Below are 144,179 nucleotides of genomic sequence, written 5' to 3' on the forward strand. Positions count from 1 at the left end.
TCAGACGTTCTTTCTACGTTGTGATGTGCAACTTTCAGACGTTCTTTCTACATTGTGATGTGCAACTTTCAGACGTTCTTTCTACATTTTGATGTGCAACTTTCAGACGTTCTTTCTACATTTTGATGTGCAACTTTCAGATGTTCCTTCTACGTTGTAATGTGCAACTTTCAGATGTTCCTTCTACGTTGTGATGTGCAACTTTCAGGCGTTCCTTCAGTTGTGGAACTTTCAGCTGTTCTTTCAAAAAAGAAGATTATTACGTTTGAACCCAATCCTCCCACAGACGGCATTGGTTCGCGACATACAGGGTTCGAACCCGGGCCAATGAAGAAGCGCGTATCTAACGATCAACCATCACGTTTTTTTGTGTCACTTATTTTTATTATCAGATTTTTTGGTATCCTTAAAGTCATTCAGTTGTGCAATAGCATTTCCGGCGTCTATACGTCTACATTCTAATAAGACGGATATGATACATATAAAAACAAATGAAATATTCTTTATATATATATTTCTTTTATTATGTACAGAATCCTCTTTTAAAATAATAATAATAAAGCTAAAAAGTTGTACAAATGTCTGTTAAGCAATTTTGGTAAAATACGGCAAGACTTCTAGGGGAACAGCGTAGTTCAACAGCCAGACTCCGCCCTGCACAATCTCTCCAGTATTTTCGTCTCTCCATTGACCGCTTGGTAAATAAATGTCACGTGATCTTGCTCCCCACTCCAATACAGGAGCCACAAGCAAGTTGTTGCCAAGTAAGAATTCCGTGTCGATAGGAAGAGCGTCCTCATCCTGCGGGGCAATCCACCACAAGGGCCTGATAATCGGCTCGCCGGTCTTGATCGCGTTAAGGGCCAGATCGAATATGTCGTCGGCATAATCCTCATGGAGTTGAAGGAATTTCCGGGTTAACTGCACCACGTCGTCACCGAAACGCCAAGGAGGATTTGAGATCTGCATCACAGGCAGGAACGTACTGACTTGCAGCCAGCGGACGAAAAGCTCCTTATCGGGTAAGCTATTGCCGCCGATCATGTCTGGGAGAATGTAAGGGTATCCCATCATTCCAAAAACGAGGGATGCTGGGATAACAGTCTTGATTCCCAACGTGTGGTTCCAGTCGCTCTTTCTGTCAATGATACGCATCATCAATGATGATTTCTGACTCCGAAAGCCTACTCTCATCTCCTGGCGTCTCTGGTTCATGTCACTCCGGAGAGCTATGTCAATGTACTTACTCGATAAATAGTTAGGGGATGCAACCGGGTTTTGCACCTTATATTTACCTGGATACCAGATTGCCTCCCCTGCATCAAACTTAAATGACGTAACGTTAAATGTTTCTTTTAAGTAATTCAAGGTATCGAGGTACCATTGCACCGCATCTGGATTCGTCACATCCAAAATCCCTGATTCATTCTTAGACCTCCACCAGCTCACTGAGTGGGGATTGTCAGAGTTGATATCCTTAACAAGGAAACCTTTATCCTTCAGCAGTTGATATGTTTTAGAGTCATTGTTAAAGAACGGATGAACCCAAACAGTGGCCGGGATTCCCAAGTCTGTCAAATTTTGTATCATCTGTGCGGCGTCTGGAAAGCGATCTGTGGTAAAGTTAAAATCTCCGTAATGAAGAGTCCATGAATCGTCTATTTCCAGTTGAGAAATGCTCAAATTGTGAGCTCTGATATTTTTGGCGTAATCTACCACAATCGATTGGTTGATCTTGTCATGGTAAATTGCCCACGTACACCAGATGGGGCGCTGTATGACTTCAAATGAGGGTGCAAATTCTGGCGTCTGGATGTGCCTTGCAGAGATTCCTTGCCATAACGTAAGCACGTTAGCAGACAAGCAGACATCGTATTGAAGGAACGGCTTGGTGACGTTGAAGAAAGGTGTGTCCTCACCAACCTTCCCTTTCAGGCACAAGTGGGGCAGCCCTCCTTGGTTAATGCTTACATAAAGAGGCGTCGTCTCCTCCACGATGATCCCTAGACCAGAAGAGGATAAAAATATCCCTTCAATGACGCTGCCAAACACTCGACCCATGTAGGAGTCTGCGGTGATGAATGGAGAAGAGTTGATGTTGTACCCGTTCATTGGCCACGCCTGGCACGATTCCTCAAACCCCCCAAACCAGTGAAATCCGGACAGATCAAAACAGTCTTCGGGCGTCTCCTTGATGCTTGAGTTGGCGGGCGGCTCCCACGAAATTGTGATACAATCAAGATCTTTCACTTGGCTTATACGCTTGCGTTTTATAGCGCTGGAGAAAATTTCTAACCGGAATCCATCTTTGCGATCGAAACACAACCCATCCTTTTTATTGCTGCTTGTTTTGCAGTGCACCAGATTTTCTGCGCTGTGCTTTCGACCTAAATAGCCTCTAACAGGCGGCTTTGAATCTGTTATGCGTTCTTCTGAAGTAAGTTCTATTCCAAACTCGGACATTTCCAATCGTGCCCATGGCCCAACAGATAAGCTAGCATTGATACCGCCTGCTCTTAATATTTCGTAGTTCCATTGTCCAGTATGACCTGGGCGAACAGAGTAAACAGTACCTGACAGAGTGGCCACTGTCAACAGAGCACCCACTACAGACGTCATCTTCAGTCTGAAAAACAAAAATCAAGACAAGTTTAATCCTGCAGGGATTCTGCAAGATTGTTCATCTTGCATCGCTTTGGTAGTGCATGACTTTTTTTTACATGCTTCCATGATTAACATAGCTTTTAATGAGTATCAAACAAAAGTTTGAGTGGCACTTCTGTGATATCTAGAGCTCAAGCTTGACAAGGAAGGCACACGCAAAAACATGGGACACAAAATGTCTCAATATGGCGTAATTACTAAATCTAAATAAATTTCAACATGATAAAAAAAAAAGCAGGTCATGTAGGCATTATCTATATTTTAGATCATTCCTAAATCTTTCATTAGAACTAGATCTATGTATTTTACAATAAACCATGGGTGGGTAAACGATGATGACACATGGGCCAAAAGTGGCGTACTTCACGATTACAAGTGGCGCACTATACCCTCGAGCAGGACAGGATTTAGACCTCATAAGGCCCTAAGCTGTTAGAGATATGGTGTCCCTTGCAATAAACATCTGGAAAAATACTTTTCTCTCTAAGCTCAGGAGACAAAGACATATTACTTAATTTGAACCAAGTAGACAACATAGAAGATATAGTAGTACAAGAAAATGGAATTCAAAAACTATTAGCCAACACCAAACCAAATAAAGCGTCTGGACCTGATGGTATTCCAGCTAGATTACTCAAAGAACTGAGCAATGAGCTAGCCCCAGTGTTCAAAATACTCTTTCAGGCATCGCTTAACCAGGGCAGAGTACCAAAGGACTGGAAAGAAGCTAATGTCACCCCCCTATTTAAAAAAGGAGAAAAATCTGATCCAGGAAACTACATACCAGTATCACTTACCAGCATCACATGTAAAATCCTAGAACACATAATATGTAGCAACATCATAAACCACTTAGACAAACATAATGTCCTCACCCCATACCAACATGGCTTTAGGAAATATAGATCATGTGAAACACAACTAATTGGATTAATTGTTGACTAATTTTTCAAAAGGTTTAGATAATAGTGAACAAATAGATGCTATTTTTCCAAGGCTTTTGACACAAGTTCACCGCCATAGTTTGCTTAAAAAATTAAAATATTTAGGCATTAATGGTCCACTGCATCAGTGGATTAAAGATTTTCTGATAGGGAGAGAACAAACTGTAATAATAAATGGCTCTAAATCAACACCGATAACAATAAACTCAGGTGTACCTCAAGGAATAGTCTTGGGTCCACTACTATTTTTAATTTACATAAATGATTTACCAAATTGAGGAACAAAAGTCAGATTATTTGCAGACGATTGCATAAAATATATAGAACAATAAAAACAACACAAGACAGATATTTTACAAAGATGAATTACAGAAATGGGAATCAAATTGGAGCATGTCTTTCCACCCAGAAAAATGTCAGTTGTTAAGAGTAACAAAAAAACTAAAACAAATTAATTCCACTTATCTTATTCATGGCAAACCAGTAACACAGACTAAAAACGCAAAATACCTAGGTGTTATAATAAATGAAAAACTGTCATGGAATCCACATATTGATGAAACTATAAAAAAATCAAACAAAGCATTAGGGTTTATTAAAAGAAATTTCTATAAATCAAATAAGAACATAAAACTAAAATGTTATTTAACCTTGGTTAGGCCAATAATAGAACATGCATCCTCCGTTTGGGACCCCTCAACTCAAGATAACATTAAGAAACTGGAACAGACACAAAATAGAGCAGTGAGATTCATAACAAACGAATATTCACACTTAACCAGAGTAACACCTTTAGTAAAATCACTAAATTTAGAAAGCCTTCAGGACAGGAGACTCAAAAGTAAAGTAGCAATTATATATAAAACACTGAACCATAATCTTCAAATACAAAAACAAAATTTAATAAAATACTATGAAAGACACAAAGATAAAGGTACATTCCTCGTCCCATATGCTAGGACAAATTTGTACAAATACTCCTTCTTCCCTAGTGCTATTAGAGCATGGAATGGGTTGCCTGAGTTAGCCAGGAAAACCAGTGACTTGGCAGAATTTAAGTCATTGGTTAATATGCATGACTAAATGCATGACGCGTAGGACGTAATCATCTTTTTTGAAGCAACGTCTGTATTATATAAGATAAGATAAGCTCTTTCTTCAAAAAAGATTTAAAATATCACTGAAGCCACCACTGCACTAAACTATACATTGTTTAGCAGACTACTTAAGGATGAACTACCAAGGAGGAGAGAAGACGTAGAGATGGGGATGGTTAAATTGAAGTTGACAAAGTTCAACGCTTAACTTTTCTTTTTCTTCAAAGATTTACGAGACCGAAGACTTTTAATTAGTGAGAGGTAAGCAATTAAAACTGTAAGTCTAAGTATCAAAACATAAGCCAAGACTTGAGTAATTTAGAATAACAATCGCACATTAGAAGGTTTATGTAAAATGTCCATAAAGCAGTATAGAGACCTACCATAGACATAATATTTTATGTCTATGAGACCTACATACCGGGAACTAAATGTAGTAGTCCTGACATATATAAACTTGTATTTTTAAACGAGAGATGTAGATCTCTAGAGATATTTACAACTCAATGAAAAGTGCTGTTGATGTTAGTGGTTTATCATTTCTTCTATTTCTTTACTTGCCGGAATTATTTACATGTCGAGTGTGTTATTTTCCTCAGGTTTCACATACAATAATGTAAAATGTTTGATTGTACTTCCAAGAATTAAAAAAATGGTACCTAACAAAGAACACAAAAATACTCCACAACTGTGGACGCATTAGGCATTCATTAGAGAAGACAAATTGAACTAAGAAATCAATTTGAAAGCTAAACAGATTAAAGCTTTAAAAAGTACTTTTGGTAGGCCTATACATACCAAAGAGAGCTAGATCTAGAACTGACTAGCGCTCTATTTTAGCAATCAGTGTAGGCGGCATTCATTAATGAAGAAGAAATGAACTAAATGAATGATATGAAAATTAAATCAAGTGGTACTTATAAATACAGTAGGTATCCATACTTATGAGATCTCTGCTAGATCTAGAGCTCTTTATCAGTGAGGTCAAGTGGGGAAGATATATAAGATTATATGTGAAGGCAAGTGTAAGGGGGGGGGGGGCTTGAGAAATCAAAATAAATAGAGGTTATAGTTTTATTCGGAATCAAATTTCCCGAAGAACATTTTATCATTTTATGCCATAGAAGAAAATTTCAACGAAGAAATGCAATTAGGCAATAGAATTTACAAACTTATTTACAAACTAATAACTGAATTACAGGATCAGGAAGAGGAATTGAAGTTACTTACACTAGGTCTATAATAAATTGATGAATTTATTTAACACACGCATTTCAAGAAGAGCCTATTCATGTGAAATATTTTATAGTCCGCACGAAGAAATAAAATGAACCCCGAGTCGATGAAAATAGGTGTCCATATGGGCCCTTGAAAGAAACAAAATTAAGAAAATTAAATTTAAATGTGTTTACTATAAGAATTAAAAATTGTTGCTTTCTTACATAATACAGTATATGGCCTCCTTCAGTCCTTATATATAAATGGATCATCTCATAGAAATAAGATAAAAGTCTGGGTTTTAGCTGTGGTCGGATCGATACATCGCCCACACATCAGTTCCCCTCCTCGCGACGCAGCAGATCTATCCAAAGGAACGGAAAGCGCCGATACAGTTTGGGGTCAGCAGCGACGCAGGTTCTGTCAGTGTAGCACTGTTTGCCGCAAACTGCGTAAGGGTTGCGGGCTCCTGATGTATCCTCAGTGTTGACTCCCTAAGCCTTTCCCACGTTTGGGTGTAGTTGCTATGCAGGAGAGGTTTGAATTAAGAGTTTTCCTTCTCCTAGGTGGGCGGCCAGCCATGGCTAACGAGCCCCTTCTGCCCGAAGTTTACTGGTTCAGGCGCCAGCTGCTCGCCTTTGCTCCTTTAGTTAAAACAGTTCCGCCGGACTCAATATCTGAGTCACACGTGAAAGCCAGGAGTTGGATTGGTCCATAATACAGTGTTTTTGGCATAAATGTAGAGATAATATCAAATAACAAAACGTAAAGAGTATTAATGCACCTTTCTTTTATTTGGCAACCAACGTGAATTCGGGACCAATTCGGGTGTCGTGTAGTAAAGGGAATTTCTTTCTGGGATTGACATTAATATAGTTTGGATTATAATCCAGTGCTGGAAGAACTTCATAAACAACACAACACACACGGACGCAAAACAAAGTTACAAATAGGCCTATTGAACAAATTGTATCACCTACAAATGAGCATTTTTTTAAATGTTATTTTTCAAATAATTTTTTTTCGTCGGCGATCCTCAAAGCCTTATTCTAAAAATGTGGGGTGTCTTATCTTTTCAAGGAACAAATCGGTTTTATTTGCAATGTATTAAAGGCCTATTAATTCATATTAGAATATTTTTAAGGTAAAACATTATTCAAAAGGTCCTTTTTCAATTGGATGAATAATGAACTGTAGGTCAGGAGAATGCGTTTCTGCAGTGAAGAATGCAAAAAAACGCGTTTCTCAATGATGAGTAATGAGTTTTAGATGTCAAGAGAATGCTTTTCTGCAATGAAAAATGCAAGAAAACGCTTTTGGCGAAGCCCCGAACCCCGCTGCGTTTTTTAATTCTCATATAGTTCTGTATCCGCTAGTGTTACAAACCTCCTACGACACCTCACAGATTCAAAACAAGGCAATGCAAAACTGAAGGGAATTAACAAAAGCCTACTGAACCAGTCCGAATCCAATCGCTATACCGTAAGAAATACTTTTTTTCAGATTAGAACAAAGACTAAACGGACTCACTGCGTGAACTTGGATTCGAAACATATTGGAAATATAAATGCAAAGAAACACTTAGGTTTCTTTTTTTCTTCATTACATCCTTATGTTCCAACCAGACCCCAATGTGGGAGCTTACAACGCTCCTCAGACCCCATCTGGCTAAGGGGGGGGGGGGCTGAACGAAATTTTCTTTGTTGGGTGGGGGGGGGCGCCACTGATAAAAGTTTTAGATACACATGTTTAAGGGTTTATGGAGCGTCCTGTCCGATAGGTTATCTTGACAGAAAGAAAAATATGTTTCTTTTCATGCCTTTATTCTCTATCATTGTTGAGGGCACTCATAAAGATCTGATTAGTATTATTTTCCAATTTTTTTATACTTTTTGTGTGATTTCCTTTGACGGACTACTCAAAGAAATAACATTGAAAGAATCATTTCTGCGATATCATATCTTACTCATAGAACAAGAAGTCAGCAGGCTTTTAACAAATATTTTAGCATGAAAAATCAACAGTCACTTCTGACAATATTTTAAAGAAATGCGCAGGACTTAATTATCATCAGTTGTCTGAAAATAATCAGTTGGACCCTGGCTGTAATGTTGGACTGTGTGATGGCCTTCTGACAATATTTCAACTCAATGCGTAGGACGTAGGCCTAAATATTTCTCATGGTTTTTCTAACAAATCTTTCAACCCAGCCAGGCTCTGTCATTTTGTACTTACAGCCTATTATCAGGAAAAGGGGGGGGGGGAGAGCAATGAGTAACAATATCCAGGGGCCATTATGTACTTTAAAGAAAATAACTAAAGCACGACAGTTCTGACAAACAAATATTTAAAGCCTAGATCTTGTAGATTTTATTTTCAAAATAGCAGACTCCAAAACATATCACGGAAAGAAATGAGGAACAAAAAAAAAGTAAAATTATCTGAAACCTTTAATCTAATAAGTACAGTACAAAACAACTACTCATTTTAAAATTTCGTATAGTGATAAGAGACAGGCTTGTCCAGTTTAGATACCGGGTCCGGTGGAACTGTAATCACTGACCTGAGGTGGAGCAAAGGCGAGTTACTGGCGCCTAAATCTGTAAGCTTCGAGCAGGAGGGTCTAGCTAGTCCTGGCTGGCGACCCCCTAGGAGAACAAAAACTCTGGATTGAAACCTTAGCTGCCTTGCAACTTTCCCCAAACACCCTCAGGCAGCTTGCAGCACCTTGGCAGCGGTAGCGACGTTTTGACGCAGCCGTTTTAGCTCGAGAGATTCTGAAGAACATCCTAAAACATGTAAAACACACAAAATATGAAATGTCAAATTCCTACTTGAAACCATGATATTGACATGCTTCCCCAACCCCCATAAATTATAGATGAGGCTTGCAAAATACGTATGATGACATTTATTTTTTTTACTAAAAATTGCATATATTTTTTCTTTCATTATTTCATTTATTTTTAGACAATATTGGACATTTTCAGGATCAATTATACAATGTCAAGAACTCTAAATTAAACTTTACTGTTACCAACTAATTGAAAAAGAAATAAACTATCTCAATGCGTGACAGTTGATCTTCACAAATTTTTATCACCGCTGGCGATTTTTTTTTAAATACGTTTTAGGTCATCTTATCTTATAAAATACAGACGTTACTTCAAAAAAAAAAAGAAGAGGATGAATCCTACGCTTCATGCATCTAGTTATGCATGTTAACCAAGTTACCAATGACTTAAATTCTGCTAAGTCGTTAGTTTACCTGTCTGGCTCAGGCAACCCGTTCCATGCTCTAATAGCATGGACATTTGTATAGATTTCTACTAGCATATAGAACAAGGAATGTGCCTTTATCTTTGTGGCTTTCTGAGTATTGTATTAGGCCATAGAAGGAAAGTCTAATGCACAGACCTATATATATTATAGGTCTGTGGTCTGATGCTTCCTTCATTTCAAAATTCTTTTGGGCTGTAAACGGAAGAGCTTAGACTTTTGGATTCTGCTAAAAAGTGTAGAAACAAATGATTAAATACATTTAAAAAAAACATGCCATGTCAACACTTCCTTTATTTTGTACACCGGAGACACCAACAAAGCTTGCAGCTTTTAGTCTTTTCCTCCATGTATAAAAATCTGCAATTAAAACCCACATTATGATATTAGTGATATAAAAATTATTATACAACACACTTAAATCCGAGGGATGTATGAAGGAATCAAAAAGGCTCTCGGACCTGTCCAAAAAAAGTCAGCACCTCTCAAATCAACCACTGGGGAAGTAATTACAGACAAGAGCGAACAAATGCACAGATGGGTCGAACATTACTTCGAACTTTACGCCACAACAAGCTCAGTCTCTGCCTCAGCCCTTATCGCTATCAACCAATTACCCACAATGAATGAACTAGATGAAGTACCCACTCTATTAGAACTCAATAAAGCCATTGACAACATGGCTGCCGGCAAAGCACCCGGATGTGACGGTATCCCCCCAGATCTTCTGAAACAGTGTAAAACTACACTAAGCCAATCTCTACACGAACTGCTCTGCAAATGTTGGCAAGAATGTGCTGTGCCACGGGATCTGCGGGATGCTAAGATCGTCACCCTGTACAAGAACAAAGGTGACAGAAGCGACTGCAACAACTACAGGGGAATCTCCCTCCTAATCATTGTAAGCAAAGTCTTTGCTCGAGTGATACTTCCCAGGCTACAAAAACTTGCTGATCGAGTCTATCCAGAATCACAGTGCGGCATTCGCTCAGGGAGATCCACAATTGACATGATTTTCTCCATCCGTTAACTTCAGGAAAAGTGCAGAGGGCAAAGAATGCCTTTGTACATCGCATTCATCGACCTGACAAAGGCCTTTGATCTAGTCAGCAGAGAAGGCCTCTTTAAAATTTTACAGCTAATAGGCTGTCCACCCAAGCTGCTAAATATTATTGTCTCTTACCACCAAATTATGATGGGTACTGTGCAATTCAGCGGCGCCTGCTCCGAAAGTTTCAGTATAAACAGCGGAGTCAAACAAGAATGTGTCTTGGCCCTAACCCTCTTGGGAATACTCTTCTCAATGCTAGTCCTTCACGCGTTTCAAAAATGCACGAAGGCATTTATCTTCATTCCAGATTTGATGGCAAACTTGTAAATATTGCTAGACTGATGGCTAAAACTAAAATCAGAATTACCCTCGTAAGAGATATGCTATTCGCGGACGACGCAGCGGTAGTGGCACACTCACAAGAGGAGCTTCAGTCATTAGTGTCCCGCTTCTCTCAGGCTTGTAAAGAGTATGGCCTAACCTTTAGCACAAAGAAAACTAATGTTATGGGACCACCTGCTACAGCACAATTCTCCATCATCATTGACGATAACAAGCTGGATGTCTTAAATGAATTCTGCTATCTTGGATCTACAATCAAGATGACCTGTCTCTAGAAGTTTACGAGATTTAAACGGGGCGGACGGGCGGACAGACAGACCACACAAAACTAATAGCGTCGTTTCCCCCTTTTGGGGGCCGCTAAAAAAAAAGAAAGGCTAAATATACTTGTAATATTAGATTTTTTATAAGCTATTAAAAAAACATTGTCAGACATTGTTTATGTTTAAGACTAACATAGCCATTTTATTTTTGGATATCCAAAAGGACTACTCTGGCTGTAAATGTGAAAAACATTTAGACGGGGTTATCTGTACTTAGGCCTATAAGCTTTATTCTGAAAGCATCTCACTGTATATGTAGCTTATTATAAAATACAAAGACATTGACTTTGGAATGTTGACAAACAAAAAACTATATAAATTTTCTGTTTTTCCATTACTTCTCCCAGAGGCGGGACTGCCACGGCCTCGCGGTTTAGATAAGATACATAGATAAGATAATTTTGGTCCAATCAAAGGAAATTTAGTTTGACTACAATTTACCACCTCAGCGTAACTACTGTAACAATAACAATATAGATGCAAATACGAACAAAATTCACACACGAAACACATACACACTCACAACCAGCGTTTTATGATAAGACTTCTATGTACTTCTAGATGACGACAGATGATCTTGTAACACTCTGACCGAAAGTGGGATTAAGAGGAGTTTTTAAATCTTTCTGTTTTAGTCCTAAATGGAAAGAAGACGACCAATTCGTTCAGATCTGATGTTACAGTGGTTTAATGGGTGCAGGTTGTCTATAAGAATCGTGTGTGTTTTGGAAAAGCATTTTTCATGAAAATTTTCTTCAAGGGATGGTAGCTTTGTTCGAGTGATATATGATGCTTTATTAATTAGTCAATTTAGTCTATGTCTTTGTGCCAGTGAAGTATTACCATACCAGCAAGTGATGACAAAGTTAATTAGACTGCTGTTGATTGCTGTATAGAAAAGTTTAACTATTGTTTTGTCGATTAAAATTTTTTGTAGCTGTCTTAGATAGAAGAGGCTCACAGAGAATCTGGACAGGCTGCAGTGTTCTAGAGATTGTCCACATGTTTCTTTTTTCCATGTGGTTCTTGAATTTTTCACATTACTCTTCCTTCTACTTGGGATACTGTCACATTACACTTCCTTCTACGTGGGATACTGTCACATGTCTTCCTTCTACGTGGGATACTGTCACATGTCTTCCTTCTACGTGGGATACTGTCACATGTCTTCCTTCTACGTGGGATACTGTCACATGTCTTCCTTCTACGTGGGATACTGTCACATGTCTTCCTTCTACTTGGGATACTGTCACATTACACTTCCTTCTACGTGGGATACTGTCACATTACACTTCCTTCTACTTGGGATACTGTCACATTACACTTCCTTCTACGTGGAATACTGTCACATTACACTTCCTTCTACTTGGGATACTGTCACATTACACTTCCTTCTACTTGGGATACTGTCACATGTCTTCCTTCTATGTGGGATACTGTCACATGTCTTCCTTCTACGTGGGATATTGTCACATGTCTTCCTTCTACGTGGGATACTGTCACATGTTTTCCTTCTACGTGGGATATTGTCACGTCTTCCTTCTACGTGGGATATTGTCACGTCTTTCTTCTACGTGGGATATTGTCACGTCTTCCTTCTACGTGGGATATTGTCACATGTCTTCCTTCTACGTGGGATATTGTCACATGTCTTCCTTCTACGTGGGATATTGTCACATGTCTTCCTTCTACCTGGGATACTGTCACATGTCTTCCTTCTACGTGGGATATTGTCACATGTCTTCCTTCTACGTGGGATATTGTCACATGTCTTCCTTCTACGTGGGATATTGTCACATGTAGTTTGAATTGTTTTTTTTTTAAATCCTGAAAATCAATACACTGATTAATTATCTGGTATCTATAACATAAAGACATAAATTCATGTCAATTTCACGAACATTCCACGAATCCATACATAATAGCAATTCAAGTGAATTATCTCTTTGGTTTAAAAAAAAAGTATTATTCTTTATATGTTCAGAATTTATTAAAAGAAGAAGTGATTTAAAAAAATCAAGAAAAAAAATGTAATGCTTTCTACGGAAAAATTTCTGCTACGCGATTTTGGTAAAATACGGCAAGACTTCTAGGGGAACAGCGTAGTTCAACAGCCAGACTCCGCCCTGCACAATCTCTCCAGTGTTTTCGTCTCTCCATTGACCGCTTGGTAAATAAATGTCACGTGATCTTGCTCCCCACTCCAATACAGGAGCCACAAGCAGGTTGTTGCCCAGTAGGAATTCCGTATCGATAGGAAGAGCGTCCTCATCCTGCGGGGCGATCCACCACAAGGGCCTGATAATCGGCTCGCCGGTCTTGATCGCGTTAAGGGCCAGATCGAATATGTCGTCGGCATAATCCTCATGGAGTTGAAGGAATTTCCGGGTCAACTGCACCACGTCGTCACCGAAACGCCAAGGAGGATTTGAGATCTGTATCACAGGCAGGAACGTACTGACCTGGAGCCAACGGATGAACAGTTCTTTGTCGGGCGAGCCGTCCCCACCAACCATGTCTGGGAGAATGTAAGGGTATCCCATCATTCCAAAAACAAGGGATGCTGGGATAACAGTCTTGATTCCCAACGTGTGGCTCCAGTCGCTCTCTCTGTCAATGATACGCATCATCAATGATGATTTCTGACTCCGAAAGCCTACTCTCATCTCCTGGCGTTTCTGGTTCATATCACTCCGGAGAGCTAAGTCAATGTATTTACTCGATAAATAGTTAGGGGATGCAACCGGGTTTTGCACCTTATATTTACCTGGATACCAGATTGCCTCCCCTGCATCAAACTTAAATGACGTAACGTTAAATGTTACTTTTAAGTAATTCAAGGTATCGAGGTACCATTGCACCGCATCTGGATTCGTCACATCCAAAATCCCTGATTCATTCTTAGACCTCCACCAGCTCACTGAGTGGGGATTGTCAGAGTCGATATCTTTAACAAGGAAACCTTTTTCCTTTAGCAGTTGATATGTTTTAGAGTCTTTGTTAAAGAACGGATGAACCCAAACGGTGGCCGGGATTCCCAAGTCTGTCAAATTTTGTATCATCTGTGCGGCGTCTGGAAAGCGATCTGTGGTAAAGTTAAAATCTCCGTAATGAAGAGTCCATGAATCGTCTATTTCCAGTTGAGAAACGCTCAAATTGTGAGCTCTGATACTTTTGGCGTAATCTAATATGATAGATTGGTTGATCTTGTCATAATAAACAGCCCAAGTGCACCATATGGGGCGCTTTATGACTTCAAACGAGGGTGCAAATGCTGGCGTCGGTATGTGTCTTGCGGAGATTCCTTGCCACAATGTAAGCACGTTAGCAGACAAGCAGACGTCGTATTGAAGGAACGGCTTGGTGACGTTGAAGAAAGGCGTTCCCTCACCAACCTTTCCTTTCAGGCACAAGTGGGGCAGCCCTCCTTGGTTAATGCTTACATAAAGAGGCGTCGTCTCCTCCACGATGATCCCTAGACCAGAAGAGGATAAAAATATCCCTTCAATGACGCTGCCAAACACTCGACCCATGTAGGAGTCTGCGGTGATGAATGCAGAAGAGTTGATGTTGTACCCGTTCATTGGCCACGTCTGGCACGACTCCTCAAACCCCCCAAACCAGTGAAATCCGGACAGATCAAAACAGTCTTCGGGTGTCTCCTTGATGCTTGAGTTGGCGGGCGGCTCCCACGAGATTGTGATACAGTCAAGATCTTTCACTTTGCGTATAGGCTTGCGTTTTATAGCGCTGGAGAAAACTTCTAACCGGAATCCATCTTTGCGATTGAAACACAACCCATCTTTTTTGTTTTTGCAGTTTACCATATTGTGGCCACTCTTTTTTCGACCCAAGTAACCTCTAACAGGCAGCTTTGAATCCGTGAAGCGCTCTTTGGCTGTAAGTTCTAATCCAGAAGAAGATGATGTCAATCGTGCCCATGGTCCTACGGATAAAGTAGTTACGATATCGTCTGCTTCGGGTGTCTTGTAGCTCCATTGCCCAGTATGATTAGGACAAACATGATAAACAATACCAGACAGAATGCTCAATGTCAGCACTGCACCCACAAGAGCGAAGACGTAGTTCAAGGTCGAAGACATCTTCAGTCTGAAAAAACAAAATCAAAACAAGACAAGTTAGTACGGTCGCCATTTTGCAAGGTTCTTCGTCAGACGCCGCTTTGAAAGTGTTTTCCTTTTCTTTGTGTGCTTCCATCCTTGCATGATAAATATTTTCTTGTAGTGAGTATCAAACAAAGGCTCGAGTGGTACTTCTATGACTCACACACGTAAAAATGTTATAGATCTTTATCGTAGATCATTTCAAAATGTTTCCATAGAACTAGATCTAGATCCAAATTTGATTTATTTTTTTACAATAATTTTATAAACTCATAGATCTAGATCTATATATTTTAGAAGACTACTGAATGAGAAGCTATCAGCATTATCCAGGACAGCTAGGGAGAAAATTGAACTGCACTTTTAGTAAACAAAGTTTAACTCTGAATTAGCTTTTCTTTTTCCTTTAAGGAAGGATGAAATTATAGACTTTTAAATCTCTCCCGTAAGTGTAATTGAAAGAAAACAAAAGCCAGTGCAACAACAACAACAATAGCACATGTGTAGTTTTATCTAAACTATCACTTACACACGCCCATACTGCAACATAGAGAGGTCACACACAAGGAAATCAATTTACTATCCCGACATATTAAAACGGGAGTCAAAAGTATCACTAGTCACGAGTTGGTGACCTAGTTGTGTGTCTCTGTCACTGGCGTCTGGTTGTTTCTTCCGTGGGCGTCGTAGCCGGTGGGGAAGGTTCCCTCCCCCCCCCCTCCCTCATTTTTTTTCGAAATTAAATCACTTCACTATTACAGTTAGGGGGGGGGGGGTTAGAAGATTGTAGTATTACTCTAGTTGTTTGTTTGTGTGTGTGTGTGGAAAGGGGGGTTGAGATTCTACTCACCCTTCTCCCCAGTGTAGGTTGAGAAAAGAAAAACTTAAAGTCATTAAATTTCGTTAGCATAGCCAATTGGGGATTTGAGGTTCACCCCCCCCCCCAAAAAAAAATAAAATAAAGCACCCTATTGGTCAGGATTTTGAAGGCACAACCACCTTTGTTCTCCTGTCCATCAAACATTAAATACAATGCAACTATCAGATAGAAACATTTCACATGTAACGTTTGAGGGAATGTGAATGCATATTTCAATTTCTATAGTTATAACGCCACTCGCTGATCAGGAAACATAAAAAGGACCAGGTTGCCTGTGTGTAGTCGCTGAATGAACTCTTTATGTTGTGTCTGTTCTATTTATGTGTATTTTTCTGTTGTGTTGTCTTTATATGAGAAAATAGTCCTTGCAATAACAACAAATTTCCGTAAGGATCAATAAAGCAGTCTTAGTTTTGTTTTGTGTAATGTAAGGCAAATTTCCTTATGGATAATAACAATTATTATTATTATTAAAATTATTATTTGTACTATTATAACAACGTAGTAATGTTTAAGGTGTATTTTCAAGACCACAAATAATGTGGTCCCTGTAATCACTTTAAAAAAAAAGAAGAAATGGACTTAGAAGTCGATTTGAAAACTAAATAGTCATACTTACAAGTAGAGTACTTAAGAGATCTCTGCTAAGTCTAGAAATCTATACCAGCGATCTGTGGAGGCTTGCATTCACTAAAGAAAAAAAATGAACTAAATAATCGCTTTGAAAGTTAGTGATACAAACAAGTTATCCATTGCAAACAAAAATAAACTTAGAAACAAGGCTTTACTTCAATAAAACACGACTGACACACAATAGCACAGTACAGACTGGTCACGATTCACAGACTACGACAATACAAACACGATTACAAGCACGGGTAACACAGAAGTTCAGTTAACGATTACTCCATTCACCCCTCCTTTATTTCTATTTGGGTCTTACATTATAACCATGAGTAGGAAAGGAAGGATTCGGAGGTTTCTTAAGCGTAGACTTTTCTCCTTGCAAGTCGTAATTGTCCTGTACGGGACTCGAGTCAACATTGGCCTCTGGCATTGGGTGGCTCTCCTGTGAGTCACTGATGACTTCTGGCTGGTTGTACATCCTTGGGGTGGGACTCTGTGAATTATTGATTGTTTCAGGCACATATAGTTACTCTCTGGTGAGAGACCCAATGAGTCACCGACCTCTTCAGGCAGTATACAGCTCTCTGGTTCGAGAAAGTCGTTCGTGGAACTTTCCTTCGGCGCCAGGTGCCTAAGCGACACTGTCTCTTCCCGGCGTTTGGAAAACGTATATGGGCGTAATGCGGGTTGCAGTTAATAAGTTGAACCTCTTGTACCAATGGGTCAAATTTTCAAGATCTTATAGGTGATTTAGGAATAATTTCCCTGGGTTCTATAGCCAAGTAGGCAAGGATGTTCCCGTTGGCGATCTTCTATTGAATTCGTGTGGAGTTTCATTCGTAGAAGTACACAGTGATGATCGAATTGAAAGAAGTGCCTGAGGCAACACAGATTCCCACTGTGATAGTTCCAACTTCCCTGAGTCCAATGCTTATACAATAGCCCGCCACAATGTTTTATTCAGCCTTTCTCCTTTACCCGTACCCTTTTGTATTTTATGGCGTTGTCCTGCAAGTGGTTATGCCCTTAGAATGTAAATATTCTGTAGTTTATGTGGACATAAATGATGTGCCACGATCAGAGTGGATACAACTGGGTGCTATAAAGATGAAAAATAATTGGTCGAAGCACTTTGCCACTGCCTTTGAGCTCATATCAGGTCAGGGAAAAGCGAATGGAAATCGAGAATATTCATCTATCATTGTCAATATGTACTTGTTCTGATGGCAAAGGACCTTTAAAGTCAACACTTATTCTTTGAAACGGCTGTGTGGCTTTTATAAGAGTACCTGTGAATTCTTTGTGGAAGGTTTGATCCTATTGCAAGTTTGGCATTGTTGAATGGGCTATTTAACCTCTTCTACAGGGAAAGGTAAGTTCTTAGTAAACCTATTTATAGTTTGGCTATAATCAACGACCATTCATTCGCTTTTGTGCCGCTCATTGGTCGTGACTTGAGCTCTCCGAGGTGATTTGGAAGGTTCAATGATACCCTTTCGTATTAATCTCTCAACTTCAGCTTTAATAAATTGAGTGTCTTAGAAGAAGTGACGGCGAGATTTTGTAGCAATATGTCTGCAGTTAGGAGATAAATTTGCAAACAGTAGTGGTGCCTCTACTTTAACAGTATTAAGCGAGCAAACATGAAATGGAGGACGACCACCATTGAATGGAATGATCAGTTTTTTGTGTAATGCGAGAAAATCCAACCCAAGCACTACATCAGTGCAAAGTTCATCTAGTAACGAAAGTTTGAATTGATTGTAAACTTCCCCTTTGTATTTTAGCGATGCAAACATGTGGTCTCTTGTGACGCTTGACAGTTGAGAAGACACCATCGAAATTGTGTGCTTTGAACGTGTCACTGGCCAATCATGCTCCCTTGGGATGTTAGAAGAAATGTAGCTTTCCCCGCTACCTGTATCAATTAGGGCTTTTTGGTTCACGCCATTTACGGAGATGTGTACTGTTGATTAAGTTAAACCAGGTATAGCTGGAGTATGTAGAGTCCTTAATGCAGCTACAATCTTTACAAGATTGTCTTTTAATCTCGTTGCTAGGAGATGTTTTGACTTTTGTTTTGGTTATAGGTGTGTTGCTGGACCTGCAGACCTTCGGAAAATGTCCATTTTTCCCGCATGAATGACAGAAGCAGTCTTTGGCAGGGCATTTTGCTCGGAGATGCCGACTACTTCCGCAAAAGAAACATTTAGTACTCACTGTTGCGATTGTCTCTGAGTCCACCATTTCTTCGGTTGAGATTGCCGATGACGAAAGAGATGACTCTGTCAATTGCGAAGTAGCACTAAACAAACTGGATTCTTTTAGGGCCATATCGAGTGTCTTGGCAATATCTAATGCCGTTTTCAAGTCACGGGATATTTTCTCAAGTAGCCGCTGTCTAATTACACTCGAACGCATGCCGCTAATGAAGGCATCGCGAATGGCGTCCTCTTCATTTTTGTCAGCACTGACAGCTCGGAACTGACAATCTCTGGCCATCACTCTCAGCTTGTGTACAAATTGATCAAGACTTTGATCGACTTTTTGTTTTCACGTTACAAGCAAATGACTGGCCAATGTTTCACAAATAAATTCTCAAGAATAGATTTTGCTTCTGAGTATTTAGAACAGAAATATACTGATATAAGGATGGAGACACAAAGTTACATAGAAGGTCAAAGTGTTCGTTTTCACTAGCCCCTACCTTTGTTGCGAATCTGTCAAAACAAGAAATCCAAGTTTCCATGTAACTGAAGCATCAGTTGAACTTGGATCGGTATCCAGCCTATTGGGACGCAAAATCTTTTCCATTTAAGAATGGTACTATTGAAATAAATTGTAATATGCTAAATCAACTCAAGACCTTAGAAACAAGGCTTTACTTCAATAAAACACGACTGACACACACAATAGCACAGTACAGGCTGGTCACGATTCACAGACTACGACAATACAAACACAATTACAAATACTAGCACGATTACAAGCACGGGTAACACAGACGTTCAGTTAACGATTACTCTAGTCTAGGTCTAGAAATCTATACCAGCGATCTGTGGAGGCTTGCATTCACTGAAGAAAAAAAATGAACTAAATAATCGATTTGAAAGTTAATTAGTGATACAAACAAGTTATCCATACCAATGAAATCTCAACTAGACCTAGATCATTATGTCAACGAGGTCACGTGAGGGAAGATTCCCGGATCTATGATTATAGGTGAAGATAATGGTAGAAATAAAGCGGGTAGTTCAAGATTTTAGTGCTATTGAGAATTAAACTTCCTTTGCTCTAGGACTGCAACTAGATCACTCATAAAAATAATGATAATATCTTGAGTTGACAGGACCATGAAGAGTTAATGATCGTATAATGAGTTGAGGAACTTAAATTACTTCTGTTCTTTGTATGTTAAGATGAACATATATATGTGACAGGTTTTATGTAGAAAATAGGGCGATTGGCTCATATTTTCTTTGTGCTTTAAGTATAAACCTATTTGAGGCAACACCGAATGATTATTAAAATGTATAGATTAATATGAAATAGAAATCAATGAAAATATCCAAGGGTTGTAAAAATCTATTTTTAAAGAAAACAAAAACTTGACACCTTTGCTTGATGAACGGTACTGGTTTACAATCGAATCTTGAATATTGTAATAGAGATCATAAGTATATAAGTAGTGGTCATCAGCTACGGGTTGTAATGCTTAGTCGTAGGACATTTTGTAAGTTTTAAAATCGCTTGTCACGCCCCTCTTAAGTACAAAAGAGAGCTTTTATTCCGATGACCACGACGCAGGAATGCTATAGGCTACCATCAATTTGGCTGTAACGTTTATGTGTGTTGCTGGTCACCAAGATGTAGAAACGTGTATTACTATGATTGTGTCGCGAATGATTGGTTCGTGTGTCATGGAGCTACACATAACACGTAACAAACCTAAATAGATTAACCTAAATAGATTAACTTCAATCCAACTTTAGCAGACCAAAAGTGACGTTTATTCAATAATAATAATATACTGCAACTTCTTGGTAGTTACACAATGATACTCCACTGTTTTGAAATATAGTTACATCCGCACCACAGCGGTATCAAATATATCAAATATACCAAGTCCGCTTGAATAGGTGTATATATTACTTTATTATTAAATCACCTCCGCATTACATGTATCCAGCTCTAAGTACAGAAAACAACTACTAAAAATACGTGTACTGTCTCAGAGGCGACTGCTACTCAACTGACTTTAAAAGTTACTACTGACTAAAAGTCAATTTAGTCATTCCCACTTCCTCTTTCTACATCAGAGATTTCACGTGCCTTTCACCCACTTGACCCAAGGTCAATATACAACAGGCAATGTCAACCGAGACTGTGACACTGGCATACCATTGCCATGGTGACAGACCAAGAACATTATAATAAATTTAATTAATGGCTGTGTCTTCCATTCCAAAGATTAAGTGTAAAGTTTCACACGACTAAGCAAACCCAGGTGAGACCTACATATTTTATCACATCTAATGCAGACAATACTGTTGACCCCCAGGGTCTATTTAATTTTTTTTTCGTCTTCTGCACCTGCCTCAGAGTGTGTCCCGCGGCCTTTATGAGAACTCTCCATCTGTCTCTTTTAGAGGCCAACCGTTGCCAGCTACTTTCCTCTATGCCAGAGTGGGGAAAACTGAATTCATCTTTATAGTGCTTACGAGTGGGGGGGGGAGGATCTCTGTTACGCCGTTCTTCTCTAAGCTTACCAAAAAAAAAAAAAAAAAAGATCGCCTTTGGCATGTAGTTGTCCCCTATGCGGGATCAGTGTCAGACCCAACACTGCTGTCAAATGGTTAGTAGTGCTGTATTCAACAATGTAAGCAAAATTATTTTTTTTAGAGCTTTGCAGCTATAAACAAACATACGTAAGACTCAACCCTGAGGAAGGAGCCGGCATCTCTTAGGTAGTTTGCAGCACATAGTGCTACACCTTGGAAGAGCCTGCGACGCCGCTGACCCCAAACTGTATTGGCACTTGCCGTTCCTTTGGATAGTTCATCCGTCTGGAGAAGGAGAACTGCTTTGTGGGCGACACCGTTTCGACCGCAGCTAATGCACAGTCATTCATCACATTTCTATGTTTCTGTGAGATGATTCATAGTCACTTCGCGACTGAAGAAGGACATAGATATGCCTTAGAAAAAAAGAGTAAAAACTATAAAAAAAACAACAACATACAATGGTTTTAAAGCTTTACTTTAGTTAATACAGCCCAAACAACATCCACAGGTGTGTGTGTGCGCGTGTGTGTGTTTGTGTAAAAAAAGCATAAAAAGCAATCATTTAATGTTTTCGACAAAAAGGATTCATCGATCCCCCCCCCCCTTTTTTTTCATTGTATTTTACCATGGGCGTAGCCGGGGGTGGGTGGGTTCAATTTCCTCCCCCCCCCCAACTGCGGCCCGGGGGGGGGGTCGAATTTAGTGACTTATATTTTGCTTTGCTTTGTTTATTTTAGGTGAGATTTTAATACTAAACCATCACTTGCCCCAGCGCAGCCAAGGGAGTTTTGAGGTTAAAACCCCATAATAAAGGTTTTTTTTTTAGTTAAAAATCCCCAACGAAGGGGATAAAAATTCTATAAAATTAAACAAAAAAAAATGCAAACGACAATCTCCGAATTCCAAGAGCATAGCTAAGGAAGATTTTGATTTTAAAACCCCCTCCAAAATTAACAAGAAAACCCCTTCTTCAATATAACATTATCCATTCATCAGTCACCAGATTCTATGAGCGTAGCCAAGGTGGGTTTTGTGTTTAAAACCCCCTTCAGCGGGGTTTGCAGCTAAAAATACCTCGTCAATATAAAAAAAAAACAACAACTAATTACACAGTCAAATTTCTATAAGCGTAGCCAAACGACATTTGAGTTTAAACCCTCTCTAGCGAGATTGACTAAAACATTCCTCTTCAATGTAAAAAAAAACAAAACAAATTACGCACTCAAAATACTATGAGCGTAGCCAAAGGGGGTTTTGAGTTTAAACACCCCTTCAGATGGGTTTAAATCTAAAAATACCCCTTCAATAAAAACAACAACAAATTACTCAAAATGCTATGAGCGTAGCCAAGCTCATTAGGGTTTTGAGTTTAAAACCCTACCTCCAGATAGCTTTTTTTTAAAGTTTAAAACCCATAGAGATCGTTTTCAGTTTGAAATCTCCCTACAGAGAGTTTTGAGGTTGAAAGCCTCTCTCTTCAATTATTATCATAAAGCAAACCACAGTCACCATATTCTATGAGGGTACTAAAGGGGTTTTGAATTTGAAAAAAAACAACCCTCCAGAGATTTTTTTAGTTTAAAACCCCCCAACAGATGATTTTGACGATAAAACTTCCCTTTTCGATATAAAAATCTAAAGCAAACTACAGTCACCTTATTGCAAGAGCGTAGCCAAGAGAAGTTTTAAATTTCTACCAGTGGCAGGGCTCCATTAATAAGTGCAGTGAATAGTCATCGACCGAAATTGAAAAAGACTAAATATGGCTCAACAAAGATGGCTAAGATTTTGGAGTCAGTTATAGAAATCGGGTCTCAATCAGGGAAATCCTATGCCGAACTGGGAGTCCAGGTTGTGAGAGAGCGTCGCATGAGGTTTGCGGGAATTACGCATAATAACCTATTCTAGGGTTCAATAAAAGTCTTATGAAAAAATGAAGGGTCAGAATGTAATGTAATAAAGATTTATTATACAACACACACACACACACGCGCATATATATACATATATATATAATGCTTCCCCCCCCCCCCGAAAAAAAATCCTGACTACGCCCATGTACTTGACAGTATGTTTATTTGAATGAGAGTTCTTTGTTGAACAAACATAAACGTTGTAAATAAAAAGGCCTGAGGATTTTTCATACACTTCCATTTAGAATACACACAAACATTGTTGGTAGGCTCCATACCAGTTCTATTCAACACAAGTATACACAGGACCAAAACAAACAAAAGAAAGATGTCCTTACTGTAAAACAACAGTTGCCAAACTTGAGTAATTTTGAGAATAAAATAATTTAGGGAAAGTTACCACGCCAAACAAAATGGACATTATTTTTTTTTTAACATATCACACATCTTTTAATCTGCATCTAAACAGCATAAACATCTGAGCCACCATCCCCCGGGGGCCCCACTGACGATACTGACAATCATATCCTCTTAGAATGCCCCAATTTAATTGACCTCAAACTTATCCAATGTACACAAACATATAACGTGTTGCTGTGTTGGACAACTGACAAGGTACGCTACTCTTTATGGTGAAGACTAATAAAAGAGCATACCGCTTAGCATCAACAACAACAACAAAACACAAATCTAGTTCAACGACGAAGACTTCTACAAATGAGACACAGAGTGTCGGAAACAAAAAATAGTGGCGGAAGGAAGACGTGAAAGATAGCACGAATGTACCAACAAGATGGCGACTGGGGCGGACTACAGAGATAAATGAAACGAACAAGTCAACAGATCACTGGTGGTGCACCTCTAATCCAAAGGACTAACGAGGAGAAGGTGAAAGACATGTTGGTTTGTCATTGCATAGCTGTAGTGTTTTTAAATATATATATATATATATATATATATATATATATATATATATATATATATATATATATATATATATATATATATATATATACATGTACATTTCTGTCAGTACGTTCATCGAAATAAGATAGACACTAGAACTAAGACGTGACGTAAAAAACACACACAATACAAGCCAATTGAAAACGAATTCATATACCAAAAAACACGGTGATTAGACAAGAAAGAAAACTTCAAGGGCATGTGAAGGGGGATACAGGGTGAATGTTAGCGTGGTTGTTTTTTTTTAAATGTATTTATAAAAAGTAAAAAAAAAAAAAAAGTTGAAAGACAAGAATTCGAACTCGAGAGCTCAAGCATCCTAAAGTTTTCTCAAGCGAACACAGTAGCCACTGTACCAGAGAATCGCTTATGAAAATAGGTTTTATAGTTATCTCTTGTTAGCTTCAAGCTTTAAAGAGGCGACTTACAAAGTAAAAAGGTGGCTATTTTAACTAATACCACCACATCAGTAAAGTTCAATTTCCTTTGTTCGATACCAAAAATAATAATTAATAACCAATAGTTAATTAACTAATTGGTACATTATTTTTTATTGATTCTTGTGTTGTCAGGTATAAGAAATAATTGTGCCAAATTTCATCTTGATTCGAGATTGGGTTAGGGAAAAATAAAGTGTACAAACTTTTTACCAGACAGACAGAGTGATTTGATATATGCTTTTTAAAGTATACACATCTGGGGTAAAATACATAACAGAAAGTGCTACTAATGAATTGTTTCCACCTGCCATGTTTCAGTTCTACTGGAATTATTACCTGTATCGGGTTTGATCCCAACTCTTAAGATTTACAGCTTAATGATGTGCTTTCGAATTAAAATGTAGATCTACAAAATGAATGGCATACATAAGGAAAAACTTTGAAACTCAAAAAAAAATTGTTTTGTCAAGAAAAGATAATTGAGTAGCAATATCGACTATTGATGTTAATATTTACTAAATGAAGAAGTATACATGCTCTCCTCTCCCAGTACGCTAACACAAATTCTAATGCACATTTAATTAAAAATGATAAAACAGTTGCTCATGTTATAAACCAATGGCCACCTATAATGGTCTATTCAAGTCATACTTTCGTAAAATATGGCAATAACTCCAAGGGGGCTGAATAATTTCTAACCCAAACACCTCCGTCAATTATCGTTCCTTTATTTTCATCTTTCCATTGACCGCTCGGTAAATAAATATCTCGCGACGTTGAGCCTTCGTCCAGAACGGGTGCCACCAGCAGATCATCGCCAAGCAAAAACTCAGAATCTAGTCGCAGTGCCTCGTCGTCTTGGGGAGCGATCCACCATAATGGCCTATTTATGGGCTGGCCTGTCTTTTCAGCATTCTTAGCCAAATTGATAATTTTGTCCGCGTACTTCTCATGAAGCTGAATATATTTATGTGAGAGTTCAACGACTTTAGAGTCGTTATAGTGCCAGGGTGGAATGGAGAATTGGAGTACGGGCATAAATACTGTGGCCTGGAGCCATCGAATGAAAAGTTCTTGGCTTGGAAAGCCTTCTCCGTAGTCATTTCCACCAATTAGGTCTGGAAGAACGTAGGGGTATCCCATCATGCCAAACGCAAGAGAACAAGGAATCAGTGTCTTAAGCCCTAGAGCATGACTCCAATCACTGCGTCTGTCCAACATTCTTAATAAGAATGTTGAATTCTGGCTTCTAAATCCAGATCTCACTTCCTGTCGTCGTTGGTCGAGGTCGCCCCTGGAGGTCATTTCAATGTATTTACTGGTAAGATAGTTAGGCGTGACCAGGGTATCGTTGAGTCTGTACTTCCCCGGAACCCAAGTCAACTCGCCGGCATCGAACTTGAAGGAGGTTACGTTAAACGTCTTCTTCAAATACTCCAGTCTGCTCAAATACCAGTTTACAGCTTCCGGGTTCGTAAAGTCTAAAACGCCTGCGTTGTTTTCTCCTCTCCACCAGGAGACAAGATGCGGCTTATCCGAGTCGAGCTCTCTGATGAGATAACCTTTTGAAGACAGTTCTTGGAAAGCGTCGGAGTCGTTGTTGAAAAATGGATGCATCCATATCGTTGCTGGAATATTCATGGCGGTCAAGTTTTTGATCAAGCCGACAGCGTCCGGGAACCGATCAGAAGTGAAGTTAAAATCTCCGTAGTGGGGTGTCCAGGAATCGTCTATTTCTAACTGTGAAAAGCTCAAATTGTTGAATACGATGTCTTTGGCAAACTCTAAGACTGTTGATTCGTTGATAACCTCTTTATAAATGGCCCAAGTGCACCATATGGGGTACCTGAAGAGATCCAAAGATGGAACACTTGCAGGCTTCGGTATGTACTTGTTAGAGATACCCTGCCATAAGCTGGCAATATCAGAAGACTGGCAAACGTCATATTTGAGGAATGGATTTGAAATATTAAAAAAAGGCGTGTCACTGCCCACTTTACCCACCATACAGAGAAGAGGCGAACCCCCCTGATTAACGCTGATGTACAGTGGCGTGGTTTCGTCGACGACAATCCCAAGCCCAGAAGAGGATAGAAATATCCCTTCTACTACACTGCCAAAATAACCACCGTTTCCTTGAAACGAGTCACCTGTAATAAAAGCAGATAGGTTTTTCTGGTAGTTATTCATCGGCCATTCCTGTGTCTCAGATTCAAAGCCACCGAACCAATAAAGATTGCTTAAATAGAAGCAATCTTCTTGTGTTTCTTTCAACTGGTTAGCTACCAACGGAATCCAATGAATAGAAAAGCATTGTAAATTGTTCTCCGTAGTTGACCGTTTTGCTATGGCTGGTTTTTTAAGCACTTCAAGTCTATATTTATCACCAAGTTCTAGACAGAGTCCATCGTCGTTTGAATTTTTGGTTAAATTGCAAGGTTTTGCCAAAGTGGCATCCAGACCTTTCCCCAAAATTCCTTTTAGACCTTTTCCCTGAGTTGATTTTGTAATAGCATCAAATATTATTCCGTTGCTAGAAAAGTTTAGTTGACTCCAGTTCACTATAGATCTTGATATCGGCCCATGATCTAAAGGGCTTGTTTTATTCTCCGGCTCTGTAGACCTACTGACATCATCGTCGAAGTGTTCCTTCCAAATGTAGACTCCTACACCGGACAGCAGTCCCAGCATAAGGACCACACAGAGAATGGTAATAACCAGATGGACTTTGGAAGGCATCGCTGCAAGGAGGACAAAGAAAAACAAAACATCTTTAAAGATCACTGTTAAACACACACACAGAGACACACGCACGCACACACACACAGAGTCTGTCTCCATCACCCTGTCCTCTTTTACCATCTTAATTCTAATGACACATTTCAGTTATTTCATGTGAACTCATTTCACAAAATGTAAAATAAAATACAGTTTTAGAATTAGTGTTCAATGTATTGTAACTCAATGTATGCGGTAGAAACTAAAACAAATATTTTTACATTTCAATCATAGACATATATCTATATCTATATCTATGATTTCAATTTATTTCTAAACCTAATCTATTATTATATTTTTAGAGACATGCGCAATCATGCTTAAAAAAACCCTAAAACTTTAAAAAAAAAATAAAAAATACATACAACTTATGGAGCGATTATTTTGCTCTTGATAATTAATAAATGCTAGATTTGTTTATTTTTAATGCCCCTCCACATCTCAACTCACCCCTCCCCCGAGAAAAAATCCTTTGCGAAATGTATAAATCTACTAGACTTTATAATGTAAAATTTATAGTAAACAATTTCATCAACAGTAATGTGAATTATGCACTCAAAGAAGAAGCTAAAATGTGTTCATAACATAAATATATACAACGAATACTTGCCTAATCAAAATTGTATACAACGACCGATTCATTAGGAACTCTAGACTCACTACTAAATAGATATATCATATAATAAATAGAAGCATTTTTATTGTAATTAGTAAGATACCAAATATCAAACGGTTCTCATGTTGTTGTTTTTTCATGTATCTTTTTATTTCTGTAATTCATTCAAGACAATGTTGTCCATAAAATGTTAGGTTGTATTATTTGGTAGTATTATGTAGTATTTTAAGAAAGGATTGATCACGTGATCAATGCTCGTCTGCCTACCCAGGGTTTTTAACCGTCCCGTGAGGTCAGGACCGGATCATGGAGATAGATTGGATACCAGAGGAGCTGGGAAAAGTAAAGTCACAAGTAATGCTCTAACCCTTTGGTAATCATTGACTTATAAAAAAAACTTAACACTCCCTCCCGTACTCTCTCCCCCTTTAGACTCTAGATCTAAGTCTTCAATAGTAATTTACTTACATCTACTATTTTGTTTCCTTTTTGTGTGTTTGTGAGAACCCAAAATGTATCTGAATGTTGACATCAGAAATGCTGATATAGTCCCTTATCAAGGATTTAACGATAATAGGCCTAATTGCATGCTTTCGTTTTCCCTTTAAACTTGACTTGATCTATGTATAGATGTAGATACCATCAACAGCTTTATGTTAAGTAACGCACAAAACAACATATTAGGCCTTATTCGCCTATAGATCTAGATAAAATCACACTTTTCAATAATTTAAAAAAATGTCTTTCATTTGAAATGTTACCTAGGCCTATGTCTTTAAAAAACAAAACAAAATCAAATATCAATAATTTATCAATCGTGAAAATAGTAATGAAAAAGATGTCATATGATCAATGAACATACCATACCACCACGGACAAAAATTAACCCTTATCCATATTGACCCATGTTATATCTTATTGGCCAAAGGATAGAGCCAATAAGTTGTCCCCACCTCTATCCCACTCAGTTCTGATCATTGTCGGGATTGTGCACTATAAATAGAATCCCTTCACAGTGAGGATTTAAGTCCTTTACTCTTCATCAGAACGGCTTTATTTTGGACGTAGAACAGAGCAAATTGGGTTACCTTTTTTTTTTCCATTCCTACTTTCAGCTCTTTCGCCATAGTATTATTATTATAGCATTTATATAGCGCTACTTTCATGCTTATAGCATCTCATTTGTGGACCAGTGGGGGGGGGGGGGGGAGGGAGGGGGTATCTAGGAGTTAGTTTTCCGTGCTGCCTTTAGGCGCTCAGTAAACACAACTCTGCCCAAGTCGGGTGTCGAACCTCGAGCCCCCTTCTAGGTAGCCAAGCCAAGCCATCTCGGCCACGCTTCCCAAATGAACTAAAAATACGATACATTTATTTTGACAACTTTTCATTATCCTATCGCCCAACTATTTCGCACATAAACTCGTGGTGCGTGATAAAAGATTTTATTAAATCTTCAGAAAGATCACTACATTGAATATTGATATAATTGAATTACCCCCCCCCCCCTATTTAAAAAAGGAGAAAAATCTGACCCAGGAAACTACTGACCAGTATCACTTACCAGCATCACATGTAAAATCCTAGAACACATAATATGTAGCAACATCATAAACCATTTAGACAAACATAATGTCCTCACCCCGCTAACATTGCTTTAGGAAATATAGATCATGTGAAACACAACTAATTGATACTTTTCAAAAGGTTTAGATAATAGTGAACAAATAGATGCTATCTTACTAGATTTTTCCAAGGCTTTTGACAAAGTTCACCACCATAGTTTGCTTAAAAAAATTAAAATATTTCGGCATTAATGGTCCATTGTATCAGTGGATTAAAGATTTTCTGATAGGGAGAGAACAAACTGTAATAATAAATGGCTCTAAATCAACACCGATAACAGTAAACTCAGGTGTACCTCAAGGAACTGTCTTAGGTCCACTACTATTCTTAATTTACATAAATGATTTACCAAATTGCATTACCTCAGGAACAAAAGTCAGATTATTTGCAGACGATTGCATAATATATAGAACAATAAAAACAACACAAGACACAGATATTTTACAAATAGAATTAGATGAATTACAGAAATGGGAATCAAATTGAAGCATGTCTTTCCACCCAGAAAAATGTCAGTTGTTAGGAGTAACGAAAAAACTAAAACAAATTAATTCCACTTATCTTATTCATGGCAAACCAGTAACACAGACTAAAAACGCAAAATACCTAGGTGTTATAATAAACGAAAAACTGTCATGGAATCCACATATTGATGAAACTATAAAAAAAATCAAACAAAGCATTAGGATTTATTAAAAGAAATTTCTATAAATCAAATAAGAACATAAAACTAAAATGTTATTAAACCTTGGTTAGGCCAATAATAGAATATGCATCCTCCGTTTGGGACCCCTCAACTCAAGATAACATTAAGAAACTGGAACAGACACAAAATAGAGCAGTGAGATTCATAACAAACGAATATTCACACTTAACTAGAGTAACACCTTTAGTAAAATCACTAAATTTAGAAAGCCTTCAGGACAGAAGACTCAGAAGTAAAGTAGCAACTATACATAAAACACTGAACCATAATCTTCAAATACAAAAACAAAATTTAATAAAATACTCTGAAAGACACAAAGATAAAGGCACATTCCTCGTCCCATATGCTAGGACAAATTTGTACAAATACTCCTTCTTCCCCAGTGCTATTAGAGCATGGAATGGGTTGCCTGAGCTAGCCAGGAAAACCAGTGACTTGGCAGAATTTAAGTCATTGGTTAATATGCATGACTAAATGCATGACGCGTAGGACGTAATCATCTTCTTTTTTGAAGTAACGTCTGTATTATATAAGAAGAAGATAATTAATTAGAAAAGTTACCAACCGTTAAAGCCTATTGTTCCATCTATGGGACTCAGGGGAACTAACAATAATATTTCATTTTTCTTAGTACTGAGTATCAGTAATATTCCTTTTGTATAATAAGGCTTGTCTTCGAGTCCGAAGATTAGTGAGGAATGCGTATTTCCCGTGGCTGCGCAGCCCCAGCTGTGACCTACATATTTTGCCACACCCAGGGCATGCATAACCATTAATTGTCCTCAGGTGGTCGATTTAGATTTTCTTTTCGCCGTCTGCGTTTGTCCTCGACAGCAGATTTTCTTTAGGTCTCAAATGTGTATCCCGCGGCCTTCCTGAGTGACCTCCAACTGTCTCGTTCTGAGCCGCATGCAACCAGCCTAGGTGCTCTCTTCTATGTCAGCCAAGGAAAGTTGACGCCTTTGTAAAGGAAGTATTTATTTAATGAATATGTATATTATATATTTCTTATTTATTTAGTGTTAATTATAATTTAATGGATTTAAAGAAACTAGATTTAGAGCAGTGGTGGTCAATCCTTTGTTTCCCATTCGCCAATTTTTTTTTTCATTTTCTTCTAATGAGATGTGCGACATAAACATTTTTTTCCCATTTAAAGTATAGTCATTTGGACATATTTAGTCAGTTATACAAATCCCGTCAGATGTTCAGATTACTATGTTTTTAACTTTTTATAGTACTTTTTTTCTTTGCTTGCTGACCAATCGAATAGTTTAGAGTTCATTTTGTACACCTTATTACTCCTACTCCCAATCTCGGATCAAGCCAGAATTTTGCACAATAATTTTTTTTTACCTGACAACACAAGAATCAATTTAGAAATTTAACCAATTTGTTAATTAACTATTAGTAAATAATTATTTCGTTTGGTATCTAGAACAAGGGAAAGAAATTGTACTTGACTGAAGTGATGGTATAAGCTGAATTAGTCCCCTTTTATAGGTCGTCGTCTGAGGCGTAGTGAAGATGAAATAGAAGCAATAGATAACTATAAAATCTTCCATGTTCATACGCTTTTCACAAGCAGAGTGGTTACAGTTTTGGCTTGAGAAGCCTTAGAAGGCTTTAGCCCACGAGTTCGAATACAGGTCCTTCACATTTTTTTTCTTAGAAATGCATTTAAAAGGCGATCACCCAGATTACAAATTTAATTTTATGATTGATTCAAGCTAATTTAAACACTTAATACAAGCTTTTTTTTAAAAAAAATGTGTATGTTTTTCTTGTTTTTTTCGTTTTCCACTTTTCATGTTGAACATAGATCTAGATCTAGCATGACATCAGTGGCGTAGCTAGGGATTTATTATGCCATCTTTTGGGGGCCGGGAGGCTTGGCCTCTTTGGGGGCCGCTGCATTTTGACATTCAACATCATGAAATGAGATAATGGTGTAATATTTAATATTTATTGTAAAAAAAACTTACTAACACTTATTTCGGGGCCCTTCAAATGGAAGCCCGGGGGGGGGGGGGAATTTTGACATTCCCCCTCCCCCACCCTAGCTAAGCCACTGCATGATATGACCTCGCATGTTCAGGCATGTTCAGACCTCGCCACATGACAGTGCGGGATTGAGCCTTAGATGACTGAGTGGTCGTGTGATATGCGCTTTGGACTGTCGTCCTTCACGATGGTCTCGAGTGTGATCCCTGCTCGCTGCCTACTCCTCCTTTCTGTAGAAAGTTTGGGGCGAACATAATTATCTTACTTTCTGATGGAGAATCAGAAGCTTGTCAAACTACACGCCAGAAGTGGCTAGATAAAGCATGTTAAGCAAAATAACCAAAGCAGGTATTCAAACCTAAGCAGTAGTCTATTTTTAGTGATCACGTGATAGTTTATAGCCTACACACCTAGCAAAAAAAAGACATCAGAGATAACCTCAACTATTTAGGCTATTTTATAAGACTAACTTACAAAAAATGTGAAAGGCTTTCTGATAAATAGAACAATGGTCTGAGTGTGATTATAATTCAACAAGGATTCTCAAAGTATGAAATTCGACCCAGAAAGAACGTTACATGGGACCCGTGGGTTGAGGTAATTGAGAGGGGGTATTTTCTACTTTTATTTAATTTTTTAAAATCTTTCCATTGTGCCGAGAAATCTCAGTCACCAATATTGATAAAGTCTAGCAAAACCAGTAGCACAGAAAGGGGGAATAACAAATTTAGAAGTGCAGCCAAGGGAGACTAATTTAAAATAAGAAACAACTGGACTACATGTAGCCCACATCGTTATAGTTGTTTTAGAAACAACGTACCGGTATATGATACTTGACCAGATAGATATAATCCTAATAATAAAACATAGTCTTCGTGTGTGAAGATTAAGGAAGGCTGCAGAATTTCACGCAAACTCAAATGCGATCTACACATTTTGCCACATCTAACGTAGACAAAGACGTTGTCATCCGGGGTACACTGAATACACTTTTTTGTCATCTGCGCCAGTCTTCGGCTAGGCGCAGGGTTTCTCAACCAGTGGGTCGCGACCCCTTTGGAGGTCGCCTTTTGTCCATTCTTCTATTGCTGTGTGTGTATGCGGAGGGGGTGGGGTCGCGGCAGAGTGGGGGGTTGTAAAAAGGGGTCGCCGAGCCTAAAAGGTTGAGAACCGCTGGGCTAGGGCTTTTCTATGCGCTTCTAATGTGCGTCATGCGAGATTTTATCAAATATGCCTATTTGTGTGAGAACCAAATAGGCCTAATTATCTCGACTAGAAGCGCTTAAAAAAACATTTTCCACTTACCAAAGAAAGGAGAACTCGGCAATAACAGTGGCTGTGATGAGGAACGTGCAGAATGTTGCCCTTTGTTTTTCCGATTCTTTTTGTCAATCCTAATTTTAAAATAATTTACAGAAGAAAACAATAAGTATAAGGTCTACACGACGGCAAACTATAGAATCCCTAGATCGTTTTACGTTTGCAAATTTGGTATTAAAAAAGGTGCTCTTAGGTTATTTATTATTAGGCATCGATGTCGTGCCAAATAAGTCCGCTCAAGGGTCCCTGTATCCTCTTCAACTCCCATATGCATATTAAAATTATAAGATAGTAGTAAAAATATTTAGTAAATAAAAATGTTTTTTTTTTAAATACATAAATAAATAAATACAATGTCATACATTGATCATGATTGATCTAAAGGCTATTAACAGTCAAAACAAAAAAGACAACCAGGATGATGTGCTTCACAGTGATGTTACACATACAACTCATGGGTTCTGGGTATACAACTCATGGGTTCTGGGTATACAACTCATGGGTTCTGGGTATCATCTGCTGCAACCTACAAAGACGGCATCACAAACGAAGCGATTAAAAACAGGATCACAACGGCTATTGGGCCCCACGATGACCTCCTAAGTACTGTCAAAAATATCAAACTGATACTTTGTGGCCATACCACAAGATCCTCTGGACTCGCAAAGACCTTCCTTCCGGAAACAGACCCAGGCAAACGAAGAAGGGGTGGACAGTGAAAACGATGGTAAGGTACATACAAAAATGTTATAATTGTATATTGTTATTATAATACTTTTCTTACATTTCTTTTCCAGACCTTGTTGAATTTCGCGTTTTTGAACCACCAATGGCTCTGGTTGTTTCAGATCTGGGGATGCTAGTTGTATTAGGCATTTTTCTTCTGCGTACTGGTTGTTCCATCTTTTCACCATTAAACCTAAATACGTCTCCGTAGTTGGAAGCCTTGCTTTTCCCCCAAGAGTGGATCAGTTATGAAACATTCATTTAATCAATCAATTAATAAAATAGATACTAATTAAAGAAAAATGTTCTAAGCATGTGCAAATGTTGTCTCTAATGTTCTTGCGAACAATGAACATAGCCACAATGATAATGCCAATATTTCATTTTAAAGTCTTTTTGCACAAAGAAAGCGAAAAAGAGGATAGAGAAAGAGATGGTAAAAGAGGGAGAACCAAAAAGAGAAGAGAGATAGATGGAGAAAAAAAAAAGAGAGAGAAACAGAGAAAATGAAATTTAAAAAAAGAATTATGAAAAACGAAAAAAAAAAAGAGAAAAAGAGAGAGAGAGAGAGAGAGACCAAGTGAGAGAGTGTGAAAAAGATAAAGGAAGAAACGAGAGTGAGAGAGAGAGAAATAAAGCGAGCCAATATAAACAGAAGGAGAAACAGATAAAGTGTGAAAGAGCAAATGTAAAAATATAGCGAGAAAGAGGGAGTGGAGACAAGAAATAGAGAAAGAAAGAGAGAGAGGGAGCAAAGACAAGAAATAGAGAAAGAAAGAGAAAGAGGGAGTGAAAAGAAATAGAGAAAGAAAGAGAGACAGGGAGCGAAGACAAGAAATATAGAAAGAAAGAGAAAGAGGGAGTGAAGACAAGAAATAGAGAGAGGGAGCGAAGACATTTTTTTTTATAAATACTGAAGATGAACTTATTTAAATCGAACTTTATTTTTATTAAATGAAAGCTGACAAATCCTTTTTTTTTTTTTACGCACGTAGGATTGACGTTTTCCGTATTGAATGACACCACAAAACGACAATTTGTCTATTTTTCAGGAGATTTTCATGAGTTTGGTTTAATTTAATAATTTACACCTAGAATTAGCGCGGGGCCTATGAAAGTGCGGGGCCCAATGGGGCCGCATAGGTTGAGGTGGCCTAAAGCCTGTCATTGGCCTACTGTAGACTACTTCGAATGCTTGTATCGATCATGCAGTGGGAAAGGGAAATGGTCTAGATCTATATTAACCAACAGATTATAGAGAACTATAAAATACTATGTCTTTATATTTCTAGATGTAATCTAGATCTATACATCGATGATAACGGAAAAGTCCATATTAAAATTTTTTAAATATGTATAGTTTAGTGCTAATGTTAACTAAGTTTATAGGTAAGTGCTATAAGGTAAGTGTTTGCTGATTTGATCTTGTAGTTTAAAAAAAAAATTGAAGTGGGATATCCGATATTCTTTGATTGTTGATTTCTTAGACTTAATCGTCTCCAGGCGAAAACTTCAAGTAACTCAAGTAAAATAGAATATTTAGTCATAGTTAGATCTAGATAATAAATAGATATACTATTACATGGCAAACACATTAAATCGTGACATTATCTGTCATTATCATGATCATTAAACTACTAATAAAGATTTAGTTTACACGACAATCCTCTGCTTCTCTGACAGTTCTGACCTGAGTGAGGCCGATCTGTCTGGGAGTACTGAGACTGACTCTGTGCCTGTGGTTAATGATGTACAAACTTATTTAATTAATGCAAAACTCAAACAGAAATGTCAATCCTACATAGTAACATAATAGACCACCATAGAATATAAAAGACATTTTTAATTATGTAACAACACATCTGAAAGTGGCCAGATTTATCTAGCTAGCTGCTAGATTAGATCTAGATCTAGATCTAACTGTAATCTAAACTAACAAGATCTAGAATTTAGAGTCTACTATACTAGACTCTAGATTATCTATTATAGATCTAGATTCTATGTGACTATAGTGTTTATAGATCTAGATGGTATATTATACTATATAATTATCTAAACATTTGCTTTTTTTTGGCATATAATAACTTATTAAATAAATCTAGATCTAAATCATCCCAAGAGATCTAGATCTAGAATTTTTTGAGATTTTTAAGTATAAATGCTGTGTAGTGTGTATATATATATATATAATATATATATATAATTGTATAATATTTGAATTAACAAAATTAAATGTTTTTTAAAATTGATAATATATTAATTGTCAATGTCTACTATTTAGTGACTTAAACTTAAGACGTTAGCTAAATCTAATATAATATGAATATATCTGTAGTCCCCATTGCTGCTATTATATATTATTAAATATACATAAATTATATGTGTCATTGACATAGACTTGAAACTTTATGAAGTGACTATGTTATATAAATTGCATTTAGATCTGGTACACAGTTTTGATTCTAGACTGTCTAAATTTAAATCTCTATAACCTAGAGTACCATATAGATGATATTGTGACTATTGCCTGGCATGACAGAATGTGACAACCTGCATTAAATATTTTCCTAGATGGTTAGTGCAGGCAATAACAAAATTGTAGTTATTGAAGTCAACTTTTAATTTTTAAATCTACTAGCTTATAAACTTCCTGTTATTTTCTAATAAAAACATACTTTTTACATAGTCTCCAGGAAAAGAAGAGTATACACATTCATTATATTTATAATTACTTTTTACTTTTGAATATCTACCATTGATGCTATAATCAGTGCACTCTGGTTCAATCTCTTTTGTTGATGTGTAGTGAGAGGAGGTGTCTGGGAGAAGGTTTCTATGCTACAGACACAAAAATGTTAAGAAATGGGCTACCAAAGCATTACTTGTACCTTAATAAATAAAAAATATAGGTCGCTTTTTTTTCAAATTGTTACAAATACTTTTTTCAAAGTATTTGTTTATTTTGCATGTTGCGGATGTGCCTTCTGATTTGAAGATTATTACAACCTAGCCTGATTCTCTCATAGGACTGTAGGGGCTGCCATCCACAGGGTTTGAACCATGGACCATCAAGCCATAGTCCAGAGCACATACCACATGACCAGGCAACCATCCTAGATGTAGATCTAGTTTATTGGTGTACACATTATAAGTGATAACTGTTAAAATATATTTTTATTTTCATAATTTTTTTTATCAATAAAAGGATACAGCTATTAAATAAGAAACGGCTGAGATTTTACACAGGCGTACGATGGGGGTGCCAGATGAGGTGGACAGCCCTGTACGCAAAAGACCCAAGCTTTCTTTACGAACATCTCGCAAATCTGAACCACCTGAAAGTTTGAGTAGTTCAAATGAACCCTTGCTTAATAATTTAACAAACTCTCAGCCTTCAAATGGAATTGTAAAGTAAGATCTATGAAATTAATTTTACTTACTGCACATAACAAAATTTAGGATTCTGAAATGTTCAGTTGAATTATTTTGTAACTACAGTTCATTAATTGCTTAATTGCTTTATTATTAATTACACACATATATATATATATAATGAGAAGTAGAAAGAGTTTCTTTTTTCTACAGCCAACTATTGATAAGGATATTGTATGACAATCACTATGGCCAAGATTAGTGTACACATCAGTTACTTATAGTAGCAATAGAGCTCAGAAAATCTTGCCTGCTATTATAATTCAAACCCTTGCTCTGCCTTATCTGTTTTTTGAAGTTAATTCCATAACTCTGATTTGTTCAATATTTAATTTAATTATATAAATAGATTAATATACAATGTTTCATTTTTTTTAAATATACAAATATTTTATTAAATCTTAAATGAGCCTAAATTCTCTTTAGTTTGATTTATACTGTAAGAGTTATTTATATATTCCACCTGCCGTTTGACTTAAAATATGGGAAAGAATATAAAATTTATAATATAATGTATAAAAAATTAAAATTCTTTAATATATTTGTTACCTAGGGCATCAAATGATTATGCTGACGTTACACCTGATTTACCTTTATCATCTGATCCTTTGGTTCTTCCAGTTGCTTCATTATATAACCTAGGTAAGATTACTCAAAATGTTGTAAAATGTTTTACATGTTTTGGATGCTCCTTCAGGGTTGAAGAAAATCTACTTCCTAGCCGAAATCTCCCACAGGACAACAGGGGATGGCAGGGCAGGCTATGAACCCAGGGTAATCGATATGACAGTCCAGCGCCTATACCACACATCCAGGCAGCAATCCATACTCATTTTTGTTATACTTTTTTTTTTTTTCTGATCATTAGTTATGTGGAATTTTGCTAAATTTATATGTTACACAAGAATGAACAATTTTAGGTGACATGGGTACTAGACCTTGACAACTTTTACAACCCTTTTCTTGTGCTAATTTCTTCAACTGTAACTAAAACTGTTTGCATTCATTGACATTTTTTTTAGTATTCAATGATTTCATCAAATATCTGAAAATGATTCTTTTTTTGGGGCGGCCAGGTAACACATGTTTTATGAATAGTATCTTACAAGTACTACGGTTCACCCCCGACTTCCTGGATGGCATAGAAAAATTAAAGATGAACATTGATGAGGAGCAAGAAGAAGAGGTAGACATTATGATAGCTAGTCTTGGTTTCAAAAAGGCATTTTAATTTTTCTTTAAAAAAAAATTAAATAAAAACAATAAAACTTCTTCTTTGCTATCATGTATTATAAGTAGGCAAACTCAATACATTTTCAATTAAGTTAATATAAATTGAATATCTTCAAGTATATCCTGCATTAGAATAAAGGCTCAATTGTATGATTTAGAAGTAAATATCTTTGTTAAGTTAAATGCTTATTTGACTTAGTATCCAGATTTGTGCTTTGTGAAGTGTTCATTAAGAGTCGAGCTTGAGCTCTATTATGATCCTTGACCAACAATGATTTTATCCAGAAACCAGGAATAAATATTTGTTGAATGACTGTATTAAATTCAAATACTTGTATACATTTTTTTTTCAGTCAACCAATGATGTTCATCTTGCATGGCAAGTGGTTAAAAATACTCACCAGGTTAGTTTTCATCCTTGTCTTAACATTTACTACAATGATACCTTAAAATATCATATTAAAAAAATGTTTAATTTAATTCTACAAAATGACCTAATACACTTTTGCTAATCTTAAATTCTGTAGACCACAAACTGTATTTAGTTAACTAAAAGATTATTTTGCATTGATTTTTTTTTTTTATTTTTTTTTTTTTGTATTTTATGAAAAGTCATGGCCCAAATGTCCTGTATTTTTACTTTGGTTCAGCAGGTTTCCCATATATTTTTTATATGTATCTTATTTTTTGTATACAGTGGTTTAGCATTGCAGCAGTTTATCATTTTATTTGACTAAAAAATGAATTAGAATTGAAGTTAGTTTTGTTGTATCTCATCAGCTGTTCAGTGACATGGAGAAACAGGAGAGGGATTACAGAAAAGTAGCAACAAGTGATGCCTCCAGCATGGCAGTTAGACCGACTACACTTCTGGACAACATAAGGTAATGCCAACAATGAGCTTGCAACACGATATCATTTGTTCCTCAAAGTGCATTGACACAAATGTTAAATCATTTTTAAAAAAAAAATAGGGAACTTCTGATTTTTATTTCTTTTTCCTATATCTGTAACGTCTATTAAACATTGTCAGTTGCGAACAATAATTTAGGGACATTTGAAAAAAAGGGAAAAGAAAGCTTAATTTTGTCTTCAACACACCGAAATTCTTAGTTGTGCAAGTTATTTTATTGTAAGGTTTCTGTGAAGATCATTTTTAACTTCTGAGTATTTAGTTAGTCTGAAGGGAATGGTTTATAGTTATTGTTATAGTTTTAATGCACGTTTTGGGATTTCACTAACAATATGGAGTTAGAGGCCTGCGATAATGGCAGTAAATGATTTTGTCACTCTAATCTGAATTGAAATATATTAATTATCTAGGTTCTTATATTTTTTTGTTGATGGTCATGAAATAATTTTTTAAACTCTAACCTGGAGAGCCTGTATTGGAGGGGGTGCTAAAAAATGCCAAAAACTCTTTTTATAAAGAGAACATAGTTTTGTGGATGTTAGTGAAATGAGAGAGAGGGCAGGGAATAAATAAAGTTTTATGCATGGAATGTTAGAAGATAAAAGGCATGGTAACAATGTAAAGTAAAGATCCCCTTTCAGGCCTTGTGATCTATGGGGTAGATGATGTTAAGGTTATTTGGCTGATAGTTAACCTGAGTAGTGTCATGTGGCCAGCACAACTGCCAACTGCCTTTACTTTCCCCAACTAATGTCAGATACCCAATAGACTTGGGTGGACTCAGGAGCATCCTAAAAATTCTTCACAGAGATTTGAACTTGAAATCCCTCAGTTCAGAAGCTAAGTACTTTACCACTCAGCCATCATGCCCGTTGGGTAACATGATGAGGATAAAGATTTCAACTGTGTATGTTAGAAATAAATTTATATTTGTTATTTTCATAGTAATAAAAAATAGTTTAAATAAAATTATTTTTTTGTTTTGTTATCATGCCGAAGATAAAAATTACTTAAAATTAACATAAATGCCTAGGTCAACACATGGATATATGCCAAAAAAAATTGTAAAAAAAATAATTTTTTTAAATATTTGAAATAGATGCCCATGTTTGTTTAACTATTTTTTTAATTACTTTGATGCATTGTTGATTAATTTTCTCCAGAGAACTAAATCCTATGTTTGAGGGTCACTATCAGCATGATGCCCAAGAATTGTTGCGCTGTCTGCTGTGTTTCATTGAAGATGCTCACAAAGGTCTGCATGCAGTCTGGGAGAGAAATAAAAAACCTCAACTAAAGGATGAAGTGGAGGAAAAAGGGGACATGAAAGAAGAGCTGCTCGGCACTGACCCAACACGACAAACATACACAGCTGCTAATGTTAAAACACAAACAGAGAGCAAGCTGGTTTTAAAAGGCGGAAGCACTGAAAGTCTGAATGCTGTAAAGACAAGTTCTCAGAGCAGGAAACCAGAGGAGAGCACTTCACGAAAATTTATGGATGCATATTTTGGTGTGAGCAAGACAGATTCCATTAGTTCATCTAGCATCTGCATATCTGAGAATGCTAATAGTGTGGAATCAGTAGAAACAGTTCAAGAAAACAACACCACCACTAAATCATCCTCCAGTAAGAAACGTAAAAGAGGTAGGCCCAGAACAAAATCAAATCAAAAGACATCTGGTTCTGACCAATGTACTCCAGCAAAGTGTGACAATAGCACAACCCTTAATCTAGATTCTGAGAATGAGGTAAAGCAGCAAGTTTGTGAGAGTCAAATAATAGCTCAAGTTGCAGGCATCAGGAAGCACCAATCCAGTGCAAGCAAAATGAAAGAAGTGTCCAACAACAAAAATCAGCCTAGCATAATATCTATGTTTTCAGAAAGCAGTCGAAAATATTCTGGTTCTCCCATCACGGACCATCAAAAGAAGTCTGAGGTTTTAACTAATGCTGTTAGCCTCAAAGCATCACATGCTTTTCCCTTGAAAAGCTTTGTCCGAAAGGATACTGATAAGGATGAAGTCATTCCAACTAATGATAGCATTGATCTATTTCACAGCAAGTCTAGTACATTTGTGAAAAATGAAGATATAAAGATTTTACAAAGTCCTGGTAAAAATGTTTCCAGTCCTGCAAAATTATTAATTGGTTCTACCAATTGGGTCCAAGGGGTGGAATGTGTTGATGCCATCTCTGATCTTCAGGACATTGGCCAGAAGTATGCCAACTCTACTGTTAAAAAATATTATCCTTCCCTGTCAGAGTCTCCATCTAAGCTCTCATCTCCTCAGTCTCATAATGTTTTCCCCCCTGGCCGTACACAACTCATTGTAACTAGTCCAGAATTTAAAACCAGAGGAGATGGTGGCAATTGCTCACATTTATCAACGGCTGAAATGGATGCTCATGTACTTCTGCACTCACCTTTCAAACCTGAAACAGAAGACGGCAAACTGATGGACAAACCTGCTCGGGATCAAAAAACTTACATTAGAAAACTATTTTCTGCCTGTACCTCTGAAGGTTCTCAACAACCTCTGGCTACATCAACTGATTCACTCAACATTGCTAGCAGTTCTTCTGCAAGGAAATGCCATTCCCTACCTCCTTCCCCTGTTTTCACCTCATCTGCTCAACCTTTGCTTCAGCCCGCATCACACGCCTTCCAAACAAAGGAACTTAAGATGCAGCTGAAAAAATGTGACTGGCTAGGTGTTAGTCCTGTGAAATCTGTCAGTGCCAGATTGGCTCTCTCAGCTCTGGCTAAAGGCAACCATCTTCACAGTAAAGTAAAACTTGAATTCGGTGAACACTTAGAGCCTGAAATTGTAACCAAACCACCTGCCAGTGTACTGTCTACCCCAGTGAGCAGCTGCCACAAAGCCATCACACCCGCAGTCCGAAGGAGTGAAAGAAAAAAGCGTCCAACTTCTAAATTAATGAGCAGTTTCCAAAGTAAAAGGTCTTCCATCACTGAAGGTGTAAAATTAAAGCCCCTGTGTATAACACTTGATAACTGTGACTGGCTTCTTGCAGGAAGCACTAACCAAGCAGTCAATGTTAATCAAGCTTTATTCAAGCTAAAAGACATGGGTGACATTTCTTACAGACTTCTGCCGAGAGATACTAGCATTTATTTAGATTCTGAAGCCAAAAGAGGTAAACTGGTTTTCAGTTTCTTAAAATCCTTTTCAATATTCTCTCATATGAAAAAAAAAAAAAAAAACACTTTTAACAATCTCATAAATTTTTCACTTTTAACAATCTCATAAATTTTTCAAACTTTTTTCCCAAACTTTATGTTAAATTATATCTTTTGCACTGTGGTAAGAATATTGTGTAAGAATCAAACATTGTAGCATTGCCCATTTAGAGTTGCCCAGTTATTCATCTCTCACTGAAGCATTAAGGCAAGAGATGAGAGTATTTAACATGGATATGTTTTATATTAAGGTCATTATTACTTCATGTCCTATATCTTATCACTAGAATCCCCCATCCAAGAGTTAAATGGGATAGTAAACTCATTTGACTTAGTATCCAGATTTGTGCTTTGTGAAGTGTTCATTAAGAGTCGAGCTTGAGCTCTATTATGATCCTTGACCAACAATGATTTTATCCAGAAACCAGGAATGAGAGATGGCTCTTCATCGATCCCTCTGTCTGGTTATTCCCCATCATCTGTTACCCTGAGAGATGACTCCTTGAGCCACATCAGGATTTCTTCCTCTCAGTGTGGTAGGAGGCCAAGCCCACAAGGGTTTCCTAAATGTTCCTAGAATGTACTGCCACTGTGAAAGTGACACCACCACCCACATGGCCCCCATGAAAAATGGCGTGGTGGATGGCACAGGTTAGCGGAGCCTGTCTTTGATCCTTTCAACATGCAATATTTGTTCACTTGAACTTGCCCACTGGAGGCACTCAGCTGATCCATCTCCCCGATTGTTTCCATGGGGGTGCCATGTCATCACCAGCTGTGGGTAACAATTTATATATTGAGGTTCACAACTGAGGTTCACATCAGCTTTGATTGCCTTGAAGAAGTCATTTGAATGCATTCTGTGTGAACTTGTAATTTCAACATTTACATAATAATATTTAGATTCTTCTAAAGAAATTTTTATAATAATGTTTTTTTTTGTTAAAAGAAATATTGTTATTAGACTTGTCTAATTAATTGTTTTTTTCCTAATTACAAATGTTCAAACCTTTCATATTTGTGTACCTTTATAATTAAAAAATTTGCATTTATTCCTCTTTGTAAAGATAATGTTATACACATTAAGAAATTAGCTTTTATTATAATAATTATTTCAGAGAAAAAGGTTCTTCAGTATTCAGGTACTTTAGTAGAGTATTTATTTGGTGGTACCATGATGCATCGCACCAGATGCCTGGAGTGTGAGGTGTCTAGAGAAAGACAGGAAGTTTTTATGGACATCAGTGTGCCCATCAGAAGTTTGCAGCCACAAGATAGTGACAGCAGCGATGAGGATGATAATTTAGGTAGGAAGTACTCCTGCATTATGATAGAATCTTAAACTTATCATTTCATATTTTTGTAGGGACATTAGACAAAGTATATAAAAATTATTGAAAGTTTTTCTATTTGACATTTATACTAGAGGTACTTGATAACTGCTGGTTGCCTTATATAAATTTCACTCCAAGCACATTGTAGTATTAAGTTTTCAAAATAAAATCTCTTGTTTTATCTTTATTATCATTTTTCTTTTTTATTTTTAAAATATAACAAAGTATTTTCAAAAATATGAATAAATAAGTACTTGGCATTGTTCCTTGCTCTCAATTTCTCTATTTATACCATAAAAAAAAATAAATTTGGTAATTAAAAAAATATCTCCTTTAAGTACCAATAACATTAATTAGTTGAATTCTAAATGAAAGCTTAACTATTATTCTGTGTCATTTTACGTCTTGAGAGACAATCTTTTCCCTTTGCAACTCTTGTGTGACTAAACAGGCCAATCCTTGATATACAGCTGCAGTCATAGGTTGGGCATCTGTAATCACCAGGCGCATTGTACTTTCACCCTTCTGTCTACTATGGTTGTGTATGGCATATCTGCAATCATGGACCCTTCCTTTATGCTCACTCTCTATGTGGATCTATCCAGTGCCACTTTTTCCCAGCTGCTAGTGTCGATTTTGAAGAGATTCATGTCATGTTTGCATACATAAGTATACCTTACAAGTGGAAGACAAGCAGCTCTCATGCCTTCTGTTAGATCACTTTTTACATTTTAGAGATATTTGCCATGAGAGACAGTGAACTAAGCCTGAAGCAACTTTAAGTATCCTTTAATCTTGTAATCTTGTCCTCCACAGCTAACAAAGATTCCTGCTTGGACAAGCTGATGCTGGCTTTCTCTAATGTAGAGCGGCTGACAGATAACAACAAATATTTCTGTGAGGAATGTCTGCGCCATGTTGAGGCTGAGCGCTCCTGCCATTACACCACCCTGCCCAATGTGTTAACCTTACACCTAAAGAGATTTGGTTCAAATACAGGGTACTACTTTATCAAATCACTGCGTATTTATTTTTGTGAAACATTTAAAATTAAATGAATTTATTCTAATTTAAAAAAAACAACTTTTCTTTTAAAATAGAATAGTACAGAAAATTATTTGAAAGTAAAAAAAAAAAAATCTTAATTTTTTAAAAGTATATGGTCAACTCTTCAGAAGGGATCATTACTATATTTTGTCATTATTTTTATATATATCTTTTATCGTTTTAATTCCTCATGCGTTTAGTATATCATGGCAGTCATTTACTTTTCTTCTTGACATCCACCTTAGGCTGTTAGGGGGTGTCTCCAAACTTAATGACAGAGTAATCATATCTCAGCACCTACCATGTTTAAAGTACATGTGTAAACCCAACTGTCAGGATCCTTCACACAGGTTAGTGTGCACTAAAGTAGTTATATCAGCTCTGTATCTCATTCTATTTATCTGTGTCACTAAAGAGTAAGACTAAAAAGCATGTAGCTCTGCGATGTCACAATGCTAAAAGAAGTTCCCTGTAGTTATAAAAATGGTCTTGTAAAGTCCAAGAGAAGAAAGCTATGACAGCGATGTATTAGATTTGCCTTTGATATAAATAGAAGATATTAAAAGATGTTTGTTCCCTTTTTATTGCATACAAACTCTCTTGTGTTATATTCAAGTTCGCTTGTGTAAAATACAAACTCCCTTATATTACATACATGTTCCCTGTTTTACATACAAACTCCCATCTGCCTACATACTGAGTTATGGGTGACCTGTGTTGGTCAGTTGTACTGGCACATCATGTTACGGTTTTGATGCATCCAACATAATAGCAAGTGAGCTCAACCAACTGCTTGATCATGTGACATCAAATAATACTTAAAAGCTTCTTCAAATAACAATTGTTTTTCTGGGTAGGATTGTTAGTCTGTTGACTGTTAAGTTTCTATGTAACTAATCTCTAACCCAAAACTGTAATCATCATTTTTTTTTATCTTAACATAATTTACTTTTTCAAAGTTCCCCTTTGAGACCTTGCTATCTCTAAGGCAGATCATGTCAAGGTCATCTGTTTCTGTGGCCAACAAGGGTGTCATGTGGCCAGCACAATGACCAACTGCCTTTTCCCCAACTAATGTTAGGTACCCATTAGACTTCGGTGGACTCAGGGGCATTCACAGAGATTTGAACCTGAAATCCCTATTAGTTATTATGGATAATTTAGATTCCATACAGTTAAAACTTCCATTTTAATATTTATTTTTGCAATCGTTTATACACATATGTATAACTAAACCTAATTTCAAAAACTATGTAGCTTTTGCAGTTCTGAATTAAGCTGTTTCAACTTATGTTGATGTTCACACTATACAATATTAGTTAGTTGTCAATGTTTTTATTTTCTTTTATAACCAGGTATTCTTTGTATGCCATTGTCACTCATTCTGGGAATCTTCTTCGAGGTCACTACAGGGCTTACGTCAAGGTTCAGGAGTGTGTGAACCCAGCTGTGTTCGCTAACCTTGGAAGTATGGACTATCACAGTCATTCAGACTCTCCTCGTCTTAAAACTCCTTCCATGAAAGTCATGACAGCAGATGGGGATTATGTGAAGAAAACTTTGGACAATCAGACAGACAACAACAGGGACTCCTACCGAAGAGACAATTCCCCTGAAGGCTCCCCCAGCCCCAAGTGTTATTGGCTGGAGTGTGATGATGAGTGCATGAGGGTCATGAGGGAGAAAGAGTTCATGGAGAAGTTGGAAGGGGTGGAGGGGCGGGCTTTGATGGGCACACCATACATTTTGTTCTATCACAGCCTAGACTTAGTGTGAAAGTGTTTTTGTAACTGTTAGTTTTACATCCAACATTGTCAGTAACAGTATGGTCTCTCTAGTAATTCTTTGCTTTAACTGTATAAAACCCAACTCCTAACATTAACATCCCTAGATTAAAATCTGGCCTGGAAACTTGAGCTGCATTCCTAGAGTGAGTCCTCCGCCCAGTAATAAATATTTCTTCTGGTGAAAGTATAGGCATTAGGTCATTGTGCTGGCCACACATTGTATGAACTAGCTTCAATTCATTTGAACAGTAAATCACTTTGCAGATCATGTAGACCAAAGAGGAAACAATAACCTCTGTATCAAGTCACTTATTCTTGTGGTTCTGAACATGTTAGGACTTGAGGGTCATTAGTAGAATTTGTGTAGCTCACCATATGTGACCCTTTAAACAGAAATAAAAGTGTCACTTCTGCACCATCATGTGCGATGGCTGATCTTATGTTTAAACTGCCAATGTAGTCCCTTACCGTTACACTATCACCTTTTTGACATGAAATGAAAGAATCAAGTTTACTGATTATTTCATTTTGTTCTCAATGTGACATTATCCAAGTAGCATATGGCTTTAGCATGTCTGGGTAGACAAAGATCTTTCTTATGGCCTTTGTCTTTCTGACTTCACTGGTTTGGCAGATTTTCCTTTGGTGTTTCAATCTATCATTGGCCTGGGCATCTTATACCCCATAGAGCTCCATTGATGCATTTGAGTGTTGACAAGGAGGAAACTTGATTACTGAAGAATAAAATAAAAGGTGAATTAATTATCAAGCCCAGATAACAATTCTGCATTCTTTAAATGCAGCTAATTATATATAAAAATGTAATGTTTAAAAGAGACATTTCTGCTTGCAAATAGAATCAACTTTAATGCAAGCAGAGCTACCACGTTTGTTTTTTTCGTGGTATTGTTAATTGCTTTCAAGTCCTTCTTTAAATCTTCCATATACAACTAGTAACTAATGTAATATAAAATAGCATTCTTTCATCTATCTTTGGAAACCATCTGTGATGATCACTTGGTACTGCAATATGTATTTTGTTTTGAGTTAAAACTACATGTGTATAAAAAGAGCCTAGTTGTAAAAAAATATTTTAAAACTCAGATGATGTGGAAGTGTATGTATTTCCTTGTAGCCTTTACAAATTGTACTCATCATTTGTGATTTTTGTACTTGCATATTCTTGCGATAGGTAGCACTTAAAATGTGTTCAATATTTTATATTAAGTTCTCTACTCTTGTACACAATAAGAGGGGAAGTCTTAGCTCCTTGTATGTATTCTTTTATAAAGGGAACTAATCAATTCTGTTTCTCATTTCTAGAATGCAGCAAAGGGAGGCTACTTTATTTGATAACTATTAAGTAATATGGTGTTTACAGAGTAAGATGGCTCATAGTTGTAAAATAATACATGACTAGACGTTATTATCTAAATGCATTGTTTTAAATACCGGTTTTGTTTTTATCTATTAAAGTGTTTCTAGTTTATTTTAATCCTAGTGTGTTGTTCTTTTGAATTATTATTCACACAATGTTATGCTAATTACTGTTACAAAGAAATTCAATCTGTTACAATGACAAAACATACTGAGAATTTTCAGATCATTTATGTACTACGGCGGTAAAAAAAAGTGCATATTCTGAATATATGGTCAATAAATGGGTTTTTTAATTTGTCCTAATTGAAGTCTATTTAAACAGATCTTAAATTTTAGGAACTGGTTAACAATGTTAAAAAAAGTTAATTCTTGATTTTTGATTTATTTTAAAGCTGTCACTACATGTTTGTAAAATGTTTTACATGTTTCGGATGTTCCTTCAGAGTTGAAGATAGTTTACTTCCTAGTCCAAACCTCCTGCAGGATGACGGGGGATGGGAGCGGGCAGGGTTTGAACCCTCGACCGTCGATAAATCTGAACGACAGTCCAGCGCGCAAACCGCACGACCAGTGGTCCACCTAGATAGGCTTTAATATTTTCAGAAAGAAAATCCGAATGAAATTATATCAAAGACAAATGAGAGATAAGAATGGAGAAAGAAGGTTAACAGATCACAGACAACCATATAAACAAGTACAAACATCATACTTTAAATGATATACAAGTCTGTTTCATTTTAAATATTATTTTATTCTCGGTATATAGCAGCATACCAAAAATTCAAAGTACATTTATTAATATATATATATATATATATATATTCTATTTTAAGAATCAGAGTGTACATTAATTTGTTCTAACACAATGTAAAAAACAAACAAACAACTAATGTGATCAGAAGGCCATAATGCTATCACAGAATAATTAGGTTTATTATTTTGGCACATAATAATGATGCCATGTAATAGACCAACAGTAATGTTATACTCAATAAGAAATTTTAAAGCAGTGTTAAATCTAATAGTATAAATAAAGAAGGATTCCATAAGTTGACTGTAGCTGACAATGAGTGGACGGATGCTAAAGATCTCTATTCTCTTGGTTGCTATACAGATCTAATTAATATCATTATTCAATAATGCAGAGATTCTCACTTTACAGTATTTACAAATATAGATTAAATAATAGTCCTGTCAATATATTTGTCCTCTTTAAAAAAAGAAAGATTGATAATGAATAGTGAACCCCGTCTCTAGGACTCTAATTGCACTGTCTGGATGACAGTTTTGTGCCCAATTCATTCTAAAGGCCTACATCTTCTATGTAATCTAGCTCTGGCTCTGTCTATATTAGTCTCTTTGAGAAAAGGATGTTGAAAACAATTGAAAATGATTTTTCCTCATCTTCCCTTTGATAATTAACTTCTTAAAATTATCACTTTTTAAAATTGTTATCCTGAAATTAAATATTTAAAAAAAAATAATCACAGGACTAACCTTTTTCAAAATCTTGACAAAAATGAAATAATCATAACAGCATAAATCTTGACAAAAATAATACTCATAACAGCACAAATCTTGACAAAAATATAATAATCATAACAGACTAGCAAATGTAAAAATCAATTATTTCATGGCCATGATATTTATTCTTAGTCTTTCTTTTCTTGAGAATTACAATGTGCAGTAAAAAAAAAAGGCTACCTCCAGATTTGACCAGAACATAAATCACTCAGATATTTATATGTTTAAAGTCAGTGTTTTTTTTAAACTAGTGATGCATTATAAAACAGGTTTTGAACCAGTGGTAGATTTACAGTTTAAAGCGAAGATTTGGTTCATTAGTTGTACATCATTAAAAGAAAATATATAGCAAACCACGGCTAGGTTATGAAACCTGTTTTGAACCATTGGTAGATTATAAGATAAATTTGAATTTATGATACATTATGAGACAAAATTTGAACCTGTAGTATAAATGTAAACAATTTTTTTACCATTGGTAGGGCGTATATTAAAAAAATGGCTTCAACTAATGGCAGTGGTACAATATAAAGCAAAGGTTTTGAGTCAGTTGTAAAATATATAGCAGAATTATAAGCAAAGCAAAGATTTTGAAGCAGTGGTACCCAGTAGTTCTATTCCGATTAGACAATTTTATTTGAATTATTCAAAAACTAAAACAAACATAAAGCATGATAAGAAATATCTTGATGACAGTCCTACCTTCAATTAGAACAAAAATGTTTGACAGTGTGAATGAAAGACGTAGGTTGCCTAGAAAAGAGTCACACAGTTCTCATATTATATGCTAGGACAAAGTCGTACAAATGCTTCCATTTCTATACTACCCCTAGAACATGGACATTGTTTCCTGAATCGGCCAAGAAAAAAAAAAGACTTAGAGCTGAAGTAACCCGCACGACTTGTTGAACACATCAATACGCGTAGGACGTCATTATTTTCTGTTTTGATGCAACGTCTGTAATATAATCGTATATAGTACAGGAGTTACTATAAGAAGACCAAAGGTTAAAATATTTATTTTTCTTCTATGTATAAAGAGCTGAGGGGCATATTAGTCTACACATTAGCAGCCTAGCAAACAGTTTTAAAAAAAAAAGATCATTAGGCCTATACGTTTAGATGTGCAACTGCATGGCTTTTTGTATTTTTTTTAAAATTCAGTGTCGGGGGCTATCAGTGAATGCTAAATAGGCACATGGTCATAAATATAGCGATAGTGACACTAAAAAAACACAATTTATAAGTCACTGATTGGCCTGCAGGACTAGATAGACACATAAAATGCATAGGACGTAATTATCTTCTCTTTTGACGTCACGTCTGTGATGTATGAGATATGAAGTCATATTTATTGTTAAGGCCTATTTTAAGAAGAACTATGAATTGGAAATAACTCAAGTTTGTGCTTAAAAGATAAGGATATCAATACATTCAATGTTTCCAACAAAAATGTGGAATCCATAACTTCGTCTGGTCAATTAGCTCATCGCGTGAAGCTGTGCATGGTAAGATTTTTTTACTCTGAAGCTTACACAAACAGACAAAAACAAACAAACAAAAAACACAAAAAAACAAACAAACAAACAACTCATATCTTATACAATCCAAATAGAATCAATTCAAATTTAACCAAACAATTAGGTGTTTTTTTGTTTTTTTTTTAAGGTGAAGAAATGATTTTTAATGAAAATTAGATTGTACTCTTTTTTTAATCTCTAAAATAGAAGCAATAGTGTATTTTTTGTTCCAAAAAGTTTTGAAACCGCATGCGTTTGTAGACACAATTTAGCAATAAACCAAGGGTCACTGCTAAAATAAAACGAGAAATCACCAAAAAAGAAAAGAGCATATATGTGTGGCGACAGACAGGATAGGAAAAGAGCTCAACGAAATCTCAACGTCGCTCTTGAGGAAGTGAGAAACTATTGCACCAAGCTAGAAGACTCGATTACGGTAAGGCCAATAATAGAATATGCATCCACTATTTGGGACCTCTCAACTCAAGAAAATATTAAGAAACTGGAACAGACACAAAATAGAGCAGTGCGATTCATAACTAACGAAAATTCACATTTGACTAGAGTAACACCTCTAGTAAAATCACTAAATTTCAAAAGCCTTCATGACAGAAGACTTAAAAGTAAAGTAGCAATTATACATGGAATACTGAACCATAATCTTCAAATACAAAAACAAAATTTAATAAAATACTCAAAAAGACTCAAAGATAAAGGTACATTCCTCGTTCCATATGCTAGGACTAATTTGTAAAAATGCTCCTTCTTCCCTAGTGCTATTAGAGCATGGAATAGGTTGCCTGAGCCAACCAGGAAAATCAGAATTTAGGTCATTGGTTAACATGCATGACTTCTTTTTTGAAGTAGCGTCTGTATTATATAAGATAAGATAAGTGACGTGAGACATCGTAGTGCTATTAGAGCATGGAATGGGTTGCCTGAGCTAGCCAGGAAAACCAGTGACTTGGCTGAATTTAAGTCATTGGTTAATATGCATGACTAGATGCATGACGCGTAGGACGTAATCATCTTCTTTTTTGAAGTAACGTCTGTATTATACAAGATAAAAAAAAGATTTAAAAAAAATGTGAGTAAATGTAACCTAAACCTGTAAGCTTCGCGCACCAAAGGGCTAATTAACCTTGACTTGCTACCTACCTAGCAGAAGGAAAACAGAACTTAAACCTCTGCTGCCTTGCAGCTATACCCAAACATGGGAAAGGTTTCATGGGTCAACCCTGAGGAAAAATAAGGAGCGGGCGACCATTAGGCAGTTTATAGCACACAGCGCTACACCTTGTCAGACCTGTGACGCCTTTGATCCCAAACTGTATATACGTCGATTGCAAAGAATCATATAAGAAGCGTTTAATTTTATAACTCATGCAACCCTTGAACTGTATAAGTAAAGAGATATCGTAAGACTCTCACAAACCATCAATGTTTCATCTATAGTGTTTTCCGTATTTTGCTATAAGTAAAGAGATATTGTAAGACGCTCACAAACCATCATCTTTTCTATATGATGTCGAAGAGAGATTTTGTGGGTCTATTCTGAACTTTATTTTTGAGTTTTTGAAAGTTTTTCAAATCTTCATCTATTTTGTCAGATGATCCTCCAGCGTAATTGGTTTCATATCGTCTTATAAAAGGCACTTAGGCAACCGCTTGTTTGACAAGGAAGGAATGAATCCCAATTTTAAATATTCAACGCTGTACAGTCTACATTTTAAAACATTAGTTACAAGTAGGCAAAATTAAGCTATTTAATTAAATAAAATATGAAATTAAATACAACAATTTTTCGTTTGACTAACAGGAGAAATATTTAAAGGATTAACTAAGCTGCAAATCATATTTTAGTGTACGAAAGAATTACATTAATGAGATGTAACAATTAAAGAAACGACCTACTTAAATGAAATCTATTATCATAGACCCCCTAACCCTAACCCCCAAAATATTTTTTCACTTCCGTAGACCCTTTGGAAGTCTTCGTAGACCCCTGTGGGTCTATATAGACCACTTTGGGAATCACTGGTGCAGACGATGCCATCCTAAATATTTTAAATTGTGTCTACAAACATCTAGACATACGTAACACTTATGTAGGCTAAGATTGTTCTTTATCAGCTTTTAATACCATACAACTTCATTTACTTATTGAAAAAAATGAAAATATTATAGATCAGTCCATATATAATACTAGGGACTAGTGAATTTTTGTCCCCGAGACCTCAGAGGGTTAGGGTAAACAATATAATATCAAGTGCACGTATAGTAAACGCAGGGGCGCCCCAGGGTTCATTTTGTACACTAATGATTTTCAATCCCATAGGTCTTTTTGCTCCTTTACAAAATTCGCTGATGATGCCGGTCATTTCATCCCCTGGTCACTTCATCCCCCGGTCATTTCATCCCCCATTTAAATATTTTTCTTTTTTCATTGTTTAATTGTGCTGTTAAGGCTTTGACTTTAAGCCCTCATTTCATCTAATATATAAATATGATTATGTAGAATGCTTTTTAATATTTTTTGACATGTTACTAACGCGTTTATAGTGTTTCCTCTTCCACTTTGCATTCTTGATGAGAAATCTTATAATATATTGTAAATCTGGGTGTGTACTTAGCTATAGCGATTCTATTGGATATGGGGGATGTAATATTATAATATTATCCGGCACATGACGTAATGATCAAAGGCCAAGGTTTGGTGCAGGTAGTGAAAATCAATTGAGAGATATAAGTGCGATTACAATACTTATGACCGTGCCTCTGATAACTTATCATCAAAGGCCAAGGTGTGGTGGAAGTACGACCATGTTTCACTTCATTTTATTTTTCAATCGCTCTTTCTTGAAATTGGGCGCGTCATTTTTAGCCTTGAAATAAGGTTTTATTATTTTTTTTCTAATAAAGGCTGACTTCAACTATATCAGGATAACACTATTTTTTTTACATTACCTCTATATTTATACATATTAAATTTTTATAGTTTGTAATAGCATTTAATTTTAATTTTATTCGTATCTAATGTGTTACACTTTTTGTCTTTAAATAAAAAAATGAATACATTAAATATTGCTCATTTCATGATTTTTACAATATCTATTTGTTAGATAAAATGATCAGATGATGAAAATAACAGGGGATGAAATGACCAGAGGATGAAATGACCGGGGGATGAAATGACCGGGGATGAAATGACCGGGAACCATATGTGGATGAAAAAAGAAAAATATTTAATTGGGGATGAAATGACCGGGGATGAAATGACTGGGGGATGAAGTGACCAGGGTATGAAATGACCAGGGGATGAAATGACCGGGGATGAAGTGACCGAGGATGAAGTGAATGGGGATGACGTGACCGGGGAGGAAATGGCAAGGAACTATATGTGGATGAAAAAAGAAAAATATTTAATTGGGGATGAAATGACCGGGGGATGAAATGACCGGGGGATGAAATGACCGGGGGATGAAGTGACCTGGGGATGAAGTGACCGGGGGATGAAGTGACCTGGGGATGAAATGACCGGGAATGAAGTGACCGGGGATGAAATGACCTGTCACCACATATGGTTCCCGGTCATTTATGATAATTTTTTTGCACTTTTTAGCATTTCAGCATTAAATTGTATGAGCTCCTCCGTTTGTAGCATATAGGCCTACAGACATTAAACTTGGAGAAAGCATTGAAACTAACATATTGATCTTTACAATGCCTATATTTTGGACTTCACCGGTATTCGGTAACACTCGCACGCACATACACACACCCTATTATTATATAAATACAGATATAATATACAGACATCAATCAGCGTTGATATAAAAAGCATATACCTTAATCCGACGATTCATCTGTTTCTGTGGATGAGCTGTGACGGATGTGATCATCATTGCCATTAATTAAAACTGTTTTAGCGGTATTTACATTTGCGACAGATGCATACACTCTGTAAACAGAATTGCACAGGATACTTAACTTTTAAACGATATATAAACTTAGGCTATATATGTATAGTTTCATTAGTTTGTATACATTTCCTGTTGTGTCCATACAAGCAAGTACAATATACAGCAAATACGTTTTAAAAAATAAAGCTTATACTTGTGACATTGCATCAATTATTATGAATCAATCATGCAAATAATTTTAATAAATTTATACTAAAAAAATAAATGTGTGCGTTTGGAAATATTTTTTGATTAATTGCTACTTTCATAGCTTAAGTTAGAGCATGTTCAGTGCACTATGTTTCAGTCACAGTTGAGGACCAGTTGAGGGTGAGGTACAGTGGCGTAGATAGGATTTGGGGGCCCTGGGGCTTGACGTCTTAAGGGGCCCCTGCATTTTGGGTAGATTTCTTTGCTGCCTTTTCAAAAGGCGATACAAAAAAAAAACGTTACACCACTCCAAATTTGAATTCGAAGTTTCGAGCCTCCGTGATGGAAGGGCAACATGTTATCCACTGAGCTATTCGAGTACTTCCAAAGGTAGAAGGCTTTTATACACCATTGTTAGTTTAAAATTTTCAAAAATCTAATTTTCTACACAAGGTTTATATTCCCTAAGCTTAGTATATATTCTATATAACACAATTTAAAAAAAATACAATTAATTGATTAACTAAAGGGATTTTTATATATTTTTTTACGGAAATGTTTTTTTTCTTGACGAATAAGAGATTGACCCATTAGATCAATTAGATATTCATTAAAAGACATCAGTTAGGCCAGGTTCACATCTAACTTCACATTCACTTTCACCAAGCCTTTGGTCTGCTGGACCGCTGTGGCACCACACAATATCTGTCAACCTTCTTTCTCCATTCTTGTCTCTCATTTGTCTTTGATAGAATTTCATTCTGATGTTCTTTCTGAAAATATTGAAACCTGCCTTTTTACCTGCCTGGGTGGACCACTTCGGGGGCCGATTTTGAGTTTGTGTTTCCACACAAACTGTTTTTTGTAGCCTTGTTTTAAATTATATTTATATTGATTATACTTACATAATTTTCGTTCGTTTTGTCTTTTTGCACTTCTTTTGCTTGTTACTGAGAATGAAAAGTTCAATTTAAATGTCAACATTTTCTGTGTCTTAAAAAAGGATTGTCTGATAATAGAAACAATGTTAACCCTCTGATCTGTGAGCTTCGCCTTTGCAGTTCTTTTGAGAAACTGTCTCTCTTTCTCCATCTCATTTTTTTTTCTTTCCCTTTCTATATTTTTTTCTCTCTTTTTACATCTCTCTTTTTCGCTTTCCTTTCTCTCTTTCTTTGTTTTATTTCTCTCTTTATCCTACCTTTCAACTCTCCTTTATCTCTTCCGTTCTCCATCTTTTTCTCTCTTTTTCTTCTTACTTTATCTGTCTCTCACTTTCTCTCTTTCCCTTACTGTCTCTTTCTCTCTCTCTCTCTCTCTCTCTCTCTATATATATATATATATATATATATATATATATATATATATATATATCTTTTTCTTTCCCTCTTTTTTTTTTCTCTCTCTCTCTCTTTTGGTAGTTACTTAAGATGAAATAAATAGAACATCAAGTAGAAATCTCAAATCAAAAGTCCGAGTTTGTCTTAGAATGCAGACGAAAGGTAAACTATTTATTTGAGTTACTGCTTAATACTATGAAATATATTTTATAACGTAGCCTCCAAAGGCTGTACTGATCACCGTTAGATCTTGAGTTGATCCTTTAAAAAGAAGGTCAAGACAAGCCTTATTATTATCATTATATAATCCTTCTTTGTACAAATAAATACGTGCCGGTACTCAGAGATGGAGTACCTAACTTTTAACTACTAATAAATTAATAATAATAATAATAATAATAATAATAATAATAATAATATATATATATATATATATATATATATATATATATATATATTATATATATATTAAGAGCCTCAGTGTAGTGGGCAAGATCTTTGCTAGAGTGGCACTATCCAGGCTGCAAGTGATAGCTTCTAGAGTCTACCCAGAGTCTCAGTGTGGATTCAGGAGTGGTAGGTCCACTATAGACATGATATCTTCTCTACGACTACTGCAGGAGAAATTCAGAGAGAGAGACAGACCCCTTTACATTGTTTTTGTCGATCTGACTAAAGCTTTTGACATGGTCAGCAGAAGTGGCCTTTTCAAACTCCTGAGGAAAATAGGTTGCCCTCCCAAACTACTGAAGTTAATTGAATGTTTTCACGAGGAAACTAAATGTACTGTCAAATTCAATGGAGCCCAATCAGCACCTTTTGAGGTTTGCAGTGGTGTCAAGCAGGGATGTGTGCTCGCACCTACTCTGTTTGGCATATTCTTCTCCTGTCTACTGCATTATGCGTACAGCGACATAAACGAAGGTGTGTTTCTCCATACAAGATCCTCTGGAAAACTATTTAATGTATCAAGGCTGCGGGCAAAAACCAAGGTTAGGAAGCTACTCGTCAGGGAACTCCTGTATGCTGATGATGCAGCTATTGTGGCTGATTCTGATATTCAGCTACAGTCCATGGTTGACAAACTATCTGCTGCTTGCCAGAAGTTCGGCTTAAACATCAGTCAAAGCAAGACTAAGATACTTGTCCAAAACACAAACACTGCACCTCAAGTAAGCATTAATGGCCAACCACTAGAAATTGTTGATCACTTTTGTTACCTTGGCTCCATCATATCCAACAACACTCTACTGGATAAAGACATAAACAACAGGATAGCCAAGGCAATGGCTACCATGTCACGGTTGCAGAAAAGAGTCTGGGACAACATATTGCTGACTAGCAGTACTAAAGCCCTAGTCTACCGGACCTGTGTGTTGAGCACCTTGCTGTACGGAAGTGAAACATGGTCAACCTACTCATGGCAGGAAAAAAAGCTGAATGTCTTCCACCTCCGATGCCTAAGGCGGATCTTTAAAATAAGGTGGCAAGATAAGATAACAAATGAGGAAGTGCTACATAGAGCAGGATGCCAGGACATCCGCTCTGTTATCAGCAGCAGACGCCTTGGCTGGCTTGGCCACGTTCGTAGAATGCCAGTAGGTCGACTTCCACAGGACATCCTGTATGGCGATCTAATTGAAGGCAGGAGAGCCGCTGGTCGCCCACTTTTACGTTATACGGATGTATGCAAACGCGACATGAAGCTCTTCAAAATCGACACTGGCAACTGGGAAGAGGTGGCACTGGACAGATCCACATGGAGAGAGAGAGCATAAAGGAAGGGTCACAGATTGCAGATGTCATACACAACAGAAGCAGAAAGAAGGGTGAAAATGCAATGGCGCCTGGTGATTTTATATGCCCAACCTGTGATCGCAGCTGTGTATCAAGGATTGGCCTCTTTAGTCACACAAGAAGTTGCAAAGGGAAAAGATCGTCTCACGAGACGTAAAATGCCACAGATGTGATATAGTTTTAACGGGAAAGACCTTCTATTATGCCATCGCTAATTATTTCATGTTAATTGATCAATACTTAATTAATAACTTTACCAGTTTTCTTAATATATTTGATATAAATGTTATTTAATGCTCTATGTCAGTTCTGTTCTGCTCATGGAAAGCTTCCAAGAAATGAAATAATCCGATTCTCATCTTCGAATCACGTATTGAGATTGTCACGTGTCAGAAAAAAAATTTAGATCGAATATCAAACCAGGATCTCAAAAAGATGCCAGAAGTACAGAGAAATATCACAATAATTAATGAAATGACTAACATTTGGGATTCTCTATGCGAGAGGTAGGATTAATGGGACCGACCATTTTGACTGTACTGTACATTGTGACAGGGTGCTATGTATTCGGTCAATTAAAGTACATAATAGTTGCTTGAGATTAATCATACAATCTCCTTTCATGTAACGTCTGTAATCTATAAGACAAGTTAATCAAATAAACACACGAAGACCATTACATGTACTTTATAATGAAAGAATTTAACGAAAGCATCTTATTTCGAATCGTCTATTATATTACATAGCACTCACATCCTTACAAAACATCAGTTTATATAGAGAATGTCTAAGTACTCTAAAAGGGACGATCACTTTGGGAGACGTATCGAGAAGAGCGATCAGAATCTAGAGATCTACCTTTTCTCAGTGGGTTCCGTTTGGTCCATCGTGCTGGTAGATGGACTGCTGTAAGGTCTCTGGTCCTTTGAAACGCCGCTACGTGTATCAAGGATAGCATTTTGTGAAGGGTCAATCACGGGGGGCTCATCTTTAATCCAAAGCGGCTTAGTTCTTCTTGGGAATGTTTTGGCTGTAAATACAGGAAAACGTTAGTATGCATCGACTAAATCTTTGTCCATCGCTATCTGTTGAAGGAAGGTTAGCTTGGAGGTATTACAAAAATAGTGGGCACATAGAGATTTTCATGATAGAACATACTTGGAAAAATATATTATATCTAAAATTAGGCTTACAACTACTGATTTACACAATTGAGCCCTAAGTCTTATAATAAAGCACTGTGTTACAGCAATAAACGATTAAAATTAAAAAAAATATGTAATTGGAAAAAAAAAGTTATTTATAGGGGAAGAATTCCGCATAAAAAAGCATACCTTAATACTTTAGGATTTATTTCCCTTTTCGATATCAAACAAAATAATAAATTACCACTTATTAATTGATTAATTGGTTATTTTTTTTTCATTGACAGTAAATAGTTGTGTAAAGTTTCAACAAGATCCGAGAACGCTGTCAAGTTTTGCACGAGTGTCGCTTTAGAGAATCACGGGATGACATTGATGAAGAAGAACAAAAACGAATGTAGAATCTTGTTCTGTTTGTAATGTCTCATGTTTGTTATGTCTCGTGTTTGTAATTTCTCGTGTTTGTAATGTCTCATGTTTGTAGTGTCTCATGTTTGTAATGTCTCGTGTTTGTAATGTCTCGTGTTGGTATGTTTTTCATGCTTGTAGTCTATCTTACACTAGAAGAAAAAAATCATTTTCACAATTATTCTCAGCCCACATATACATTTTGCTACCACCAAGTTGCTTGTTTTTAAAAGTGTTGTTTGTTGTTGAAGCAGTGAATGTCTCGCAGTAATATTTTTGTTGGAAGACGTTTTAATGTCTTTTAATAGGTTACACAGGGGGCGCTGTGGCTTAGTGGTTAAGCGCTTGGCTTCCAAACCTGGGTTTCTGGGCTCGAATCTGGTTGAAGACTGGGATTTTGAAATTCGGTAATTTTAGAATCACAGAGTCCACCCAACTCGAATGAGTACCTGACATTAGTTGAGAAAAAGGAAAGGCGGTTGGTCGGTGTGTTGGCCACATGACGTTGACCGTTAGCCAAAGAAACAGATGACCTTAACTTTAACATCATCTGCCCCATACATCGCAGGCTCTGAAAGGGAAAATTTTACTTTAGTAGTTTACATAAGAAGCATATGGAAAGTAGTCTTTACTTTTCTGAGTCCAAACATATGTGCATAGACCTTGAAGAGAAACTAATTTTCTAAGGACTACTAGCTGCTCCGGAACAGAGTATGTCATTAGGTATATAATGTCTGACTTATAAAGCAAGATAGGGGCGATGAGGCTTCCATCGAGTAGTTGTATTAGTGGCTTCATTTGAATCGTTTTACCATCTGATATTTTTATTCAATTTGAAAAAGTTTTAGAATTTAATTTTATTTGGTGTGCATTCCAGCATTTCAGTTAGTTTTAGCTCAGACCCATGACATTTGCTAAAGGCTGGAGATACAATGTCGGTACAGATCAATCTTGTAATTTGAATTTTTAAAGACCAAAACCAAGTAACCAAATCGTATACTTCTGAAAATAAGACGAGGCACACTTAACGATAAACATTCTACTAAAGTGTGTAGCTATTTGGAGTGCAATAGTATAGAGAAGTAAATCAAAGTCAGCTATTTGGAGTGAAATAGTATAGAGAAGTAAATCAAAGTCAGCTACTTGGAGAGAAATAGTATAGAGAAGTAAATCAAAGTCAGCTATTTGGAGTGAAATAGTATAGAGAAGTAAATCAAAGTCAGCTACTTGGAGAGAAATAGTATAGAGAAGTAAATCAAAGTCAGCTATTTGGAGTGAAATAGTATAGAGAAGTAAATCAAAGTCAGCTACTTGGAGAGAAATAGTATAGAGAAGTAAATCAAAGTCAGCTACTTGGAGAGAAATAGTATAGAGAAGTAAATCAAAGTCAGCTACTTGGAGTGAAACAGTATAGAGAAGTAAATCAAAGTCAGCTACTTGGAGTGAAACAGTATAGAGAAGTAAATCAAAGTCAGCTACTTGGAGAGAAATAGTATAGAGAAGTAAATCAAAGTCAGCTATTTGGAGTGAAATAGTATAGAGAAGTAAATCAAAGTCAGCTACTTGGAGAGAAATAGTATAGAGAAGTAAATCAAAGTCAGCTATTTGGAGTGAAATAGTATAGAGAAGTAAATCAAAGTCAGCTACTTGGAGTGAAACAGTATAGAGAAGTAAATCAAAGTCAGCTACTTGGAGTGAAACAGTATAGAGAAGTAAATCAAAGTCAGCTACTTGGAGAGAAATAGTATAGAGAAGTAAATCAAAGTCAGCTATTTGGAGTGAAATAGTATAGAGAAGTAAATCAAAGTCAGCTACTTAGAGAAATAGTATAGAGAAGTAAATCAAAGTCAGCTATTTGGAGTGAAATAGTATAGAGAAGTAAATCAAAGTCAGCTACTTGGAGTGAAACAGTATAGAGAAGTAAATCAAAGTCAGCTACTTGGAGTGAAACAGTATAGAGAAGTAAATCAAAGTCAGCTACTTGGAGAGAAATAGTATAGAGAAGTAAATCAAAGTCAGCTACATGGAGAGAAATAGTATAGAGAAGTAAATCAAAGTCAGCTATTTGGAGTGAAATAGTATAGAGAAGTAAATCAAAGTCAGCTACTTGGAGAGAAATAGTATAGAGAAGTAAATCAAAGTCAGCTATTTGGAGTGAAATAGTATAGAGAAGTAAATCAAAGTCAGCTACTTGGAGAGAAATAGTATAGAGAAGTAAATCAAAGTCAGCTACTTGGAGTGCAATAGTATAGAGAAGTAAATCAAAGTCAGCTACTTGGAGAGAAATAGTATAGAGAAGTAAATCAAAGTCAGCTACTTGGAGAGAAATAGTATAGAGAAGTAAATCAAAGTCAGCTACTTGGAGAGAAATAGTATAGAGAAGTAAATCAAAGTCAGCTACTTGGAGTGAAATAGTATAGAGAAGTAAATCAAAGTCAGCTACTTGGAGTGAAATAGTATAGAGAAGTAAATCAAAGTCAGCTACTTGGAGTGCAATAGTATAGAGAAGTAAATCAAAGTCAGCTACTTGGAGAGAAATAGTATAGAGAAGTAAATCAAAGTCAGCTACTTAGAGTGCAATAGTATAGAGAAGTAAATCAAAGTCAGCTACTTGGAGTGCAAGAGTATAGAGAAGTAAATCAAAGTCAGCTACTTGGAGTGAAATAGTATAGAGAAGTAAATCAAAGTCAGCTACTTGGAGAGAAATGATTTAGAACAATTTTATCAGAGTCTTATGGGATTTCTTTTTACTCACATCTAGAACAGTTTCCTTTGAGACATGGTTTGCTTTCATCGCAACTCGGGTTCGTGTTTGTCTCTTCATTGGTTAAGGCCTGGGAGCTGATCTCATTCTCTTGATGTAACGAAGCATTGGAGTGACAAGCAAGACGTGGTGAAGAGGATTCTGTTGTAGTGTTCGGAGTGGAGAACTCGCTGAAAGTCGACATGTCAGTGCTGCTTTGCTCAGGAGATGTACACAAATCAGGTGTTTTACACCATGTAGCTGTCTCATATAACCCATTAGATGGTGTCTCACAGAAATCCCTAGAAGTTGTCTCACAGAAACCACTAGAGGCTGTTTCACTGGAAACTGAATCACGTTTGAGGATGGAAGATGTATCAATTGTACTTACTGCATTTGTGTCAGGAACGCAGTTTTTATCTGCATCACATTGAGTAAAAAAAACAGTCGATTTGTCTATAGTGTCGCAGATCGGTGTCTGCTTGTAATGACTGGTTAAAGCACTCTGACTGTTGTAAGTTGAGATTTCCAAACTGTTACAGTTACTGTCCTTATATTCTGAACATGTTGTTAGTATATCACAGCTATCGCTAATATTTCCCTCACATTTATTGCTTGATTTATTAGGGACATGAGATGAAGGGGTTAATGTATCACAGTTATTGCTTGAGTCGTCAGGGATGTTGGTAGATAGGACATTACACGAATCACTGTTGATAATGTCCTTAGCACCACTAGCAGGAATAACGTCAATAATTTTAATGATATTGTCTTTGATAACTTTGAAGTCGCCGTTGGTTACGTCGTGAGCGGGTTCTCTTCTCAACGTCTTCTCTTTTAGCTCTCCATCTTTACTGTCACTCACGACATCTACTTCTGCTGGTCCACCAATCAATGCTCCCGTAACTTTAGCTCTAGTGCTAACCTTACAACTGGAAGTAGATCGTTTCTCTACTAAGTATTGCTCAATAGTCGTGAAGCCTTCGTTGTTTGCGGCGCCAACATCAGCACCTTGCTCCACCAAAAATTCGACAATATTTTTATGGCCTTGACCTTCTGCCTTCATCAAAGCATTCTCTCCATCTATATTCACGCAGTCAAGTCTGCACCTGAATCGAATGAGCAACTGGACTATTCCCATGTGACCAGAAAAACATGCCAACATTAAGGCGTTTTCAAATTTCTGGTTAAGTAATTCCACATTACATTTCCCAGCTTGAATCAGAATATTAACAATGTCCTCTTTCCCTGACTGACAGGCTTCCATAAGGGCACTCAAGTCGCTGATACTGTTGAGATAATCCACATGAGCTTTACCCTTAAGCAAACTACTAATTATTTCAGTAAATCCCAATTTTGTGGCCAAAATCAGGGGACTGTCGCCAGTGTCACGATGGCAAACGTTAGGACTAGCGCCCACATCCAGCAGCCGTTGAACGCTGTTCCTATTTCCGGAAGTCACTGCCTCGAGAAGTGCTGTCTGGCCTTTAGCGTTGACGAGGTTGACGTCTGCTCTCTTGGCGAGGAACTCCAAAATTGTAATGTTTGTAAATGATGCAGCTTCGACTAAGGCGTTAGTGACTGTTCCATAGTCTTTGGTACTTAGAACCTTTTTAACAGTTTTTAAGCAACCTCCTCTGACAGCTCTGATTAAGGGTTCGTCGTCAATGTCGACAGAAGAGGATCTTTTGCAGCAGTTATTTCCCATTTTTGACTTTGTGCAAGAAGCCAGCTGCAATGAACCTAGATAACGTCTGTCAACATTTTATATTGTTTTAGATCTCTCGTGCATTCTGTATGAACAAAAATTAGAAATAAACGATTACATTAAAGTAACTGTCCACATTATTGATGTATACAAAAAATAGTAGTTAAAGCATTTTCTCTATTTTTATATTGGTACATTTATTCAAAAATACATGCATAGCAGCATATCTATATATAAACATACATATATAAATATGGATGTATGCTTGTATACATTAATATTGTCTGTTCAGTGTTGGCTACAGACTCCAGTTTGAGTAGGAAATGATTTCCTCATTTACTACTTTGCTTAAAAGGCGTAGAAATACTATGGAATTACAGGCAACGCAGAAAATGTCTTATTTAGAAAGATATTTATACATAAAATTCAGAAAGATGAAACGAAATGCAAATGAAAATCAGGATATCTTAAAATAAAAATGCATTATTATGTCGCCATCATAGTGATGTCTATGATCGCTATACTAAGTCTAATGTTCAGATTAGCTTTTTGTTTCGTTTCGGCAGTCAAGTTTTCAATGAGACATTAAAATATCCACAAACATTTTGTATACTTAATGGGTCAAACGCTACATAGGTAACGGCAACAGAAGTTTCATGTATTTCGTAGTAGCCTATTCGAAGTAGTAGGTTACTTATATCATGTAAATATGTCTCATTAGTTTCTTCTAAATGCAAATACAAAAACATTAATGTAATAATGTACAGCCCGTTGCCTTAATTTTTATCATGAGAAAAAAATGCCTACAAAGCTTTAAAAAAGTATCTTCAACCATAAAGTTCTGTTTGGACGCTTATCTTACTAGATTTCCCAACTCTTCTACATTCTTTGCTTCCTAAAAAATCTTGTGAGTACCCGTAGATAAAAAATTAAGGTTACCAAACAACTTCACATCCACAGGAAGACTTCACAAAGAACAAGGTAAACTCTAAAAGTAGGCTTGATGTTGTGAGCCAGTAGATCACTAAAAGTACGCCTATTTTATCAATTATATATATCTTTATTACATTCTGACCCTTTCGGAAGACGTTTATTATGCCCTAGAATAGATTCTTCCTGGAATTAGTGGAAAACTTATAGACTCCCCGCCCTTGCTAGCAAGGGGGTCTGGGGGAGCTCGCAGCGCTCCCCCAGCGCGGGGCGAAGCCCCGCCGCCGAGCACTATTTCTGGTATTGAAAGCCAACAAAATGCATATTCTGAGGTATCTACAGTGCATTATCTTGCTATTAAAAAGTTTTATTTAAAAAACCTAATGTGCTATTCTTACTGACTTAGACCCTCTCTCGCCGCTAGGCGCATTTTCCGACAAGCTGTTTCCGCAACTCTTATTTTGCGTAATTCATTTTTTCGGAGAACATGTCCCGCAAAACCTCATGCGACACTCTGTCACAACCTTACTAAGGGTTCGACTCACAGTTCGGCATATGATTTCTTTGATTTAGACTCCTAAAATCTGTCTTAGCCATCTTTGTTGAGCCACATTTAGTGTTTTTCAATTTTGGCAGAAGACTATTCACACTTTATTAATGGAGCCCAAGCCACTGGTAGAAATTTGTAACCTTTCTTGACTACGCTCTTGGAATTACATGCCTGTATTTCACTTTAGATTTTATATCGAAAAGGAAAGTTTTTTCGTCAAAATCATCTGTTGAGGGGTTTTAAACTAAAAAATCTCTGGAGTTTTTTTTTTTTTTTAAAATTCAAAACCCCATTTAGCTACGATCATAGAATTTGGTGACTGTAGTTTGCTTTAAAATAATAATGAGAGAGGTTTTTAAATCTAAACGCTCTGTAGGGGAATTTTAAACTCAAAACCATGTGGAGGGGTTTTAAACTTTAAAGAAAAAGCCATCTGGAGGAGGGGGATTTAAACCCAAAACCCGCCTCATAGCATTTTGAGTGCGTAATTTGCTTTTTTTTAAATAGTGAAGAAGTAGTTTTCAGCTTCAAACCCCGAAGGCAGGGGGTTTTAAACTCAAAACCCCTTTGGCTACGCTCATAGACTTTATAGTGTGTAATTTGCTTTTTTTTTATATTGAATATGTACTTTTTAGCTTCAAACCCCAACTGGAGGGGGGGGGGTTAAACTCAAAACCCCTTTGGCTACGCTCATAGAATTTTGAGTGTGTAATTTGCCTTTTTTTATATTGGAGAGGGGGTTTATCGTAAATTTTGGAGGGGGTTTTAAAATCAAAATCTTCCTTAACTGTGCTGATGGAATTTGGAGATTGTTGTTTGCATTTTTTTGTTTTGTTTTATAGAAGAGGGGGATTTAACTGCAAAACCTCTGGTAGGGGGTTTAAAACTCAAAACCCCCTGTAGGTGGGTTTAAACTCAAAGCCCCTGGTAGGGGGTTTTAAATTCAAAACCCCCTGGTAGAGGGATTTGTATCTCAAAACCCCCTAATAGGGTTTTTTTAATCTCAAAACCCCCTGGTAGGGGGTTTTAAACTCAAAACCCCCTGGTAGAGGGATTTGTATCTCAAAACCACCTGATAGGGTTTTTTTAAATCTCAAAACCCCCTGGTAGAGGGTTTTTAACTCAAAACCCCCTCGGCTGTGCTGTGGTAAGTGATGATTTAGTATTAAAATCTCACCTAAAATAAACAAAATGAATCAAAAATCAGTCACTTAATTCCGTCCCCCCCCCCATGGGGGGGATTTCATTTAAGGGGGGGGTTGAACCCCAAACCCCCCCCCCCGGCTACGCCCATGTCATATAGACAATAGATGTGCCCAGATGAGTCACTGGATTTGGTTTCCTCTTGAGATGGGGCAGAATCTGGAGGGACTGATCAAGCCAATCGTGGAGCGCCATGCCACAGTCCGTGCATATATATGCATCTGTCCTAGGTCTAGCTGACAGAGCAGCTTTCCTTTTCTTTCTCTTGACTGACGCAGCTTCGTTTCTTTTGCTCACAGTGAGGTTCGTACCAACACGTACAGTCTGTCTCCATGCTGTCGGGTCTTGGGCTATCTCCTCCCTCCTAATTATCTCCTTATGATCTCCTTATTATATCACTTTGTAAACAACATTTGTATCTTCAAGCATACACAGATGGTTAGAAAGTTCAATGTAATTTCTTTCCCTTAATGACATTTGACCCAAATGAGAGCTGTGAAAAGAAAAGATGCAAATAGTTTCTCTCAAATATTTCAGGCATAAAAAGTATACATTTAACCTACTTTATTTGTGTCCCCACAGTCATCAGAACAAAACATTTCAGCAGCTTATAGTTCAGTATCTGTTTGCGTGGATCATTCTTAGTGGTCGTATTGACAGATCAGTCTTCTATATTTCATACAACACGTAATCAAACATCTTCTGTATTTAACAATCTACCACAATACAGTTGTGCATTGCATACATACTTAGACAGTCGTCAATAAAATGAATCCCACACTTATAAAAATACCATGAACTGATTCATATATTACTGGCGAAGAGAAATATTATTCCAAAAACTTATGGTACTAGTAAAATAAATGAATATTTCACACATTGTCAAATTTAGTTCTTTTACCGATAGGACAAGCACATTTAGGCAAATAGTTGACACCCGTGGTACGCTACGGTTTAAATCGTTGGTAAATTATATGTTTATTTTGCCCGGAGCACTCTTAGAGTTAATAAAAGACTAAGCAATGAAAAGATATACATATTACAAATTTGAAATAATTAGTCTATAGTTTTTGTGCCTTATATATATATTTATGTAACTGTCAAAAGCTCATAACAGTTACACGATTATGTCACTCGATGACATCAGCAGAATACAATATTACGCCATTTTCATTCGTTGTGAAGGCACATTATTGAATTATATATCTACAATAATTTTTTGTATTAACAAAAGACAAAAGCTAGTCATATTAAGCTTATAATTGACTAAAGTCTACCAAAACATCAACTTTTACAACCAATGTGAAATTGGAATCCCATCCTCAGAAGTATTAAATGCCACTAGAAAGTAATTGTGGGAATGTCGCATATTTAAAAATAGATTAAGGGTTTACCATTCTCGGGTACTTTTGGCGTAACAGGTGACGCTTAATCAAAAAAAAACTTATGTTGATCAACGATGGCGTTGTTATAAAGCTTAACCTACTCTGTCTGTCTGTCTGTCTGTCTGTCTGTATAGTAAAAAGTTTGTTATTTCTCTCACACCCAATCTCGGATCAAGTGGAAATTTTGTACAATTATTTCTTGTAACTGACAAAACAAGAATCAATTGACCATTTATTTAACTATTGGTAATTAATTATTATCCTTGGTATCAAACAAGTAAAAGGAATCTTACATGACAGATGTGTTGGCATACGTTGAATTAGCCCCACTGAGGAGGCTTGAGCCCTGAGCTCGAATTGAAGTCATACAACTTTATTTATAAGCATTTAAAAAGCGATCACGGTAATATTAACAACAGGGCCGGTCCTACAGATTGCGGGGCCCTATGCAAACGGATTGCGCGGTGCCTAGTCTGGATAGGGAAAAGGACAATAAGTGAAAGTTAAGATTTTTTTTTGTTTGAAAATAAATACGTCTTTGCATTTTGTTCAAACTTTACAAAGTACACAATCACGGTCAAATTAAATTACGAGCCATCTACAATAAGTTGATAAACATTCAGATCTGTCTTTTAGATTTACTATCGACTAGCAAAATATCGCTTTTGATGTTTTAAAGAGAACGAGCTAGATTTAAATCTGTATTTACATGCCACTGACTATTACATTAAATCAAGTATTGGAACTTCTTGTTTTGGTTAAAATCGCCTTATTATTTTTATTAAATGAAAGCTGACATTGCCGTTTTTTTTTTAATCGCGAGTAGGATTGTCGTTTTCTATATTGAATGGCACCCCAAAATGACAATTTTGTCTATTTTTTTTTTAATTTTTATGGAGTTTTAAGGATGTTTTTATTATTTCAGGAGATTTCCAGGAGCTCCTGGAAAATCAGGAGGCAACAGAAACCCTGTTAATTTAAAATGTTTAATTTAATAATTTACAACTAGTGTTAACGTGGGGCCTATGAAAGCGCAGGGCAAACTGCGTCCGCATAGGTTGCAGCGCCCTAAGGCCGGCCCTGGCGGTCGCAGTGGGCCCCGCGCTTTCATAGGCCCCGCGCTAATTCTATGTGTAATTATTAATTAAAAAATATATACGAAAAATTCCTGGCAATGTCCTGCATTTATTAAAATCTCCTGAAAACTCATACGAATCTCCTGAAAAATAGACAAAATTGTCATTTGTGTGTGTCATTCATTACGGAAAATGCCAATCCTACGAGTGATAAAAAAAAAAAGCCATTGTCAGCTTTCATGTTATAAAATGTATCTGTATAGTAATCGGACGAATTTTCCCCTTAACCGGAAGTTCCAATACCTTATTTACTTTTATAGTCACTGGCATATAAATGTCATAGGTTGCAAGGTTCGTAAAGTAAAGTTAACTTGATCGCAATTTTGTACTTAGTAAAGAATGAATACAATGCAAAGTCGAATTTATTTTCTAATACAAAATCTTAATTTTCAATTATTATCCTTATTCCCACCCAGACTAGGTCCCGCGCAATCAGTTTCGAATAGGACCCCGCAATAGTTAGGACCGGCCCTGGTAACCGCATAGGTTGCAGTGGCCTAAGCTACTCATTAGTTTGATCTCTCTCTATCTCTATACAAATATATATATACTATATTTCATAGTCCAATACACAGACCAGGAGAGACAACTCGTGAGGAGGTCATCGCAAAGGTTTGTTCTCAAAAGTTATTCGTAACTTGCGTGTGTCTGTGTGAAACCAACATAGGCGTAGATGTTTGAAGTTTACGAAGTGTTTCAATGTTTCCAGGGCATTGGGGGGAAAAAATTCGAAGCTGATGATCTTTTATGTGGAGTGTAATGATGTCATCCTCATGTAGTGACCATCAGGGCCAGTTTAACCTCAGCTTTGACATGAAACTTAGCCTCTAGAGTCCTAGACGAAAGAACAATTTCATTTTCTAAAATCCTAATTTATATCATGACTTCTTGGCTGACTGATCAGGCCTCCGTGACCCTATCAAAGGTGCCGGCCTGACAATCGTCTCAATGGTCTTGGGTTCCAACCCTTCCCGTCCCAATCCCCTTACATCCTGCGGGAGGTCTGCGCTAGGATGTAATAATCTTAATTTTAAAGGAACATTCGAAACATGCAAAGTAAACTTCTTATCCAGTGGCGTAGTTAGGGTGGGGGAGGGTGGGGGGGTCCAATTTTGAAAATCCCACACTTGAGGGGGGCCCCAAATGAGTGTCCGATTTTTTTTACATTAAATATTAAGCCAATGCCATGTTATCTTGCTATTCATGTTGTTATGAAATTACGTGACCATGTTGCATGCATTCCACACAATAGACTTATATAAAGTACATTATCTCATGTCATGATGTCGAATGTCTAAATGCAAAGGCCCCTAAAAAGGCCAAGCCACCCGGGCCCCCAAAATTCCTCGCTACGCCACTATTCTTATCTTATAAATTACAGACATTCCTTTCAAAGAAGATAATTACGTCCTACGCGTATCCATGTCTTAAAATCTAGTCGCGCATGTTAATAAGAGACTTAATCTCAGCTAAATCATTGATTTTCCTGGCTGATAAAGGCAACCAGTTCCATGCTCTAATGGCATTAGGTAAGAAGAAAGGCTTGTATGAATTAATCCTAGTAAATGGAATAAGAAATCTAACTTGTTGTTTTTTCTCAGTCTTTTCTCAGTTTCTTTTTGTTATTCTTTTTTTTATTTACAAGAAAAAGTCATTAGTTAGGCTAGCCGCTAGTAGATTAACAGTGTTGCTATGGTGCTTTAAGGTATTGTCATTTTTTAAAGATAATAGTTGTTATATTCTGAATTTGTAACTTATTTAACATAGTGCATAGCTTCATTCTATACATGAAATGGACTTCTATATTTTTTATGAGAGGCTATTTGAAAAGTGCATGCATTAATGATGAACCTAGCAAGACCTAGACCCGATGTGGCCTTTCAGTAATTTTTGAGATCCCTTCTCGATGTCTCGTCAATTCACACACAATGCGTGAGAGAGTTAAGAGAGAGAGAGAGGCAGCTATTCCAGCCACCCGTCCATTGAAACAAGGGGGCTGAAAAAACTTTCTGTGATCCACGAACTGGTGGGGGGGGGGGCGCGAGACTAAAGGGGGGCGTGGAGGCACACTTGGCGTACAGTGCACCTCGGAAGTGTTTTGTGTTTTTTTTTTAGTTCACCGTGACACACGTGCGTTTGTTTATCAACCCAGTTAGTTCCAAGTTGTGTTATGCAGTACTTGTGATGTGAGGAAAACTGTCTTGTTTTAGTGATATTGCTTTAGATCTAAAGAGTCTAGGGATTTCTTCTTTTTTTGTGTATTCACATTTATGGATAATAATCTGGCTATATAGCAGTTTCTTTGGGTAAGTAGAAGTTAGTTAAACGTGTTCACCTCTGACACAATCTCCGTACTTCGTTGATGTAGTCAATCTCCTTGATGGAGGCAGTACATCTAATAGTCATATATCACGGTTCAAGACGATAAGCTGTAAACAACACACAGGCTCCAATCTTTCACTAACTTTCCATTCATTTTCCTTGAATCTTTTCATCTCAGCCTCAGCTATACATTAATCTTTTTTCTCTCTCCAGACCCAGTCTTTCTATCTCTCTCTTAGTTTACTCTACGTTCATATGATCTCTTTGACTCTCTCTTCTCTCTTTCTCCCCTCTCTTTGTTTCTGTCTGTTGTTATCTCTTCTCATTTTGTCTCACCTCGATGTCTCTATTTTTCTCTTCGTTTCTCTTATTTTCTAATCTCTGCTGTTCTCTTATTTATGTCTCCTCCGATTGTGTGTCACATTTTGCGTCTCCGAAAACTGTTTCCCTTGCAACTTGTCATGTGACTAAAGAGCCCGATACTTGATGCACGTGCCTGGTGTGTTCATTAATTTAAGCTGTGCTCATTAATTTAAGCTGTTTCCCAAAATGTGTTCCGCGTTACTTTTTGTTTCGCGAGGGCTCAATAGATGTTCCACAAACTACTGGAATAATTAACTAGTAGGCCACCACATGAATTAATCTCTTTAAAAAATAAGCAAAGTGTTCCGCTAAATACTCAGAATGTGCGAAATGTTCCGCTAAATACTCAGAATGTGCGAAGTGTTCCGCTAAATACTCAGAATGTGCGAAATGTTCCGCTAAATACTCAGAATGTGCGAAGTGTTTCATAAAGGACAAAGTTTGGGAACCACTGAATGAAAGCATTGTCTTCGACTCCGAGTCCAGTATTTCACGTGACTTCTCGGACCCAGTTTCGACCAGCATATTTTGCCAGATTTCGATCCCAGACTAACATTAACCAACTAAGCCGACGTCCTTGTATTTAGTGCAATAACTTTAAGTCGTTGATATAAGAATAGCCCGTAGTGTTTGATACATGAAATGGTGAGATAAAAAATAAAGGAGGGCGGGGATGAAGGTTATTCCCGAAAATAAAATAAGAAATTAATTAATAAAACTTAATAGATGCTCTTTTGTTACGCAATTTAACATAATTGAGTTTTTTTTTTAATTAATTTTTTTTGTACACACAGTAGGCCAAAGTCTTTATTTTCCATTTTATTCTTTTCTATTTCCTCTTGATATTTAAAGCGTCGCTGTCATTTAAAAAACAAAACTTTTAGCATAAAGACTGGAATGTATTTTAATATTAACAAAACAAAGTGACCTTTTCATCTTCTTCTTGTCGTTGGGAGACATATGACCCATAAACATAAGATTAAAATCTGACTCATGACATATGACCCATACACATAGGATTAAGACCTGATCAACTGTGGCCTTATATCTTTAAAAGATTGTAAACGATCTCAATCAGCGACACACGGTTTACAGACGGATATACAGCGATAAACATTCGATACATTATACAACACAAATAATAAAGATGCACTGAAATAATAATGAATTAATTGGTCCTGCCGAGAGTAGCTGCTTTGTCCATGAATTGTTGGTGAGAAGAAAAGCGTCACGACCGTGTTGGCGATTTAATTGTCGACATTAAAATTGTCGGCGATAAATCATCGTTTAGGAAATATAAGCGATTAATTGTCGCTGCATTGTCTTCGTGTCACCAGAACATCAGAGTTTAAAAAAACAACACACACACACTCACTCTCACACACACACTTTGCTGTTTCCAATACAACAAGAAGAAAAAAAAATATTTGCTAACAGATAACAGTCTGTCACTGCCAGAACATGCAACTTTTTTTTTGTTTGATTCCGTAGCACAACGTCCGATCGCCTTGTAGTTGCCCAGCTATAGTAAAGAAAGTCCCAACAAAGTTCTATTAAGCAAGTACTGCATGTATATTATATTCATGTCTTACAAAGTCAACAGACTCAGGTACGAACGATTTGAGCGCTCTACTGCGTGAATGACTCACCTGGCCTGGAAAATTGAGATCTATAATTTAATTTAGGTTCTACCACTTTCTCTTTTTTTTATCTTCCCAGAATTCGCAAATCTGTTTAAAAAATAAGATGAGAAAGAAAGTTTCAAACTAGAGGCGCCCCTGCGGTTCAGTCGTACTTACACATTACAAACTCTCATTTAAAACACATCAGCAGTGCGAATCATTTAGAGCCCGTACAGATAATGGAGATTTTCACACTAAAAGTTTATCAAAGTAATCTGCCCTTTTTAAAAAATGTAAAAAGAAAATGTGAAAATATTTTGCTAAGACGCAATATTGAAAGATTGAGAACATTCAGTGTATTAGTATCAATGATAAGTGATTTACGTTCTTGAAGTGTTGCCTATGAGATTTAGTTCATTGTTCTATAACCGAAAGAACTGAAAAATTTGAGTCCACACGCTGGAAAGTTTTGGTTTTTTAAAGACATTTATTAAAATACTTTGCTTATCAATACTTTCGTTATTTTGCACGCCGGATACACCAAATAGCGTGCTGGTTATGGATTTGCTTTCATGAATGAGAATCACAATTGAATAAATCGAACTGCCTTTTAGATCAGCTGTTCCAAGTGTTAAAAGGAAAGGTCATTAGTAGATGTTACTCGTGGCATCAAGATTTTTAAATTAGTTTAAACCCGACATTGTTGAGGATTTTCTCAAAAGATTCTAATCAGAGTAGTCTCCTCTTTATTTGCATCTTGATTTGAAGATTCCGCGTTACGGAGAAATGTGGTGCCGATATGGAAATGTATTCGATTCCGAAGATTACGAATGAGTGCATATTTTCCCGCATTTCATGCAGACTAAGCCGTTGTCCGCTTTCGGTCTATGCAACCTAAATAAAAAGCCTGAAAATGAAAGGGGATCATTGGGAATGTGTCATTCAATTATTGAAAGGAAACTGTCTTACAGTGAACCTTTAATGCTTCCTCCATATTGATATTTTTTGGGTCTACAAACGTAAGTTTACAAAATTTGATTCTGCAATGTCAAAATGTGCACACAAAAAAACTTTGTAAAGAACTGATCAAGTCCTCTCTTTACTACGTTCACTAGATACACAACTAGGTTAGGTACATTTTTTTCCCCATCCTAAAAAAAAAGTTTGGTACTTGTTTTTCAATCTTTTGTTTTGAGTCGCAAGCTGCATTAAATAAAAGGTACATCATTCTAAATATTGTTTTCGAAATGGCGAGTATATACTTGTATAAATATTAATATGGACATTTTTAAATAAAGAGAATATTTAAGAGGAGTCTAATGATTTTGTAGCTTTTCAAACAAGTTGAAGACTTAAGTAAAACATTTAATGCAAACAGGGTAGTAAATTTTATAAATAAATAAGAATAGCTATCTTTTGTTTTTATATTTAAAATTTATTTATAGACCAACTCATGTGCATACAATATACAGGCTCATATTTACAAAACAGAAAATAACTTTTGCTCGAGCGCATTGAAGGTACAAACGGACAGACAGGCAGACAGCCCAAAAATAATTGCGCTTAAAAAGGTAATCTATATAAAAAGAATTTTAATATTAATGACTATTGCGATATATAAAAATATTATTTTTTACAGTAACCAGAAATTTCTTTTCGATACTGGATGAGTGGCGATGTTTTAGAAGTTGTTTATTGCAACTAGAGATCTTCACCAAGCACACTTTCACCGCTCCAACCTTTTTTGGGAGAAAGCTTTGTGTCTCGAATAAGGAAAATAACTTGTACATTATTAATAGATATTGTTTTAAAGGCAGAGTTCTTCCCCTTCAGATAAGCTTTGTTTTTTAAAACAGGATTTTTTAAATATATATATATTGCTTGTTTTTTTTTTTTAATATAAATAATATAAATAATATAAATAATATAAATAGGCCTTTTACAATTAAAACATTCTTTCTGGTAGTCTGTGGAAACAAATTGTCAATCATGTCAGTCTGGAGATTGTAACACTTCAGGCTCTCCCTTGGAACCCCCCCCCCTCCAGTTACACGATCCTGTCCCTACCTCCACCACGTTTATTACCTGGTCGACGAGTTAAGGGGGGGGCGGGAAGTGGTGGGGGCATTTTCTTCCAGACATCAGGGAGTGTTGACAATTGAGTTACTTTGAACTGTTTCCATGTGATCACGTTGACATTAGTCTATGAACTTCCTTTTCTTACACATCATTTGTGTTCATGTTTTTTCTATACCTTTCATTTTATTTTTCAGGCCAATGACATCATAAATTATTAAAAGTTGGTAGCGGTTGCCATGTTTTTCTTTCCTGCACAATGCAGCCAAAACACACAGACACACGCGGGGCCTTAAGTCACGTGACATGTTTTAGGTCTATCCTTTGGTAAACATAGCCTTTACATCCGCCGTACTGTTCCGCCTCCTTTTGTTTTCGTGTTGTTGACATTCATTCAAACTCCACAAAGAGGGGGGTGGGGTGGGGGAAAGTGATGGGCTTTTATTGTAAGAAGACATTTGAGTGTTACCTTAATTTGGTTATCAACAATTATCAGGTATGAAATGTTCTCTTTTTGACAACTGCAGTGCCCTAGCCACTTTATTTACAGCATTACAAATAACTGAGGGCCTTCAATCGAGAAGCGAAACCAATTCTCATAGAAAATGCCTGAATATTGACCTGTAACGTCGCAACATGTGGGCAGTTTAAATCAACAGCTCGTTGCAGCGTCACAGGTTTGTACGACGTGGCAACGAGCAATTGTTCTCCACTGCCCACAGGTTGCGAAGTCGCAGGTCAGTATTGAGGCCTGCTATTACGAATGGACTCGCTTCAATTACACTCCAGGTGAAGACCTGGGACTCGCTCTGCATTGATGTCTTCATTTTTTCGGGCTTTATTTTATCCCTAAAGCACCATACACTATATCCGGTGTCATCTTCACATCATGTCAACGATTACAGCTATTCTATCATTCTATTCTATTCCGGTGATCCACTAATTGCTTGTAATAGAGGAACTAAATATTATACACTTCCCATATTAATTAAAGAGTACGTGTTTGTTTTTTTAAATTACAATACCTCTATTCCACTCATAACTTGGTTGAAACTTCTGGGATGTTAAGTGGGTCGAGAACGGCTCTGATGACTTCCCTGGAAATGTAATACTTGATGTATATCATTGGAAAAAAAGAATTACAAACTCTTCGGCCACTGTGGGAATACTGTAGTTTGACCGTTAGAATTTTTCAAACTAAAAAAAAAAGAAATTTTGATTTTGCTAGAGGCTAGAAAATATTTATCTTGAATGGTCTATATTTCCTAGGGTATTACCGAATGTAGGCATTCTTCCAGAATTTATTAAAATAACTTGCTTTTAGCACTAGACCTAAGGGCCTATCATTGGAGTATTATAAAGCTTAGAAGATCTATACATTTGCTTACCCAGGATTCTTTCTGGTAAAAAAAAGAGCTGGTGGTGGTGGGGGGGGGGGGGGGGGGGGAAAGGGGCCGGGTCATATATTGAATTTTTTAAGTCTGACATTCATTAATTATGAAGAGAAATATAATCGCTCTATAAGAGGTACAATGGAGGAATTGTCTTTAAAAAAGTAAAGTATTTTTAAAAGTTTTTCTTTGTTTATTTATTATCCAGATTTTCTTTCAGTGTTTTCTTTTGTTATCCTTTACTTGTAGAGAGCGTGTGTTTTGTGTGTGTGTGTGTGAGAGAAACACTAAACCGGAAGTTTGTTTGGCTCCAGCTGATCGGGAAATTCCGTTCCTGAAAACTCAATAGTAGAGTTTACAATTACTCAAGCTGTCCCTATTCAGTCAAAGTCTTTGTAAATATTTATTCTCAAATTTAGCCATTCGCAAATCGATCTGTTAAATCATTGTATAGTGTCTTTATACACTTCATGACTATTGGACGGTGATTATTTATCCAGATCTTATTTGCATTTAACCCCAGAATATGCGCATATTTTATAAATATATAAAAATCATATCTTGATCTTGATCGTACCAGGATTAAAACAAAGGGAGAGCATTAGAGAAAAATGAATCATTATTTTTTTTCGTTTATCTTTCCTTTGTGTGCCTTTTGTTTATCCCCCTCCCCAAACAATCAAATAATTGTAGGTTACATGTTTTCTCTTTTTATTGCTAGATTAATCAGGATCACAATATACTGGCTTCTGTAATCAGGATCACAATATACTGGCTTCTGTAATCAGGATCACAACATACTGGCTTCTGTAATCAGGATCACAATATACTGGCTTCTGTAATCAGGATCACAATATACTGGCTTCTGTAATCAAGATCACAATATACTGGCTTCTGTAATCAAGATCACAATATACTGGCTTCTGTAATCAGGATCACAATATACTGGCTTCTGTAATCAAGATCACAATATACTGGCTTCTGTAATCAAGATCACAATATACTGGCTTCTGTAATCAAGATCACAATATACTGGCTTCTGGCTTCTTAGGTTATAGTAATCTACCACTGTTACCTTCAAAGCATCTGTTATTATCTGATACCAACTTTAAACAGCACGGCAGCCCTGACACATTATATATGTGCAATAATTGTATGATCGATTGAGTCCAACGTAATCAGAAGATTGCTAAATATCTTTTCAGAACTAATATGCTCATTAAATTGAGTTTGTGCTTAGATCTTTCATTCATTGATCTTTTTATCCCCCCCCCCGGGGGTGTTGCTCTCTTTGTGTCTGTCTCTTGTCCAGTAACAAATTCTGAAAAAGAAATAAAGCAATTAATTCATTGAGATATGTACCATGGTTGTAGTCGTTGTTGATTGTTGATGTTGATGATGGTAAAGACGCTGCGACAAAAGACTACATCGAGCTGCGGGGAGAGAACTTGAGCTATAAATGGATGCACTTTTAAAGATTTCTGTTTTTAGCAGGTAGTAAGTATAATGACCTATTTAGACTAGGCGAGGACATTCTGGCAGGTGAAAGAAAAGAGGACATGTGTCCGTAGGAGGCTATTATGTGGCCAGCAGCAAGGGGTCAACAATCTCATATAATCCTAATACTTGAACAGTTTGGACTATAGTATTTAAAAATAGAAGAAAATATTTTGTTCTCTTAATTGTTACCCTCCTGCGTTTGTGAAGCGTGTTTTGTGATTATTGAACCAGTTATCCTTAATTCAGAGAAACATGTCTATGTTACGTGCAGTGCGGTACTCTAAGGCCCTGTTGCTATTCAACTATTGTTTAGTCACTAACTATGGAATAGAGCTACACAAATATATGATATCCAGACTGGCCAAGCTTTTTATCACTGTTAAATAATCTACCCACATATATATATATAGGTATGTGAATGTACCTCAATAGAATGTTATTTGTTGTGTATTTACTACAAGTAAAAAGAAATTGAAGCACTTATACATATTGTTATGACTTTGCCATGCGCACCGCCATCCAAGATAGTGCATAAAGAAGGTGCGCACTATCTGTGACTAGACAAGTCGGATGTTGACATTGGAGAGAGAACGATTTCCGCCCAAGTTGAGAGCCGAAGTGAAAAGACTGTGCCTAAGAAAGATGATGTTTTGTGAACTTGTGATGTCGTGTAAATAAAGTTATATGTGCCTCGTTGAGTTGCCTCACTTAAGTTATTACAATATAATAAGAGCAATAAGCGTAAAATATAGTCCAAGATGAACGCGATTTTAAAAATGTACCTCAACAGTAGAGTCAATATAAAAAATGCGAATATAGATTTGGATCTACATCTATATGTTTTTTTTTTTAATTGTTTGCTGTATAGACTTACTGACTTATGCTTAAGGATTCTAAGACTAATTTCATCACACTTACGTTCAGACTGATTCCAGGCCTTAACAATAGTTGATGAAAGGACAATGGACATGAACAAATATAGAAATAGATTATTTATCTTTACGCCTGTTATTGATGGCGCTTGCTATTAACAATTCAAGAGTATTTACAAAATAGGAAAACTAGTTTCATTTTAAAACGTTAAAGAGCAAAGCTAACATCAACTCACGATGTCTGTCTGTCTGGTAAAAAGTTTGTACACATTATTTTTCACACACCCAATCTCGGCTGAAGTTGAAATTTTGCACAATTATATTTTTACTTGACAAAAAAAAATAATAATAAATTAACCATGGAACTATACTAATGGAACAACAGCTCCTAGTTTTTACTAGGGGAGTGCCGTCGCGCATCATTTTCAAGCATGGTGCAATATGGAGAAATTCAGTAGGATGCAAAAGAAGAAATTTACTCATCCAGTCACTTGGACTGACCTTCAATGAGAGTAAAACTTTCCTACGCTTTATTTTATTAGATCTCTAAAAACTTCATCCATTTTCTCACAATGTTTTGTGATTTATAAAATTTTCCTGAATAAGGGATCGTCACAAAAGTTATTTTTTTAAGGCCACCCCATTAAAATAGCTGTTTTCAGTACTTTCACATTTGGGTATTTTACATAAAATCTGGATTTTTTTTATGTACATGAAATCATTATCATCTGTCCCGCGTAACTAAATCCTCCACTTTTCCCGGTCACCAATGTTCTTAACAAGAGAGAGAGGCTGGTCCATTATTTGCGTAGTCCTGCCAGCTTTTCTTCTGACAAACCTTTTTTCGTTTATTCTCTTAAAGGATATTTTTTTTAAAGTTAGTCTTACAAAATACAATTCCAAACCAACTCATGCAGTTATCGTCTTTTCACAGTATTGAGGAGTCATCCTTTTTGCCAGCCAGAGTGTTAATTTGCAAAAGTAAAAAATTCATTATTTTAATTTTTTTAGTAAATATTCACAACTATATCTTTTATATAATAAAATATCTTTTATATAATAATATATTTTTTTTAATAATAATATCTTTTATATATACATGCTTTAATAGATCTAATAATTGATTAACGCGGCCCTACCAATATGGGTATATTAATACTTAAATCTGGGTATTTTAAATTTCGAATGCGCATTTTTAAAAAACCGAACTTATCTATAGATCTCTTATATCTAGAATAATCTAGATCTACAACACCCAGACTTAGACTATGGTTCTAGATCTATTTAAAGATATTTTTTTAAAAATAACTCAATAGATCTAATAAAGTCATGATTTCCACTCTATTTTCTCTAGATCTAGACCATACATGAGATCAATATGAATATGAATGTTTATAGATCTAGTCTACGTCTAGAACTCTAGATCTATCACTATCGATCATCTAATCTAGTATAGACAGTACTATAGACTGTATTATACTATAGTATTATACTGTAACTAGTGTAACTGTATTAGTGTATAGTGACGGTAATTATAGTCACTATAATCAATAGTGTATTGCCTGTAGATCTAGTACCTGTACTAATATTAGTAGATGTAGATCTATAATAATAATACTTTTTAATAGTAGAAAGTATATTTATATTTATAATCTATCAATTCTATCTAATCTAGATCTAAATATTCTAAATCTAGACTTCACTTTCACATCACATGATTATTGATACAGACAGTGAATGAAACAAATGCAGTGATTATATTATATTAAATAGTTTATACTGATTATACTTATAGCTCTACCAGTTGATTATCATCATCATCATAGATAATAATCTAGACTAGTATTCTAGATCTATAATCATAGTCACTGTGATAGTCAATGTAGTCAAGTCAAGATAGTGGAACGTAAACTCGAAGGTTTAATACAATACAGTATAACTTTTAGTATAAGTAGAGTCTATGAGTTAGTATAAGATCTAATTATTTTGTTTCTTTGTATGTCAATGTCTCTATTAAAATAATTAATATCATCAGCCATAGTGCATTAGCCTTAGGGGGGCTTAGCCATAGTGTAGTCAAATCTTGACAACTAGTCTTCTAGATCTAAGCTTCTAGAATAATTAGATCTAGATCCAGTTTAGATTTAGAATATAAAAGTATTTTACTAGCTAAAATACTAAATCTACTGATCTAAATTCTAGATAGATATACAATATATAGATCCAGTTTAGATTTGGAATATAAAAATATTTACTAGCTAAAATTCTAAATCTACTGATCTATACTTAATATTTTAGATATTATATGACATCTACAAAAATTATTATTAAGATATAATTATAGAATCTAGACTAGTTATTTATGTATATAAAATATATAAATAAAAGATATATGTATGCAGGCCTAGATCCCATAAATTTATAATTGATCCAGATCTATCAGTAAAAGTTACCTTCGATGGGAAGTTTTACCCAATCTAATCTATACAAGACAATTTATAATCCATGCCTCGCCTACACCCCATACATTAAATAATAGTTCCCATTCCATGCCATGCCCAGACCCATGAGTTCATGAAATAATAAATGATGTGGTGTCAAGTTGGATCTATCCCCTGAAATTCAGCACTTTAATATAAAACTCACATATCTAGTTAATTATTTGCTATGACACTCTGATCAACTTGGACTTGTGTGATACATATATGTTTCTTATCAGATTTAATGAATGAAGTTTTGGTGCATTTTAAGGCTACAAAAGTATCATCAGGTGCATTCTAACCATTGGTATTTTTCCTGGCAACATTTCTATTCTAGTCTGTGATAAATTATAAATTTAAAAAAATGTTTGTAATGTTTCAGTTATTAACAAGTAGAACCATGCCAACCAGTTCTGATGATGTACCAGAATGGCTCAAGGATCATACTTATACTATTTCTACTCTCTGGGCAGACATTAATAATATTGGCATCCATTCAATATTTATTGTAAGTACTACTATACAATTTTTAGTTTTATCTAAAAGATGTTTTATGAAGTGTGATTTTCATGGTCAAGCAACATCCAAATATTGGGGATGGAATTTAACATTTTTCTCTAGTTTTTTTTTTTATAACACTCTTAAGCAAATTCATCTTTCATGAATGCCTAATATACTTGGCTGTTGTGCAGGCCATTCCTTTACAATAAACTGTTAGATGGTATTAGGCAAAATTATGTCTGATAATTTGTATGTTTGATACAACAATGTATTCAATTTAATAATATTATTTTTTAATTTTAATGTTTTCAAAAGAAATTAGCCAATATGCCTAATTGTATAATTACAGTTATGTTTGGAAATGCAAGAAAAAGGCATGCATTCTTGACAAGTCAATGAGTGGTTGCACCTCTTAAAGGTAAGGTACTGCAATTTTTCCCTATGCACTTTTCTCATAAGCTGAAGTACTTGTATTTTTGAAAAACTAGTTTTCCATGAAAATGTAAATCATAATATATGTTATAGCTGCTTTTAGATGAGTGCAATGTCCATCAAATTAACTGAATATCTGCCTTCACCTTTAGTAATAAGTCATAACTATTAAGGTCAGGGCCATGTCTACACATTAACACAGTAGCTCCTTTTAGGTATAGACTATTTTTAGAATAGCAAAATTATATAATTATACTTAATCACATATATACGTTTAGCATGGTCAACACATATGTCACACATATTTTTATTTTTTTAAAATCCTTTTATTTATTTTTATAACTAGATAACTTTCTGTTATGAGAAAAGATGAGATTCTTGGACTCCTGCATAGCACCACCAGAAAGGAAAATCCCATCATGTTGCAAAATAAAAGTCTTGGACCAATTTTAATTTCAGATATATATATTATACTGTAAGCTCTATACATATTTATGTATATCCTGTCATTCAGCCAACAGGTTTGGATTTAGTATTTCTTTAAATCTGTTTGATATTGTACTTGAAAACTATTAATCTGAGCCACATTAAAACAATAGGGAGTGCAGTGAATGAGTGGTAAAGCACTTGGCTTCTGAACTGAGGGTTCCTGGGTTCGATTAAGACTGGGATTTTCAATTTCAGAATTCAAAAGGCTAGGGATACATGGCATTAGTAAGGAATAAGTAAAGGCAGTTTGGGGATCCATGGCTGAATGGTTAAGTCATGGGTTTGAATCTCTGTGAAGACTCAGATTAAAATTTTTTAGATTTTTGGGTGCCCCTGAGTCCACCTAACTCTAATGGGTAGCTGACTTTCGTTTTGGAAAGTAAAGATGGTTGGTTGTTGTGCTGGCCACATGATGCACTGGCCAAAGAATCAAATGACCTTAACATCATCTGCCCTATAGATTGTGACGTCTGAAATGGGATTTTTTTTTCAAAAGGTGGTTGGTTGTTGTGCTGGGTACATGACACCCTCGCTAACCATGGGGCACAGAAACTGATAAACTTTATATCATCTGCCCCATAGATTGCAAGATATGTAAGGGAAATTTTACTTTTTTAAAATTAAAATAAGAATAAAAAAGTAAACATAAAATATGGTGCATTCTCCTTAAAACTAAAACCTTGTGCGAAGGTTTAAAATGTTGGCAAAAAAAAGCAACATCATATATTCTTAATTCCCTTTGCAAAACTTACTGAGAAGAATATGCATGTTGTTCCCTCATACGTTTCTTGACAGAGGAAATCTTGTTTATATTAGATTTGAATTAAGCAAATTAAGAAAAAAATTATAATCATTATTTCAAATGGTTGTATCTAAACCTTATGAATTATTTTTCAGTTCTAAGTATATTGAGATTAATGGATAATCATGAAATTGTTAAATAATTGCTGCTATCATTCCATTGACTAAAGAACCATAATTTATTTTTTTTTTAATTAATTTCAAAATGATTTTTTTCAAGCATAGAGTTCACATAGATCTTGAGTGAATTTTTTTTTTTTTATTTGACTAATGCTTCAATTTTATTGTATCATATTAGTTGTTAATTTTTATTACCCAGAATATTTAAAAAATGAGTACACTATTTTCATGTAATAATGTAACTTGGTATTCACATAATGCTCAAAATACACCATAATCTTTAGGCCATACAGATTTGTATAAATTAACTTGTTTAAATACATTGTAAATGTATATTGTTTGGATAAGAATAAAGTTTTTCTGTAGACAATTGTTGTTCAAGATTTGTTGATGCTCCTGCTTAATCAATTATATATACAGGTCATTAGTACAAGTTAGTGAATGAAAATTGGTCATTATTTCAGCTGCTTTAGTCCTACATCAATGTGAGGTACCAGTACTTTGATTGTGTCATATAATAATTTAAAGCAATATTTTGAAATGAATAGTCTGTAGAATTGACAGTAAATACATTTAAGTGATGGGCTGTGATCTGCGTGAATTGGGGGCTGATCATGTATTGAATTTGTGTTTTTGATCTTTACTTCAAGTAAATGTTAATGAGCAATTAATTTTTAATGAATAAATAATTTAAAAATAAATACAAAAGAACCATAAACATCTACTTTAGTTTAATAATTTTTTTTCATCAGAACAGAATTTCCAACTTTGCATTCTTAAAATAAAATATAATTTATTAAGAGTAGAGTCAGAACACAAAATCATAGTTTTAAAATATTAAGTAAATTAAGCTAAGCTGTGATCTCTTATAAACATTTGTATATAGACTATACACAATTTAATTATTATTTTTCATCAAATTGCAGGAACTAGTAAAACCATAGTCAATGAAATAGTAATACTAGTAAATGAGATAAAAGTAAACTAAATATCACCAATGCTATTGAAGCTACACTTGTTTTTTTTTTTTATCTTGTTTGGTGGACTGCAATTAAAGTTGCTATTAATTTTACTGATAGTCTTAGCTGAAGTGCCAGTGGAACCTAAGCTTATTTTCTTGGTAACTGGAAGTCCAGATATTTGGAGTTTCATTTTAAGCACCTATACTTTCCGAAATGGCATTCCGATAGGCTAAACCATTTGCCTAACATGTCATGCACGTAAAGAGGTACCACAGAAATGCTTAGGCGCCAACTTACTTTAACTGACATAGAATAAGAGAGCACCTGGTTGCATACAGCTTCAGAACGAGACAGCTGGAGGTCACTTAAAAGGTGTGGTATACACCAATGAAAATTAATTGCCGAGGGTAGATGGCAAAAAAACAACAACAACTGATTCTACCACAGGTGGACAATGGTTATGCCTGTGCTCAGTGTGGCATAATATGTAGGTCACAGCTGGGGCTGAGTAGCCTCTGGAAACATAGCATTTCCTCATAAGTCTTAGGAATCAAAGACAAGCCTATCATTTTTGTAGCATAGTTTGTAGCTTCTGTAAATGCATGAAATGCCGACACAAGTCCTCTGTGAGTTTGATGGATTATAAACATCTTACTTCTTTGCCTTATATTAAATGGTCCTTCTCTCTGTTCCTCTAGGTACTTGCGTTTATCTAAATATCATTGATATATCGTAACATGTCATCAAAATAAAAGCTAGAATCTCTGCAACTCGTGTACAAGTCAGAAGTCATCAATAACACTTGCCATTTAAAAAATAACAATTTAGATTAGTCAAATTAGTGACTTATTATTCGATTCATTTAGGCCTATAAATTTTTTATTTGAATATATAATGATCCTTTACACTTTGTGACTTTACTAGTATACTTTGGAGTAGACTTGTTGAGCTAAAGTCGGAAGTACACATTGAGTTTTACTGTGATCTACTAGATCTAGATCTATATATATATTATATTATATAATAGTTATATAGAAGTAGAGAGAGTATCTCATCAATAGTATCTATCATATCGTGATCAGTAAGCGGCTGCAGGTTTATAGATCTATTCCATGACAAAAACCCTGGCTAGATTTAGATCTACTGGTCTAGACATCTAGATCTAACTAGAATTAAACTAGAAAACTGAATTAGAGAAGTAGCTTTCTGGATCTAGAACCAGAATCTATATTATTAATATTAGATCTAGTTGCGTCGAACGCTTAATTTTTGGTTGTTGTTTTTAATAAATGCACATAAAATACATTGTATTTTGGCAATAAAAATACCCAGTTGGTAGTCAAGTAATTCTAATAATTAATTAATGAATGACTATAAGTATTTGTTTTAGATCTATCAGATTCATATGAATATAACTTATTATTTATACTTATTTTGTATCATTCGTCCAAGAAAATCTAGCTTTAGATCTATTTCATTTTAGATTAGGCTATAGTTTTTTTTTGGTCATTTTATTTAGGCTACAATATTACCGAGATGAACTTTTTCTTTGTTTCCCACGAGACGTGTATGCCTATAGCCTAGTCCTTTCGATAATAATAATAAAAAAACGATTAGAAATGCGTAGCTTGGAGTGTCAAAACTGTATTAGGCCTCCTATTTTTATTTTTATTTCGTTCAATTTAGTATATCGTAACAAATACGCATTTAGCGGAACGGTAGAAAGGTCTTCATCCAGATTTAGTGTAAATAAACCAAACACAGAAACACTAAAAGATTGTATTTTCGGAATTTAGATTCTATTTTTTTGAAAAAATGTGGCATTTTATAGGGTGGTCGAAAAAAATAACTTTTGTGACGATCTCTTATTCGGGAAAATTTTATCTATTATATCAGATAGTCAGAAAATGGATGAAGTTTTTACACATCTAATCAAATAGAGCGTACGAAAGTTTTACACCCATTGCAAGGGACTGACGGAGTAAATCTCTTCTTTGGCATCATCATGGATTTCTCCACATTGCACCATGCGCTAAAATGATGCGCGACGGCACTTCAACTCTCTTTGGCTTTGTAAAAAACTCGAAGCTGGTGTTCCATTAGTATAGTTCCATGAATTAACCAATAATTTAATTGACTATTTGTAATTATTTTTTTTTTTTGGCATTGAACAAGGGAAGAAATTTTACTTGACTGATCTGGTAGTGTACGAACAATAGATATATAATTATATAAGATAAGATAAGATCCTAGCGTATTGAGAAAGCTAGAAGCATTTAATTGCATTAAACAAAAACAATTGGTAAAAATATTTCTAATCGCACAGAATAAAGGACCTAGCCAAGTCATGTGACATTCCTCGCCCCTCTTGTTCACACATACACATAAATAGAAAGAGTTGAATAAGATTACAATTAATTGCGAAATAAAAATAAAACACTTTAAAAAAAAACCTGACACGCCCTCCGTGTAACTTTAAAGTACTGACAGAGACCAACAAGATTTGCTCCCCTTGGAATGTCGCCTGCAAACAGCAGAAATGCTTGTTAATTAGTGGCTGTTTATTTAGGCTTGGACTCGACGTCATTGAAACTAAAGGGCAATAAGCTTAACTATGTCCGCTATTGTTCTTTGAATGTCGTCTGCTGAGATGTACACTGAAAAGTGGGAGGGGAAAATCGCGGATTTTTTTTCTGTAAAAGAATACATTTTAAGTTGTCGAGTTTTTAGAAACATTTTGCAGTTCATAAACAAAAAAAAATAGAGTTGATATCATTTAAAGTAAATTTGTAACTCATATTTTCTGTAAAGCACATTCATGTTCTGTGTAGAACTATTTATATGTTACTAAGCTAAAGCACTGCTTGTACACTAAATACAGAAAGTCTAGAACTGTGTACCCTTGCTTATAGTGCAACTGTAGGACTACTTTGAAATGACGTCATATATTTAAGATCAAAATGTTGTAGTGCTTAAAGACCTCCAGATCACGTGACACTCCAAGATTTTTTAAAAAATCAATACCAATCGCCGGTAAGTGAACAAATTATCTTACGAGTTTAAACAGATGTGATCTCCATGTTAATAAACCAAACATCAAAAACCTTTACAAAATAATAATTATAAAATACAAATAAATGAAACAAACACAAAATTAAAACAAGAAATATTAAAAAAGGACTTTCTTCATGGTCATAAAAAATTATAAACAAACACAATGTAAAAATTCTTTTCATTTTTTAAGCCAAATGCATTTGATACGAGTATGTACCTAAGTGCCACAAGAATATGTACACAATATAGTGTGTGTTACATTTATTAGCTTATTTAGGCTAGTGATTCTCTTTCTTTTGTAGACTCGTATCTGCCGATAGAACCTTTTATTAGTTTTAGTTCAATTTTTTAAAACAAATAATTTATTATTAAATGTAAAACTAAAAGGGACATAACGTTCTCTACTATATTATTAATTAAATATGAGTGTCCAAACGCACATACACATACTTTCAAGCATCAGGAAATTTAAAAAACTTAATGCTAAGGCCAAGTGTCGAATGGAAGGTTTTACTGATATAGCAACTTTAGAAACCTAAATTCTGAAGACAGTTTTTCCACTTGATGTTTGTAGTACTAAAACAGTCCTAGTGAGAAGTCGACAAGCATCACTAGATCAACCTGACCTAGTTCATCCATGGGATAACGTTAGGTTTGTTTATGGTCTATTCTTCGGAACAGTCTTTTTTTTTTTTAATCTCCCCCCCCCCCCTCGCAAAAAAAAAAGAGACAGTTTTTGTTTTTTGAAAAGGGGGTTGGAGTGTTGTGCAGAGCACCATTGACCAATTCCTTTCAATCGTCACATTTTTTTGTTGACCCGTCATCTGGAACGAATGTGAAGTCAAGCGTGACACGGGAAAAAAACTTTTTGAAATGGTTTATTCCACATCCTGTAATTGTCAACATTATTGCAATATTTGCATGAAGTCAAAAAGCTGTTCATAATTTACTTGTACGCTCTATAGCTAGTCACTGAACAGGTGTAGACATCTTCCCCTTCCTCCCCCCCCCACCCTAGCTACGCCTCTGAATAGAACATTCTGGTCTGGATCCATCTACTTGATTTAATTTTAAAGCACATGATAGCATGGCGTCATAATTATTAAAGTTTGCATATGACGTCACAAGTTCAGGCCCTAGGTATATTTCCTTGTTACTGCTGTGTTCTTTAAGAGCTAAAAAGACTTTAAAAATGTTAAATTCTCAATATCTATATCTATCTATCTATCTATATCTATCTATCTATCTATTTTACCAAAAGAATTAGAAGAATTACAGAAATGGGAATCAAATTCTTTCCACCCCAAAAAAATGCCAGTCATTAAGTATCATTAAGAGTAACAAAAACAAACTAAAGCAACTAAAAACTACCTAGTGTTTGATTGGATAAACACCACAAATAAAAACCCAAACATTTTCTAATTCATCAGCAATTGTCATTTTCGTTGTTCACGACTGCCCACTTATTGTCTATAACAGAGTGATAACAAATGTCTCAAGGTAATGCAATGCCAAAAAAATGACTTCCAAAAGAAGGCAACTATTCCCTCCTGAAGAAAACAGAACTATGTTATGGAGTCCTGATGCAAGACATCTTCAATCTCATAACAAATCAAATCTCCAGTCTGTCAATTGCTGACATGTTCTGTAACAATAATCGCTAACACCTTCAAGAAATAAATAAACCCCCTTAGACTTGTCTCCCTTTGTTCACTTCTTTTTCCCCTCCTACTAATTTTCCGGTTTGAGATTTCTCTGCAGATTTCCATTTGGTTTTCTTTCAAAAGAAAATAAATGAAGGCTATAAAAAAATAGATTAATGCCGTAATTCAAAAGGTGGAAAGGATTAAATTATGAAGACATTCCCGTCGTTTGCTAGGCTTGGCTAGTGGAATAGATTGCATCTGACACTGAACTATTGAATCAACATTTGGAAACTTAAATGTATTTTCAATTTTAGTATCAAACAGTGCGACACTATTGTTTAAATGTTGGGTTTATCTAGTCCTTTCCCCACAGCCTTGATATGAAACTAGATGTAATAAAAAAAATTCATTTTTTAAAAGCCTAATTTATTTCATGAATTTTTGGCTACAAAGGAAGAACTTTTCCGTATAGTCTATATGACGGAAAGACACAAATGCATATTCTTTGTATTTATAAGGTACGGTATATTATCCCATTGTCTTGTTATTGCTACAGTATTATGTATTATTGTTTTGTTCAAGGCTTATGTTGGTCTGTCCACAATCTAACCATTGCTGAATCGAACTAATATTAGTGCACTGTCATGTAGTCATTGTACCCATTGATCTTGTTCTGATTCAGTGACGTCACAAGCGGGCATTTCGTAAATGGAGGCAATATACAAATATTTATTTCGTGTTTCCGGTTTACAGAATGCGGAAAAATTGATGATCTATTAATTTTAAATTGCTATAATAATTATTTCGAGCTATTATTATCTCTATAATTATTATCTCGGCAGAGTATAATTACGCGATTCTCTGCATACAACAAAAAGAAATTATATTATTTATTAGACTAGTGATCTCTTATTATGGTGTTCATGACACTATTTTGTCTGTTTCTTTCAAAATCTTTCCCAAATTCCTTCTTTTAATTTTCTTGCGTTTTTTAGCGGCCCCCGAAAGGGGAAAAGACGCTATTAGTTTTGTGCGAAATGTCTGTCCGTCTGACCGTCTGTCCGTCTGTCCGTCCGTCCCGTTTAGATCTCGTAAACTACAAAAGATAATGAAAATCCGACATCACAATATTTTAGACCATTCAAAGTTCTGATGCAACGGCTACTTTTTTTTTTCCTGAAAGCGAAAAATCTAATTTTTAAAATCAGTTATGCAAGCAGTTTTTTAAAGAGAAAAAAAATCTAATTAGTATGCATTATAAGTTAGACCTAATTTAAAATAAATAGTGGTCTTATAAACTTCATTTTTCTGAATATTTTTTATTGCGGAAATAATTTTTTTGTTGTTTTTGAGGATTCGAATAAGAGATTGAGCCTTTTCAAAACAATTAGATCAATTATAAGACATCAGTTAGGCCAGGGAAGGCGCGGGTTCGAATCCTGGTGAAGACTGGGATTTCCAACTTTGGAATATTTGGGCGCCTCTGAGTCCACTCAGCTCTAATGGGTACCTGACATTAGTTGGGGAAAGTATAGGCGGTTGGTCGTTGTGCTGGCTACATGACACCCTCGCTAACCGTAGGCCACAAAAACAGATGAACTTTACATCATCTGCCCTATAGACCACAAGGTCTAAAAGGGGAACTAGTTAGGCCAGGTTCACATCTATATTTACATTCACTTACACCTATCCTTTGATCTGCGGGACCGTTGGGGCACTACACAAGATCTGTTAACCTTCTTTCCATTCTTATCTCTCATTTGTCTTTGATATAATTTCATTTGGATGTTCTTTCTGAAAATATTGAAGCCTGCCTGGGTGGACCACTTCGCGGGCCGATTTTGAATTTGTGTTTCCACACAAACTGTCTTTTGTAACCTTGTTTCTTTTAGGTTCCATTCTATCGTGTTTGGGTACAATGTTTGTATTAGGAAAATATTTACTGAGGTAATAATCTGGAAGCGAAACAGTTATGTTTAGGGCTAAAATTGAAGACGCGACAATTTTAAAGGAAGGTTTTAGAAAGATGGTTTGTAAAGTAGTTAGATCTAGAGTGAGAGAGACCTAGAAAGAGAGAGAGAGAGAGAGAGAGAGATTCGGCTTTACAGACAAGATGGCGTCTGGCCCCTAAACCTGGTTTTAATGAAACGGAGCCGATTTCGTTTTACTCATATATTGGGGTTTTGGCACATCGGCACAATTTAGGCCATGTCGTGCCCATTTAAGTTTTATTATGAGTAGCGCTATTCTATAGATGCACGTGAGACAAACAAAACGGAAGTGTCAAATAATGTGGCGCTAAGTGTCCTACCTAAAAGCCCACGCGCCAGCTTTGGATGAAGGTAATTATGAAGCTATGCAGGTCAAGTGTGAATCGAAGTTACCTGAGGGGGAACTGATCGTGTCATGACCTGGTCTTCTCCCTTGTTATTGCAACGATCAATTAAGTATGAACGAATCACCGCAGCGCTCATTAAGAACGTCATAGAATATTAATGAAACCTGAATACGTTTCATTAGTCCATTGAAGTTTTATTGAAGTAGTTAGTTGTTGTGAGGCTAGTTGTTGTGATGGTAGTTGTTGTGAGAATAGTTGTTGTGAGAATAGTTATTGTGAGGCTAGTTGTTGTGAGAATAGTTGTTGTGATGGTAGTTGTTGTGGGGTAGTTGTTATTAGTTGTTGTGTTGGTAGATTTTGTGAGGGTAGTTGTTATGAGGCTAAATTAGTTTTTGTGGTGGTAACTTAGTTGTTTTGTGGGTATTTGTTGTTGTGAGGGTGACTTAGTTGTTGTGAGGTATGTGAGGGTGACTTAGTTGTTGTGAGGTATGTGAGGGTGACTTAGTTGTTGTGAGGTATGTGAGGGTGACTTAGTTGTTGTGAGGTATGTGAGGGTGACTTAGTTGTTGTGAGGTATGTGAGGGTGACTTAGTTGTTGTGAGGTATGTGAGGGTGACTTAGTTGTTGTGAGGTATGTGAGGGTGACTTAGTTGTTGTGAGGTATGTGAGGGTGACTTAGTTGTTGTGAGGTATGTGAGGGTGACTTAGTTGTTGTGAGGGTAAGTTAACTTAGTTGTTGTGAGGATGGATGTTGTGATGGTAAATTATTTTTTGTGAGAGTAATTTTGTTGCTGTGATGGTAGTTGTGACGTAAATTGAAAAATGTAATTTGGGAACATGATAATTAATAAATAAATCTTTTGTAAAATTCTTATGTGTCTCTACCGGGGCAGGGGCTATTGAGTTTTGTAATGATTTGTTACAAGGGATTAATGTGGCAGGGTTAAAAACAAAAGATGTTTGATGTTAAGCAATATCGGAACGTTACCTATAGGGTTTAATGAATACATTGAAATAAATTTTCTTCTCCATTGTCGGCATATTTATTTGTTTAATTGCCGGTTATATTTTTTAAAAAGCTGTTGTATAGCGCACTAGTAGCATGCTCAGAGCACTATGGTATCTGGGAGAAGGTTTTCCGTGCTGTTTTTAGTAAATTCAGTAAGCACAGCTCTGCTCTAGTTGCTTGTCGAACTCGTGCCTTCTTGATAGGTAGCCAAGCGGTTTAAGCCCCTCGACCACACATCCCACATTCTGCACGTTACGTCAAAAAAGCCGTTTGAACGGGGTTTTTTTTTCATCCCATAAATGTTGTGCATATCACGTGACATTTACCAGACGAGACGAACTTTTAACCATTGAAAGTGTTTAGAGCACTCAGGCACACTCCACAATTTTCTCTTGCACATTTGCAATGCTGCAATTATCTGCAATCATCTGGCTATCATCCACACGTGCTATCTCTCGACCAACCCACACCTCAAGGACGTCCGTAAATGTAATCACTTGTCTCGTCCGCTTTAATCACAAGAGCTGTTGTTGACAGACAAGGAAATATTCTTTTCATCTGGCGACAGGAGAACACGAGCTGCTCCAGAACGTATCGACCACGTGACATTTGACAAAAACAATGCCCAGCTAAACAGGTCCCATGCAAATCCTATGTCAATAGTGCGTGAGAGAAGTCTCAAGAATCTGTTCATTTCTACTACATCAGAATTATAGAGTAGACGGTGATTCTTTAATTAATATTTGAACCAGAGAATAAAGGGAGTTTGTGTTTCTCAAACTCGAGGGTGGTCCCTTCGGGTCAGTCTTGATCACACTTCAAGAGGACAAATCTGTGTGGTAGACACATTTGTGGATCAGCAGATCTGTTAATGGTTGTTAATTGAGTGCGAGATCGAGTACTTGATAGTCAAGATGAGAGAAGACGATGTAACAAACCAGAACCAACAGATTCAAGTCAAACGGATAATTTAAACAATTCAAACTATTTATTCCAAAACAAAACACACAAAAACAAGGCACAGTCCAATGTTGCCAGACCTTAAAACACGTCTTTTCTTACACAATGTTAAAGCGAGTCTCTTGCGTTGTTCTGTATTTAGCCTCCTCTGATAGGTCGACCCTTCACCACAAACTTTTCAGCTTTTGAAATTTATACATATAGCACCCTTGGTCAGTTTTACCCCCTTTTTTTTCTCATCCTTTAAATACAAAGCAAGCAATGTACGATTAACATTTCTTTAGCCCATCAGTTTCAGTCCTAGAAGAAAATAAAAATATATTTTATTTGATTCCTTTCGAATGTAAAGAAATTACAGAGCTACAAAGTTTCATTCCTTGCTCTCTCTCTCTCTCGAAAAAAAAATAGAGACTCTAGATTAGATCTATCTGTTTGATGCTATTGGGATTATTTATTTATTTATTTTTTCGAATGCGTCTAAAAAGAAGCGGAAATGACGTAAGGCATATAGAAAACACTAAGCAGACGTTGTGAAAACCAATTGCTTGATCAATGCGGACTTGGTTTGCTATGTCTTTTTTGGCTCTATGTAGAGAAATACCGACACAAAATACAAAGGTTTGATAGCAAGCTTGCGGTTTTTCATCGAATTGCAGAGTTTAGGTTGCGAATCTGACAAAACCCGTTCTAAGTGAGCACCTAGGAAATTTCATGCGAATCCGTATGACAGTTTAAGAAAGGTTCAGTTTTAGAAGATCATAAGTATCTCACCTGTTTGTGAAGATGCTGAGGTCAAATTTTCAATGTTTCTTTGTTTGACGTACAATAATCTCATTAAACTTATTTTCTGTGTAATTATCATCGAACATTGACCTCATTAGTACGACATACTTCAGTGTTGATTAATATTTCTCTATATTGATTGGACATAATTATTTATTATTCTTTTAGATACAAACCTATTTTCCTATTTTGGATCTACTTTTAATATAATATTTCTAAATAATTAAGTTTAACAAGAGCAATATTAGAGACATTTCAATATGAGTGCTGTGGGTTCTACATTGATTTAGGCAAACAGTCCATTACGTCTTTGTAATGTTTTTCTGTTAGCACTTTATCTTTAGTAACATGACTGTACTGGATCTAGATCTACTTACAGTAAAATAAATTCCTTTCAAACGAACCTACAAAATCGACCTAATTATTTTGGTAAAGTGCGTGGTCTTTAATTCAACTACTTATAAATACAAATTGCAAACTTGCCCTAATTTATAACCGCATTTTAACACATTTAAACAAAATCGAAAAAAAAAAATTAGAGCATTGCCCGATATGTTCTAAGGCATTGCCCGATATGTTCTAGAATATTTGCCGAGATGACTAGAAATAATTAGTCAAAGTAATACCGGGTTTTGTTATGTTTATCTGTTATCTTCAGCTCATTGTTTTGTAAGGCAATTATTCTGAATTTAATTTACTCCCATCTTATACAGATGTTGATTGCTGAGTCAATAAAGTAGCTACATTGATTTATATTGTAGGTGTACACTAATGTAAAGCCATGTGAGATGTTATACTTACATTTGTTCACTTACACACTAAACAAATCAATGATCAGATCGATGATTCCTTTCTTTTGCTTTGATGCTCGAACATTTGATTGAAAATTCAGTCAGCTGTAAATTTTATTTTTATTTCTGTATTAAAATATTCAATATTATTTAAAATGAGATGGGTACTAACACTTCAACCTTTTCCAATTTATCTTTACCTGACATCACCGCCCCCTTCCGATTTCCCGCGCTTTTACACAAACGTAGCTCTTTCTTTTCTGCTTCAGAGAACAGCATCACTTCAGCCTATTTTGTGTTAATTGTTTGTCTTTTTGTTTGTTTGTTTTGTAGCTGATGAAGGCCTCGTGACCCAAACGTCCTTTGTTTTACTTGGTCCCCCCATCTATGCATGTTTATTGTATTTTCTCCAAGATGTCTCGGCTTATCTTTTGTTGGTTTTGGGAAAACATTGAGTTCACCCTATCAAAGATCATCCCCCCCCCCCGGCAATGCCATCATAATAATTAGCCTTTCAAAGTTAATGCTGGCTGGTCGTGTGGTAAACATATCACCTTGGTTCTAGTCATAAACCGCCGCCATTCTCCGTGCACTTTACACTGGCGTCATGATGAAAGCTATGTGCTCTTTACACTGGAGTCGTGGTACATGTTCCATGCACTTTACACTAGAGTCGTGGTACATGCTATATGCACTTTACACTGGAGTCGTGTTACATGTTCCGTGCACTTTACACTAGAGTCGTGGTACAAGCTATATGCACTTTACACTGGAGTCATGGTACATGTTCCGTGCACTTTACACTGGAGTCGTGGTACAAGCTATATGCACTTTACACTGGAGTCGTGGTACAAGCTATATGCACTTTACACTGGAGTCGTGGTACATGTTCCATGCACTTTACACTGGAGTCGTGGTACATGCTATATGCAATTTACACTTCAGTCGTGATACATGCTATATACACATTACGCTCCATTCGTGGTACATGTTATATACACTTTACGCTTCAGTTGTGGTACATATTATATACACTTTACGCTTCAGTCGTGATACATGTTATATACACTTTAACTTTAGTCGTGGTACATGTTATATGCACTTTACACTTTAGTCGTGGTACATGTTATATGCACTTTATACTTCAGCCGTGATACATGTTTTGTGCACTTTACACTAGAGTCGTGGTGCAAGCTATGTGCACTTTACACTAGAGTCGTGGTGCAAGCTATGTGCACTTTACACTAGAGTCGTGGTGCAAGCTATGTGCACTTTACACTAGAGTCGTGGTGCAAGTTATGTGCACTTTACACTGGAGTCGTGGTGCAAGCTATGTGCACAGTCTACTCTTCTATGATTCAACTGCTTGTTTAATATTGTGAACAATCGCAACACTTCGCTAATAGGCATACCCGTCTTACTTTGTGTTTACTATGTTTTAAGTTGGAATATAATTCTATGCACTTTGATTTATCTTTTTTTCTGTTTTTGTTTTTTTTTTTCTAATTTTAATAGATAACATTTATTTTTCATAAAAAAATATGGCCAGTAAAAGAAAAAAAAAAGCATCAATGTTTAAGAAGAGATGTGTAGTTGAAAAAAAGAGAGACATAGGGAGATTGAGAGATCAGGAAAAAATATAAAAGAGAAAAAAAATAGGGAGAGAGAGAGATGCATAATCTGAACAATTTTCATCAAGGTAATATTATTTCCATAAACTAATTATCTTAAATTCCTCAGATCGAGGCGAATCGTCCATTATAAATTAGCTTGGTGTCATATCTGTGAATTGATCAATGTGTTGCCACGATTTCTAAAAGGACACCTCATTAACCAAATTTGTATCGGCTTCCCAAATGAGTAGACACAATCTTTCCTTGAATTCAGAGGATTATTAATTTAAAATTGAAAAATGAAACTCTTTTTGAGTTTATTAAATGTAATACTTTGAGAAAAGAAAGTTGAAAGATTATACCAAATATATAGTAATATTAATAACAATGTCTTCGGCTTCGAAGATGAAGCATTAGTGCAGTGTTTCACGTGACTACACAAATCCAGTTGCGTCCTACATATTTTTTCACATTTAATGCAGACAAAGCCGTTGTACTTAGGCGTTCTATTTAAATGTACGTCCTCTGGGGCCTTCAATTTGTATCCCGCGGCCTTCGTGATAGTTCTCTATTTTCAGATGCCATCTGTTGCCAGCCACTTTCCTTTATGCCAGTAATGGAAAAAATGGCACCTGAGTTGATCTTTATAGCGCGAAAATAAGAATAGAGAGAATTTAAATGATAAACGTTATTCAAAACATCAGCTTCCTGAAAGTTTCAATTCTAATTTGGAAATTGGGAAAATTTGCCCCAACCAATATTTTGTTTCATTAATTTTCGCCTTCTGTGCCTGTCTTCAGCCATAATTGAACTGGGTAGCCGAATATGTATCCCTCCACCTTCACTCTGTTCTAGAGTGTGTCAGTGTTTTCTATATAGAAATGGAGTATTTATTTTTTGTTGTAGAGAAAGAGAGAGAGAGAGAGAGAGAGCATCAATTGAATGTTAGTTCTTGTAGAATGATGCAAGATAAGCGGCGATGTCGTAATCTGTTTTAAGTAGGGCAGCAGACGACTCTAGAATGCCAGAGTGAAAGGACGTGTTTTTATTACAAAGCTTTTATCAAATCACTCTGTCTGTCACGTCACCTGATAATATTGATAAAAAAAACGAGAAAAATGTCACGTGATTGCCATTGTGTATTACTAATTAGATCGTAATTTGTATAGAAGAGATAGAGAATCACGTGGCTAAATGTTGTTTGTTTACGATTGGTGAATGAGGCCCATTTAGGTGAATAGACAAAACGAAGTGAACTGATCTTAAGATCAACAATTGTAACAAAATACAAACTCTGTCACTCGCCAACTGCTGGTTCTTCCCTATTTGTCTCTCCCCTGTTTATAACTTTAACTGCGATGGACTTGCTAGTTGTTACATCAGAATCTATTCAGCTAATAGAAACACGCACACAAAGTCTATAATCATGTTTCATCAGAAATCCTCAACCAATACAAACACTTACACATCCGCTCCATAGCAATCATTCTTTTATTAGGAAAAAAAAACAGTCTCTACATTCACGATATTTAAAGCTAAACAGATTGTCTCCGGACATTTTAGATGTTTGCTTAGGGAGAGATTTTAGTTTTCCATTGAAGGAGGCGCTGTGGCTGAGTAATAAAGCGCTTGGCTTCCGAACTGGAGGGTGCCGGGTTCCAATCCTGGTGAAGATTTTAGACTTTTTAATTTCAGGATCTCTAGTGCACCTCTAAAAGGTACCTGACATTAGTTGGGGGAAAAGTAAGGACAGTTTGCCGTTGTGCTGGCCACACGACACCCCGTTGCTGGTGAAGACTGGGACATTTAATTTCGGGATCTTTAGGGCACCTCTGAGTCCACCCAGCTCCAGTGGGTACCTGACATTAGTTGGAGAAAAGTAAAAGCAGTTGATCGTTGTGCTGGCCATATGACAACCTAGTTAACAGTGGGCCACAGAAACAGATGGCCTTTGTACCATCTGTCCTATAGGTCGCAATGACTGAGAGGAGAAACGAGACTGACTTTCCTATTGAACCCTGAGACGGCTGTAAGAATGTGTGAAATGTAGTTTTATAAAAATACTTTTTATCATTAGTCCTTATTAGTCTAGCAACTTAACGAAATTTTAGCAAGTCTATATTTAAATGTTATTATTTATATTTTATTTATTATGAATTTAAAAAACAACAACGTATACATTTAAACTATCAAACTGTGTTTCTTATTTGACCTAGACATCCCATGACCCCCCTCCCCCCTCCATTTGAAAACAAATATATCTTTAAGTTTGGTCCTAATCCTAATTATACCCCAATCATCCAGAGTCTCTAACAATTCACAATTTTCATCTTTGACGGCTGGATTTAAAATAAATGAATATGCGATACTATAGCCAATGAAATCGACATGTACCTGTGTACTTGATATACAAAGGTCTTTAACATCGTAGTATTTGGATATGGTCAGGTAGAGGATGTAAAGTTGATCTGTTTCTATGGCTGACGGTTAACAAGTGTGTCATCTGACCAGCACTTTCTCAACGTATCGCCCGGTAGCCGTTAGAGTTGGTTGGACCAGAGCAAGGGACTTTCGAAAAATGCGAAGCTCAAAATCCCAGTCTTCATCTGGATTTAAACTCGAGACCACTCGGTACCGAAACATTGCGCTTTACCACTCAGCCACCGTATAATTTACTAACAAAAATTTTTTTAATGGATGGAATACTTAAAAATACATTTTAATTTAATGGTGTCTCACGAAATTTTCTAGGCTAACTTTTAAAAACATAACAAATCTAATAGAAAAACAATAGTTCATTGTTCTATATATTTTAAGCTAAGAGTACACTTATTTTGTAGTTAGCAGTCCGAAAAAAAACCCACTGACATATTATTAACACACACGCGCACACACACACCTAATGATTAATGATACATTCAATATGTATTAATTGAAACAGATAACAAGATGAATATTCACTTGTTTCAAATAAAAACTCGCAGATAGCTTACAATTGATTTTAATAAAAACAAAAAAAAAAACAATTTTTTCAAAACATCTTATTATTTGTTTTCTTGTGAATTACATTGAAAAGTAAAATAATTATGGGAAAACACATTAAAATAAATTTAAGTCAATTTAAAAAAATCAATGTTCCAAGTATGTTAGTACATTGTAAAGGTAAAAAAAAATATTCTAGAACACTACATATATAATATTTTCAACTAAAAAACATTATTTTTAAACTGATTTTTTTTTCTGTCGCCAAATATTGTATCTGCACTTTTTGAATAGGTACTAGTTCGTACTTTTTAAAGTCGATAGTCTGGCTGTCAAAAATCAGGAACTCCTCAATACTGTGAAGAGACGAAAGCTGATGTATTCGGTCCTATTGTAAGACATTCTTCAAAGTAAGTGGAGGGAGCACGAAGAAAGGGCCGCCCAAAGAAAAGCTGGATGGACAATGTAAAAGAATGGATCGGCCTCTCTCTTGATTTCCTGCTAAAAATAGCTGCTGATCAGGAAAAGTGGAGGGATTTGGTTACGCGAACTGTCACAGCACCCTTGCGACGAACTGTCACAGCACCCTTGCGACGAACTGTCACAGCACCCTTACGACGAACTGTCACAGCACCCCTACGACGAACTGTCACAGCACCCCTACGACGAACTGTCACAGCACCCCTACGACGAACTGTCACAGCACCCCTACGACGAACTGTCACAGCACCCCTACGACGAACTGTCACAGCACCACTACGACGGACTGTCACAGCACCCCTACGACGAACTGTCACAGCACCCCTACGACGAACTGTCACAGCACCCCTACGACGAACTGTCACAGCACCCCTACGACGAACTGTCACAGCACCCCTACGACGAACTGTCACAGCACCCCTACGACGAACTGTCACAGCACCCCTACGACGAACTGTCACAGCACCCCTACGACGAACTGTCACAGCACCCCTACGACGAACTGTCACAGCACCCCTACGACGAACTGTCACAGCCCCCCCCCCACCTTACGACGAATGGATAGATGAGATGAAAGATGAGTTTAAAAATTATTAAATTTTTCTTCAACTAGCGTAAAAGAAAAATGTGAAAAGTGTACTGATACAAAAAGAAAACGGGTCAATGCGCCACCTTCCACCTCAAAATGCCGCTTCTGCATGGCATATTATACCTAGGATTGGAGCATCACTGTTAAAGTAAACCAAATCTCACTATGTTTCGCTTTAAGACTTTTACCTAAATAACAAACTTTTTTTTTTGGAGGGGGGAGGTTAAAACTCAAACTCAAACTTTTTTTTACTTAAGCGATAAGTTTTAACTTTTGCATCACAACTTTTGAATGTAACTTACAAAAAAAAAAAAATAACGCTAAAAACAGTTCAACCTAACAACGTCATGACGTCATGGCGGGGAAATAAACTCCTAAACAGATTTACTTTTTTCTATTCTATTTAACTATTTTGTATTTAAAAAAAGAGCCATATCACGAGGTCTTTGGGCCTCACAAAGACTTTCCTGCAGGGAACAGTACCAGGGAAAAGAAGAAACAGAGAAAGCGATGGGAAGACAACATGGAAGAATGAAAGTGCCTGTCATTAAAAACATATTCTATTCAAGGGCAAGTAAACAGAGATAAATGTAGATTTTGAAAAAAAAAATTGATCTAGAAATCAACATCGTGTTATTTGTCAAATTGCCCTAAAATGAAAGTGATTAGCAACTGCAATTTACAAGTCATATTAACTAGGCATTATCTCTCCACGCGATTAAAGGAATGTCCTTTTATTAGACCAAATATTATGCTAAGAGAGCGTCCATTTATTAGTTTTATTTTATGCTAATGCAATGTCCATTTATAGGACTTTATTTATACGTAGCGAACGTCCCATAAAAAAGTAATTAATAATTTTTCAGTTCACGGACCAAAGGTTTGGAACTCACTCCCCATTGATCTCAGACAGACAACATGCTATACCACTTTTAAGAAGAACATTAAGACCTACTTGTTTAAAACTTTTTTAGATTAACTGTTATTTCGTCAGTTGTGTTTATGTTTGTAATGTTGTTACAGCGCCTTGAGCCTACATTTTGTTTGTTAACAGCGCTTTATAAATAAAATTATTATTATTATTATTATTATTATTATTATTTTGTTGTATGTGAAAAACAAAACAGGAAACTCCGGAATATATTTATACTTTTATTTCATTCTTTCGTTTTCCAAAATTTCTTTTTAAATTACAATTTTTACTTAACCGTAAAATAAATTGTTTCACATTTTTGGAGCAAACAGCTAGAAAGTCCCTATCTCACATTGACTCTATATCGCCTGTCTTTATCTTTCAGGCTCTCTGCTCTAACTCCTCCAGCCAGACAAGTCTAAAAGAATGACGCAAATACTATCAGCTGTTGGAGTAGATTAGCTGTTATGCCTACAGAACTTGGCCTAATGGACACTGACAAATAAAAAAAATAATTAGGCTCTATGTCGTGACATCTTCTTGTGACAGACACCGGGTGTCATCATGTCAGTTATCTTATCAGCTGATAGTTTCTTTTACTCCACCCCTCCCTTTTTTTCCCCCTGATATTGTCACAACTAAACATTTTTTTTTAAATGTCACTAAGTCTATTTAATTAAGGGATTTATACACACACACACCCCAGACACAAACCATTTGACTGAGATTTTATTTTATTATATAAGAAATTAATTTTTCAGTATATTTAGTTCTTTTCAAATGTAGCTGCACGCACTTGCTAAATGTAATGTCAAGAAATGTACGCATTTGTGTCTCCGCATTTTTGTGGACTTGTGTCTGTGTGACTTAATCCTTCGATAAAACTTATTTGCTCAAGTCTAAAATCTAGAATAGCCTGGTTGTGTGCTATTCGCTCTAGACTATCGTCTCCAAGGTCCCGGGTTCGAACCCTGCCCAACGCCTTCCCCCACCATCCTGCGTGATGTTTGTCCAAGAATGTAATAGTTCTGAAGGAATGCAGGTAAAAACAAGAAAATGATTTTCGCCTTTCAATTAAGTCAGATTTTAATCCTCCCTCCCCCCAAATATCCACAATTTGCATTAAATTAACAGAGCATGTTCGCTGGTATATTTCTTTCATGATGAATGCAGACCTACTACCTCCTTGTAAAGAACACGCATTTTCACTAAAGTAGAGACGTTGAACTTCCAAAAGCTAGTATTCTATTGGCTATCTGACAGCAGACGTGAATTGTTTATACAAAGATGGAGAATATCACGTGACTGTTTGCTGGAGATAACTTGCAATGCATTATAAATAAAATATTTTTCGTTCTAATCGTAAAATCGTTTTATAATCAAAGCCTGGGTTTAAAAAGCTGTAATTGTTCTTATTTATTAAATGGATTAATGCCAATTAACAGTATCGACACGTGACCAGCGATATGTTTTCAAAATACTGTAATTTCTCGAAACAATTCTCTAAGAGATACAAATAAAAAAAGTTTTGTCTTTGACAGCCGTAATAACAACTCTAACCCTAACTGTAATCCTAATGTTATGATCTCATTTTGTGTCGTTCGGTTCAAGATTTGACTTCTCGCGTGATTTAGAAAAAAATGAAAGAAAAAACATGATTATTTGTGATTTGACTCCATTCCTGAAGACACGCCAAATGAAGTGCCACTCGCGAGCACAAACAATTAAACCGGCATCAAGTACTCGCGGTAGACCAAAAGTAAGGGTCGATTACTCTGTCGCCCAAATGCCATCCGAGGGTCCCCCCCCCCCCTTCCCTTCCCCAAACCAACATGGTTACAAGAAAATTAGATTGTTTCGATTATCGACTCCGGAATACCACGGTGAGCTCCTTTTTTTATGTACCCGTGTAAATATCCGTCCAGCCGAGAGACGAGCGAAGTATCGATGGCGGTGTCGGGGCAAACAATGCCACCGGGGAATAATTGCACTTCTTGTAAGGCAGGGGGAGGTGAGAGGACGCTGGAGGGGGGGGAGCAGTGGTGCCCAGGGAATTTCTACTGTCCATCTGTGTGTGTGTGTTGAGAGAATGTAATTGAATAAAATAACACGTTGGAGATGTAGTCTTCTCCCTTAAGCTTCCGGAATGGCTTTTGAAAGTATTAAAACTGTAAGATGAGGTCTCCCAAGTCAATTAAAAAAATAAATGTAACTCGAGCTTGTCTTTTTTTTTTATATCTCGGGTAGTCTTCCCCTTGGCTGGTAGAGAAAGTTTTATCAAGATGATCACGTGGTGGAGGTTGATGCGCGACTGTGTGTCTGTGTACGAGTAGGCACTAGCGGATCCAGAATGTTTTATTGGGAGGGGGGCGATTTTGTAAATATGAAATGTAATTTAAGTCCGTGCCTTTGTTTTAGACATTCAAAAATGTGTAGACACTTTATAAAGTTTTGTTTTTCTTATTGAATTCATGTCTTCAGAGCAAAGAGACTGCACATACAGATGAGCTTCAGTTTTGTGTGGTCTGTCTGTCTGTCCGTCCGTCCTTCAGCCCCGTTTAGATGTCAAAAGCTATTGAAAATCTAATTTCACGATATTTCCCAGCGTGCAAAGCTCTGGTGCATCGTCTACTTTTGTTTTCAGAAAGCGAACAGTTTCATTGTAAAAAAATTTAATTGCATCTAAGGTCGCAAATGAAAAGAAAAACTTGTAATTGCTCATTATTTTTTTCCATTAATTAACCCACTTATTTATTTATTTTTTGTTTGATTGTTAAAAAAGATTTGCTATCCACACATTCGCTTTAGTTTAAAGTCTATGCCATTAATTTTTATCACGTTGTCCCGATCCATAGTATTAAATAATAATTTGATTTGCACCTAAGGCCACAATGAATTTAAATGGAACCCAGATCTAGATTATTAATTAACAAATCGAAAATAATTTTTAGATTATTAAACAATGAACTCTTAGCATTGCTTAGATTATGCGTATTAGAGACCCCATAAGATGGGATTATGTTATCAATCATCTCTAGATCTAGATTAATCTAGAATATTCTAAAGCTATTCAAGCGTGTTCTTTTATAAGCTTTGTAATAGACAAAAAAACAAATCCTACGTCGCAACAAACACGTAGCAGGAAACGTCATGTAAAATAACGAGCTGCTTTGTTGTACTTATCTTATCTTATAAAATACAGACGTTAGTTCAAAAAAAGGAGATGATTACGTCGTACGCGTCATGCATGTTAACCAATGACTTAAATTCTGCCAAGTCATTGGTTTCCCTGGCTAGCTCAGGCAACCCATTCCATACATATTTGTACATATTTGTCCTGGCATAAGGAACGAGGAATGTGCCTTTATCTACTCATCAGACAAACTCGACCAGAAATCAGAAAATGGTAGATCTTTGTATTTTTTTTTTTTCAAATTAGAGTAATGATCTAGATGAGTTTAAAGTTCATAGTGATGTAGTTATAGATTTGTTTTACTCCAATAGAGAAGAGCTGATAAAATCACGTTTTTATTTTCTTGTATGCATTTACTTAGAAATCCATTGACGTGTTGTTAGTTCCTACAATAGTTCACTTAACACCGGTCTGGCCTCGCGGGACGCTAGCGTTCCGTGGAACATAGCTCGGCAAAAAAAAAAAAAAGGGGCATCAATGAGAGATAGGCTCCTTGCGAAACAATCTGTCTGAAACTGGTTCATTTCTGTTTTACGCGGATTCGTATACAGACACATCGGGGGCGCCTCTGACTTCGTGTGAACATAAAATTCTCTCTTTCTATATATGTATATATATTTTCATAGTTAAAAAAAAAATCTATATTCTGCTTCTACTTAGGCACAATGCATTCTGGGAAAAGGGATAGGTCTTGTACAGTTTCTGTCTCTCTTTGTCTCTGTCTCTCTCTGTCTATCTGTCTCTTAAAAGGCCACTACAAAAAACAACAAGAGGAAAATGAAAGTTTACAAAAAAAATTCATGAAATATAAACTGTAACTGAGATGATTATGAAATGATGAAATTCAGAAAAAAAAAACAACTCAGTTAAATAATTCAATTTATAACGAAAGTTATCATCTCTTCAGCATAACTTACATCTTATATTGTCTTCAGTTTTGTTGCATATAGTTATGGAATACAGTAATAGAAATCTGTCGACACAGAGGCGTAGTTCCACGGCGCGAAGGGGTTCATTGCGCCTAGATCTTTGATTAATAAGGCCCACAGGGTCTATTGACAGAAAGTCTTTTACTACGTTTAAATAGACTTTCAAGTCATAGCTGTCATGAAACGATTACTTAGTAGAAGTCGTTGCTAAATTGAGTCGTCTTCTTCGTTCTATATTCTATGTCGGAGGGTTCAGATCAGTAATCCTATGAGATGAACTGCGCAGTGATTTCCAGATCAGGCAGTTCTTCACAGTTTTCTTCTATGGGAGGCTTTCAAGACCAGGGTCTTGTTCAGGCCTCTCCATAGAGTATGCAGAGTTCGGAACATAGGTCTCCTTCTCTTGTGTCCGGTTTGGATGCGAAAAATTAAGCTTTGTGATGAATGTACGTGTTGAAAGATATCATTCTTAGGGCTTTCAGATGTATGTGCTGCATTACTTTCTATCTACACATATCTATGAATCAATTAAGAGTCACGTGATAACAAGTGTAACGAAAACAAACTTATAATTTTGGTTTTTAAATCTTTTAAACACAAGACCTGAGTTCCAGATGTTAACATTTCATTGCATTTTGAATTAGGCAGTTGAAACTACTGCTTACCCGCCAATTTCGTGTCACATGTTTAAATCTCTTTCACGTGTGAACTTTGGTACAGTTTTCCGGGTCACTTCAACCTAACAGCACCCCACTTACCCAAACAAAAGAAAAAAAAATTGTTTACAGTGCACGTCAGTTTTGGCGGGAAATGCGTGTCGCCCTAACATATTAAGTCTACGAAAACAAATTTAGGTCAAAAATATGTAGTGCCTGGGTTTGGTTCAGGAGTGCCAGAATGTGGTGAACTACACACTAACATACACACTAACATACAGTGGGCGGTTGTAAATAGTCCCATTACACGGCAAGCTAGTCTTAAGTCATCACAACTTTTGAGACTGGGTAACAAACAAAACATCTTTAAGTAGTTTAGTTAACTGGTAAGGTCTATAACAGTGTGTCCTTTAAACGGACTACTTCCATTATTTCCACGTACTTTCAAGATGTGTATAGATGTACTGATTGGGTAACCAAAGACTTGCTGCAATGTGAATTACCCTGTAAGCACTTGGTTCTACAGTTTTCAATTTTAATACATTTGAAGCCAACTATTTTAGACGTCTTACATTTTTCTTCTAATTTCTCCTCTTGGATATTTGTTTTCTTCTTGGTTTATTTTCCCTTCTTACCCATTTTGTTTTGTCCAAACAACGGACCCATATGTGGATGCACTCGCGCTCACCCCTGAGTTTGTGTAAAAATACAAACTCTTTTTTGTTTGTCAATTTCTCTTCCGTTTCCGCTATCACTCTAACAGTGTAGCAGCAACTTGTGTGTTTCAACAGTAGCATGACTAGTGGGATCAGTGGTTCTCAAGGTTTTGCTGAATGGAAGTTGAGTTATGCGTTTCCCATGCATTTCACCTAAAAAGTCTTCACTGTATACAAATGTTTGGTTCAAAAGGATGTGAACAACCCCCCCCCCCCCAAAAAAAAAAAAAAAAAAAAAGCAAAACCTCGACTACCACTTAGCTGAAAATAACAAAAATATTTGTTTCTAAAAGTGTCGTTAACGCCGTGATGTGTGGAGGGAAGTTGTTGTTACTTAAAATAGGTGGCATAGGTGCTAGTCTGAATTATTTTAAACACCGAAACCTCCCCCCCACCCCCCACGCCATTGTTGCGCTAGCGCAGATTCACCTTGCAGGACTACTTACTTACTTAGACTCAGATCCTTCCGCGCCGTTCGGCGCATTAGGCGGAAAGCTGTCTCCACAAAGATCTGTCACTGGCAATGTCTGAAGCCTCTTCCCACCTGATGTCCACTGCTCTGAGGTCCTCCATGGAAGTGTGGAGCCAAGTTATACTAAAACGTCCCTGTTTGCTATTTTCTCGTATTGGCCTCCATGTCATATTAACTCTTGGTATGCGTAGTTCAATTTGTCAAAAAATATGGCCCGCAAACCTTACGTGACGCTCTGTCACAACCTCACTAAGTGGTCGACTCCAATTTAGGCTTAGGATTTCCTTGTTTGAGATCTCTATAACTGACTCCTTTGCTTTGTTCCAGTCATGTAACGTGACACTCTCTCCTATAATGTGACTGCTATGTTCCAGTCATGTAACGTGACACTCTCTCCTATAATGTGACTGCTGTGTTCCAGTCATGTACCGTGACACTCTCTCCTATAATGTGACTGCTGTGTTCCAGTCATGTACCGCGACACTCTCTCCTATAATGTGACTGCTGTGTTCCAGTCATGTTCCGTGACACTCTCTCCTATAATGTGATTGCTGTGTTCCAGTAATGTTCTGTGACACTCTCTCCTATAATGTGACAGCTGTGTTCCAGTCATGTACCGTGTGACCACTGCTCAGTAACGAAGTCGTTAAGACAGTATCTACATTCGTTTGATGTGTATCGACCCAGAGCCGTTTTGTTTTCCTCTTTGTTAATGAGTACACAAGTGAATTAGTCTTCTGGTGCTCTGCGTGGTCCCTGGTGGCAAGGGAAAACTGAGGGAATGAAAAGAGAAGACAATTGTGTCTGGACTAAAAGTAAACTAAAGGGCAAGATCTTTAAATATGTAGATGAGACAGATAGATAGATAGATAGATAGATAGATAGATGGATGGATGGATAAATGGATGGATGGATGGATGGATGGAGGGAGGGAGGGAGGAAGGGAGGGAGGAAGGGAGAGGGAGAGAATGTTGGGAGAGAAAGAAAGACAAAAGATTGAGAAAACTTAAAAAGAGAGATTAAGAGAGAAGAGATAGGAAGAGAGAGAGAGAGAGGAGCAAGAGAAAAGGAGAGAAAAAGAGAGGGGCAAGAAAATAAATGAGTGAGAGACGCGAAACGAGAGAAAGAGGGAGCGTGGAAGGAGAGAAAAAGTAAAAACTGAGGTGAATAGCAAGATGATAGAATGAGAGTTGAGAGATAAACAAAATATATACCAACAGACCAGAGAGTCAGTTGAAAGATAAACAAATATATAAAGATGTAATTTAGACTAGGTTTACTAAAAAATATAAGCAAAGCTTAGATAATGTATCAATACAACTGTTAGCAACAGTTTAATAAACAACTTAGTTAACGGTACACTACAACTGACCACGCCATGTTTTATGGCCAAATTTAAATGTATTTATTTTTTTACTTTAATAAATGATAACGGTCAAGCTAGAACTTTCCTGGTTTGGCCAACGAGATATTAAGTCTGTTCTCAGCGATATACATCAACTAGTACATTTATAGGATAATCGTTTTTGAGATCCATGTCCAGATTCCAGATCCCACCATCCTCCCTCCTCTGAAGTTGTGACTTGAAAAGAGGCATTGTAAAACAAGAAATATAGTACATGTAAATTTAATCTCGTTTTGCTTTTTGAAAATATTTAATATACATATTTTTAAGTTTGTGGAGGATAAGGCCTTGAGTTGATGCACTGCCATAAATCAGGGACCTCGTTGATATATTACTAGCACGCTACAAGTGGACACTTCATAGCCATGACAGGTTTGTTAACCGTGAGATTTAAAGTATTGGCGGTAAATATCTTTTAAAAAATACACATTGAAATTGGGTTGTTTTTTTTTATCTTTTTTTGTGAGGCTCCTCTCTTTTGTAGTTCGCGGGGCAGTAGTCCTACTTGCCCTCCATTAAATCCGGCTCTGCATGCATGTTTGTGATGGGCTTTATTACTGTAAAGCCATCGTTTTGTTTACTTATGTTCAGCCTGACTTCTTGAACACGCCCCTGTAGCGTTCACGCACAAGACGTTAACAAAACGTTGCTACGTCACCGGCAAAAACTTTTGACCTTTCAGATGTAAGAAAGAATAGGTGAAGCTGAGAATCGCATTGGCAGTTTCTCTATTAATATGTTTTCTTCAAAACAACAATGGCTCTTGAATTGACTTTGATGGAAGTCTTTTACCGAGGAAGTCAACAAGAAATGGAAGCTATTCTAATGTGTTCTTTCTCATGAGCTCATTACTTTAAGGCGTTGTTGTTAGACTAGCCTCATCTGGCCACTGGTCACTATCATTTCATCATTGACAAGAAAACTTTCCGCGATGGGAGATAATTATATTGTTGAGTGACTCTTGAGAATCTGTCTCTTTCAGCGTTGAATATTTCCCATACATCAGTGCTGGAAGTTTGCAATTATCGTGTCAGTTTTTTGAAAGCAAGAGCTTTTTGTTTTAGTAAAATATGATTATTATTATTCAAATAATTATGAGTCTGTAGACTATCTGTGAAGAGAAATATATATATATATACTAGTCGACCAGCGGCGTAGCATACGCCGCTATTTTGCAGGGCCGTCCTTAGGCCACTGCAACCTATGCGACCGCAGTGGGCCACGCACTTTCATAAGACCCGCGCTAATTCTAGGTCAGTGGTTCCCAAACTTTTTTGTCTCGTAGACCCCTTGCCATGGTTTCTGATTTTCGGTAGACCCCCAGCTTAACTTATATTGCATTTTTGCAAATTCATTAACGTTTTTAAAACTAATTTCTAAATGTAGTGAGTCTCAGAGTGAAAAAGTAATTTTAAGCTGCATTTGAAGTTATACAGATGTCATTTTTATTGATAAAATGTAAATTTAAACCAAATAAAACAACAAAATATATATTTCTTGAATCATCGAACACACTGGAAGTGTTGTTTTTTTTTTTTTTTTTTTGTAGGCTCATCATCCGTTGCTACGAGTATTATGTTTCATATAGAAATGTGTTGTTATATAAAGTAGTCTTTTAAACATTAAATATTAATTAATTAATTTGCTTTAGGGATTCTTGTAAACTTTTTCACAAAGATCAGTTTCTCTTGTATTTCATGATCTTTCATGTGTGGCTCAAATATTGGGTCCGAAGAACTGTTTTCACTAACAGGAGAAGTGGCGAAGGTGAGTAACTAGCACCAAAACCAGTAAGGATTGGACAGGCGGGACTCATTAGCCTTGGCTTTCTACCCACCTAGCAGAAGAATATCTGAATTTAAAACCTCTGCTGTCTTGCAACTATAAACATGGGTTTTGTGAGTCAACCCTGAGGAAAAATAAGGAGCCAGCAACCCTTAGGCAGTTTGCAGCAAACAGCGCTACATCCTGTCAGGGCCTGCTAGACCGCTGATCCCAAACTGTTTATGTTTGAAAAGAATTACATAAGAAGTATTTAAGACTAAGACTAAGACTGCTTTATTGATCATTACGGAAATGTGTTGTGATTACAAGGTCAAGGACTCTTTTCTCATATAAAGACAACACCGATGTTCCCTTGAACTGTATTGTTGCAAGAAATTCGTTTCATAATATCAGATGTAGGTTTGTGTAAGACAGTTTTTAAAACTATTTCAACGGCAGGTAAAATTAATGTTTTACCTAAATTGTTTTCCGTATTTGGTTATAAATTAAGAGATATTGTAAGTCGTTCACAAACCATCATCTTCTCTTTATGATGTCGAAGAGAGATTTTGTGGGTCTATTCTGAACTTATCTTTTTCAAACTTTTATCTTTTTATCAGGGTGGCATCGTCTCAAATTATTCTCCAGCGTAATTAGTTTCATATCGTTATAAAAAGGCACTTAGGCAACCGCTTGTTTGACAAGGAAAGAATGAATCTCAATTTTAAATAATCAACGGTGTACAATATACATTTCTTTTTGTTAAACATAACTTACATGTAGGCAAAATTAAGATATTTAAATAAGTATTAAAATAAAATACAAACATTTTTCGTTTGAATAGCAGGATAAATATTTAAAAGATTAACTAAGGTACAGATTATATATCAGTTTAGGAAACAATTACATTAATGGGAGTGAAAATTTAAGTCACAAATGAAATGAAATGAAATCCATTATCGTAGACCCCCATGGATATCTCATAGACCCCCAATTTATTTTTTCACTTTCGTAGACCCCTTGGAAGTCTTAAAATCTTTAGAAAACCCATACAAATCTCCTGAAATATATAGACAAAAATTGTCATTTTGGGGTGTCATTCAATATGGAAAACGCCAATCCTGCGCGCGATAAAAAAAAAGGGCATTATGCAATACCCGTAATTGTGGAATCTAGTGAGAGAAGCTTCTCGCGCCTCAAACTAATGAAGAATTACTTGAGGTCAACAATTCTCGTAGATGTATATTTATATGGATTATTCACAGACATTTTGGATTATCCAACGTGTTTTCTTGAATAGAGTTAGTGTCATTATATACCTTCATTTATTTCACAGGCTGTAATGAATGTAATGGAGACGCGCAGTGGCAATTAAAAACGTCACAATTAATAAAAACAAACTGATATTTGCCAAAATGTGTGTGGAACAGGAAGGGGACATTCCATTGAGAGCCTAGATGAAGGCATTTTTTGTCTCTCGTCTGAAACTGATGGTGTAAAGCAGTGCTTCCTAAACTGTGCTCCCCCGAGGCCTGACTAGGTGTTCCACGAACTACTGTAATAATTAACAAGTAGACCAGCACATGAATTAACCTCTAAAAAATAAACAGTGTTCCGCTAAATACTCAGAATGTGCGAAGTGTTCCGTTCAGAAGAAAAGTGTGAGAATCCCTGGTCGAAAGGAAAGTGTAGAGTGGCTTACACCGTACATTGCTTGCCTTATGATTGAAGGATGCAATTGGAGGATCCTAAAAAAAAAAGGTTAGGGGTTGTCATTGTAATAATAAAAGGCCGAAAAGTGTGAAAGTGGGGGGTTAGTGTGTGTGTGTGTGTGGGGGGGGGGTTCTGGTCGAAAAGCAGCGAGAAGTGTATTAAGTATTTCAACTTTAAATGAAGAAGTCGAAGAAAGACTTTACATTGTACGTAGGAGCAATTTTGTTTTGCTGTGGGTGGGAGGGCAGTGGTGGGGGGGGGGGGATTAAAAAGTAAAAGTAAAGTTTCTTTTTCAGACCTCGCGATTTCTGGGATAGAAGATGTGAAGGTCATCTGTTTCTGTGACCCACCGTTAACGAGGAAGTCATGGCCAGCACAACGACCAACCACTTTAACTTTCCCCAGGCACCCATTAGAGCTAGGTGAACTCAGAGGGGGCCCAAAAGATCCCGAAATTAAACATTTCAGGTCTTACGTCACGAAAAAGCTAGAGTTTTGCAAAACTAATTGTTTTAAAGTTCATCTATGGAATTGTTTGTCAGAATAACTTTGTTCAGAGTCAATCTCAGGTATAAGCGTATAATAAATTTAATTTATGAACAGATCTGCATCTATTTCTAAATTAGAAATCGTGTTTATAAATGTTACTTAGAACATAAATCCATGTATGTCAAGTATTCTAAAGAAGTGAATATGTACCGTAATAGTAAAGAATAAAAGAAATATTAAAAACAAAAAACAAATATGATTTTTATGTAATATATACTCTCACTTTGTTTACATTTTTTGCTGCCCCGGAAAGGGGAAAAGACGCTATTAGTTTGGTGTGGTCTGTCCGTCAATCCGTCTGTCCATCCTGTTTAGATGTCTTAAACTAGAAAAGGTATTGAAAATCCGACATAATAATATATTAGACCATTCAAAGTTCTGATGCAACGGCCACATTTTTCTTTTCTAAAAGCGAAAAATTTAATTTTTATAAATCAACTTTGCAAGCAGTTTGTCATAAAAAATACACACATTTTACAACTATTCACTAGTAATAGTAACAAACACATGAGACTATGTAGTAAGGGAAATGTCTATTACAATATTTTTAACACATTTATGCAAACGGTTTTGGATTTTGTGTCCAAAATCATTTTTTTTCGAAATCGTAATACTAAGTTAAATAATCTCAGTCCTACAAATTACCTATTTTTTATAACAAAAAATTACTTTATTTTTAAAGAGAAAAATATATTTAATATGCATACAAGTGGAATATTATTTAAAACAACAATTAATAAGTAGTGTTTAATATTAAACATGTGAAATTTACAACAAATTCAGAATAGCACATAAAACTAAAGGGAAAATTATTTTTTTTTAGGTTCAAAAGTTGTACGTTTGCCATTTACAAAACAATTACATATATTAGATAATCATTCAATAACATAAGTTAGGCCAGCTTCACATTTGGCTTCACCTTCACCTATACCTTAGTGTGATGGACGATTGGGGCACCACACAGGATCTGTCTACCGTCTTTCTCCTTTTCTCCCTGTCCTTTGCCTTTGATAGAATTTCTTTCACTCTTCTTCCTGGTACTGTTCCCTGAAGGAATGTCTTTGCGATCCCTGAGGACATTGTGATGTGGCCTTAGACTAGGAGATTACGTTTTTTGACAATGGTTAGCAAGTCATCGTGGGGTCCGATTGCTGTATTAATCCTGTTTCTAATCTCTTCATTCGTGATGCGGTCTTTGTAAGTGACACCTAGGATCTAACTATACCTTTATAACTATCAGTTCATTGAATACATATGAATATTAATAATTTACTAATAAAAACATTAATAATTCTCCGTATCCCTGTGGTATCAGGTCGTTAGTCGAACTAACAATACAAGTCTCTTCTTTTTGTATCGGTGGAGACACGGTTATAATGGACCCCATTAACCAATCGTAAACAAACAACATTTAGCCACGTGATTCTCTAAATCTTCTATACAAAATATTTAATCCACAAAGGCTGTCACGTGAAACGTTTTTTTTTTTGGTCATTGTTTTATCAATCACTTTGGTTTCTTATAGTTATAATGTTTTTTGTTTGGTGTAATGCACAAATTGTAAGACAAATTTCCTTACGGATAATAAAGATTATTATTATTATTATTAATAATATTATCATATGGCTAAATGTTGTTTGTTTACGATTGGTGACTGAGGTCCATTGTTGACAGTTTGTAGTTCAAAGGAAGAAGGAAACATTGACATTTTAACACATTCATTTCTTTTACAAGAGCCCGTTGGGCTACTATTGGCCGTGGGTCCGGGCGCCATAAACCATTTCAACCCATGATTGCTACGCCACTGCATTTAGCGATCTTGTGGTCATAATGATAAAAAGCGTCTCCATTGCTTAAATAGTTTAAATTGATAAGATGTGCAATTAAATATTTATTCAGACATATCTGTGTTAGAAATGAGTATTGGGTATTTCTAAGGAACGGTTCTAACTAGTCCATGAATGTAGATAAAAGCTTATAGAAACATAAAATTACTTTGCTCACAAGTACATTATACAAAATATAACTATCTGGATGTGCAGATGACTTCAATGTGCTAACAAATCAGATGATAACAGTCCATAACACGGAGTTGGGTTAAAACGACATTGATAACGACATTGTCATCAGTAAGTACTGTACACTGCCAGACATGTTTTAAATGTCAGTATCGATAGGTCTCTTACATCGTGACGAGACCAGTCACCTGTGTCAGGGCCGACACCAGCAGTTGTTGAGATTACGTGGCAATGTTTTCCAACTCCATTTTATTCCCCCCCCCCCTCTCTCTCTCTCTCATTCTGTTTCTCTGTCTCTCTTTGTTTCTCTGTGTGTGTGTCTCTCTGTCTCCTTCTGCCTCTCTCTCTTTCTCTCTCTATGTTTCTGTGTCTCTTTCTGTGTGTGTGTGTGTGTGTGTCTCTCACTATGTCTCTCTCTGTCTCTTTCTCCCTCTGTCTCTCTCTTTCTTTGTCTCTCTCTGTGTCTGTCTTGTTTCTTTCTCCCTCTGTCTCTCTCTATCTCGGTCTGTCTCTCTGCCCCTTTCTCCCACTGCCTCTCTCTTTCTTTGTCTCTCTCTGTGTCTGTCTTGTTTCTTTCTCCCTCTTTCTCTCTCTATCTCTGACAGTCTCTCTCGGTCTGTCTCTCTGCCCCTTTCTCCCACTTCCTCTCTCTTTCTTTGTCTCTCTGTGTGTCTGTCTTGTTTCTTTCTCCCTTTGTCACTCTCTCTGTCTGTCTCTCTGTTTCTGCCCCTTTCTCTGTCTCTCTCTCTCTCTTTGTCTCTCTCCCTCTGTCTGTCTGTCTGTCTGTCTGTCTCTCTTTGTCTCTCTCTCTCCCCCCCTCTCTTTCTCTCTTTCTCTCTATTGTAGCTCCCCTCTACCTGCACTACCTCCCCACTGCTTTAATAATTTCTTTGAAGCCAATCTTCTATTAAATCAAGTCGATAAGTCATGACATGGTCCTGCGCAGAAGTGTACAACTCTCACTGGCTGCCTCCGACCGTAGAAGTGTACAACTCTCACTGGCTGCCTCCGACCGTAGAAGTGTACAACTCTCACTGGCTGCCTCCGACCGTAGAAGTGTACAACTCTCACTGGCTGCCTCCGACCGTAGAAGTGTACAACTCTCACTGGCTGCCTCCGACCGTAGAAGTGTACAACTCTCACTGGCTGCCTCCGACCGTAGAAGTGTACAACTCTCACTGGCTGCCTCCGACCGTAGAAGTGTACAACTCTCACTGGCTGCCTCCGACCGTAGAAGAAATGACGACTTATAACTAAGTGATGAATCAAGTCATGGCCCTCATCACCTCAAAGAACGATAAGTCCAAGTCCGGCTTCATCAGGAACTGTTGGCAGAAATTTCGAGAAGCCGGACAGCGCCTCGTCATGGTCCGGATGTTGCCCACGGGTCGTTGTTTGGGACTCACTTATCTAAGTTTTATTATTATTAATGTTATTATTAAATTGTAGAATGCCTACGTCTAGGGAATTTAGTTGATAAGAAGCCCTTGTTACTGCTTACGTGTGTATTAACTTCGGGGGGGGGGGAGAGAATTGAGTCAAGGTGAACTTGTGATAAGTTTATCCGCTGAGTACATAAATTTTGACATTTCAACAGGATCCTCCTGGGGATCCCAATCAACGTAACTAGCTCGTGACCAGGCCCAACCCGCAGCCACCGCCATGTACGATGACTCCAGTATTAAAACACTGACTCCAGTATTAAAACACTGACTCCTTGCTTACAGATGAAATGTTCCTACTGCTAGCGAAATAGAACAAATTATACACGCGACTGTCTCGCGCACACTCTGGATGTACGAGTGATTGCTTCTAATTTACCAATGCTACGTCACACGTGAGCGGGAGGGCGCGAGAGAGGGAGAGAGAGAGGGAAAAAACTAGTTTTAAATAACTTTGAGCTAACTATCAACATTAAGTATACGGCAGGCGCCAGATTATCTACTCCGTCTCCCCCCCTCCCTGCGCCTTACTCTCTAGCATCCCCCCCCCCACCACCCTTGGGCTACCTCTCGTTTCACCGACCGCTCCCCTATCTCTCTGTTACTTTGATCCCTCCTTTGCGGGTAGCTAATTATAGAACCAGTGACGGAGATGTCAGTCACGTGGGTCTAGTGAGTACAATTATTTGGTCAATGAAAACCGGTGATGTGGCAGAAAATATCAATTTTTTTTTTTTAAATCGTAAGTAAAAGTTTATTTTTATTTTGACGGCAATTAAGGTTTTTAATGTTTTTTTTCTCTCTCTTATTTCTATGTTTAAACAAACTCATATCATTAAAGTTTGTCCACAACTCACGTGAAAATAATAGTTTACAATTTGTAGTTACAGCCGCCAAAAGTAAACGAAGAAAAAGCAAAAACCTCTCTCCCCCCTCCCTTCTTGAAAAATCTTCTTTTATAAGAATGTTATAAATAATTATTCCGTTATTTCTAAAATGATTGAATAAAATCTAGGCCAGTGATGTCCGACCTTCTCCAGACGTTAGGCTTATATCAAGAGCATTCAGATTAGACTGAGTCACTCCAATTAAGACATCTCATAGAGTAAAACTAAAAAGAAAAGTAGCATTGAAACATAAAACAGTAACCATAACTTCCATTGAAGTAACGTTTGTAACATGTAAGATAAGATAAAATGTACACAGAAAAAGATAAGGATTAAGGCATATTTCCTATTCAACATGCTAAGACAAAGTCTTATAAGTACCTTTTTTTCCCCTTCGTGCCATTTTTGAACGGGTTGCTTGATCTCAAGTTTCTATTTAACATGTAAGGCCGGATTTAAGGTAGGGCAGGCGAGGGCTATAGCCCCAGGACCTCCACAAAAAAGGGGCCTCTACTAAATAGATAACAATATATCCCAATTTTTACGGGTCAGAAACTTTAAGTTTTTTTTTTTTTTCTAACATTTTTTGTTTCACATTTTTACGGCTGACCAAAATGTCCTGATTTAGAAGTGTCCGCTTGTAGCATGCTTGGAATAAGTAAAGACAACTCCGGATTTACAACCACGGGCCTTACTCTCCACAAACTCACAAATATACACTTTTTAAAACTAAACTTTGCACATTAAATATTTTTTGAAATAAACGTGAGATTAAATGTACTGCACTCTTCTAGTTTTGTCTTCTAAAATATAGATGTAATAAGTATTTTCACCCATAGTAAAAAAAAAAAAAGTAAAGTTTCCCTTTTTAGATCTTGCGATCTATGGGACAGATGATGTTAAGGTCATCTCTTTCACTCAGAAGTGGATTTTTATTCAAATTTTTAAGTGCTTCCATAAAAACCTTGCCCCCTGGTTTCCACAAAATCTTGCCTCCACAAACTTAAATGCGGCCTTAATAACAGGCTTGGTAAGACTGACACATAGATACACGTGGGAAGTAATTATCTTCTATTAGGAAGGAACATCTATAATTTATAAGATAAACATTTTTTAAGCGTCCTCCAAAGGCGGAACCTAATCTTGTTCTTCCCATTTTCCTCACATATGCCGATTTGCTTCAGTCTGATAGAGGCCACAAGGGGCCGGCTATGGAACAATGGGCATTGTTTTGATTTTGATTGCTGACGTCTTTATACTTCCTTTCTATCTCTGCGCTAAAATAGGCCATGAGCAAGACATCTTAAGTTTGAATTATTAGGTATTTTGTTGGTGCACTCAAACATGAATAGAAACTTTATCGTCAATAGACTTTCAAAAGTACGCCATATAAAGTCTGTATTAAAAGCAAAGGCATGCGCCTCATTGATTAATTCCTTACCATTTTCCAAGACGAATAGCTTGCCTTTGGAGGAAGAGAAGTGCCCAAACCATCATTATTTGCCCCAAATTTACAGATATAAGAAAATGGATTCAATTAATTAGTTTTCACTATACAATATCTACACTCATTACAAAGTGCAAAGCAACTGCTTGGTCAGACAAACTCAAGATTCTAGTGATGAAAATATAAATATACGGAAATGTAATGGTCGGGAAAAAAATATTTAAAGAGAAGTACTTCAGTTCAAATCTCAGGTAATGGAGATATTTAAATTGTGAAAACAGTTAAGTGATGAAGTGTGGTCGTAAAGACTGGGCGTTGCTGGCGGGTAGCTGGCGGGTAGCTGGCGGGTAGCTGGCGGGCAGCTGGCGGGTAGCTGGCGGGTAAAAGCCATGCAACAGTAAGACATCTGTCTGCGATAAGATAAAAACAAATCAGTTTTGTAACTTAATGACCATGGCATCTCTTCTAGTTCTAGCCTACGCCCTCGAAGCCTAGAGCCGCTTATTCGGTTTGGTGGATGTTCTGAACCTCCAATAGAGACAAACAAAACGTCTGAGAAAGTGTGTCTTATCATCGAGTGGAAACACGCTTTTTGTCAATACATGAGCTTGTTTTAATTAAGTGTTGTTTAAAAGTTATTGTGTTTGTAATTTTAAAAAAATAAATTGTAGTTTATGTAACGTGCAAACTCGTGGGCTGTCCCTGTACGTCAGTCGTATTTTTGTACTCACACATTAGACTACGTTGCACACGGATTATTCTGTTATCGTAAGCACGGAGATTGTAGATTTGATTTACACAAAATGGTTTATACGTACATGTATACATATGACATATATACTTAGTTTCTAAAAACAAAATGCGCACGCTAGCGGAAAAATATTTTAGCTGTTAGACCTAAAATAACTTATTTAACATTATTATTTAACTATTCTTTATTTTCCTAATAAAAACCAGACGAGCTAATAATAACAGACTTGCTGCGCATGTTTCGGTCCGGACAACATATTTGACATATTTTGTTGAGACGTGTTGACTTTTAGAACAAGGTCTGGAACTTATCCCCAAGAGTACCTCAGACAGGTCATTTTGTTTTATGCTCACTGGGAATGTCGAATTAGTGCGCAGACTTACGTTGCCACAGTTATATAGACCTAAATGTTTAATACTAACAGACAGACAACATAAAAAGAAACGAACGGGCAGAGAAATAGACAATTAACATAAACACAATATCGTAAGACGTCATCAGAGTTTTAAAAGAAGATTTTGAGAAACGTTAAAAATATTTTTAAACAAGATTTCGAAGACAGTTTGTGTGGAAAGACAAAACTCAAAATCGGCCCCTCGAAGTGGTCCACCCAAGCAGGTAAAAAGGGTAGGTTTCAATGTTTTCAGAAATAATATCAGAAGCCATGAACTACAATAATAACTAAAATGCATCATTATCGATATAAAAAAAAGATTGTATGGTTCGTTCCACCAACGACTTGATATAACAGGAAACGGAGATTTATTGTTGATATTATTTTTACATTGTTAATATTCATATGTATTCAATGAACTGATAGTTATGAATATATAGTTTAATGTAAACCTGGCCTAACTGATGTTATTGAATGATTATCTATTTGATATAACTGTTTTGTAAAAGGCCAAACTCTAATTCAAAGCCTAAACAAAGAAACTTTTCTCTTTTTTAAAGATTAAAAAAAAAACAAATACATTTTTCCCTAACTGGTGTATATTACATCAGAATGTCACCACATTACTTCATGTGGAAATTATGATACCCTTATTTTTTATTGTTGTTTAAAATTATATTCCACTTACATGCATACTGAATAGAATATTCTCCTTCAAAATAATTAAAAATTTTTTTTTGAAAATGGTGTGTAGCTAGTATGACTGAAATTACTAAATTTAGTAGTACAATTTTTTTTTTTTAAATTTGTCATAAATGTGTTAAAAGTAAGCTATATCCCTTACTAAATAGTTTTTCCATGTTTTGTTTTGTACTATTAATAGTGAATATTTGTAAAACTTTTTTAAAAACTTCCTGCATAGTTGATTTTAAAATTAAATTTTTCGCTTTCAGAAAAGAAATAAAGTTTTCAGAGCATTGAATGGTCTAAAATATCATGATTTTCTATATCTTTTCTAGTTTACGACATCTAAACGTAACGGACGGACGGACGGACAGACAGACTGACCACAAAACAAATAGCTGCTATTCCCCTTTTAGGGCCGCTAAAAATCATTACAATAAAGAGAAACAGACTGCAAGGGAGGTGGAAAAAGAAAATGACGAAGGTGATGATATGAGAGAGAGAATGAAGAAAGGGGAGTGAGCTAAAGGAAATATAAAAAAGAGAAACAAGGGCGGAGTGGGTTATAAAAAAAGGCAAGAAGGGAAAGAAGGAGAGAGGATGAGAGAGAGGAAGTAAAAAATGACAGGAGATGAGAAAGGAAGACGCTGAGAGAGGGAAAGAGAAACAGGGATGAAGGAAAGAAGGAGTAAGCGAAGAGAGGAAAGACAGACGGAAAAAAATAGAAAGAAAATGTTTTTGAAACATCATTGATACATCTGTTTTTCTCGCTGTTACAAATGTTGTCTAAAAGAAATGCCCACGATTTGAAGACCACGCAGTTAGTTCTAATCTCATATATTGAAGTATTAAGCAAAGTGTTCCAGCTCCTCCTTCCATCCGTCTTCTGATAGTCATTATGACTTTTTCAAGCTTCATTGATAAGAATTTTAGCAGATGTTGGGCCAAAAAAAAAACATCAACAAAAAACAACCGCCCGCCCCCCCCCCCCTTTTCCCAAAAAAAAAGAAAGAAAACCTAATCCGTTGAATAAAAAAAAAACAGATTGCGTTATCATAATAAATTGTAAAGGTTTGTAACAGCTAATAAGCCAATTCCATTGGTATGAACGCATTTGAGACTCACAGAAGGGCCCTTGCCGAAGACAGGCGCAGACGACAAAAAGACTAGTTTAGATTACCTGTGGACAACCTTGTCTGCATTTATTTAGGTATGGGAAAATCTGCAGGTCGCAAACGGGTTAGCATGGTTAGGCACTCATCCTTTATGTACTGAATCGAAGACATTGCCTTATTATGAGTGTATCTATAGACATCAGATAACTCCATTTCTACTTATTGGTCTGATGCAGGGAGACTCCAAGGCTGTGTATATAAGTATATATTGAATGCTGAAACTCCATCTGGAATAAAATACGATGGCAGTGGTATGCAAAGGGACCACCGAATCTATTTCGTCACTGGATGATTTATAAACTCAGGCCCAACTCAACGCACTTGTTGTAATAGTCTTACAGTTTATTTTTTATTTTTAATTCCTTTTATAGAACGCATCTTTCATGCTCATGGTGCAATTTCTTTGGTGGACTAGTGGGGGAGGGGGAAGAGGGTATCTGAGAGAAGGTTTCCGTGCTGCCTTTAGGCGCTCAGAAAACACAATTCCGCTCGAGTCGGGATTCGAGCTCAAGTCCTCTTGTTAGGTAGCCAAGTCGTAGCCAAGCGGATTTGACCTTTCAGCCAATGTCTGTCTTTGTCTTGCACCCACAACCACCGAGCTTCATTAATGTATTGATCTCCCCAGACTTCAACCACAGCTCTCCAATGGAATCGATATCGGAGCAAGACGTAAATAAGACTTTGAACTCTGTACCTCTATAGAAAACAACGTCCAACTTACAACTAAATATTTAAACAACAGCCTGATCACGATCTCGATAGGATTTAGAGTCTTCGTGCACGCGCAATGCGGTTGTGACAAACTAGACTTGGTCTAATCGCTAAAGGTAGTATTTCTAAAGGTAGTATTTCTAAAGGTAGGCTTTGCACGAAATAGCGTGTTGTTGTTGTTTTGTTTTACTAAAGGCAGAAGGAACTTAGCTGTAGTATACAAAAGTATCAAATTAAACAAAACGTTTATCAAACCAGTACGCCAAAACGTATTCAATATAGGTACACCATCACACTAGTTTTCTGAGGAGGGGAGAATCTAGTTCAGTGTAATTAAAACTGTGGTTCCTCCCCCCCCCCCCAACTCTCTCCAAGGCGTCTTTTTAAACTATGAACCAAAAATCTATTGCATTTGCTTTGAAGTTATAAATAAATATTGTAGTATTAATCAAACTCAAAATGACATTATTATTAATGTTATCAAAAATTACAATATAGGTAAAGAGATGTCGCTTCTTGTTCTAAGTAAGACCTTTCAGAACTTATAACTTTAAATGAGTAGCGTCTGAAACAATTTAAAAGATGTTTGGTCGACAGTCTTTCATTATTCCTCTTAGTCTTTTAACTTAGATAAAACCTTTTTCGGCCCATTCATTCATTTATGTTGTCTTCCCATCGCTTTTTCTTTCTTCCTCTTTTTATTTTTCCTGTTACTGTTCCATGAAGGAAGGTCTTTGCGAGTCCTGATGACCTTGTGAAATGGCCAAAAAGTCTTAGTTTTTATTTATTGACAGTGGTTAGATTGTCTTGAGTTTTGCAAGTGATGCTGTGGACTGTTCTATTCTGGTCAGTAGTTCAGGTTTGGTTCGTAAGATTGTTAGCGTAAGATGTTTTGTACTATATTCTATTCAGTTGATTGAATAAAAGAACAAACTAACAAACAACAACAACAACAACAAAGAAAATAACAACATTGTTACAAAGATAAAACATATATTTACAGAGCATTATGTTACCAATGTTCATTAGATATGTCAAATATTGTCTGGTATATTTTAAGGACCAAGCACTTCTGTAATGTTGCTATATCCTGCAAATAGAACAAGTAATTGTCATATAATCTCCATTAAAATACCCAGCAAACGATTGCCTTTAAAACATGGAGGTTTTAACCAAGGAACAATGTCGCAGATTGTCCACATAATAGCGCCGTTTCACACTTTGCCTATTGACAAATTAATCCCCAATGACGGTTTCAATGCACAGTGGTTGCACTACTTCGGTATTACTGCGCTGGTATTACTGCGCGTGGATCTCCATTGTTCCCGCCATTTAGGGTAGAGGATGCAACATTGTTTGCTGTAAAACTTTGGCAATTGGTGGCGCAGGCGTGCCAAATTTTACAGACAAGACGGTTTAGCGAACTTTTTTTTTTGTTGACAAATGTGTGTGAGTTAATGTGCACTAAGTGTATGGACACAATTTAGATCTAGATGTTGTTTTAAAGATGGTTCTCATTTATTTTGTGTTGACTTTATTTTATAACATCACTGTTAATAATGTTGAAGCTCTCATCTTATATATCTTTTCTTTCTTATTCTATGTTTTCTTTTTTCTGTCTCCTCTCTCTTCACCATTTCAGTCCTCTACTTTCTGTCTCCTCTCTCCTCACCATTTCAGTTCTCTACTTTCTGTCTCCTCTCTCTTCACCATTTCAGTCCTCTACTTTCTGTCTCCTCTCTCTTCACCATTTCAGTCCTCTACTTTCTGTCTCCTCTCTCTTCACCATTTCAGTCCTCTACTTTCTGTCTCCTCTCTCTTCACCATTTCAGTCCTCTACTTTCTGTCTCCTCTCTCTTCACCATTTCAGTCCTCTACTTTCTGTCTCCTCTCTCTTCACCATTTCAGTCCTCTACTTTCTGTCTCCTCTCTCTTCACCATTTCAGTCCTCTACTTTCTGTCTCCTCTCTCTTCACCATTTCAGTTCTCTACTTTCTGTCTCCTCTCTCTTCACCATTTCAGTCCTCTACTTTCTGTCTCCTCTCTCCTCACCATTTCAGTTCTCTACTTTCTGTCTCCTCTCTCCTCACCATTTCAGTTCTCTACTTTCTGTCTCCTCTCTCCTCACCATTTCAGTTCTCTACTTTCTGTCTCCTCTCTCCTCACCATTTCAGTCCTCTACTTTCTGTCTCCTCTCTCTTCACCATTTCAGTTCTCTACTTTCTGTCTCCTCTCTCTTCACCATTTCAGTCCTCTACTTTCTGTCTCCTCTCTCTTCACCATTTCAGTTCTCTACTTTCTGTCTCCTCTCTCTTCACCATTTCAGTTCTCTACTTTCTGTCTCCTCTCATTTCACCATTTCAGTTCTCTACTTTCTGTCTCCTCTCTCTTCACCATTTCAGTTCTCTACTTTCTGTCTCCTCTCATTTCACCATTTCAGTTCTCTACTTTCTGTCTCCTCTCTCCTCACCATTTCAGTCCTCTACTTTCTGTCTCCTCTCTCTTCACCATTTCAGTTCTCTACTTTCTGTCTCCTCTCTCTTCACCATTTCAGTCCTCTACTTTCTGTCTCCTCTCTCTTCACCATTTCAGTCCTCTACTTTCTGTCTCCTCTCTCTTCACCATTTCAGTTCTCTACTTTCTGTCTCCTCTCTCTTCACCATTTCAGTTCTCTACTTTCTGTCTCCTCTCTCTTCACCATTTCAGTTCTCTACTTTCTGTCTCCTCTCATTTCACCATTTCAGTCCTCTACTTTCTGTCTCCTCTCTCCTCACCATTTCAGTTCTCTACTTTCTGTCTCCTCTCATTTCACCATTTCAGTCCTCTACTTTCTGTCTCCTCTCTCCTCACCATTTCAGTCCTCTACTTTCTGTCTCCTCTCTCCTCACCATTTCAGTCCTCTACTTTCTGTCTCCTCTCTCCTCACCATTTCAGTCCTCTACTTTCTGTCTCCTCTCTCTTCACCATTTCAGTTCTCTACTTTCTGTCTCCTCTCTCTTCACCATTTCAGTTCTCTACTTTCTGTCTCCTCTCTCCTCACCATTTCAGTCCTCTACTTTCTGTCTCCTCTCTCTTCACCATTTCAGTTCTCTACTTTCTGTCTCCTCTCTCTTCACCATTTCAGTTCTCTACTTTCTGTCTCCTCTCTCTTCACCATTTCAGTTCTCTACTTTCTGTCTCCTCTCATTTCACCATTTCAGTCCTCTACTTTCTGTCTCCTCTCTCCTCACCATTTCAGTCCTCTACTTTCTGTCTCCTCTCTCTTCACCATTTCAGTCCTCTACTTTCTGTCTCCTCTCTCCTCACCATTTCAGTCCTATACTTTCTGTCTCCTCTCTCCTCACCATTTCAGTCCTCTACTTTCTGTCTCCTCTCTCCTCACCATTTCAGTCCTCTACTTTCTGTCTCCTCTCTCCTCACCATTTCAGTCCTCTACTTTCTGTCTCCTCTCTCTTCACCATTTCAGTTCTCTACTTTCTGTCTCCTCTCTCTTCACCATTTCAGTTCTCTACTTTCTGTCTCCTCTCTCTTCACCATTTCAGTTCTCTACTTTCTGTCTCCTCTCATTTCACCATTTCAGTCCTCTACTTTCTGTCTCCTCTCTCCTCACCATTTCAGTTCTCTACTTTCTGTCTCCTCTCATTTCACCATTTCAGTCCTCTACTTTCTGTCTCCTCTCTCCTCACCATTTCAGTCCTCTACTTTCTGTCTCCTCTCTCCTCACCATTTCAGTCCTCTACTTTCTGTCTCCTCTCTCCTCACCATTTCAGTCCTCTACTTTCTGTCTCCTCTCTCCTCACCATTTCAGTCCTCTACTTTCTGTCTCCTCTCTCCTCACCATTTCAGTCCTCTACTTTCTGTCTCCTCTCTCCTCACCATTTCAGTCCTCTACTTTCTGTCTCCTCTCTCTTCACCATTTCAGTTCTCTACTTTCTGTCTCCTCTCTCCTCACCATTTCAGTCCTCTACTTTCTGTCTCCTCTCTCTTCACCATTTCAGTTCTCTACTTTCTGTCTCCTCTCTCTTCACCATTTCAGTTCTCTACTTTCTGTCTCCTCTCTCTTCACCATTTCAGTTCTCTACTTTCTGTCTCCTCTCATTTCACCATTTCAGTCCTCTACTTTCTGTCTCCTCTCTCCTCACCATTTCAGTTCTCTACTTTCTGTCTCCTCTCTCCTCACCATTTCAGTTCTCTACTTTCTGTCTCCTATCATTTCACCATTTCAGTCCTCTACTTTCTGTCTCCTCTCTCCTCACCATTTCAGTCCTCTACTTTCTGTCTCCTCTCTCCTCACCATTTCAGTCCTCTACTTTCTGTCTCCTCACTCCTCACCATTTCAGTCCTCTACTTTCTGTCTCCTCTCTCTTCACCATTTCAGTCCTCTACTTTCTGTCTCCTCTCTCTTCACCATTTCAGTCCTCTACTTTCTGTCTCCTCTCTCTTCACCATTTCAGTCCTCTACTTTCTGTCTCCTCTCTCTTCACCATTTCAGTCCTCTACTTTCTGTCTCCTCTCTCTTCACCATTTCAGTCCTATACTTTCTGTCTCCTCTCTCTTCACCATTTCAGTCCTCTACTTTCTGTCTCCTCTCTCTTCACCATTTCAGTCCTCTACTTTCTGTCTCCTCTCTCTTCACCATTTCAGTCCTCTACTTTCTGTCTCCTCTCTCTTCACCATTTCAGTACTATACTTTCTGTCTCCTCTCTCTTCACCATTTCAGTCCTCTACTTTCTGTCTCCTCTCTCCTCACCATTTCAGTCCTCTACTTTCTGTCTCCTCTCTCCTCACCATTTCAGTCCTCTACTTTCTGTCTCCTCTCTCTTCACCATTTCAGTCCTCTACTTTCTGTCTCCTCTCTCTTCACCATTTCAGTCCTCTACTTTCTGTCTCCTCTCTCTTCACCATTTCAGTCCTATACTTTCTGTCTCCTCTCTCCTCACCATTTCAGTCCTATACTTTCTGTCTCCTCTCTCCTCACCATTTCAGTCCTCTACTTTCTGTCTCCTCTCTCTTCACCATTTCAGTCCTCTACTTTCTGTCTCCTCTCTCCTCACCATTTCAGTCCTCTACTTTCTGTCTCCTCTCTCCTCACCATTTCAGTCCTATACTTTCTGTCTCCTCTCTCTTCACCATTTCAGTCCTCTACTTTCTGTCTCCTCTCTCTTCACCATTTCAGTCCTCTACTTTCTGTCTCCTCTCTCTTCACCATTTCAGTCCTCTACTTTCTGTCTCCTCTCTCTTCACCATTTCAGTCCTCTACTTTCTGTCTCCTCTCTCTTCACCATTTCAGTCCTCTACTTTCTGTCTCCTCTCTCTTCACCATTTCAGTCCTCTACTTTCTGTCTCCTCTCTCTTCACCATTTCAGTCCTATACTTTCTGTCTCCTCTCTCTTCACCATTTCAGTCCTCTACTTTCTGTCTCCTCTCTCTTCACCATTTCAGTCCTCTACTTTCTGTCTCCTCTCTCTTCACCATTTCAGTCCTCTACTTTCTGTCTCCTCTCTCTTCACCATTTCAGTCCTATACTTTCTGTCTCCTCTCTCTTCACCATTTCAGTCCTCTACTTTCTGTCTCTTCTCTCCTCACCATTTCAGTCCTCTACTTTCTGTCTCCTCTCTCCTCACCATTTCAGTCCTCTACTTTCTGTCTCCTCTCTCTTCACCATTTCAGTCCTCTACTTTCTGTCTCCTCTCTCTTCACCATTTCAGTCCTATACTTTCTGTCTCCTCTCTCCTCACCATTTCAGTCCTCTACTTTCTGTCTCCTCTCTCCTCACCGTTTCAGTCCTCTACTTTCTGTCTCCTCTCTCTTCACCATTTCAGTTCTCTACTTTCTGTCTCCTCTCTCCTCACCATTTCAGTCCTCTACTTTCTGTCTCCTCTCTCCTCACCGTTTCAGTCCTCTACTTTCTGTCTCCTCTCTCTTCACCATTTCAGTCCTATACTTTCTGTCTCCTCTCTCTTCACCATTTCAGTCATCTACTTTCTGTCTCCTCTGTTTTCTTTCTCTCCCACTCCGCTTGTTTACACTTTCTGTTCTCTTCTTTCTCTGAGTCCTCTACTTTCTGTCTCCTCTCTCCTCACCATTTCAGTCCTCTACTTTCTGTCTCCTCTCTCCTCACCATTTCAGTCCTCTACTTTCTGTCTCCTCTCTCTTCACCATTTCAGTCCTCTACTTTCTGTCTCCTCTCTCTTCACCATTTCAGTCCTATACTTTCTGTCTCCTCTCTCCTCACCATTTCAGTCCTCTACTTTCTGTCTCCTCTCTCCTCACCGTTTCAGTCCTCTACTTTCTGTCTCCTCTCTCTTCACCATTTCAGTTCTCTACTTTCTGTCTCCTCTCTCCTCACCATTTCAGTCCTCTACTTTCTGTCTCCTCTCTCCTCACCGTTTCAGTCCTCTACTTTCTGTCTCCTCTCTCTTCACCATTTCAGTCCTATACTTTCTGTCTCCTCTCTCTTCACCATTTCAGTCCTCTACTTTCTGTCTCCTCTCTCTTCACCATTTCAGTCCTATACTTTCTGTCTCCTCTCTCTTCACCATTTCAGTCCTCTACTTTCTGTCTCCTCTCTCCTCACCGTTTCAGTCCTCTACTTTCTGTCTCCTCTCTCTTCACCATTTCAGTTCTCTACTTTCTGTCTCCTCTCTCCTCACCATTTCAGTCCTCTACTTTCTGTCTCCTCTCTCCTCACCGTTTCAGTCCTCTACTTTCTGTCTCCTCTCTCTTCACCATTTCAGTCCTATACTTTCTGTCTCCTCTCTCTTCACCATTTCAGTCATCTACTTTCTGTCTCCTCTGTTTTCTTTCTCTCCCACTCCGCTTGTTTACACTTTCTGTTCTCTTCTTTCTCTGAGTATTTTTTTGTCTCTTTCTTTTCTTTTTCCTTTGTTCTCTTTCCTTTTCTCTAAATCTAATTTCTATCTCATCTCTTTCTCTTATTTTCTTTTTTTTTCTCTATTCTTTCTCTTCTCAAACTCTTTTATCTGTTTGTTCTTTTTATTTCTTTTTTTCACTTTCTCTCTTCTTACTCTTTCTTCTCTTCTCTTTTTTTTTCGCTTTCTTCTTTTTCTTACCTCTCAAGCTCTTCTGCATTCTACCACTCTTGTTTCTCTTCTCTCTCTCTCTCTTTCTTCTTGTAGGCCTACCTCTCTAAATCTACTTATCAATATTCTCTCTTTCTTTCTCTCTCTGTCTCTCCATTCTGATCGTCATTCTATAAAAAATACACTTTTATTATCTCTCAAATTTTCTTTATTGTGTATATAGCACTCTTACTAATTAGTACACTACAATTACACGTGTGGTCATTGTAACTCTAACCTTTCAACCTCTGAGAATAGCGATGGGCACCAACTGTCCAGTATAGAGTTGCAGGCGATTAGTTCATTATTGATAAAGTTCATGACTTAAATTGATCGACCATTTCATGCCCACGTCCTAGGGGGATTTAATAATAACACTAAACGAAACAATGTGGCATTACTTTAATTTCAACCAATCATTTTGTTTCTTTCTATTATAGGATTATTTTTCACTTAGTTAATTGGTTTCAGACGAATATTGGAGAATACTAAAGCTAATGACATTTCACAGACCATACGCTGCATGTGCACTTGATTTTTCAACGTTATTGTGTATGTCGCAAGTTGTATACAAATGTGTAACAGAGTCATGTGTATGTCGCAATTTGTATACTAATGTGTACCAGAGTCCCGTGTGTGTGTGTGTCGCAAGTTGTATACTAATGTATATACCAGAGTCGTGTGTGTGTCGCAAGTTGTATACTAATGTATATACCAGAGTCATGTGTATGTCGCAAGTTGTATACTAATGTGTACCAGAGTCGTGTGTGTGTCGCAAGTTGTATACTAATGTATATACCAGAGTCGTGTGTGTGTCGCAAGTTGTATACTAATGTATATACCAGAGTCGTGTGTGTGTCGCAAGTTGCATACTAATGTATATACCAGAGTCATGTGTGTACGACGTAGTTCAAAATGTGAATGTGTTAGCTGATATAAATTATCTTATCATATCTTATAAAATACAGACATTACTTCAAAAAAGAGGATGATTACATCCTATGCGTCATGCATCTAGTCATGCATAATAACCAATGACTTAAACATGGCAGTTATCCTTGAGCTTTGCCAGCCTTCAGTCATAAGACAAAGTATGGTTCATGTACTGGATGGAAGAGATGTCAGCCAGGACATTGGACATGGTCAGATCTTGTCGTCCAGACAGCAAACCCCCCCCCACACACACACACTTTTCCGAAACAGCGGTTGAGTCCAAGGAACGGCTACTAGCCGACACAGCTTGGGATCAGCAGCGTTCCAGGCTCTGCCAGAGTGTTACACTATATGTTGCAAGCTGCCTCCTGAACACTTTACTATTTAGGGTTAAGCATCAAGGCAACAGAGATTTGGATCCATAGTTCTTCTTACCCTAAGCTAAGTGATACATTCTATAAATAGAATATCCAAGCAAACCCCCCGCCCCCCCCCCCCAAAAAAAAAAAAAAAAAAAAAACTCTGTTGATTTGAACTATATGGAAGCAGGCCTGGTTCGAACTCTAGACGATCGTGACGACAGTTCGAAGCGCATGCCCCACGCAGTCAGTCTGTAGAGTCGCTTGTTTGTGTATAATTGGTGTACTTTTTGTTTTAAACAAAAACGTTAACAAAAAAACAAAAAAAAAAACAGTTCCATTGTTTTCAAATATTATTTTTTAAACAGAAAAATTGATACTCGTTTTAGAACACCACTTTGTGTCTATGTTAAGATTTTTTTTTCTCTTTCTTTGTACTAAAATGCAGTAGTGTTGAAGTTAAGTTGACCTTTAAAAAATAAACCCAATACCCTTTCAATGACGTCCTGTGCAGTCCAATGACTCCAGCGCTAGACTATTTCAATTGACTTTGAACAGACCAAATAATTGAGAATCGTTTTTAACTCCCATCCCTGACCTATGTACAAATCCCATTCCTATCTTCTGTAGTTTGTAAAACATTTTAATAATCTAAGCAGTGGCGTATGTAGGTGCATGTGCACCCGGGGATCGAGAATGCGAAGGTGGCCCTCCTCCCCCTCCATTTAGAAACCCCAGCCTTGAGTATGAGAGTCCTCTTGTCGGCTGTTTGACTGAAATATGCTTTTACAGTTGTTGTTTTTTCTTTCAATAACCCATGTGGCGAGATGTGGGTCGGTCACGAACACGGGCGAAACGAGCCCCCCTCGCGCAATGCTCGTAACGCCACTGGATCTAGGTTATGTTCAACTTTGTCTCGGTCTGTCTGTGGGTCATTCACGAGCAAATCGGACAATCAATTTCTGACCTACTTCTACAATAGACTGGTTTTAATAGTGTGAATATGGGGGTTGTGGTTGTGAATGTGTGTGTGTGTAAATGTGTGTGTTGATGTGTGTGAATATGTGTGTGTGTGACCTAATGACCAAAGGACATGCGCAAACTTCGAACAAACAAGTTTTTTAAAAAAGATTGAAAATTAAGAACAGAAATTAGCGAAGGGAAAGAGGGGATACTGTACTGGTCAAGACGCTGGTCTGTGGATGAGTCAGAGAGATCACCGTCATCTGAGCTACTGAGATCAACGAGAAAGCTGAACTGTCGACCAAGCGTTGAAAACATTTCATTAGTAGGCTACTAGTAAACAGAAGCCACAATATATTTTTGTCTAGACACTTATAAATCTTTATAGATCTAGAGCTAGACAGAAAAAAAAATGGAGATGTTTTGTATTTATTGATATGATGGAGCTGATTGGAGCTATACGGATACGTTAACAATGAAGGTTCTAGAACAGTATTTGGAATTCATGTATTCTTGTAAAGTAAAAAGGAGATTAAGAGTTTAAGAGTTGTATACAGTAACGTGGGCATTTTTTTTTTGTATTGCAAGCTAAAATGTCGAATATAGAAGTATGGCTGGTTAGCGAATCTAGTCGTTTCGATGCCATAGTGGTCATTTTTTTTTCTCTTTTTTTTTCCAATGACAAATACAAAATATGAATGTTTAATTTGCTGTATTATTTGGACATTAACAATATGTATAGTTATATAGAATGTGTTTGTACGAAGCCATAAATAAAAGTGTCATTGGTGAAATGCATGATCCAGTCTAAAAAGTTCCCCTTCAGACCTTGTGATCTATAGGTCAGATGTCGTAAAGGTCATCTGTTTCTGTGGCATATGGTTAAGTAAGGATGGTGTCATGTGGCCAGCACAACGACCAACCGCCTTTACTTTTCCCCAACTAATGTCAGGTACCCATTAGAGCTGGGTGGACTCAGAGTCGCCCAATGATACTGAAATTAAAAATCCCAGTCTTCACCAGGATTCGTACCTGGGACACCTGGTCCAGAAGCCAAGCGCTTTACCGCACAGCCACCGCGCTACCAAGATCCAGTCTAATATTTGCTAATCCATCTATTAGTAACACGACTCAGTTTGGAGCTGAAGACAAATGATTACATTTCAACATTAATTCGAGTCTGTCACACTCATCTAGCCAATCAAGCTATCGTCACCAAAAAAACAACGTTAAATTTGTTTAGTTTTAAAAGTTTCAGAAATGAGTATTATTACATGCATGCTCAGGCCTACTGGAAGACGACCGTGCTTGAACTCAGGACCATCATGACGACAGCCTGGAACTCATACCACACGACCAGGAGTTTGTTCATTTAGAAGTACCTATCGTATATAATTATTTGGTATCTGTCCTTGTACCGTCTCTAGCCAATGTTGAGTCTGCCTCTGATTGTAATTTAAAACTCAATCCAACTACATATGTATTTATGTAAATTCGAGAACTGTCCACCCAGCAAACGAACACTCCGTCCCCTCCCCCACCCCCGCCTCGTTTCACTAGTGTATGCTACTCATCAATAAACAGACCAAGTTTGTGTCCCTTGTGTGATATCTCATGTCACGATAATCTCCCCCTGATCAATAGGACCACGATGTCTGGGCGATGTTCCGTCTTCCGGCGAGAAACTCTTTAGCTCCAAGTGTAATGAACTGAATCTATCATAGAGCTTAAGTCTCCTTGATAGGTGGCAGAGACAGGGCGAGTTGTGGACGGAATGAACAGCTGCGCGATACATGGAGATAGATCAGAATATGTTTTACCTTGAAGGGAAAATGGCACAAACACTCTCTAGATTGTTTGTATGACATGTTTCGGATGTTCTTTCAGATTTGAAGATTAATATCATATCCTAGCACAAACCTTCTGCAGGACGACGGGTGATGGCGGCGGGCGGGGTTCGAACCTGGGACCATGAAGAACTCGAAAGACAGTCTAGAGCGAACAACAGACGACCAGGCATCTTTATTGAATGTCTTTATAGTTTTTAATATAAAAATTATAAGACCGACATACATTCATAAGGCAAATAAATATACTATACTTTTAAAAGGCCAGTATCCCATTTTCAACAGAGTATAATGTTTGACTGTGTCCTGCGCAGTAATATCCCCTTAGATATTGGGCAATATTTAATTCGGGACAAACACGATCTGTTGAGAAAGAGTGAGAAGCTTCGTTCCGGCCAAGTAAGAGGTGAGATCTGTGTCCTGAAGCTTCGTTCCGGCCAAGTAAGAGGTGAGATCTGTGTCCTGAAGCTTCGTTCCGGCCAAGTAAGAGGTGAGATCTGTGTCCTGAAGCTTCGTTCTGGCCAAGTAAGAGGTGAGATCTGTGTCCTGAAGCTTCGTTCCGGCCAAGTAAGAGGTGAGATCTGTGTCCTGAAGCTTCGTTCCGGCCAAGTAAGAGGTGAGATCTGTGTCCTGAAGCTTTGTTCCGGCCAAGTAAGAGGTGAGATCTGTGTCCTGAAGCTTCGTTCCGGCCAAGTAAGAGGTGAGATCTGTATCCTGAAGCTTCGTGCGGCCAAGTAAGAGGTGAGATCTGTGTCCTGAAGCTTCGTTCCGGCCAAGTAAGAGGTGAGATCTGTGTCCTGAAGCTTCGTTCCGGCCAAGTAAGAGGTGAGATCTGTGTCCTGAAGCTTCGTTCCGGCCAAGTAAGAGGTGAGATCTGTGTCAAGAAGCTTTGTTCCGGCCAAGTAAGAGGTGAGATCTGTATCCTGAAGCTTCGTGCGGCCAAGTAAGAGGTGAGATCTGTATCCTGAAGCTTCGTTCCGGCCAAGTAAGAGGTGAGATCTGTGTCCTGAAGCTTCGTTCCGGCCAAGTAAGAGGTGAGATCTGTATCCTGAAGCTTCGTTCCGGCCAAGTAAGAGGTGAGATCTGTGTCCTGAAGCTTCGTTCCGGCCAAGTAAGAGGTGAGATCTGTGTCCTGAAGCTTCGTTCCGGCCAAGTAAGAGGTGAGATCTGTGTCCTGAAGCTTCGTTCCGGCCAAGTAAGAGGTGAGATCTGTATCCTGAAGCTTCGTGCGGCCAAGTAAGAGGTGAGATCTGTGTCCTGAAGCTTCGTTCCGGCCAAGTAAGAGGTGAGATCTGTATCCTGAAGCTTCGTGCGGCCAAGTAAGAGGTGAGATCTGTATCCTGAAGCTTCGTTCCGGCCAAGTAAGAGGTGAGATCTGTATCCTGAAGCTTCGTTCCGGCCAAGTAAGAGGTGAGATCTGTATCCTGGAACAGCAGAGTGAGACACTCCTCCGTTCTGACTTGATAACCTTTTGTCAAGAAGATGTTGCCGTAGAGCTGAAGCAGCGACTGTAGCAGTGTACTGTTCTGTAAGGCTAGGTGGAATCTAGAGATAGACTTGAACTCTGGAGGAAGCGAGCCCCATGCCTGACCACAGCTGTTTGTTGTTTCTACCCATTTATTACCTGTGAAGAAACAGCATCATTGCTTCTGACTTTCCTTCGTTGAGTTGTCTCCCTTAGGTTTAAAACAAAACTTCTTTCCACATCTAGTAGGATGTGGTATGCGCTTTTGACTGAGGTGGCAGTTGTCACGAGTTTGAACCCTGCCCGCCGCAATCCCTCGCCGTGATATGCGCGCTGGACTTTCGTTCGGTCGTCTGGATGGACCCGGATTCATACCCTCCCCGATGCCACCCCCCGTCGACTCTGAGGGAGGTTTGGTCTAGGATTTAATAATTTTTAATTCTGAGGCAACATCCAAAACTTGTTTAAAAACAACAACTAAAAACATACAAATCAAACTTGCATTTTTATATTAAAGAAGATTTGAAACGTTGGAATCCGCTATTACTTCCGGTGACACCATCTGCTTAGTCTATCAATAGGAGCAATCAAAAAGTTGTTTTTCTTTTTAAAGTGAAGATGTTGTATCACCAAAACACAAAATGTTTATGTATCACTGAAACACATTCCAGCACAACTCTTCTGATTCGATTTATTTTAACGAATTTTGTGGCATTTTGATGAATTAAATGTCACCCACATACTCAGCCACATACCCAGCCACATGTTCAGCTAATATTTATTTTGTGGAAGACGCACACACATACACACCCAAAAAGGACGACGCAAAGCTAAATATTGACTTTACGTGTATTCTTAGAAAAATTGGAACAGAACTTTGTTACTGATTGTTTTACATGGAATCTTTGGATGTTTGCTTTTTTTTTAGCGTAATGATCTATGTCATTGATTGCGCTATATTGAAACAAAATTATAAGTAATTAGCCGGATGTGCACCTCGGCTAGTTCCATAGTGTGTGTATCTCTGATCTAGTCCATTTGAATTCAGATCTATGTCAAACATGGCGAGATGTTCCCTTAACATATTTTAATTTTCACACGAAAATGAAAGCAGACGATGAAAACTGGGTTTAACCGTTTAGCCGACATATTCGTAGCTCATATAAAATACTGTGAAATTTTTGTTAAAAAGTTTCATTCTTCAATAGTGATAAATTTAGGTATTTTATTTTTCGGGCATTCTTGCTGTGGGACAGACATTTAACCTATAAACATTGAGGTCTCCGCTGTGATCTAAGGAACATTCATGCAAAAAATTTTATCAATATGTCTACGATGTGTTGTAGGGAACAGAACAGTGCCCCTTCTTGTTCGAACATAATGTGCTTAATAGTTCAATTCGTTATTTGAGTGAATACAATGTGATACTTCATAGAACTTTGACTTTTCTTTAAATTTGATGACTAAACCTACTCATCAAGATTTAAACCCTTCCCCCTTGTATGATACTATTTGGGGCTGTAATATACAATGTAGTTAAGAGTAGAAGCTGTCTTATAATGGAGACAACTGCTAATGAGGGTGTCATGTGACCAGCACAACGAACGATCGATTTTACTTTTCTCCAAGAATTGTCTGCATCTAATCAAATATACGAGAACATAGGAATGCCCTCTAATCAAATAAAATAAAAAAAATCACGCTTCTTTGCTGATTTATAGCCTAGACACAGAGCTTGACTTTAAACCAAATCTGGAACCACTTCCACTAATAATTTGGCGTTACATAATTATTCACACATTGATGCACAAATAAAACAGTGGTATTTAAAAAAAGTTATATTCTTTAATATTATTTCAAAAAGAATATATTTAAAACTTTTTAAAAGAAATTCACAATTAATTTCTTATTGGAGATTTTACGATAAACTAATCAATGTCAAGGACGCTAAATTAAACTTCAATGTTGCCAACTTCAACAAATATTGAGCTGCAACCATAAGAACTTAGAACATTTGATTTTGCCGCGCTAGAAAGTGAGAAAAACTAAATTATTATTTACCGTTTAAAATGCTTAGCTTAGCAACGCTGCCTTTCTTTCGTACACTGTATACATTAGAGAGCGAGCTATTTATAGTTTATCTCCCATAAATAAAAATCTCTAATACGAATTCTACCTCTTAGAGTCAATGTACGCGCTTCAGTTTTCAAAAAGCTATCATGGCCACGATGCTAATTCGCCCTAAATTAGTAAAGTAGACACTATACCCTAGGTTATGATCCAGTATGATATATAGCTTTAAAATATTGAAATCATGTTTCGGTGACCTGTTTAAATATTGTCATTGAATCTGTAATATTCGAACCTACGTTCACAACGGTCCTATAACTATTGTTTAGACCCCCATCGCTAAAACCATTACTATGCTTTCTATGGAACACTTATAATCACAGTTCTAGAACCTTTCCTACGCGTACTTTAGACCCTTTATACCTCATTGTTAGAACCTTCTTTTACGCACGCTCTCTCTCTAACCCTTGCTCAGAAATCCCCCTAACCTTTTATTAAGAACTTCTTATAGCTCCAGCTTCTAGAACATTTATGAGTCTAACTTTAGAACCTTTACAGCCGCTCTCTTTGGAGGACGAATAAAGTCCGCGGGTCTCTGTTGCCTGGCCGTATGTCAAGGGAAAAAGAAACGTCTTTAGAATCTTATTACACGTGTCTGCAATCCCCCAACATCCGGTAGTTAAGTCTAAGCCGTCCTCTATTGATTAGCCTTTTGTTCAGGGCTGTATTGTTAGATTAACTTTTTTATGAGGGCTGGCCGCTGAGACGTGTCATAGAGAAACTGATTGGGTCTGACACCATCGAGGCGAGTTTGTCACAGCGGAGAGGATGATGTCACAACTGAGTTATAGAGCGGATGTGTCACACAGAAGTTAAAGCGGACGGTGTCACATAGAAGTACTAGCGGCTGTGTCACACTTATGGACGGTGTCACACTGATGTAATAGCGGTCGAGTCACACCAAAGTAATAGCGGACGAGTCACACCGAAATTATAACTAATGGTGTCACACGGAATTAATATCGGATGTGTCACACCGAAATGATAGCCGATAAAACTGACTGCGAGAGATGAGACAAAATAAGACACACTGCGAGACCTGCGACATAACAAAACAAGACACACCGCGAGACCTAAGACATATAAAAACATGACACACCACGAGACCTGAGACATAATAAAACAAGACACAAGACATACCGCGAGACCTGAGAAATAAGAAAACAAGACACACTGCGAGACTTGAGTCATTGTGAGACAAGACAGACCACCACACTTCACTTAACGAAAAAAAAACTTTCTCCATTCAAAATACAACAAAAAAAAACATGTGCACTATTCTGTCTTGCCTTATTCTCCAGTAAAAAAAAAAGTAACAAAAAACTTTTGATTATTCTGTTTTCCTTTCCAAACCTTTCCAAAACTTACCGGTGTCTCCCAAGCCTGCAGCTCACGCAGATTACTGACTTTCTGAAAGGAGGTTAACTTCTAAAACTTGACAGTTTCTCCCAGCAGTGTCTGTCCAGCACTGCACATTTCTTTCCAACCATCTTTTGACCACCACGTGACTTGAACTGCATCTGCAACTTCTCTGTAAGCCCCATGATCTGTGCTGGATTTTCCTATAGGCCACATAAAACATTTTGTGGCCCGAAAATTGCTTTGAAGATATATCAAAGTACTAAATTGCCTTCTGTTGATGGGGGCCCCATATCTCAAATAGCTTAGGGCCTTATCAAGTGTAAGTCCTGTCCTGCCCACAATGATTGTCATAATAGCTCTCGTTATATGGAACACGTACATCTCTATATCATATCAATGTCTGCACGAGGTGTCACATGTCACACTCACACACACACGTAAATGTCACAGTTGCAGTGAGCACACACAAACATTCCAACAACCACACGCATCCTCTTAAGTAACACTCTCTTAACCTCACGTGCGCTACCACTCACTACTCGGCAAACGGCTCCCCCCCCCCCCACTTATCAATACTATATGAGCAACTTTGTAATTAGATTTCTTGTAGTTCTTTCGGAAAAAGACAATTACAGCTTCGACATAAACCCAGAAAAAAAACACACAAAGGCTGAATTGTGACAAGTACAATACAAGCTTGTTTCGAGACCACGCCTCTCTGACACCAAGGCTGGGTTTAAACACAGAATTTAATTTGTGTTCTCTGCCGATGAATTTGCAAAAGTTTCTTCTCTTTTCCTTTACAAGTCTATAATACATGGAAGCTAAAATATCATGTATCATCAAGATAGCTGTGACTAGGAAACTCGTATTCTAAATTGTCATTGTTCGGTAATTAAAATCCTGTTCCATATATTATTTGGCCATAGTTTTTAAAGCTCATATTCTATATACTACTCATTGACCTTAAAGGTCAAATTCTATGTCGTTATTACTCTTTATCCTCATATTCTATATTCCAATTTGAAACTAAATTTATTTTGGGTATGCTTAGAGCTGTTGTAGAATATAAAATGTTTGACATGTTTAGGGTCATGTTTAGGGACATGTTTAGGGTCATGTTTAGGGTCATGTTTAGGTTAGGGTCATGTTTAGGGTCATGTTTAGGATGTTTAGGGTCATGTTTAGGGTCATGTTTAGGGTCATGTTTAGGGTCAATGTTTAGGGTCATGTTTAGGGTCATGTTTAGGATCAATGTTTAGGGTCATGTTTAGGGTCATGTTTAGGGTCAATGTTTAGGGTCATGTTTAGGGTCATGTTTAGGGACATGTTTAGGGTCATGTTTAGGGTCATGTTTAGGGTCATGTTTAGGGTCAATGTTTAGGGTCATGTTTAGGGTCATGTTTAGGGACATGTTTAGGGTCATGTTTAGGGTCATGTTTAGGGACATGTTTCCGGTGTTCCTTCAAAGTTGAAGATAATCTACTTCCCTTTCCAAACCTCCCGCTGGACGACGGGGGATGGCAGTGGGCAGGGTATGAGCCCGGGACCATCGAGAAGTCCAGCGCGCATACCGCACAATCAGGCAGCCATCCTAATTAATTATAATTTATTTTGCATGTAGCACTAATACATTGTAAACAAACACACGCGGAGGACGTCCAGATGAGACGTCCAAAAGTTGGTCTCTTAGCAGAAGACTGAAAGCACAATTCTGTGGGAATAGTTTATAATGGCCAGTGATGTCAGTGATCTAATACAACACTAAATGATGACAGCGTTTGTCGCAGCTCACTTTTATCAGCTCATTCAGCGTTTCTCGAACTGTAGGACATGCTCCCCTGGTTGCAAAATCGTTTTTTGAATTCCTCTGATATAATTTTTTGATTTGGGTATTTGCTTGGAAGTTAAAAATCGTTGTTTGAATGTGGATGAAGTGAAAACGACATTTTAGTGATCATGTTATTTGTTATTGATAAGAAACGTCGTTTTAACTTCGAAGTAAAACCCGTAAAACCGTTTTCGCTTGAGTCGTCTACGACAAAGTGGACCCAAAACCTTCTATTGAAAAATGCATTTCAATATGTCTCCGCCAACGCGTTTCTACTCGTCATTTTGGCGTCAGAATGGTTGAAATTCGAGTGTCTTAACAACTTTCTTGTAAATTCTTTTGCCTGTAAAACAACGACGATAGCAACCATGACAATAGTACATGTAGTATCAGTACTTCGAAAGTCTCATTTGAGTATCGGCCCATGCAGTTATTTCAGTATCGGCCCATGCAGTTATTTCAGTATCGGCCCATGCACTTATTTCAGTATCGGCCCATGTAGTTATTTCAGTATCGGCCCATGCAGTTATTTCAATATCGGCCCATGTAGTTATTTCAGTTTCGGCCCATGCAGTTATTTCAGTATCGGCCCATGCAATTATTTCAGTATCGGCCCATGTAGTTATTTCAGTATCGGCCCATGTAGTTATTTCAGTATCGACCCATGCAGTTATTTAGGTATCGGCCCATGCAGTATCTCAGTTATTTCTTTATTTCATTCAGTTTGACCTGTACTTTTGATTTGACCAGGTTGAATAGTGCGCGTTTGACGCCCAGAGAATACATATCTGAAGTTCTGAACCATTTCTAACACCTGGCTCAATACCCCGCTGGGGAAGCTTATATCACCTCTCTAGTTGGCTAGGGTTCGGGAATGATTTTTTTTTCTTCAGGAGAATGTCTCTTATAAAAAGTTTGAGAAACACCATGTTAAAGTCCTTCTTTTTAGCTGCATTAGGTATTTATTTCAACCATAACACCAATAACAACAAATAGAGTGGAGAGAACATCAAGGCCCGTATTCGACTCGTTTCCCAAAGCTAGACTTTTCAATTATTATTTTAGCCGTTTAAAGTGAATATATTATTGATCACTGTATCCATAGCTGTAGGATTAGTTTTCAAATCGATTTTGTTTTTCGTTCTGATTTTTTTTTTTTTAATTTTTTGTTCATGGCATTTCAACGTTGATTTCCTGGTTCACGTAATTAGCATAATGAATTGTATTGTTCCACATTGTTTGATCGCAATCGTAATCCTTACATTTGCCAGCCTGTAAATCATTTATTAGATTTTTTTTTAGTTTCAAAATAATGTCATAAATTCCTTATTGCTTATACAATAATATAACATGTACTTGTAAATATTAACTCATCAATGATTCAATGATTAAGACTTTAAAAGAACAAGCTCATGCCAGAATAATTTACAGACTGGAAAGGTTAAAAAAATTAAGAATTAAAATACACGCTCTCCCTCTATGTTGCACATAAACTATTAAAACATTTTTTTTTCAACATTTTGCTTAAATATTTTTTATTATTATTAAATGTAATTAATTATAAAATATATATAATTAATAACAAAATTAATTAATTTAAAAAAAAACTTGTAACATTCATTTAGAGCAAAAGGAAAAAAATATGTTCAAAACAAACTGTACAAGAGAAGATACATTATTTGTGCAAGCAGCACTACATAGTAATATGATTTGTATACAGGGCCGGTCCTACAGGTTGCGGGGCCCTATGCGAAACGGATTGCTCGGGGCCCAGTATGGGTAGGGATAAGAATAATAATAGAAAATTAAGACTTTACGCTAAAGTGTTTTACAATGCCTAACATGCTATTATATAACTTTGGTGTTGGCGCGGATAGGGCAGCAGTGTAGTCAGTCGACGCAAATCGCCCCAGGCCAGCGCTAGACATGCGGTCAACCGTGACGAGTTGAGACGGTC

General features: G+C 36.9%; 4 protein-coding genes and 1 long non-coding RNA gene across 17 annotated transcripts; 2 read left to right on the forward strand and 3 right to left on the reverse strand.

Annotated features, from left to right (window-relative positions):
- Positions 1-395: 395 nt before the first annotated feature.
- LOC106062942 (myogenesis-regulating glycosidase-like) lies at positions 396-19,791 on the reverse strand. Of its 9 annotated transcripts, none has more exons than XM_056007855.1 (4): positions 19,694-19,791; positions 19,257-19,375; positions 16,542-16,612; positions 12,391-15,028 (listed from the first exon to the last, which is right to left on the reverse strand). In XM_056007855.1, exon 4 carries the CDS (start codon positions 15,019-15,021, stop codon positions 12,976-12,978), a length of 2,046 nt encoding a protein of 681 aa, XP_055863830.1. In that variant the 5' UTR covers positions 15,022-15,028; positions 16,542-16,612; positions 19,257-19,375; positions 19,694-19,791; the 3' UTR covers positions 12,391-12,975. The 9 variants fall into 9 exon arrangements, with proteins under 9 accessions (XP_055863827.1, XP_055863833.1, XP_055863834.1 ...); XM_056007854.1 differs by lacking the exon at positions 19,694-19,791 and adding an exon at positions 19,599-19,692; XM_056007858.1 differs by lacking the exons at positions 12,391-15,028; positions 16,542-16,612; positions 19,257-19,375; positions 19,694-19,791 and adding exons at positions 397-2,626; positions 8,487-8,712; positions 15,572-15,703.
- A 4,440-nt stretch (positions 19,792-24,231) lies between these two features.
- On the reverse strand, positions 24,232-34,635 carry LOC106062938 (myogenesis-regulating glycosidase-like). The gene is made up of 3 exons (XM_056007861.1): positions 34,484-34,635; positions 33,685-33,773; positions 24,232-27,393 (listed from the first exon to the last, which is right to left on the reverse strand). The coding sequence occupies exons 1-3, from the start codon at positions 34,600-34,602 to the stop codon at positions 25,298-25,300; spliced, it is 2,304 nt and encodes a 767-aa protein (XP_055863836.1). The 5' UTR covers positions 34,603-34,635; the 3' UTR covers positions 24,232-25,297.
- A 900-nt stretch (positions 34,636-35,535) lies between these two features.
- LOC106062937 (uncharacterized) lies at positions 35,536-48,872 on the forward strand. Of its 2 annotated transcripts, none has more exons than XM_013221247.2 (11): positions 35,536-35,941; positions 37,631-37,836; positions 38,411-38,499; positions 38,934-39,043; positions 39,444-39,494; positions 39,871-39,974; positions 41,167-43,166; positions 44,328-44,516; positions 45,360-45,543; positions 45,836-45,940; positions 46,946-48,872. In XM_013221247.2, exons 2-11 carry the CDS (start codon positions 37,679-37,681, stop codon positions 47,364-47,366), a joined length of 3,411 nt encoding a protein of 1,136 aa, XP_013076701.2. In that variant the 5' UTR covers positions 35,536-35,941; positions 37,631-37,678; the 3' UTR covers positions 47,367-48,872. The 2 variants fall into 2 exon arrangements, with proteins under 2 accessions (XP_013076701.2, XP_013076700.2); XM_013221246.2 differs by having other exon boundaries at positions 35,537-35,950.
- On the reverse strand, positions 47,973-69,080 carry LOC106062941 (uncharacterized). 4 transcript variants are annotated; one of them, XM_056007863.1, is made up of 6 exons: positions 68,298-69,080; positions 63,356-65,136; positions 59,906-60,077; positions 56,819-56,863; positions 55,650-55,762; positions 47,973-48,111 (listed from the first exon to the last, which is right to left on the reverse strand). In XM_056007863.1, exons 2-5 carry the CDS (start codon positions 65,049-65,051, stop codon positions 55,651-55,653), a joined length of 2,025 nt encoding a protein of 674 aa, XP_055863838.1. In that variant the 5' UTR covers positions 65,052-65,136; positions 68,298-69,080; the 3' UTR covers positions 47,973-48,111; position 55,650. The 4 variants fall into 4 exon arrangements, with proteins under 4 accessions (XP_055863838.1, XP_055863842.1, XP_055863839.1 ...); XM_056007867.1 differs by lacking the exon at positions 47,973-48,111 and adding an exon at positions 49,536-51,239 and having other exon boundaries at positions 68,856-69,080; XM_056007864.1 differs by lacking the exon at positions 47,973-48,111 and adding an exon at positions 49,536-51,131.
- Positions 69,081-82,442: 13,362 nt separating this feature from the next.
- On the forward strand, positions 82,443-84,930 carry LOC129922473 (uncharacterized). Its single transcript, XR_008774464.1, has 3 exons — positions 82,443-83,389; positions 83,732-83,800; positions 84,161-84,930. It is a non-coding gene; the product is annotated as an uncharacterized LOC129922473 (long non-coding RNA).
- The last annotated feature ends 59,249 nt before the right edge of the window (positions 84,931-144,179 follow it).

This window comes from Biomphalaria glabrata, chromosome 13 (assembly GCF_947242115.1).
Source record: "Biomphalaria glabrata chromosome 13, xgBioGlab47.1, whole genome shotgun sequence".
Lineage (NCBI taxonomy): Eukaryota > Metazoa > Mollusca > Gastropoda > Planorbidae > Biomphalaria > Biomphalaria glabrata.

Bases quoted from the DNA above. Each gene is read 5' to 3' on its own strand.
- LOC106062941 (XM_056007863.1), bottom strand. From the start codon at position 65,051: ATGGGAAATAACTGCTGCAAAAGATCCTCTTCTGTCGACATTGACGAC. The intron at 56,864-59,905 runs GTAGATCTCTAG...TTTCATTCTCAG, and splicing joins ACGGAACCCACTGAGAAAAG to TAACAAGCAAAAGAAGTGCA. The intron at 55,763-56,818 runs GTAAGTATAATC...TTCTGTTTACAG, and splicing joins ACAAAACGAACGAAAATTAT to AGTGTATGCATCTGTCGCAA.
- LOC106062942 (XM_013221252.2), bottom strand. From the start codon at position 15,591: ATGTTGCAGTATGGGCGTGT. The intron at 15,029-15,571 runs GTAAGTGATAGT...TTGTTTTTTCAG, and splicing joins ATGTTGCAGTATGGGCGTGT to ACTGAAGATGTCTTCGACCT.
- LOC106062937 (XM_013221247.2), top strand. From the start codon at position 37,679: ATGGGGGTGCCAGATGAGGTGGACAGCCCTGTACGCAAAAGACCCAAG. The intron at 43,167-44,327 runs GTAAACTGGTTT...TAATTATTTCAG, and splicing joins AGATTCTGAAGCCAAAAGAG to AGAAAAAGGTTCTTCAGTAT. The intron at 44,517-45,359 runs GTAGGAAGTACT...TGTCCTCCACAG, and splicing joins CGATGAGGATGATAATTTAG to CTAACAAAGATTCCTGCTTG.
- LOC106062938 (XM_056007861.1), bottom strand. From the start codon at position 34,602: ATGGAACAACCAGTACGCAGAAGAAAAATGCCTAATACAACTAGCATC. The intron at 33,774-34,483 runs GTAAGAAAAGTA...TTTTAAAATTAG, and splicing joins ACAAGGTCTGGAAAAGAAAT to GATTGACAAAAAGAATCGGA. The intron at 27,394-33,684 runs GTAAGTGGAAAA...TCCTCCTTGCAG, and splicing joins GCCGAGTTCTCCTTTCTTTG to CGATGCCTTCCAAAGTCCAT.